General features: G+C 40.1%; 1 protein-coding gene across 5 annotated transcripts; it reads left to right on the top strand.

Annotated features, from left to right (window-relative positions):
* The first annotated feature begins 49,746 nt into the window (after positions 1-49,746).
* SERTM1 (serine rich and transmembrane domain containing 1) lies at positions 49,747-72,306 on the top strand. Of its 5 annotated transcripts, none has more exons than XM_055123082.1 (3): positions 49,747-50,060; positions 68,252-68,511; positions 69,729-72,306. In XM_055123082.1, the coding sequence occupies exon 3, from the start codon at positions 69,912-69,914 to the stop codon at positions 70,233-70,235; it is 324 nt and encodes a 107-aa protein (XP_054979057.1). In that variant the 5' UTR covers positions 49,747-50,060; positions 68,252-68,511; positions 69,729-69,911; the 3' UTR covers positions 70,236-72,306. The 5 variants fall into 5 exon arrangements, with proteins under 5 accessions (XP_054979057.1, XP_054979049.1, XP_054979075.1 ...); XM_055123090.1 differs by lacking the exon at positions 49,747-50,060 and adding an exon at positions 51,374-51,503; XM_055123074.1 differs by lacking the exon at positions 68,252-68,511.
* Positions 72,307-144,179: the final 71,873 nt, after the last annotated feature.

The following is a 144,179-nucleotide window of genomic DNA, read 5'->3' as shown; positions in this document are numbered from 1 at the left end:
AGAAGACCTAATAAGTATCCCTTAGCACCCTGACATTTCTGCAGAAAATGATTGTTGAGCCACATTCTGAAAGGAACAAACTGAGGTCATACACTAGGAACTCATGATTAGTCTTGTTGCTGCTCAGGCTGTGAGAGTAGAGAGACTATTGTGGATAAAGAGGTTCAGAAAGGAAAGAGATAACTGGAATGATCCAAATAACATGGACAACAAAGGAGGTCTGTGAAGAAGGGTAAAAGATCTAGAAGGAGAATTGGCAAAGGATCATTCTCAGAAGTCATAGCTGTAGAAAATTCCTGGGAAGAGGGAGCCTTTCTCAGTACAAAATACAGCAGAGTGGTTTAATAACAAGAAAATGAAAAAGCACTCTTCAGTTTGGATAGTACAGCATTCTTTTATAGCTTCTGGTAAGTACTTCAGTAAGGAGGTAAAAAGCAAAGGCAGGTTAGAGAGGGTGTCAAAATGCTGTAGTGTATGTACCTGACATTAAGCTTTTGATTGCCAACAAATTTATACTCAAAGAGTATATTTTCCACTGTACAACACAGCTACTAACAAAACAACCAGATAAAAAACAAATATTGAATGCCCATAACAAACTGTCATAAGCAACTTTATAAATTATGGTGTCTAACTAAAGTGGGAGAAAATCAATCAATCAATATGCTTTAAAAATAAGATTACCCACCCATGAAAATCCTCTTAGCAATTCCTGTAACTTGGGCTACTGACTCTTGATCCTCTCCTTTCCTAATACCTACTCTCCAATTTTTTCACCTGTGGAACAGTGTTATAGGAAAGGGAGCACTGTGGAGAAGTGTGTGGTGTTAGAACAATATGCACAAAACTATCATTAAAAGTGTTGTAAATAGCTATAATGCCCAAAATTAAAGAGAGAGTATAGAGAATATTGTCTGCCTTAGAGGCAGGGGGAGGGTGGGAAAGTGGGGGTATACCTGTGATATTGGTGGTGGGAATGTGCACTGGTGGAGGGATGGGTGTTTGATCATTGTGAGATTGTAACCCAAACATGAAAACTTGTAACTATCTCACATTGATTCAATAAAATTTAAAAAATATTTTAAAGTATTGTAAATATTAATAAAATGCCATATTAAAATACCCTGAAATAAATTTTTTAAAAATCACAATAAAATTATATTTTTCTCAATAAAAATAAATCTGAAAACCCCTTGACAACCTCTTGAGCCCCCAGGTTTCATTTCTCTTTTCTCTCTCTCCATCTCTCTTTCTCCCCTCTCTTCTTTCCTCCCTCCTTCTCTTTTATCTCTCCTCCCTCTCTTTCTCTCTCCTTCTTTCTCTCTTTCTCTCTATCTCTCCTCTCTCTCTTCTTTGGTCCATGAGACATGCCATGTAGAATCCAGGCTTTGTGAATATTAAGTCTTGTTCTTAATAGTTCCCTGATGGTTATTGCCAAGGTCTTATCTGCAGTCTTAACAAGAACCACAGAAGCCAGGCCAGTCACAAAAGAGGCTATAAATGGTTGGAAAATGTCTATGGGATTCACCACAAGTAATATAGACCCTGGGAAGGGCTCAAGTATTCCTGGACAATAGCATAGACCTATGCAAGTGCAGGCAGAGATTAAGAAGTAGACATAGACAATGTGTATTCTGATAAAATTAACCATAAGGGCTCTCCGCCAAGATGTGACCCGGGTGGCCACAAATTTGTGTGGCCGCTCTGCGGCTGATTGACCATGATCCGGAGGCCATCTAGACCACTTTTGGTGGTCAGCAGCTGCTCGCAGAAATGTCTTTAGACTGTGAACTAAACCATAGCCCCATGCTGCCCTAGGAAGGGAAATGATGCAATTTCTAACATAAATCTCCCTGGACTTAGTTACTAAAATACTAAAATACAGAAATCCCAAACTTCTTATCTCTTCATTCTCAGCAATGGAAAACTAATTATCAAATGCTTCCTTTTCAGCAGGGCTGTTTTTTGGGGGGGAAAACTCCAACAACAATGGTGAGTTTTGTATTGAAATATGGAATGTAATCAAGGTAAAGAGAAAGTGAAGTGAAACTTATCAGCTACGCAGGCGGGGGTGGGGGGTTGGAGGGGTGGGAGGTACACTGGGGTTTTTGGTGGTGGAATATGTGTACTGGTGAAGGAACGGGTGTTCGAGCATTGTATACCTGAGACATAATCCTGAAAGCTTTGTAACTTTCCACAGGGTGATTCAATAAAATAAATAAATTAGAAAAAAATAAAAAGGGGATGGAAATTTAGATACAGCCTAAAGTCTTTCAAAGTGAAACCTGATACCAATGATTAATTTAATAAATTAATATAAACTAAAAAAATTAACTATAAGGGGGAAATGTTGATATAAAGGAACAACTTATAGGATCAAGAGAGAGAGTTTTTTGGGGTTTGAGGAGTTATACTGAAACCCTTTTTCTAATGGGTCATTGAAAAAGAGTTAATGGTGAGAGGAAGTTTATGGAAATATAAGCTCCAGGAAGGTGTCCGATGCAACATGAATTCAAAGAAGACAGTAGTGTTATTATAGAATCTCTGAAAGCAAAAGAAGAAGGCAATGATGAGTATAAATAGAGTAAGTAAATATATATATTAATTAAGGCAACAACTGGGGAGTAAAGTAATCCACAGAGTGAGACTTCTAGAAGTCAGAGGTTGGGGAGAAAGCTGAAGGGTGGTAACAACTACCAAGAGGAATTAATGAGTCAGCAAGGCTAAGTCTGAGAAAGACATCAGATGTGTGATGGCTACAGTATTCACAATTTAGTGATTTTTTTTTCAAGTATTGTTCAACTATCTCAAAGTAAGAAAAGAGAACATTGTGGGAATGAACTCAGGCTGATGTTGTAGTTCGGATGCAAAGATAACCGAGAGCATTGGTGAGAAAATGATTGGCATTATCCACTTCAGTTTGAGTAGGAACATAAGTGAGCAGATAAGGTTTTAAAAACCCCAACTTCTCTGCTTCTACCTGCTGTACTTCCAAAGGGAATTTCATCTAGAACCAAGAGTGATACATCTATGATACTCAAGCCTTGTGACAATGTTCCTGAAACTATAAGAAGTCATAAAGAATGCCCAATATTACAGTCCTTCAAAAACTAGAAATTGAGCTTCCAGATGACCCCAAAATACCACTTCTGGGAATATATCCCAAGGATGCAAAAAAGCACAGTAGAAATTACATTTGTACTTATTCATTGCAGTACTGTTCACAATAGCCAAAATATGGAAACAACCCGAGTGCCCTAAAACAGATGACTGGTTAAAGAAATTTTGGTACATCTACACAATGGAATACTATGCAGCTGTTAGGAGAGATGAAATCATGAAATTTGCATATAAGTGGATCAACATGGAAAGTGTCATGTTAAGTGAAATGAGTCAGAAAGAGAAGGACAGACATAGAAGGACAGCACTCATTTGTGGAGTATAGAATAACATCACATGAGGCTGACACCCAAGGATAGTAGATACAAGGGCCAGAGGGATTGCCACATAGCTGGAAGACTGCTTCATGAGCGGAGGGGAGAAGGCAGATGGAATAGAAAAGAGATCTCTAAGAAAATGATGGCTGGAGGAACCAGTTGGGATGGGAGATGCATGCCGAAAGTAGATAATGGACCAAACATGATGACCTCTCAGTGTCTGTGTTGCAAGCCATAATGCCCAAAAGGAGAGAGATAGTATAGGGAATATTGTCTGCCATGGAGGCAGGGGGAGGGTGGGAAAGCGGGGGGGACAAGGGGGGTATACCCGGGATATTGGTGGTCGGGAAAGTGCACTGGTGGAGGGATGGGTGTTTCATCATTGTAAGATTGTAACCCAAACATGAAAGCTTGTAACTATCTCACAGTGATTCAATAAAATTAAAAAATAAATTAAAAAAAAGAATGCCCAATATTAATCCCATTTAGTTCTTTTACATCCCCCCACAGTTCTCCTGGTTGATGTTGTGACCTGGTGTTGTACACACACTTGGTTGGAGAGCTCAAACATATAGAGCTAACTGGCTGTTGAATTCTTAGTATGGGCTTGCTCACATTGGGTTGAAGAGCTCAAGACTCTCTGAGGTGTTCACATACATGCTCACCATGAGTTGTACTCCTGGTGACAATGCTCACATTATTTTTTGTTTCAGTGTTCACTGGGCATTGTATCCTTTAGCTTCAGTACTCAGACACACCTGGTTCACCAGGAATTGCTTGTGTTGTCAGATATCACAGATAGCAGAACGTCCAGGGTCACAATTAGTGTATTTGACAGCACTGGGAATTAAACTCGCTGTCTCCTTTGTAAGGCAAAAGTCTTTACCATCTCCCCATTTCCAAGCTATCTCCAGTTCCCTTAATTGCTCACTCTTAATCAACTCTACCTGTGGATCAGAATCCACTGAAAACTTTTAAAAATAACATTTGTGAATTCCATCACAATCAAGTGTGAGTTGAGAGTAAGGGTAGTCTAAAAAACATGCCAATAGGGGGCTGAGCGATAGTACAGCGGGTAGGGCGTTTGCCTTACACTCGGCCTACCCAGGTTCGATTCCCAGCATCCCATATGGTCCCCCGAGCACCGCCAGAGGTAATTCCTGCAGAGCCAGGAGTGACCCCTGTGCATTGCCGGGTGTGATCCCCCCCAAAAAAAATAGCAAAAAAAAAAAAACCCACCATGCCAATAGTTCCAGGGTATATCCAGGGTTTTGAACAGACAGTCTGTAAAGTCACCTTTTAGTTATGGAGGTCAAGAGCAAGTTGGGAGAGGATTTCAAGGTCTGGGAAGAACACAGGTAATAATGCTATAGACAACCTGAAATCTCATTTTCACTTACATTTTTAGTCTTTTCATTTTTAAAAAAACTTTATGTGGTAATTAGCACCAAATTGGCTGTCTTGATTTTCTATATTTCTATCACTCATGATAAGATAGAGGTACTAATTAGCAATAAAATGTCCGGAGGCAGTCAAAAGGCAAGAGGGCAAAAGGGGATAAAGCACGTTTGGATCCATAATTTGGACCCCACATCACCGATAACTAAATTAAAAAGCCTTTGGGACCTCCATCCTAAGAATTCTGCAAAGAACTCATTTTTCCTGACAACAACTCTTTTGGGATCTTTTTTTCTTTTTCTCATTGTATAGCTGAAGAAACTGCAGTTATAGAGAGGAAATTATACCAAGGTCATCTAATTCCACATCTTCTCTTAACTATCATACATATGTATTCAGGGAAGTATTGAATTCATTAAGAAAAACATGCATATATTAAAAGAAGGAGAGTGGAAGAAATCTCCACTTTCCTTAAATTAGCATAAGGACCCTAGATGCTAATTATTTTCTGGCGATATTGCTGACTCACATGACAGCATCACTTTCTAAATGAACACTCTAAAGATAATGATTTTTTAAAATTCAGAGCTAGTCTTTTTATAAACTATTTAGTGTCTGAAAGGTAATATGTATTACCTTAAAACTAAGACCTTGGATGAAGTGATTGATAGATTATTGTTACCATCCTAAAAATATCTGCTTAAATGACCAGTAATCTTTCCGCTTGGGCAGTTTTCAAAATTTCCATCTTGCCTGCCTCATTTGTATTCATTTCACCTACCAGGTAACAGAAACTTGATGTAATTAGGGTTTTATTAAATCCTCATCATGTAGTCAATTTCATATCTCTTTTAAAATGTCAGAATATACTATCTCATTATGAGTTGTTGATTGTTGGTTTATTAGTGACCTGGATGTTCATGGTGTTTTGCTTTCATCACATTAATTAAATTACTTGTTTTGTAAATTACTGAAGAATGTCCAAGATGATACAGATTGGGCAAATGTCAGGTGCTCATTACTGTGTCCTTAATACTAGCTAGTAAGAAAAGATGTTAATTGCTAATTTATCTGATGTTTTGGTCCCATGGCCCAAAGATCCTACTATCAAAGCTTTAGGGTCAAAGGATTATTTTACTAAGTAATCTGAGGTGTTAATGGGCTGAAGTGATAGCACAGTGGGTAGGGCATTTGCCTTGCATGAAGCTGACACGGGTTCAATTCCTTCATCCCTTTGGAAGAGCCCGACAAGCTATCAAGAGTATCCTGTCCACATGGCAGAGCCTGGCAAGCTACCCAGGGCATATTCCATATGCCAATAACAGTAACAAGAAGTCTCACAATGGAGACGTTACTGATGCCTGCTCAAGCAAATTGATGAACAACGGGAAGACAGTGCTACGGTGCTAATCTGAGGTGGGAGTGTGTGATTTTCAAATAAAAGCATGGGTGCACCAAGCATTCAGTGGCCAAGAATCATTCCCCAAGCCAACCCATGGCAACAGACAGACGAAGGACCCCTGAACCGAGAAACAGAACCCCTGCTTGGTAGCCAGTTTATTTCTGTCTCCTCCCTAGCTTTGTCTGATCTCCCCTTACAGCACCAGCGTAGTTGTAGTTTTGGTCCAGTCATCATAGTTCCATCACCCTAGTCCCACACAGTCCCTATTGTAGTCCTAGTCATAGTTATTCACTTACATCTCCAGCATTAGTTATATAGAAATCATGAAGAGTCGGGGTATATATAGATGGGGTTGAACATTGTCATAACAACAGAGATAAGGCTACTCCTTCAGGGGAAGTTCTAGGGGGTTAACTCAAAAACAAAATCTCATCTAAGTGTTCAACACTCTGGATTAGTAGAAGATCAGCTCAAGGGTGGGATTCCATCTAGGTGTATTGTTTTCTCCTTTCCTCAGCTAGTAATCCATTTAAACAATCATAGTAAATTTACTTCTAATAATATTCCTAGTCATTTTGTATGAACACAGTAAGAGCTTAAAGGTTGGCTCTTCCTGGAGATATCTCCCTATATATCCGTATATATACTCAGGCCAGGTTAGTCTTTCCTAACCCAGCAGGGCCCTTATTCAGTTACTTCTTTTGGGGTTATGACAGAGTTTGTTCAATGACCATGCTCTTAACATAATATTTATGGTGCTAGTATGTCCCCTTTCGAAGTCAGGGTAGCTTACAGCTTGTCCTGGGTCCATCCAGTCCCTTTGTTTGGATCCTCCTTTTGGGAGAAGTTAGGAAGTAAAGGTAACTGAAGCTAAGTCAAATAGGTATGATGGATGCCCAACAATATTATTTGGAGTCAATTATTTCCCATGTTACAAATGCATAGCATGAACTGTCTTCCTGTGTCTATACAAAAAGCGCATTGCTAAATACTAAATAAACCATGCAAAGGACATAAAGGACAAAGAAAAGCAATGTAGGATTATTAGGGCTTGATGGAATTGGGTGTGCTTCAGGGGCACTGTTATGGGAATAACTCAATAAATCTAAGCTCCCTGCGGAAGGAACAAGGACAACCCAATATTACTCAACAGAAGTGCATTGCTGAAGAGTGAGCAGGACTATAGATAAAAACAATAAACGAGAGCAGGTATACCTTCCAAAGTTGGCCACATTTTCTTTTAATAATGTTGCACTCAGATGCTCTGGGTCTGTCAATCCTATCTCTAGCTTACAGATTTAAAAAAATAGATATAACCTTAATATTTTATTTCTATCCAATTCTCTTGGGTAATTCTATTGAGTATCTCTCAACGTTTCACTGAGACATCATCGTGCAAGCCAATATTCTTTAGAATTAGGTTGCATATATTGGGAGCACTAATGTTTTTTCTTGAGAGACTTTGTTACACTCCAGTGTTTCAAAAGCTAAAAAAACATAGTTCCAAGTAGATAGGCTGCTGTGACTATACCTACAGTGGTATGAGATTACATACCTGTGGGTTTGGGGTGAGAAGGACTTGCAAGCAGTGCCCAGAGCGTCCAATAGCCACTCTGAGCCAACTGGGCTAGATAATCTAATGCTCAATTCTGTCACACAGGTGATTCTTAGACCCAGAAGTGCTCTGCGGCCCCGAAGACTCCACTCAGTGGTGCTCTGGGCACCAAGCTGTCTCATTAAGAGTTGTAGATCACTAGCTTATTAGTTAATTACTGTTAAGTTATTAAGCAGTGTCGGGGCTTGATCCCAAATGTAGACATGAAAGGCGTGTGCCCCTGACCACTGAGATATCTCTCTAGTTCCAGCTATGCATTAAAAAAAAAACAGCCATTGAAGTAATGACTAAAAGACCTACACATTTTCATCTACAGTTGAGAAAGAGTCAAGCATATTCAAGGAAATATCAGGCAGCGGCCATATACTGGCTATGATCATGGAACATAATGTCTTTTCACATCCAAACCCCACTGTTCTTTTAATAGATGTGTGGCCTTGTATTACTGTATCACTGTCATCCCGTTGCTCTTTGATTTGCTCGAGCGGTCACCAGTAACGTCTCCATTGTGAGACTTGTTGTTACTGTTTTTGGCATAGTGAATACGCCACAGGTAGCTTGCCAGGCTCTGCCGTGCGGGTGAGATACTCTTGGAAGCTTGCCAGCTCTCCGAGAGGGGCGGAGGAATCCAACCCGGGTCGACCGTGTGCACGGCGAATGCCCTAGCCACTTCACTATAGCTCCAGCCCATAGCAATAGTGTGTGGCCTTACACTAATAATATTGGTCTTCTCACCTATAGAACAGGATTACAGTAATCCCTATGTCACAGATTGATGTTGGCTAAGCAATCGGGACATACAAAGTTCCAAGAACAGACCAGGGCACATGGTGAGATAGCTGTTCATGAAAATAATACACTTTTTCAAGATCCTAGAATTGGAAGCCATGCATTGCATGGAACAATTTTGTTGCCTCCACTGAGAGCACTGGTCCAGGTAAGGCGGTAGAACACAGGAATAGGAGACTCAAGGGTGCCAACCACTTTTTATTCCCTGTGGGTTGTTGACTTACAGATAAAGACACTAGACCCCAGGTGACTAGGATACACACAAAAGTTTTAAGACCACTGATCTAAGTTAAGGTATCTTCTCAGAAAGGTATCTGCCAGAATGAAATTATTTCTAGTTTCTGATAAATTTCTAGTTTCTGATAAATTTAATATGTTTTCAAAATTACTTCTATAAAATTTTTATGACAAGTCTGAGAGGGAGGCTAGGAAAAACACCATGAAACGGATTTTAAATATGAAGGTAATGTTTCCACACTGGAGTTACCAGAGGGCTGCACATCATTTGTTTACTTCAGAAGCAGGAGGAGGGCCCAGGTCTTATACTAGCAATGACTAACTTTGGTCTTGGATTACAAAACTTATTAGCAAACAGTAGGGCCTAAGGAGTGGATGAGGTGGATGAATATGGAACCAAAGGTAAAGTAAGGGTATTAGTGGTGGGTCATGAACAATTGAGGATGGGATGAGACTGTAGGAGTGTGCAATGACTTTATACATCAATATCATAAACTTAAACACTATTGTAACCATATTACTTAAAGATAATAAAAATCTTTAATCAATCATTGTCTTAAAGCCTTCAATGCTTTCTACTATTCTCTGATAAAACTATTCTACACCTCACAATCACTAGTCTTCCTGGTTTCCCCATTTTTACAGTGTTGAGTATGATTAAATAAAAACTATCAATTATATTATTTTCTCTCTGTAAGAACTTCTTTTTCATTTGTTTTGGGGGAAGGGATGGGCTGGGCCACATCCAACTGTGCTCAGAGCTTACTCCTGTATCTGTGCTCAACGATCATTCCGGGTAGGGCTGGTAGGAGCATATGGGATACCGGGAATTGAACACAGATCAACCACTTGCAAGGTATTTCAAATACCTGTGTGAAAACTTCCTTATGGCCATCACCTCATTTTCAGAACAGTAGTTAATATAAAGAGCAAAGTGAACAAAAATTCATTTGGGACTTCAAGTTTAGAGCTGAGAACTGGTTGCAGAAAATCTTGGTTACGTTCTTAGAACACTGTGGATGAGTTCGGTGAACAAAGTGATGCAAAAGAAAAGTAGTCATAGAGCTCTGACTAAATTCTGAGAAAAATTAGGCCTGTTGAAGCCATTCATTCAGCCAGCACTTCTAATCAATTTAAACCTGCTGTCTTCTCTGTTGGAAATAACCTTTGGCTTTTGTTTATTTCTGAGAAACTCTCTACTTCTATTAGCCTTACTGCAGGAAGTCTATGGTGGGCAAGTGCTGAATGAGAGCCCTGGGGAAATAAACATTTGAGGAAGCCAAACATTATGTTGAAAACTTATGAGGGGAAGGAAAATTGTGGATTGGTACATAACAGGAAAACTATTTCTTTTTTTTTCTTTTTAGGTCATACCCAGCAGTGCACAAGGGTTACTCCTGGCTCTGCACTCAGGAATTACTCCTGGCGGTGCTCAGGGGACCATGTGTGATGCTGGGAATCAAACCCAGGTCGGCCGCGTGCAAGGCGCTACCCTACCCGCTGTGCTATTGCTCCAGCCTCAGAAAATGATTTCTTAACTGTTCCTATACCCTCTCCATAAAATGCCTTTTAGATCTGCTGGGTTGTTTTTTACATTCATACAACGAAACAAAACAAATGTAAAATGCACTTCTAGGTCCAGAATGATATTGAGATTGATTGCACATTTCCTAACTTTCTGCTACTGACTTACTAAGTTACTTATTAAGGTAGAGTAAATCATCTATTTTAAACCTGTCATTGTTAATATTCTTTAAAGTGACTTTTCTCAACATTTGCTCCAAATTTTAATCAGCTGAAGAACTTAGAACAACTTAATCCAAAGGCTGTACACCAGACTAACTAAATCAACTTTTTTGGGGTATGTCTCAGTATTTTATCAACCACTTAGGTGATTCCGTTGCACAACCAGGGGCTAGAATAAAATTCATTTTACTTCATAACTCTCATCACAATTTTCAAAACAAGAAATTAAAGTTAAAAGAATTTCAATATTATAATTGAAAAAACAACTGAATGGGCTGGAGTGATAGCACAGCTGGTAGGGCGTTTGCCTTGCACGTGGCCGACCCAGGTTCGATTCCTCCACCCCTCTCGAGAGCCCAGCAAGCTACCAAGAGTATCTCACCCACAGGGCAGAGCCTGGCAAGCTACCCGTGGTGTATTTGAGATGCCAAAAATAGTAACAAGTCTCACAATGGAGACGTTACCGGTGCCCCCTTGAGCAAATCAATGAGCAACGGGATGACAGTGATATAGTGATACAGTGAAACCAACTGAATGGCAATCATATTTACTTTCAGCCCTCAAAGACAATGTTGTATTAAATCCAACTCCTTTATCTTGCAGAGCTGGAACTTGGCTAGAATTTAATCTGGAAAGAAAAAAAGAAAAATTGCAATAATTGGGGCTGGAGAGATAGCACAGCGGGTAGGGCGTTTGCCTTGCACGCGGCCGACCCGGGTTCAAATCCCAGCATCCCATATGGTCCCCTGAGCACGACCAGGGGTAATTCCTGAGTGCAGAGCCAGGAGTAACCCCTGAGCATCGCCGGGTGTGACCCAAAAAGCAAAAAAAAAAAAAATTGCAATAATCTTTCTACAAGATATTCCTAGCATCCAAGGTGGAACTCTGACCAATTACACTTTTAGAAGAAAAGTGAGTGGATTAAGTGTATCTGGAAGGGTTTACAGCAGACACACACTCTCAGTTATGCAAAAATCTCTGTCTCTCTTTGTCTCTCTGTCTCTATCTCTGTCTCTCTCTGTGTGTATGTGTGTGGGGTGTGTATGTGGGGGGGTCCTCCACCATCCCTTTTGTTGATACTGCTGCCATTGACCAGGGCTCAAAGGTCTTCGTTGTGGTGCCCTTACACTTGCAGCTGTGGTGCCCGCTAGGGAGTGCTCATCAGGCCATCATACTCATCATACTCCTTAAATGTGGTACATGTGCACATGCTGGCTATTGTGCTCAGCAAGGCTTGCACTCCTGATGGCAGTGCTCACAAATACATATTTTTAAGTTGGGGTGCCCCTGGATATGGCTCACTCTTTAGTTGTGGTGCTTGCACACTTCTGACTATAGCACAGTCAGAAATCACTTGTGAAGCCAGGGATATCAGACAGCAGAGCTGCCAGGATCATGCTTGGTAATGTTGCAAGACCAGACATCAAACTCAGAGTGGCCTCAATGGCAAGCGGACACTTTAGTTTCTGAGCCATCTTCCAGCCCCTTAAAATCTTTGTTTGAATTTTTATTTAGGTAATTCATGAAACAACTGATTTTTCTAGACCATCTGACTTGTTTCTCTTGAAGAATGATGACTATTGTGCTTAGAAACAGGACAAATGGAGTCCTATCCAGGAGAGAGATGGCAATGGAAGGAGGGAGGCTTGAGGCAGATTTCGTGAACTCCTTCTGTAGCCCTTCTGGGAAAGGGAATAGAAGCGGGTGGAAGTTGGGAAGTTCTTCTACTCCTCTGTAGAGATACTGACAGGTGACAATGCTTCAAATAGGGTAGATCAGGAAAGTGTATGGTACCCTGGTAGTGTGCCAGGGAGATTTGACTATCTAGCATTGAAATTTGGTCAAGAGCTGCACTCTTCCAGAACATGTGGCTTGGAAATAAGCCAGTGAGAAGTGAGAGAAGCTCTTTCCTAAATGCTAAATCTCTGTCTACCTAGACATAGGGGAAGGAAAGAGAATTTCCATCATGACAGAGTTTGCTGATAAGCCGGTAGCTTGAGAGCTTGAAGAAGGTTATTATCTTTTTAAAAATGTGAAATTTTTATACTCAAAGTTGGAACAAATTTTACGCTGTAACTATCAGATCATGGCTAAATTCCACAGCCAAGATTATGTCATTGATCTAAAGAGAATGGACTTCCAAACTGTCAGGGTTGCCCGCTTTTGGAGACATTCCCAGACTTTTTAGAAAAGGTGTGAGTCACAAAAATTCATCACCAAAAGTCCAGGAATGCTGTATGTTCTTGTCATTTCCCTTTTACTCCTAGAAGATTATCTGAGAGCTGGAACACATAGCTAAGCAGGAGATGTACGTATACCCTGAACTTTCTGTCTATAAACAACTTTCACTTACTCATCTAATAAACTTCAATTGAGTGTACCCTAAAAGTCAGATATTAGTGGTAAAACACTGAATGCTGTGCCAGCTAAAAAAGTTGGAGTCAACAGTGCTGGAGTGATAGTACAGTAGGTAGGGTTAAATGCCTCGCACATGACTGAGGTACCCAATATGGTCCCTTGAACACACCAAGAGTGTTCTTTGAGTACAGAACCAGGAGTAACCCCCAAGTTACTCAAGGAGTAACTTGAGTAACCAGGAGTAATCCCAAGTACTACCAGGTTGACCCAGCCAAAAGAAAAAAAGGAGAAATTGATATTCTAAACTAGAGATTGATGAATTCCATTCTTGCAGAAATCAAAAGCAGTGTTTTCACCACAAGACCCCAGGACCAATCATAAAATAGCAGCATTAGCTGCCACTATAGCAGTGGTAGTTATCAAAGAACAGGTTTCATTTATATGGACAATGGGAAGGGTTAAAGATGGGTAATTTCTGACTTAGATAAACCAAGAAGGCAGGAGAGTCACTCAGCAAGACACGAACACAAATGGAGATCCAGACTGGGAGGGATTACAATTTAGATGCTTTGATTCGAGCTGTCTCTAGACTGTCCAAGTAGAGCTGCCCAAGATGCAATGAGGCACTAAGGGCCATATTTTCAGAGGGTTCTGCTCAATTTGTCATCAGAGAGATGGCAGCAGATGATGTCATATGAAAGACATTATCCAGAGGTAATAGAGTAAGAAAAGAGGAAAACCCAAAACAGATCCCGGGGAAACACAGCTGCTTATTATGGAGTTGGAGAAACAGGAGATGCAATAAAACAATATGCATCATTTGTATATGTCTAGTCTATTAGAAACTATTTCGATACTCCAAAGAGCTCTCTCCTATTTTTCATTATTCATGAGTTCACTGAGGCCAGCAAGTTTGGAAAAAGAAAATGAGAACAACTCTTTTTCTTCTATTGCCTATATAAGCTAAAGATGGGGAAATTAAGTTTGATTCAGCAAATGGGCAGCAGAATAGATAAAGGGCAGAGGAAACCCATGAAGATGAAGAGAATAGGGAGAGCACTTTGAGTTACATTTTACACATACACCTGCATGCACACACATACATATAATGAATGGATGTGGTTAAGAGCAAAATTAAAATGAAAAATTTACTATCTTCATCACATTATGCATGCCTTGTGTAGATTCCAGTTTTTTCTGAGAAATTTTTCTTCCTTTCATGATAAATGTTCCTTATGTAACAAGGAAAATCACTTAGTCCTTTCGTATTGAAAAAACTCCAAATTCCCTCTGAGCAGATAAGTAGTCAGATAGTCAAATCAATGAGGGTATGTGATATAACTGGGTTTATTATCTTCGGAAAAAATCCTAGGGAGTTATTTTATTTTGCTTTGTTTTTATCTTTCTGGTTTGGGGTCCACTCAAATTAGTGCTCAGAGCTCACTCCTTGCTTTATGCTCAGGGATCATTACTGGTGGTACCTCGAATCAAACTGGGTGGGTCACTTGCAAGACAAACACCTTAACCCCTATACTACCTCTCAGGTGCTTTTACTGAAAAGATGAAGTTGAGTGATTGATTTAAGACAGAGAGACAGTAATTGGCTTTTTGCCCTGCTTTGGAAACTTCTCTGTGAGGGAGTACAGTTAGGAAAATGGAAATTTTAGAATGTCACAAACTTATCACAGGCTTTTGTCTTTGTGTCCTCACAGCAGTGGGTTTACTGGTTTACACCATCTATTTGTCACAAGTTTATACCATCTATTTTTCACACAATCAGAAAAAAACAATCAACAAATATACACTAAACATAATAAATTACCATTATATTCAGCTCTAAAATTAGATGGTTCAATAGTTTTGGGGTAAAAACTAAAGCAGTAATTTCCAGAACAAAATAAGAAATTTTATATCCTAGCCTTAATTGAACTAATATGGATATAACCTCAGGCAAACCATTCTTCCTTACTCAGAACAACACTTATAAATTTAGGATAATAAAATAATTGTTAGATTGAACATAGAAATGATTATAAAATGCCTGTAAATATTGTGTTATATCAGAATACCTAACTTTAGGAGGCATCTTTTCTGTTAAAATAAAGCTTTCAGGGCTGGAGAGTTAGCTTAAGGTCAGTGGTTTTGTATCTTGCATGTGAAAAGACCAGATTTCAATAACCAGTACCATATGGCTTCCAGAACATCTTCAAGGGTAGTCTTAGGGGCCCCCTTGCATGCCAGGATTGCCTAGGTGGCCCCCAAAACATTGGGCCCACGCAGCACTGATACTTTGTGTCATTTGCCTAAACATTCAGCTGTCTGTCCTCATGGGCCAAGTATCACTGGAGTGGCCCTTGGTCCCTCTGAGAACTGCTTGGGAGGTCCCTCTCCCATTTTTTTAATTAATTGAACAAAACCTGGCAATTTCTTCACACTGGATTATAGCATCATTGAGAAAATGGAGAGATATTTAATAGCCAAAAGTGTCCCCCACCATGAAGTATAACTTATAAATGTTATACAGTATGTAACGTTTTATATTCAAGAGTACCATCAATACATTAGATTTTTAAAGAAATATTATTTTACTCTTTGTTTATGCAATGAATGAGCCATAGGAGTATGAATCTGTCATCTGAAAGTCATTATCTTATCAGCTGTCATCAACATATTTCTAATAGTACTATGAGAATTGATCTGGATAAATATTTCAAGAATATGGTTCTGTCCATTTCAGATATGTTTGTGTTTCTGAATATTACTCATTACTATGTCCTTTGTTGAACACTGATAATCACTATATCACTGTATCACTATCATCCTGTTGCTCATCGATTTGTTACAGCGGGCACCAGTAACGTCTCCATTGTGAGACTTGTTGTTACTGTTTTTGGCATATCAAATACGCCATGGGTAGCTTGCCAACATCTGCCGTGCAGGCAAGATAAGCTTGGTAGCTTGCCGAGCTCTTTGAGAGGGTCAGAGGAATAGAATCCGGGTCAGCCACATGCAAGGCAAACGCCCTACCTGCTGTGCTATCGCTCCTTTCATGTGAACTTGATGTTCTGCCCAACTAGTGACAGCAGTACTCAGTCTTGAGCAATAGCACAAGTGTAAGCACAGTGTGATGGCAAATGGATAAGGAGATAGCATGTGCTTTCTGAAGTCTAGAGGGACTTCACTTTAAAACAGACCACTTGCGAATAAATTATATATTTATCTATTTTTGGGTTTGGGGTCCACATTAGCAACACTTGGGAACATGAGGCGCCACGACTCAGGTGGACCCAGCCACATGCAAGGCAAGTGCCTTAACTCCTGTACTATATCTCTGGCCCTTATATTTACTAAGGGCCAGGCCTAATCATAAGCAGTTAGTAACATAAATTAGCTAGCTAATGTTCTTTCAGCATTTAATATGTCATGCAATTTACATGACACAATAAGTAATGTCACTTCATTTAAACTTTACAATTCCTCATTTTGGAGACAACAACAATAAAGTACAGAACTGGGATTTAACCACAAAACCCAGTTCTCAACTTTTAACTACTATTTCAAAATAAACCCTCAAACACTGTTGTACAAAATTGGTACATTTTGTCATTTCAAACCTAAATACCAAGATTAAAGCTATTTCTAATGGGCCAAAGAGACAGAATGTGTGAGGCTCTGAGTTTGACCCTAAAAGCATAAGGTGTGCCCCATAGTGGTACTTGGGCAGTGAACTGGACCTATGTTCCGGTAGCACCTTAACACTCAGTGTGGCCACTACTTATTTTAGAAAGGGGGTTTTTGGAGACAGAGCTCACTGGGCTCTGTTTGACTGCCCCAGCACCACGAGGGACCCAAGCACTGCTGACAGCAACCCCAACCAGTGATTTCGTAGCTGATAATATTTAATACTAATATATTTGCTTCCCAGAATTAGCCTAGTGATACCATTAATAAATTTTTATGTTGTCCCAAGCATGACTAATTCTCCATAAACCCTATAAGACTATAATCTATAAATTTTAGTGAAAAGGCAGGAGCATTAAGATTTGGAAATTAGAATCAGAAAAAAAAGTATGATAATTATAATATTGAATAAGTTGTCCTTAGACATAACAATTTATAAATAGCAAAATATAATTCCATCAAGCCCCAAATATTACACCCTAATTATTGCTTTGTGTCCAGTGATACCACTGCTTATGTTAACAAAGTACAGTTGCAGAATAATAGTCAATAGAGAAGGGAAGCACAGAAACCGCATTTCAAGAATCACGTGGCACTGATTCTTCTACTTGTACATACAAGTACATACAAGTAAATACAAGTCATACCCAGTACAGAGCATGACCTTGAGTGACTGCCATTTTAGAGGGATTCAATTTTTTAAACCATTGTATTACTCTGCATTACATTACATCTATTATTCATGTGGACTCCAGACCAAGGCTAATCTTTGTCCTATCACCTTGCTTACTGTCATATTTCCTGTCTACTTCTGCCCCAGAAACCTCCTGAAGAAAGTTTATCATCAGCCTGCAAGGTAAGCCACCTTATCTTATAGGTTTAACTTGGTGCTTGCTTGCAAAGGGGGAAGAAAAATCAGAGTTTGGATTGCAAAGTTTAAAATATGAACAAGTCAGGTACATCCAAACACCAGAACAATTATGTTTAAAAAGCAGTCAATGTACAACAATTTAGCAATGCTATTGTATAGTAAGTTGCAAAAAAAACGTAGCAAAAGATCAAATAATAATAGGGAACTGCATTAGACTGGAATCCATAAGTCATGTGATGCTTTAAAAATCACCTTTGAAGTGAATCCATGATTATGAAGAAAAGTCTTTCATAATAATAACAAAAATGCCTCAGACAGCTCCTGAGCCACTTTGTGGAAACACAGCTAGGAGACCACTTTCTTCAACTCTTCCTCTATCCTGAAGCCATGATCGTGGATGAAACTTTGGCATCATGTTGGAGCATGGGGATAAAGACCACATCCAGGAATGGCAGGAATGAACTACAAAAATTCTGGACACTTGAGCAACTTCAGGACCAGGTATGAACTTTCTAGTCAAGGCTCCCTGTGTGAAAAAGAAATAAGCTTTTATCCTGTTGAAATAACTCCTGTGTGGAACTATATTATTCATAGTAATATTATCATTAATATTATCCACAGTATTATCCACAGTAAGGTAACAGATACCAGTTCAATTAGTTATAATGCTTATAACTCCCTCTTGGAGAGCTCTACAAGCTACGCTACCAAGAGTATTCCGCCCGCATGGCAGAGCCTGGCAAGCTACCTGTGGTGTATTCATTATGCCAAAAACAGTAATAAGAAGTCTCAAAATAGAGATGTTACTGGTGCCTGCTCGAGCAAATTGATGAACAACGGGATGACAGTGCTACAGTGCTACAGTGCTTATAACTAATATTGGTCTCTGACTTTGTCAGACACTATGCCGTGCACTTTATTTGTTGCAGCACCCTCACAGTCCTGAAGCAGGTATGGTTATTTTGCAAAGGAACCTAAAACTTGAGAAAGCTAATGGATATTTCCAGGTAATAACCAGTAATGGTGGAAATGGAATTACAGCTCAGGCATCTGGCTTCAGCATCCATGTTTGGAACACTAATATTCCAAATACAAGCAAAGTATTTCATGACTTTGTTCACGGTTCCTCTATTTACCCCTCAGTTTTGGATGTTTCTTACTTCAAATCACCCCACCTGCTACATATTTTAACACTGATGCTTACTTTAATTAGCTATAATACTTTATGTCATCCAAGGCTGAGGAAGTGAAAGAGGGATGATATTTTTTATGATGGAACATACACACTCCTTATACATGTAATGGGCAAAAGAAGTTATAGAAACAAGCTCCTGAAGAATGATTCAGTAAGGAGGGATTTGGTATACATACTAATCACTTGTATCACTTGTCATCCCATTAATCTTCGATTTGCTCGAGCAGGCACCAGTAACATCTCCATTTGTCCCTGTCACATGTTAGTGCAGCCCAATGATATCTGCTTGCTCCAGGCACAGGAAGAGCCTCAAATTGTTCATTCAGGGATTTGACAAAGAAATCTGACCATTTAGTTGGTGGGCGGCCACGAGGTCTTCTGATGTCCCGTGGAATCTAGTCGGTAACAGCTCTAGGCCAGCGGTCGTCTCTGAATCGCATTACATGACTGGCCCATCTGATTTTTGATGCCTTGGCAAACGAGACAACGTCCCTGATTCTTAACTGTCGACGGAGGTCAGAACTCCGGATTCCCTCTCTCACTTGAGTGAGACATGATACTCCTAGCATAGCTCTTTCGATTCCTCTTTGGGATACCCTAATAGCATTCTCATCCTGTTTGCTCAGGGCCCCAGTCTCTGAGGCATATGTTAGTGCAGGAAGAACGGTGGAATCGAAAAGCTGTGCCTGGAGTCAGAGGTTCTTCGTTCTCTTAATCACTTCTTAGATGCTATTGAAGGCATTCCACACTGCTCTCTTCCTCCTGCGCAGTTCTGGCACCAAGTCGTTCCTCGTGTTGATTTCTCGACCCAGGTACAAATAGCTGCTGCATTCAGAGATGTTCATTCCATTGAGAGCAAATGGAGCTACAGGGACCAGTTCGTTTTCATGAACATCGTCTTGTTGAGATTCAGCTGCAATCCGACCTTTCCACACTCGTGGTCGAAGTCAGTTAGCATTTGTGCCGCTTGGCTAATGTTTGGTGTTATGAGAACGATGTCATCAGCGAAATGGAGGTGGTGTAATTGCCGACTATCTATTTTCACTCCCATTCCTTCCCATTCCAGTCGTCGCATGATGTTCTTGAGGGTGGCACTGAAGAGTTTCGGTGAAATGGTATCACCCTGCCGCACCCCTCTCTTTACTCAATGATCACTTCCTTATAGAATGGGGAGATCCTGGTGGTGAATCCACAATACAGCTCGCAGAGAATTTTGATATACTGAGTTTATACATACTAATAGTCATATAAATTTATTTTCATATTACAACAGATTATAGCATATACTAAGTAACAATTTATAGAATGTAAATAAATATAGTATTATAAGATTTTAAATATAAACACATTCATCAAATGGTGAATATTATTATTAGATAGGATTCGCATTACTCTGTAAACATCTTTAAAAACTGAAAATATAATACTGATGAAAGAAATTTCAGAGCTGGTGCAAGGATAGACAGATTAACTATCACCCTTTTTAAAGTCTGAACCTTATGATTCTGTTTATACATGAAATTAGAAAATATATTTGTCATAAAGATATTTCATTAAAAATTGACTGTAGGGGCTGGATCAATAGCACAACGGGTAGGGCGTTTGCTTTGCACGTGGCCGACCCGAGTTCAATTCCCAGCATACCATATAGTTCCCTGAGCACTGCCAGGGGTAATTTCTGAGCGCAAAGCCAGGAGCAGCTTCTGTGCGTCGCCAGGCGTGACCCAAAAAGCAAATAAATAAATAAATAAAAATAAAAATTGACTGTAAAGTTTTCTCCTGTCTCTAACATTGACTCAAAGCAGGGTAGAGACCAATTATCAATCACTTAATTGATAATATATTTGTTTTAATCATCCTTAATAAAATTGAAATAAATCACTGAATGGTTGACTTAATAATAAAAATGTTTTTGTCCTGTCTTGTTGACTAGAATGACATGTTAAACGTCATACATATTGTTTTCATATTACAAATGCTGGTGGATTATAGATTTGCTTCATTTAAGTATTACCTCTATAATTAATAGATAAATTTATTACCTCTAATATTTATAAAATAAATTTTTTCACAAACATTTTAAGGGCATATTTTTTCAAGATTCTAATTTCTGCTCATGCACTTATTGAAGAAAGTGCTGTATTGGCAAAGAAATGATATCACTAATCCCTTTGGCAGAGGAAAAAAGAAAATCACTTGAAAGACCCCACATTGCTGCTTATTTTAAATGTTAAGTTTTAAAGCCTTTACTATTGTTTTAAATAAAACTCTAATCTCATGTTTCCAAGGATTTTACTTTTACTGTAAAATATGCATAGGGACCTGGTATTTTATTAGCACATAAATCTTTCTATATAATAAACATGCTATTAGAAAAAATGAATTACCTGATCTCCAGTAGATCTTATTAAATATTGCCTCCCAAATTGTCTTCCTGAGAGCCATACTGCTATAAAATTAATAGGAGTTGTGAATTAAGTTTGTGAATTGCATCTTTTAGCAAAAGCTATAGCTTCCTAGAAACAAAAACAGTATTTGCATTCTAGGAGGTTTATAGTCTAATTATGTTAAGTATAACATAATTTTAGGTTAAGTAAAGTTTTAAAATGTCATTTGAAGTATGACACAGCTTAATGAAAGTATCAAAAAGATATCAAAAAGTATCAAAAATGAAAGTATCTTCACCACGTCAACAGATTTCAGGCTGTTACTTACCATGATTTAGAAAGTCATGCTCTAAATCATATGTGCTACCTAGTGAATTTGAGAGGTAACCTTGTCTGGAACAGAGAGTTCTCCCACACAGAGATATACCTACAGTAAAGCAAATGCTGAAGCTACTAGGACCTACTGAACCTACTAGGATGCTTTCTTGCACAGTCATAAACTACAAAAATCAGAAATTGTAAAATTCTAGTGTTCTTAGAGGAGCACAGAAGACATTATTTTTTAATTACTTTTTATTGAATCACTGTGAGGTAGATCCTTACAAAGCTGTTGATAATTAGATTTCATACATACAGTATTACAACACCCATCCCTCCACCATCATACATTTTCCAGCACCACTATCCCCAGTTTCCCTTCCATCATCCACCCCACCTCCTTCCTGCTTCTATGGCAAGAGCTTTTCTTCTCTCTGTTTCTCACCCTCTCTCTTTCCCTCTCTCTCTCTACATATCTGTTTCTTCTTTTGAGCATTGTAGTTTGCAATATTAATACTGAAAGGTTACCAAGAATATCCCTTTACCTACTTTTAACACTCAGATCTTGTCCAGAGTGATCATTCCCAGCTATTATTGTCATAATAATGGTCCCCAGAAGATAGATTCTAACCAACAAGTTATTCCCTCATATTCTGGTATTTTGAAAAGATACCTTTGAACATTTAAGGGTTACATACTTTGTTGTCATTTAATTCTCATTTTAACTAAGATACATTTTTCAACTTTCCTTTTCTTAGAAGAATCAACCAAAGCCATATAAGTTTCAGATCTTATAAAATCTGCATCTTCTCCCTGTCCAATAGCAAGAGAGATCATAAAAGGTTTGTAACTGAATCTCATGGTGATTCAATTTAAAAATATAACAAGAGAGATATTTTGCAAAGGAAATGAATTTCAAAGAATCTTTTTAGGGTCCAGGATTTGGCTTAAAGATGGAGCACGTGCTTTGCCTCTGTAAGAACCCTAGTTTGATGACAGCATCCCCCAAAGCCACAATCCCCTGCAAAAAAAGAAAAAAAACAAAAAAACATTTTTAATTGATATTGTCTGCTTTCTAAAAATTTTATTTAAGAACCATGATTTATACTACTGTTAATATTATGTTGTCATACCACCAAAGCGTTTCTCAATATCAGAGCATCACCACCCCTACACTAAAGTTCTCTCCTACCCTTCTCCAACCCTAGCCTTCATGGGTAGACTAAGTTCTGTGGACAAATTCTCAGGTTCTGTTGCCATTGTTATTTCCTTACTATGTATTTTTAATATTTCAGATATGAGAGAGATCATTCTATATTATCCCTCTCTTGACTTCATTTAGCATAGTAACCTCTCGCAAATACATTCATTTGGCAGTGAATTGTGTGATTTCATCTTTTCTTATAGCTCAGTAGTATTTTGTTGTGTATACATATCACAGTTTCTTTGTCCATTCATCTGTTCTCAGGTACTTTGGCTGCTTCTAGACCTTGACTATTGTAAATTGTACTATAACTTATATAGGAGTACAAATATTTCTTTAGTTTTCATGCTAAGTGAAATGAGTCAGAAAGAGAGGGACACACATAGAAGGATTGCACTAATTTTTGGAGTATAGAATAACATCCCATGAAGCTGACACCCAAGGACAGTAAATACAAGGGTCAGGAGGATTGTCCCATAGCTGTAAGACTGCTTCACAAGCAAAGGGGGGAAGGCAGATGGAATATAGAAGGGATCACTAAGAAAATTATGGCTGGAGGAACCAGTTGGGACGGGAGATGCATGCCGAAAGTAAATAATAGATCAAACATGATGACCTCTCAGTGTCTATGTTGCAAGCCATAATGCTCAAAAGGAGAGACAGAGTATGGGGAATATTGTCTACCATGGAGGCAGGGGGAGGGTGGGAGAGGGGGTGTATATCCAGGATATTGGTGGTGGGGAAAGTGCACTGGTGGAGGGATGGGTGTTGGATCATTGTGAGATTGTAACCCAAACATGAAAGCTTGTAACTATCTCACAGTGATTCAATAAAATTTAAAAATAAATGAATAAAATAAATGGATGGACATGGAGAAAAAAAACAAATATCTCTTTAGAATAGTGTTTTGAGGGGCTGGAGTGATAGCACAGTGGGCAGGGCATTTGCCTTGCACGTGGCTGACCCGGTTCGATTCCCAGCATCCCATATGGTCCTCCAGCACTTCCAGGAGTAATTCCTGAGTGTAGAACCAGGAGTAACCCCTGTGCATCGTTGGGTGTGACCCGAAAAGCAAAAAAAATAGCGTTTTGGGCCTTAGGTATTGACAAAATGTAGGAGATGGAACAAGGAAAGCTCCTTGTACAAATGGTTCAAGAAGACTTAAGAAGACTGATTAGCTACATGCAAAGAAAAAAAAATAAACTCAGGTCTATAACTCACATCATACACAAAATTTAATTTAAAATGGATTAAAGATTTCAACATAAGATCAGAATTCAGGAGCTGGAGCCATAGTACAGCGGGTTGGATATTTGCCTTGCACACGGTCGACCTGGGTTTGATTCCCAGCATCCCACTACCAGGAGTAATTCCTGAGTGCAACCCAGGAGTAAGCCCTGAGCATTGCTGGTGTGACTCAAAAAGCAAAAAATAAATAAATAAAAAATAAGATCAGTATTGATATATTATATTGAAGAAAAGATAGCAGAACCCTTCATGACATTGACTTCAAAGATATCTTCAGTAACTGAATGTTACTGGCCAAGCAAATGGAACCAAATATTTTTTAAATGGTATTACGTAAAATTAAGAAGTTTCTGCATTGCAAAAGAAATTATAAAATGGAATCAAAAGACAAACCACATACTAGAGGAAAATATTTGCCCTTCACTCATTTATAAAACCTAACAAGAAAAAAAAGCCTATCAACCTAATAAAAAAATGTGGAAAAGAGATGAAAAAAAACTTTCCCAAAGAAGATATAAAGATGGCCAAAAAGTAAATGGAAAAATGCTCTATATAGCTGATCATCAGAGAAATGCAAGTCAAAACAATGAGATATTGTCTCTCACCAGTAAAATTGGCATACAGCACAAATAGAAACAACTAGTGTTGGCAGAGATGTGGGGAATAGAAACCCTCATTCATTGCTAGTGGGAATGTTGCCTGATTCAACCATTTTGGATAACAATATGGACTAGGAATTGAGCTTCCCTACATTCCAGCAATTACCCTTGGCTTTCTTCCCAATGGCCCAAAAACTTTATATAGAAAAGATATGTGCATTCTATGCTCCTTGAAGTGCTGTTCACTTGGAAACAGCCAAGTGTTCAAGAACAGATGACTGGATAAAGAAACTGTGGTCTATATACAGAGTGGAATACTACTTGGCTGTAAGAAAAGATGAAAACATGCAGTTTGTTGCTATGTAGGTGGAATTGGAAGGAATCTTGCTGAATAAAATCAGTCAAAAGTAGAGGAATGGGGGCTGGAGAGATAGCACAGTGAGTAGGGCATTTGCCTTGCACGAGGCAGGCTTGATTCCCAGCATCCTATATGGTCCCCTGAGCCAGGAGTAATTGCTGAGTGCAGAGCCAGGAGGAACCCCTGAGCATCACCAAATATGACCCAAAAAAGCAAAACAAAACAAAAGTAGAGGAATGGTTACAGAATAATCTTTCTCACACATGGGATATAAAACATAGTAAGGAAATAAAAAATAGCCCCAAACAACAGAATCTGTGAGCTGATTACAGAACTGAGCTTGCCATGGTGAGGGATACAGTGTTGGGGGACAGGATGGGGTGTGGAGTTCTGTTAAGGAGTGTGACTCAGACAATGGTGGATAAAAGAGAGGACACTAGGGGGGATGTGGGGTGTAGTATAAGCGCACCACGGCACACATACCTGAAACCCTGTCATTGACAGTATTGTAAATCAAGATAAATAAATTAAAATTTAAAACTAAAAGCAAAATCTGGATCACAAAAATGTGAAGAATTCTCTTTGGGTAATTTTAACATGAACTATTGCTTGAACAGCATCAGGCTTCCGGTGGGTCATGAGTCAAGTGTTTTTCAGGAGTGGGTTAAATTTAACCAAAGCAGGTGTCAGAGACAACTCAAAGTAGTGGAGTACACACCAACAGCTGGTTCAACCAGCTCTGTAAGGTTCCCGGCACTGCTGAGCAGTCCTATCCCCCAAAATAGACACTATTTGGCCTTTTACAAAATACATCCTTTTTGTCTTTATTGTATCAGTTTCTTTGATTTTCAATCCATTTTTTCCCCTGAAATTTTCCTAAAGTGGCTATTTATTTTTTCAAGAATCAGAAACTTTCTCCTCTCTCCCTTTTATAAATTTCAGTCAGCACCAAAGATGAGTGATTGGTGCTGAAAGAATAGTTAGATATTTTGAGTTACTAATTTAAGTTGATGCCCTTCCGTTTTACCTGTATTTCCTCTTTTTCTCTTTGTCATTTTATTTTCTCCAGTTATATCAAGTTATAATTGCAATTGAAGTGACTATGTATGATATATAATGTAATCATTTGATATTTTACATCATGAAATAATGAGCATAATTAAGTTAATTAACACATCCATCATTTCACATAGTTACCTTTTGTATGTTTCCATGTGGTGAGAATACTAAGGTCTACTCTCAGAAAATTTAAGGTATACAACACAGTTGCCATCCTGTTATGTTACAGTGATTCATTATAATCACCATGCTGTACATTATATATCCTATCCTAATATTCTTGTAACTGAAAGATTGTGCTCTGATATATTCCAATTTCTCTAACTACAAAGTCCTTGACAATCATTAATTTTCTGTTCCTATGAGTTCACACTTCTGGAGCTCTCAATAAGTGAGATTACACAATATTTGTCTGGGGTGGGGAGGAACACATAACAACAGTACTTAAGGCTTACTCCTGATTCTGTGATCAGGGATCACATGGGGCACCGGGGAACTAACCCAGCATCTTTTCAGCCTCCAGTATTTTTCATTGTTTATCTGACTAATTTTACTTAATATGCACCCTCAAGATTCATTTATTTGGTATCAAAGACAAGATTTTTCTCTTTTTTTAAAGAGTTATGTCGTCCATCGCACATAATGAGTAACATTGCTTTAAACACAGGAGTACATACATGTTTTTGAAATATTGACTTAATTACCATTGGACAAAACCTAGAAGTGGGATGTCTGGTCAAATGGTAGCTCTATTTTTAGTTCTTTGAATAAACTCCATATTATTGTCCACTACACCCATGCCAATTTAAGTTTCACCCACAGTGTACAAGGGCTTCATTTTCTTCAAATCCCCACTATACCTGTAATATCTTGTCATTTAGATAAAATCTATTTTTGTAGGTGTGAGTGAATATCTTATTGTGGTTTGATTTGCATTTTCCTGATGACTAGTGTAGTTGAGCATTTGTGTACCTTTTGATCATTTTGACACCTTTTTTGAAAAAATTTCTGTTTAGAACTTTGGCCGATTTTTAATCTCATATCTTATTGCCGCTGTAATTTAATTGTGTGCATTCCTTACATATTTTAAATATTAATCTAGTTTAGATATATGATTGTAAATATTTCCTCCCACTCTATACATTGCTTTGTGTTGTTTGTGTGTGTGTGTGTGTGTTTTTTTTTTTGCTATGCATAAACATTTTAGTTTTATACAGTCCCATCTGTCTGCTTTTGCTCTTGTTCTTTGTGTTTTGGTGTATTACCAAAATAGTTATTGCCAAAACTAATGGCAAGAAGCTGTTTCTGTGTGTTATTCTAGGAGTGCTATAGTTCAAGACTTATTTTAGTCCTTAATCCATCTGACTGAATTTGGGTCAGTGGTATAAAACAGGAGTCCACTTTCTTATTTTGAATGGGGTATCTAATTTTCTAACACCATTTATTTAAAAGACGATCTTTCTTCTTTGTGTGTACTTGGTGCATTTATCAAAGGCTCGTTGAATACTTATTCATGGGTTTACTTCTGGAGATCTCTTCTCTTCCACTGGATTTTATGATGACTTTCATGCCCATATTGTACTCTTTTGCCAAATAATCCATAGAACTCCTTGACTTGTTGACTCATCCCACTAATGTCTGCCTTTACCTTCACCTGGTCTTCTCACATGTGCCTGTGTGTAGCTATGTGCATTTATCATTTTAATTAATTTATGCACAACTGAATCTATATTTTCTAGTGTACTAATAGTAAGTAAATTTTGTTAAATTTGCATATGTAACCAATACACCAAACCAGATATCAGGATTTATTTTTATCACCCTAGAAAGTACTCTTATGCACTTTTCCAGTTCTCAGGACTTTTGTCATTTATCACATTTCTATCACCATAAAATTTCAATTTGAATTTCTTTTAAGAAAACCACAAATATCATAGAGGGTCTACCATAATCTACCAACTCAGCTTAAGTCTAATTTATATCTGTAGCACAACACTTCCAAATAAGGTCACATTTCATGTACTGATGGATAAGGCTTCAGCTTTTTATTTATTTTTGGCAGGGTTGAACACATTCACAAATAAAAAATATTATAAAAAGTTGAAATAGAAGAATTATGAGAACCTAGTGCCAGAGAGATAGTAGTGGGTAAGGAACTTAACTTGCTTTACATGTGACTAACCTCGGTTTGATTCCCAGCACCCCAATTAGCCTCCTGAGCTCCGCTTAGAGTGATCCCTGAGCAGAGAGCTAGAAGTAAGCCCAGAGCACAGCCAGGTGTGGCCCCAGAACAAAACAAAACAAAAAGCAAACAAAGACCCTGGCAACTATGTGATTAAAATTAAATAAAAATTCCAACATAGAACTATGAAGAAATATGTAAATAGTGTTAGAAATATAACTGAAATAGGAAAGACATTTTAAATATAACCTAGAATAGCAATTAAAGCTCAAACTAAATAAGATATTCAGGAGAAGAGTAAAGATACAGAATAATTTTAGACTTTCATTCAAATATGAAATTAAAATTTTGAATAACAGTTCAAAGAGAATGAATCGAGTATAACTTCCATATGGTAATAGAGAAAAATTCATTTTAAAATTTCCCAAAAAACTTAAGAAAGATACATGTAACATTACACACACGATGATAGAAGTAATTCCAAATATGTCAATACCATGTTAAATATAAGTGCACAACTCCTCATTTTATTTTATTTTATTTTATTTTTTTATTTAAATTAATTTATTTATTTTTAATTCGTGAATCACCATGAGGGCACATTTACAGATTTATACACTTTTGTGCTTATGCTTCCCTCATACAAAGTTCAGGAACCCATCCCTTCACCAGTGCCCATTCTCCACCACCAGTAAACCCAGCATCCCTCCCACCCTCCCCGATCCCATCTCCCCCCACCCCGCCCTGCCACTGTGGCAGGGCATTCCCTTCTGTTCTCTCTCTCTAATTAGCTGTTGTGGTTTGCAATAAAGGTGTTGAGTGGCCACTGTGCTCAGTCTCTAGCCCTCATTCAGCCCGCAACTCCCTTCCCCCACATGGCCTTCGACTACATTATAGTTGGTGATCCCTTCTCTGAGTTGCCCTTTCCCTAGAATGTGAGGCCAGCCTCCAAGCCATGGAGTCAACCTCCTAGTACTTATTTCTACAATTCTTGGGTGTTAGTCTACCACTCTATTATTCTATATACCCTAGATGAGTGCAATCTTTCTATGTCTGTCTCTCTCTTTCTGACTCATTTCACTCAGCATGAAACTTTTCATGCCCATCCACTTAAATACAAAATTCATGACCTCCTTTTTTCTGACAGCTGCATAGTATTCCATTGTATAGATGTACCAAAGTTTCCTCAACCAGTCATCCGTTCTAGGGCATTCGGGTTTTTTCCAGATTCTGGCTATTGTAAATAGTGCTGCGATGAACATACATGTGCAGATGTTGTTTCGATTATACTTTTTTGACTCTCTGGGATATATTCCCAGCAGTGGTATTGCTGGGTCAAATGGGAGCTCAACCTCTAATTTTTTGAGAATCGTCCATATTGTTTTCCAGAAGGGCTGAACTAGCCGGCATTCCCACCAGCAGTGTAGAAGAGTCCCTTTCTCCCCACATCCTCTCCAACAGCGGTTGCTTTTGTTCTTTTGGATGTGTGCTAGCCTCTGTGGTGTGAGGTGGTATCTCATGGTTGTTTTGATCTGCATCTCTCTGATGATTAGTGATGTAGAGCACTTTTTCATGTGCCTTTTGGCCATTCGTATCTCTTCCTTGGTAAAGTTTCTGTTCATTTCTTCGCCCCATTTTTTGATGGGGTTGGATGTTTTCTTCTTGTAGAGTTCAACCAGTGCTTTATATACCCTTGATATCAACCCCTTATCTGATGGGTATTGTGTAAATATCCTTTCCCATTCTGTGGATAGTCTTTGGATTCTGGTCACTGTATCTTTTGCGGTGCAGAAGCTTTTTAGTTTAATGTAGTCCCATTTGTTGATCTCTGTTTTTACTAGATTGCTTAGTTCTGTGTCACCTTTGAAGATACCTTTATCTTCAATATCGTGGAGGGTTTTGCCGACCTTGTCTTCAATGTACCTTATGGTTTGTGGTCGAATGTTGAGGTCTTTAATCCATTTTTATCTGACTTTTGTGCATGGTGTCAGGTCAAGGTCTAAGCCCATTTTTTTGCATGTGGTTGTCCAGTTGTTCCAGCACCATTTGTTGAAGAGACTTTCCTTGTTCCACTTCACATCTCTTGCTCCCTTATCAAAGATTAGATGATCATACATTTGGGGTTGTGTGTAGGGATATTCCACCCTGTTCCATTGGTCTACGGCTCTGCCTTTGTTCCAGTACCATGCTGTTTTAATTGTTACTGCTTTGTAGTAGAGTTTGAGGTTGGGGAGGGTGATGCCTCCCATCATCTTTTTCCCAAGAATTGTTTTAGCTATCCGTGGGACAACTCCTCATTTTAAAGACAAATATTGTCAGCTGAAGAATAGGTGCTATAAGAGAAATACCTAAAACCTAGGGACATAAAAATCTTCAAAGTAAGAGGATAGTGGGAATTGTATCAAATTAGACTTGGTGCAGATATATTAATGTAAAAAAACAAAACCAATACTTTTAGGCAAAATCATTAAATATAAAAGATACCATAAAAGAATAAAAAGTTAAAATTCATCAGATAACAGAAAATTCTAAATGTATATGTAGCACTGCACTGTAGCACTGTTGTCCCATTAGTCATCAATTTGCTTCAGCGGGCACCAGTAACATCACCATTGTGAGACTTGTTACAGTTTTTGGCATATGGAATACATCACGGGTAGCTTGCCAGGCTCTGCCATGCAGAGGGATACACTTGTTAGCTTGCTGGGCTCTCTAAGAGGGATGGAGGAATCGAACCTGGGTCAGCCACGTGCAAGGCAAACATTCTACCCACTGTGCTATTGCTCCAGTCTAAATGTATATGTATCTAACAACATACTCTTCAATACAAAAAAGAAAAAAATTAACATATTTACCACAAAGCAATTCATTATTACAGTGAATTTTTGGATGTATTAGATATAAGTAATTTTAAAAGTAGTGGCATCAAGGTTAGCTGCTCAATTTGATTTTATAATTGGGATCATACCATTAACTGAGACTGAGAATACAGGACAGAATAGAGGTACGCAATTGGCAGTTGAAATAGGGTAATGGAAATCCAGCCTTCTGTAGGGACCAAGACACTGATTGAACATAAAAATGAAGATGCCACACAGGTCCTTCTGAGGAGAAATAAAGTTTGATATCTAGATTAGAGAGTCATTAGCATACAAAGGATATTTTAACCACAAGACAATGTTGCCTAAACAAGTTGAGAGTGGGCCAGAGGTCAAGGCACTTGCCTTGTATGCAGTTGACCTTCATTCTATCCCCAGCACTACATAGTCCCCTGAACACTCTCAGTACTGATTCTGAAGCACAGAGCAAAGAGTAAGCCCTGAGCACTGCTGGATGTGACCCCCCCAAACAAACAAACAAAAGTTGCTGATAATAAAGCAAGAGTAAGAGAGAACTCCAAACCTAGTGGTCAAGATAAGAATTGGAAAGACAAAGGAGTTGGAGGAATGGTCAGTGAAGTAGTCACCAGTATCACTGTATCATTATATCACTGTCATCCCATTGCTCATCAATTTGCTCGAGCAGGCACCAGTAACATCTCCATTTTGAGACTTGTTGTTACTGTTTTTGGCATATTGAATATGCACAGTTAGCTTACCAGGCTCTACCGTGCAGGCAAGATACTCTCAGTAGCTTGCCGGGCTCTCCGAGAGGGGAGTCACCAGTATAGACATGTAATAAGACAAAAGGTAAAGATCAACTTCTGTGAGAAGCCCCATAGAAATTAAAACTAGCAGGTGATCATTCAGAGAAAACACACTTATGAAATATACTGTACATTTAGGCATGAATTGGGCCAGATATGAGATACCTTCTGGACTTCACCTGTGGTCCCAAAATCTTCTCCAGGGAGGACAGCTGGGATCTTTGTTCAGTGAAAGAAACTCCTCCTTTTCTGAAAACAGACAGCTATGAAGGATCTCTCCCGAACTCTACTGCTGTTTATCAGTCTGTCCTCTAAACCTCAATCTTAAGTGGCTTGTACCCTTCCCTCGGCTCTTTACCAGGCTCACTGAATCATATACTTGTATTGTGGTAATGTGGACTCTCCCCCAAACAAAGTCACACTATAATTATATGCAATTGACTTGAATCACAAAATGAAATCTCCCCATGTAAAAATTGTAGTTTGCAACTTAGAATTGGATCCTGATACTGCAAAATCCTAGAAGTAGCTGTGTTTCTGATCAATGAACAAGAACTACAAGGACTGAGGATGAGGCTTAGTAGTAGATCACATATCTTACATGTATGAGACTCAGGATTTAATCCCTGGCACAGCAAAAATATATTGGGCTGGAGTGACACAGCGGGTAGGGCATTTGCCTTGCATGCAGCTGACCCGGGTTTGATTCCTCCGTCCCTCTCGGAGAGCCCGGCAATCTACCAAGAGTATCCCGCCCACACGGCACAGCCTAGCAAACTACCCATGTTGTATTCATATGCCAAAAAAAGTAACAACAAGTTTCACAATGGAGACTTTATTGGTGCCCGCTTGAGCAAATCCATGAACAACGGGATGACAGTGCTACAGTGCTACATGTATATTATGTATTATACACACACACAGAAATTATTACTTCTTCAAGTTTCCATTTCCAAATGCCATTATATTATGGGTTAGGTTTCAGCATTTGGATTTTGAGGGAAGATAAACATTAAATTGGGCAATAAATAATAAGTTGTATTTAATATATATAGATTTGGTGCCTACCATCCATTTTTAAGATGCATTGAAATGTGCTTCTTAAATTGTTTTAATGTACATCTTTTTCTTTCTATTTCAACCTGTGATTTCAGTACATTTACTTTCCCTAACAACAGAATCTTATATTTTTGTACTCACACGTTTTTTATTTATCACCTTCACACATTTCTCTGCAACAAACATGTATATAAGCTAAAGTTTAATGTAATTTTGCACTTTCTGTGAGCACAGGCTCTACATATTAAAGTTTCTCTTCTCAGTGGTTATTTATTATTAATATCCATGTTCTAAAATAATTTTCATACATTAAAATTTTAACCAAAACATGACTATATCACTGTGTCACTGTCATCCCGTTGCTTATCGATTTGCTCAAGCAGACACCAGTAACGTCTTCATTGTGAGACTTCTTGTTACTGTTTTTGGCATATTGAATATGCCATGAGTAGCTTGCCAGGCTCTGCCGTGTGGGCGGTATATTCTGGGTAGCTTGCCAGGTTCTCCAAGAGGGGTGGAGGAACTGAACCCAGGTTGGCTGCTTGCAAGTCAAACGCCCTACCCACTGTGCTATCGCTCTAGCCCCAACCAAAACATATTTAAAATTTTTACTTTAAACAATTATTATGGATCAAAAATAACATTTTATTAAAGTTCTTTTCTTAATAAGGTAAGTGAGGACTTTTTGACAACAAATTACTTCATCAGGTGGGAAAATGTCATTTTGCTGATTAAATTTTAAAAATCATAGGCAAAAACTATATTATGTTTTATTACTATATTCTGAGAAGTATGTTTTCCCACAGCTAAGTAGATAGAAATGGAAGAATTTTTTTCACGATGTCATTCAACAATTTGAAATTCTGAGTTAAAAGCCAAAAAGTATAATAAAAGAATGCATCTTTAGAAATATATAATGTATAAAGTGCCAATTCAGTTTGCTGAAAGCAAAGAATCAAAAAATCTCTGAAAGTAATTTGTTATTCAGTTGTTAGAATAATTTTTTCAACTCTGAGAAGTATACCAAAATGGTTTGCATAAGACTTTTCTTAACATAGATTAAACTTGCTATTCTTTCACTTAGAGGCACTTTGTTTAATTCTATATACTCAGAAAGAAATTTAGAAAAAAATGAATATTATTCAGCTCCTGACACATTTTGTGTATCACATGTTTTGTAATTATATGTATTGTTTTGAGGTCATTGGAAATCCTCCTACAGTTCTAAGAAACAATGCAAGAATATTTCATATAGTCTCCATTTTATTTTCTCCAGGAATCACATGCTGTTAAATATATTTTTACCAATATTTCTAAGCCTATGGATTTAGATTATTTAGTATTAAGAAACTTTTCCATGCACTCCAACTAACAAAGTTAGTACTCAATGTCAAAGCAAGCAGCAATAACTAGACTTAATTGCCTTCAGAAGATGTAGATTTAATTTTCAAATCATGTCTCATAAGCATTTGGAAAATATTATTAAAATACTGAGAAAAACCCTACAGAACAAACTGCAGCAACTAGAGTATTTTTGCAGATAAGATGATAGAGAATTAATAAAATTTTCCATATCATTTCTCATTTGCTTGAGCGGGCACCAGCAACGTCTCCATTATGAGAAATTTTACAAGATGGAATAAAAAGTAATGTTAATAGGTCTTAGTAATTTGGTATGATTAATTTACTAATTGATTTTATGACTCAATAAAATTTATTTGATTTTCATCTTACTGAATACTGCGCATAATGTTGCATCACCATTTGTGTGTGTGTGTGACTTTTGTGTGTGTGTGTTTTAACCTTGCTGAAGTTTGAATTAACTAAAATAAGGATAAAAAGGGACCCAATTTCTAACTTTTTGAGAATCGTCCATATTGTTTTCCAAAAGGGCTGAACCAGTCAGCATTCCCACCAGCAGTGAAGGAGAGTCCCTTTCTCCCCACATCCACGCCAACACCGGTTGCTTTTGTTTTTGGGGATGTGGGCCAGTCTCTGTGGTGTGAGATGATATCTCATTGTTGTTTTGATCCGCATCTCCCTGATGATTAGTGATGTTGAACATTTTCTCATGTGCCTCTTAGCCATTGGGATTTCTTCTTTGGAAAAGTTTCTGTTCATTTCATCAGCCCATTTTTTGATCGGGTTGGCAGTTTTCTTCTTGTGGAGTTCAACCAGTGCATTGTATATCCTTGTTATCAACACTTATCGGATGGGTACTGCATAAATATCCTTTCCCATTCTGTAGACTGTCTTTGTATTTTGGTCACTGTTTCTTTTGAGTTGCAGAAGCTTCTTAGTTTGAGGTAGTCCCATTTATTTATCTTTGTTTTCACTAGCTTAGCCAGTGGCGTGTCAGCTTTGAAGATACCTTTGGCTTCAATGTCGTGGAGGGTTTTGCCGACCTTATCTTCAATGTACCTTAGGGATTCTGGTCTGATGTTGAGGTCTTTAATCCAGTTTGATCTGATTTTTGTACATGGTGATAGATGGAGGTCTAAGCCCATTTTTTTGCATGTAGCCGTCCAGTTTTGCCAGCACAATTTGTTAAACATGCTTTCCTTGCTCCACTTCACATTTCTTGCTCCCTTATCAAAGATTAGATGATCATATATTTGGGGGTGTATGTCAGAGTATTCAACCCTGTTCCATTGGTCTGCCGCTCTGCCTTTGTTCCAGTACCATGCTGTTTTAATGACTACCGCTTTGTAGTAGAGTTGGAAGTTCGGGAGGTTGATTCCTTCCATTTTCTTTTTCCCAAGGATTGCTTTAGCTATTCGTGGGGGCTTATTGTTCCATATGAATTTCAGGAGCGCTTGCTCCATTTCTTTGAAGAATGTCAAGGGTATCCCTATAGGGATCGCATTGAATTTGTACAATGCTTGGGGAGAATTGCCATTTTGACAATATTAATTCTTCCAATCCATGAGCAGGGGGTGTCTTTCCATTTCCTCGTGTCCTCTTTTATTTCCTGAAGTAGTGTTTTATAGTTTTCATTATACAAGTCCTTTACCTCCTTTGTTAAGCTGATTCCGAGGTATTTGATTTTTTGAGGCGCAATTGTGAATGGGATTGCTTTTCTCAGGTCACTTTCTTCTCTCTCATTATTTGCATATAGGAAAGCCATGGACTTTTGGGTATTGATTCTATAGCCTGCAACTTTACTGTACGAGTCTATTGTTTCTAGGAGTTTCTTGGTAGAGGTTTTAGGGTTCTCTAAGTATAGTATCATATCATCTGCGAATAGTGAGAGCTTGATTTCTTCCTTTCCTACCTGAATGCCCTTAATGTCTTTTTCTTGCCTAATCGCTATTGCAAGTACTTCCAGTACTATATTGAACAGAAGTGGAGAGAGTGGGCATCCTTGTCTCGTCCCTGTTCTCAGAGGGAAGGCTCTTAGTTTTTCCCCATTGAGGACAATGCTTGCCATAGGCTTGTGATAAATGGCTTTGACTATATTGAGGAAGGTCCCTTCTATACCCATTTTGGCTAGTGTTTTCATCATAAACGGATGCTGGATCTTGTCAAATGCTTTCTCTGCATCTATTGATATGATTATATGATTTTTATCTTTTCTTTTGTTGATATGGTGGATTATGTTGATTGATTTCCCATTTGACCCAGCAATACCACTCCTGGGAATATATCCTGGAGAGGCAAAAAGGTATAGTAGAGATGACATCTGCATTTCCATGTTCATTGCCGCTCTGTTCACAATAGCCACAATATGGAAAAAACCAGAGTGCCCGAAAACAGATGATTGGCTAAAGAAACTCTGGTATATTTACAAAATGGAACACTATGTAGCTGTCAGGAAACAGGAACTCATGAAATTTGCATACAAGTGGATCAACATGGAAAGTATCATGTTGAGTGAAATGAGTCAGAAAGAAAGAGACAGACATAGAAAGATTGCACTCATATGTGGAATATAATGTAACTGAGAAGTACAAGTTGGCAACGATGCAACTTCTGGCAGATATCTCTCTGGACTTAGTTACTAAAATACTAAATTACAGAAACCCAAAACTGAGAGGCCGCTAAGTGTGGTCACTCGACCTCATACCTGTTCATCCTCAGCAATGGAAAACAAATTATCTAATGCTTCCTTTTCAGCAGGTCTGACTTTAGGGGAGAGACTCTCCAAACAATAATAGTGAGTTTTGTTGAAATATTGTATGCAATCAAAGTGAAAGTAAAGTGAAATTTATTAGTTACACAGGCGGGGGGGGGTTAGGTTGGGGGGGCTAGGGGCGTGGGGGGGTTTGGGGTGTGAGGGGGCAGGGTGGAGCTATACTGGGATTCTTGGTGTTGGAATATGAGCACTGGTGAAGGGATGGGTATTCGAGCATTGTATAACTGAGATTTAAACCTGAAAACTTTGTAACTTTCCACATGGTGACTCAATAAAAAATTAAAGAAAAAATAAATAAAAAAAAATAAAAAGGGACCCAGGTGATGGCTCAATGGCATAAACACCTACTTTGAAAGCTCAAGGCTGCAAGGCTGCAAGGCTGAGTCCTGGTACTAAGTCCTGGTGGCTCCACTACCTGAGATCTCTGGGACCACCACAGGTATATTTGTGTTTGTGTGGTTGTGTGAACAATGCAAGAAATGTGTGTGAGTACTATGTCCAGGATCTCAAACCCTGACAAGTACAGGTGAGCAGCACAACCAGAATGCATATAAGCACCAGGACTAAAAAGTGTGTGTGCAGCACCTCAGGGAAAGTACATGACTCATCAGGCATTATGGCCACATGTGTAAGCACTGCAACCACATTTAAAACGCAAGAGTCCACTTCAACCAAGTGTGTGAGCACCATAAGCAAACTTTACTATTTCTAGCCATCACAACTACTAGGGGGAGAAAAGTGGGGAATCTGACTGTTTAATGAACAATCGCTTTTAAAAAAGAAAAAGAGAGAACTTAAAAATTTCAAGGACATGGTACAGCCAGTGATATCCTCAGGGCAGTACCGGGGATCAAACCTGGGGCTCCCACTTTCTAGGATAGCCATTTTGAACTATCTCCTGGCACCAGCATTCTAGAGCTTAAAAGTCAGGGTTGGCAGAAGAAATTAACAAAATTCTGTTTAGTATTTTCCCAACACAGACTTTGGGCTTTATAGGATTTTCTCAATAAAAGAGGCATTTACCTTTGAACTATAAGTCAGAAACAAACAAAGCATTTGTCTTTCAATGAGCCGTGGAAATTCCCAACATTCTGGCTGAAGGAAAAATGCATTTTAAGCTTGGAGGTCAGAGGCAGAAACTATCCTAGGTGTGAGATAATGTGATTCCAGAGATCCACTGTGCAATTGCAACCCTCCCTGTCTAATGTTCTTCCTTCTCTGTTCCCGGCAAGGTTTGTGAATGTCTCATACCTGCACACATCTTCATTCTGTGCATGTAACATTCTGCTCAACTCTGCTGTATTGAAGTATCAAGGCCCAATTCTCTTTTCTTCTTTTCTTGACTCTTGAGCATGTTTCCCCAAGTTGCATAGTTTCCCAGACTACTAATTGCATGCGGCCGACCCAGGTTTGATTCCTCCATCTTTCTCGGAGAGCCTGGCAAGCTACCCGTGGCATATTTGATATGCCAAAAACAGTAATGACAAGTCTCACAGTGGAGACGTTACTGGTGCCTGCTCGAGCAAATAGATGACCAATGGGACAACAGTGCTACAGTGCAGTGTTACTTATTGTTGACTCATTTTCACCTGGATATTTGGGGTAGACTTATCCGCACACCATACTTCCACTTGAATGTCAAACTCACTTCCACACAACACTACTGACGAGAGCCTCTTTAAACAAAGCCATATAAAAAAGGAAAGAATAGAGCAGATATGTTTGGCTCAGAACCATTTTTATAATAATCTTCTATTTGCCTAGATTCTATTTGCCTAGAGCTGGAGCGATAACACAGCGGTAGGGCGTTTGCCTTTCACGCGGCCAACCTGTGTTCGATTCCTCCGCTCCACTTGGAGAGCCCGGCAAGCTACTGAGAGTATCCCGCCTGCACGGCAGAGCCTGGAAAGCTACCTGTGGCGTATTGGATATGCCAAAAACAGTAACAATAAGTCTCACAATGAGAGACATTACTGGTGTCAGCTCGAGCAAATCGATGAGCAATGGGATGACAGTGACAGTGACTTCTATTTGCCTACAGGTGATCCACTAGAATTTTTCAATTAATGGGGGCACAGTAATAGTATAGCAGATAGTGCATTTGCCTACTGTGCAGCCATTCTAAGTTTGATTTCCAGCATCACATATGATCCCCTGAGCCCTGTCAGTGTAATTTTTGGTGCAGAGCCAGTGATAAGCTCTGAGCACTGCCAGGTGTAGCCCCCAAAAACAAAATATAAAAATAGAAATTTCCAACTATGGTCCTGCTGAGAATTTAACAGTTTGCACAAACAATATATTTTATTCATGCTAAAGGATCCTGCCCAAGTAAATTTTCCCTCTTGTATTTAAGGTTTACATTGAGGAGTGGATAACAGTTACTGGCAAGTATGGGAATTCCTAGTGCCAGATATTAGAAGTAAAAGTCACTCTAAATATTCAGACTATTTTTGCTTCTCCTAAATCTCCCTCTTTCCAAATTTCCTTGCCCATTTCAAGTTAATTCTTTCAAAGTGAGTTTTTTATTTCTATCCTATTACCCTCAATTACCCTTTTGATATTATGAAATTGTAAACCATGTCAAGGAAAACCTGTCTTTGAAATGTACCTAAGTGGCATATTATGAACTGCAAAGCTCCCACAGAGCAATTTTAAATGATGAATATACTTTTCAAACATCTTTGTTCAAAATTGCACATGGACTTCAGCCAGTCACAAGACGGAGATGTGGAGGATGTATTAAACTCCCCATCTGCTCTTCATATTGCTCATCATTGATTTATAACCCTCAAGTAAGCCATTTGGCCACACAAACAGAGTTGACAGGCAAGTGCGTGGCCGAGCCACCCAAGTGGATTCCCCATGGAAAGCTGCATCCATGACATGAGCCGATCTGCACCCTGATATGACTCATTGCTGTTCCAAGAACAGTTTTATCCACTCTTCTCTGAAGAATATAAAACTCTGAAGTACATGTTATACTTTGAGAAAATAAAACAAGCTCTTTAGGGATAGCTTCAGACCTCTGATTTCATCTAAGCAGCTTCGAAGCAGCTTCTCCTCAAACACAGTGGCATGTGTAAATTTGTTCCTTTCTGTGTCAATGTCATTAATACAATCACTTTTTTCCCCCAGGATTGTATATCACTTACTAACTAGGTGAAATATCAAAATTATTTTTTGTTCAGAAGTCATGAACGGGTACTCTATGGTGCAAAAGATACAATGAAGATAAAATAGAATAGAGTTCTGCATATAACCCCAGGCACAAATAATGCTGGTGTAATTTCTGAGCAGAATCTCAAAGTAGACAGAGATGATGGCAGCTATCTGTCATGTTAGCCCAGTTCCATCTTTTATAAGACCTGAGGGAGTAAGAAAATTATGCTAGGTCATACTCAAAAGTTAGCAAAAGGCAGACTGGATGCAAAACTTTTATGTTGTTATCTTGTTGCGTGGTTCCCTTTTTGTTTTTGTTTTTTGATTTCTGAGTGCTTTTTGATCAGATGGATGGTTGGTTGGTTGGTTGGTTGGGTGGTTGGTTGGCTGGTTTTTGGGGTCACATCCTACAAGCCCAGTGCTTAGTCCTAACTCTGCACTCAGGGATCACTCCTGATGGTACTCAGGGATAATATACAGTCCAAGGGATCAAACCCAGCTTGACTTCATGTAAGACAAGTGCTCTACCCCCTTTTTGTCTTTCTTGCCCAGTGGTTGCCATTTTGGCTGCATTGCCTCCTATACTCTCCAGTGGCTACCTAGCAAGATATTTCTCTATAAAAATGTTCTATAAAACCTCTTATTTAGGTGAGGTTTGTGTTGAAATATTGAATGTAACCAAAGTAAACAGAATGTAAAATGAAACTTATCAGTTACAAGGTAGGGGGTGGGGGGCGGGATGGGAGGTGTACTGTGTGGGTTTTTGTTTTGTTTTGTTTTGTTTTGGTGGTGGTATATGGGCACTGGTGAAGGGATGGTTGTTTCAGCATTGTATAACTGAGACCTAAGCCCGAAAGCATTGTAATCTTCCACACGGTGATTTAATAAAATAAAATAAAATTTAAAAAAAAAACCTCTTATTTAGGGGGAGTCTATACAGTCTAATCACAGCTTTGCATGCAGGAGGCTCAAATTTGTTCTCTAGCACAGCATGGTACTCTGAGCACCATTAGGAGCACTAAGCTAAAAGTAGTTCCTGAGCACCATAGAATATGGCTCCTAAAAACAAAGAAAAACAAAGCTCAAACAAACAGAAACTTCCCATTAAAATGTCCCATGGATCACTTGCTGCCATTTTCTATTATCTATTTTCTTTGTTCTCCTTTCTATCCAGTTTTTCTGTTTTAAGCTAGCTCATCCCTTAATTCTCAGACCCCTAAGAGTTTGAATTTAAGAAAAAACCTCATGAACCACTCATATGTTAATGTCAAATATACACTTAACCATGTATCTATTTTATTCCTTCTGACCCATATCAATGATACCAAAACAAAGACTAAACACACAATCAAAATTCAAAAGAAAGGAAATTGTTTTTCATATATCTGGGGAGCTGAAAATTTTTTAAAGTCATAAAAAAGGAGATCTCCAAAATTTAAGTAAAATCTGACTTTTTTTCCCCATCTAGGGAATAGGTATCATTTTAAAGAGGATTCTTTTTTAATGCTTTCCTTTAATATAAGCTTCTATAGAATAATTTAAGCAATTTATTATCTTGAGCTTTAGGTCATTTATTCAACAGACTTAAAAACTCCTTCTTGAACTCAAATACACAGGGGAAAAAACAAAGGGGATTCTTATAAATCATTACTTTCTAGACCAGAGGAAGGATTTTACTGCTAGGGATTTCAAGTGGAATAGGAAAGAAAAGACATCTCCAAATAGATAGTCAGTGACTTCTGAGAGAGACTACTAGATAGTATAGCATAAGCACTAGATCCTTCTCATATCCTCCCTGCAATATCTGGGCTCTATGTCCATGTAGAATAGAATCTTATTCTGGTTACTTCAAGTAATAGGGAACTTATTAAAATTAAACATTGAGAGGCCTGAGAGATAGCACAGCAGGTAAGGCATTTGCCTTGCATGCAGCAGCTCAGATTCAATCCCTGGCACCCTATATGATTCCCTGAGGCCTCCCAAGAGTGATACCTTAGTCCAGAGCCAGGAGTAAACTCTATCCTCCAGTGGGTGTGACCCATAAATCAAAAATAAACAAACAAAATACTTTGAAATTAAAGAAACCAGAATTTTAAAGGAACCAATGGATTAATAACCAAGATTAACCAGGTAGAAAAAAGGGAACTTGGTTTAGAAAATGGAGGATAACTTGGGATTCAAGGCAAATAAAGATTAGTTGATTAGTTTGTAGATTAGTCTGGAGTCCCTGATAAGCAGGGATTCATCTATTCCCTTACTATTAGTTCCTGTTGGTTTCTGTTGCCTTGTTGCTCCAAGCCAACCACCTCTTCCTTTCCTCTGAATGTATTTAAATTTCTGATAACTCATAATTTTTGCTTATTTATAACTTTTGCTTACTCATAATTTCATCCTACACCATAGTCCTATTGTCTCCTAGTCCCTGGATGGGTTTTTAACATCTGTTCTGGATTCTAATAGGCCCCAACAAATAGTTCCAGTTTGACTACCCTAGAGGAACAGTTACCTGGATCAATTAACTAGCACCTTTTTATTGAGTTACAGCTTTTGCATCTCTTCAGTCAGAATACTTACTAAGAATAAATTTGGCAGGAGTATGGTGCCACTAATAGGTCCACCTGTACCTGTGGGGCGAGTGCTTCAACAGCCAGATTGTGCCTTCAGGCTTCCTGACACCCCAAAATTGCCACTGTGCTTTGGGCCGGACCCCAACAACTTGGGACCAAGTTTACCAAGAAATTAAACAGCTGAAAGTTTGGTATGTGGGAGCCATGCCCACAAAACACCTCCGGCTCAGCTATACAAGCTCATTAATTTTCCTTATTTCAGAGACCCGTAGATAAATCTTGAAAGAGATCAGAAGCTGCAGTTAATCTCAGACCCAAGCATGGCTGAGCAGACCAGGATAAATCGAGGGGGGTGGATTGGCCTGTGCCCACCCATTCAGAGCCCCTGGCAGCTATTTGCTTTCACAATCCAAAATTGCTGCCATATTCCCAGCCTGACTCCAGCATCTCAGGATGGACCTCAACAAGATAAAATCTGTTGAAAATTCTGGTATGCGTGTTTTGTGACTAAAGTCTCCAGGTTTTCTCAGAGTTGGGATGGGCTACCTCACCCCACTTCCCAATACACATAGAAGCACTGGCGGTCACCCCCACGAACCAACTCCAACGCCACCCTGTAGGCTCTTCTCTGAAACTGGCCTTGTTTTAGAGACCCATAAGTAAATCTCAAAAGAGATCAAAAGCCGCAGTTAAATGCAGACCCACAGATGGCTGAATAGACCCAGGTAAAAAAAATCAGAGAGGGGCGGATTGGCCTGGGCCCATCCAAACAGAGCCCCCAGTAGTCACTTTCTTCCACAATCCAAAATCGCTGCCATACCCCTGGCCTAACTCCACCATCTCAGGATGGACCTCAACAAGATATAATCTGTTGAAAATTCTGGTATGCAGGTTTTGTGACTGAAATCTCAAGGCTTTCCCAGAGCTGGGGTGGGCTACGTCCCCCCACTTCCCTGTACTTTCAGAAGTCACATCTATACCCCAAAGCTGCTACCCAATTTACAATCTATTCTAGTCTTACCATCCTGATAAAAATATCGAATGCCCTGAACAAACATCATGAACTCTTAGCACCTGTATTGCGAATAATGCATAAAAGGAAATGGAGAGAGAGAGAGAGAAAGAAGGAAAGTGCCTCCCATAGAAGGTGGCTGGGGGTAGAGGGTGGGAGGTTGGGAGATGGTGGTGGGGAAATGGGGGAAATTGGTGGTGGGAGGTGTACATTGGTGGATGGATGGGTGCTGGATCATTGTATGACTGAAACCCAATTATGAACAGCTTTGTAATGGTCTATCTCTCAGATATCCAATTAAAAATGATTTTAAAAAAGTAAGTGGTATTCATGCTCAGTTCAATAAGCTTAATCAATGGTTGAATAAATAGCAATACTGCTACATTTTTTCAAAAATCAATTTGGCAGTTTTATGCAGAAAAAAGAAAATTTTAAAAAGGATACTGGATCATAGAGTTGCTCAGACAATAAGCAGAAACAAAGGAAGACTGAGCACTTTCAAATTAGTCAAGAAAGGATGGCTGTTGCCATTATTGAGCTGTAAAGGCTGAACCTATAATTGACAACTGGACACTAGTAACCATATACCACTACTTGTCCCCTGTCAATTCTAGTTCTAGAGGCTAGGTACTGCTATAATCACTGCCACAAGCTATTTTCCTCTCAGAACCCTTGTGTTACTGTCTCCAGAAGAGATATTTGAGTAGAAATACCTACATCAAGGGCTCCCTTCTCCCTTCCATGGAGAGCTGGGTGCAGATGGGGAGGGGAGCATCAGAAGTAATATATCGCCATGGGGACAGAGATGAAGTAATCAAGGAAAAGGAGCAGATTAACTAATCCAGGGAGTATCAGAAACTGAACTGAAGGTATATTTACTAACAATTTATAATAAAATTAAAGAATTCTGAATGTTGCTTTGATGGCAACAAAGAAGGAGACAGAGGTGATACTCTTAAGCACTTACTACATGCAAGGGAGTTTTTAGGAACTAGTGTGTTTGTGTGTGTATGTGTGTGTGTTTAACTTCACAACAATCTAATAAGGTAAACAGTATAATTCCCAATGTATAGGAAAATAAAATGAAGGTCAAAGAAGTTTCAGTGATTAACTTAAAGCAGTTAGTGATAGTATACAGATTTAACAAATCTGCATCTTATCCCAAGTTCCAGTATTTTCCAACAACCCTCCTCTCAGAGTTAACAGAAAAGTTTTGAGCAAAGGTGGGTGATAATGCTCAAGAGAAGCCAGAACCATGACTCTAGTTCTTCTACAAACTCCCCTGCTCTGAATATAACCTGATGGACCTTTGAAGACTTTTGATGAAAGTGAAAATTCACTTTTTTCTCGATCACTTATATATTATTTTTGGGGGGTCATACCTGGAGGTGCTCAGGGTTTACTTCAGGGCTCTAGGGACCATGTGGGATGCTGGGAATCAAACCCTGGTTGGCTGTGTGCAAGGCAATCACCCTGTCCATTGTACTATCTATCCAGCTCCAATTACACCTGCATTTAAAAAATTAAGACAAGATAAAGTTTGCCTCACATATCAGGGTTATTGCCCCAGTTCAGCACTGTATCTTGTAAGAAATACTTTTATAGGGGCCGGAGCGATAGCACAGCGGGTAGGGCGTTTGCCTTGCACGCGGCCAACCCGGGTTCGATCCCCGGCATCCCATATGGTCCCCCAAGCACCACCAGGAGTAATTCCTGAGTGCAAAGCCAGGAGTAACCCCTGAGCATCGCTGGGTGTGACCCAAAAAGGCAAAAAAAAAAAAAGAAATACTTTTATAGCAGTTCAACCTAGATGGCAATGTACCTTAATCCAAAGTGATGAGAAGGAAGAGTTAGATAAGCACATTAGGTTTACTAACTACAACACTAAAACATATTTACATCTCCTGATTCATATTTATGGAGTTGTAAAATGGCTCTGTTGACTTTGGGACCTATTCAAGGATCTTACTGATGTCGTACCCTGGGAGGCAGAATTTTCTGCAGAGTAGACCACATGAACCCTCGCTAACCTGACCCTTTAGGGATAAATATGCCTTTCCCAAAAATACATCTAATCAGAGTTTATGAATGAAATTTTAGATAGAATCTTTTTTAAAAGGGCTCTTGGAGAAATGTCGTCAATTATAACAAGATCACCCTTTATATGCACTGGGTGAACTCCACGAGAAGAAAACTGCCAACCCAATCAAAAAATGGGTTGATGAAATGAACAGAAACTTTCCCAAAGAAGAAATCCGAATAGCTGAGAGGCACATGAGAAAATGTTCAACATCACTAATCATCAGGGAGATGCAGATCAAAACAACAATAAGATATCATCTCACACCACAGAGACTGGCCCACATCCCAAAAGACAAAAGCAATCAGTGTTGGCGTGGATGTGGGGAGAAAGGGACTCTCCTTCACTGCTGGTGGGAATGCCGACTCGTTCAGCCCTTTTGGAAAACAATATAGACAATTCTCAAAAAATTAGAAATTGAGCTTCCATTTGACCTAGCAATATCACTCCTGGGAATATATCCCAGAGAGGCAAAAAGGTATAGTAGAGATGACATCTGCATTTCTATGTTCATTGCAGCACTGTTTACAATAGTCACAATCTGGAAAAAACCAGAGTGCCCAAAAACAGATGACTGGCTAAAGAAACTCTGGTACATCTACACAATGGAATACTATGTAGCTGTCAGAAAACATGAAGTCATGAAATTTGCATATAAGTGGATCAACATGGAAAGTTATCATGCTGAGTGAAATGAATCAGAAAGAAAGAGACAGACATAGAAAGATCGCACTCATATGTGGCATAAAATATAGCTGAGAAGTACAAGTTTGCAATGATGCAATTTCTGGCAGACATTTCTCTGGACTTAGTTAATAAAATACTAAAATACATAAATCCAAAACCATGCGGCCGCTAGTGCACTCGACCTCATATCACTTCATTCTCAGCAATGGAAAACAAATTATCAAATGCTTCCTTTTCAGCAGGTCCGACTGTAGGGGGGAGAAACTCCAAACAATAATAGTGAGGTTTTTGTTGAAATATTGAATGTAATCAAAGTAAAGAGAAAGTAAAGAGAAATTTATCAGTTACACAGGCAGGGTGGGGGGCTGGGGGTGTGGGGGGGCGGGGTGGAGCTGTGAATCACCAACTGTGATTCTTGGTGGTGGAATATGTGCACTGGTGAAGGGATGGGTGTTCAAGCATTGTATAACTGAGACTTAAACCTGAAACCTTTGTAACATTCCACATGGTGATTCAATAAAAGAAAAAAGAAAAAAAGATCACCCTTTATTAGAGTTGGCTCTATATCCAATCAAAGTATCCTTAGAAGTGCTGGAGAGATAGTACAGTGGGTAAGGCATTTTCCTTGCACACTGCTGACCGGGGTTCCATCCCCAGAATCCCATATAGTTCTCACAGCCTGGGCAAGAGTGATCCCTGAGCACAGAGTCAGGAGTAAGCCCTGAGCATCACCAGGTGTGACCCTCAAACAAAAAACAAAACAAAACAAGTATTCTTAGGACATAAGAAAGGGGGAGAAGGAAGAAGCACAGTGAGAAGGTGATATGAAGACAGAGGCAGAGATCAGTGATGCAGGTGCAAGCCAAGAAACATCATGGATTTTGTGCAGTTATAGGTAGCAAGAGAAAAAGCATGAAATGAATTTTTCCAAAGTCTCTACAAAGTAGCAACCCTACTGGCACCTTAATTATTTCTGGCTACAAGAACTGGGAGTGACTACATTTCTATGGATGGCTCTAGCCGGTGTTTCTCAAAGTTATTAATACTGCTTCCCTGGCCACACAAATGCTTTAGGGTTTGTAGCCTCATGGTGCAATGGAAAGAGGTAGAAGTTGCTTTCTGTTTTCTGCTTAATAAAGGAAGATTTCTAAGATAAGGGTGCTGAGTATTTTCTTTTCTGAAAGGGGACGGTCAGCCATATAAGTTTAGGAACCTCTGCTCTCAGTCATACAATTATAATAATTGGAGCAATAGCACAGAGAGTAAGGCATTTGCGTTGCATGTGGCTGACCCAGGTTCGATTCCTGTGCCCCTGTCAGAGAGCCTGGCAAGCTACCGAGAGTATCTCGCCCACACTGCAGAGCCTGGAAAGCTGTCCGTGGCATATTTGATATGCCAAAAACAGTAACAACAAGTCTCACAATGAAGATGTTACTGGTGCCCGCTTGAGCAAATCAATGAGCAACGGGATGACAGTGATACAGTGATACAGTTATAGTAACCCTAGTAAACAAATACAATAACAAAGTTCCGATTGAGCCAAGAAAAACCTTAGACATTGCTCAGTGTTGAAATACAATTGGGATATAACAAACCAAAGATTTCATGAATATTACTGCTAAAAATGAAGCTAAGTAAAGATAAAATCTTACTATAAAATATAAAGTACAAGGCCTAGGGAGGTAGTTGACAATACAAAAGTTAGGGCGCATATCCTACAGACTCAAAATCCAGCACCATGAGATAACAACCCCCACTCTCAAAGCACGGCTCATTGTGGCCTTAGAGGCCCCTGAGTAGCACTGGGATGGTTCAGGTGTTCCCCTGAACCATAGGACCTGAGCAGTACTGCATTCCCAGGCCCCTTGCATCTGTGCAAGAGTCCAATTGGCTGAGAATCACCTAGAGTGCCCCCAGCATCCCTTGAGCACCTATGGGAAAGGCCCCTTCCAAATACAAAGCACTAAATAGAGAACGTAGCAGGTGAATGTAGAAAAAGTCATCACAGTGGCACATAAATGAGTCCAGTTTAGGGTGTAAGTATAAGTGTGATGGGAGAGTATCTCAGTCTGCCCTCCTGACTATGTAGGTCATTCTCTCACCTTGCCTTTTCTTAAAATTTTATTTATTTAGGTTTTTGGTCCACACCTAGTGATACCAGGGCCAGCCTACATACAAGGCAGGCACCCGTTTTGCTGTAATATCTTTCTGGCCCTACTACCCTCCCTTCTTTTAGTTCAGATACAGAAACACTTATTTTGGAAAAACTCTCCTCTCTCTCTTGGCCTCTCTGTCTTTCTGTCTCTGTCTCTGTTTCCTCTCCTCTCTCTCTCTCTCTCTCTCTTTCTCTCTCTCTTCTCCTCTCATACATAATTCTCCTCTAGAGGAGAGGTAAGCTTCTAATTACTGACTAAAAGGGCCTCCCTTAAGTCAGACACTCCAAGACCCCAGGAGCTGACCAATGGTAGGGGGCAGTGTTTGCGTATGTTCAAATAAATGGTCCTGAATTTGGGCATCAACACAGTCTTGTATTGATTTGCACGAGTTGATTCCTTGATTTCCGCAGGTGGCTAAGTCTGGGCAAAAGCAAACTCACTACGGGTGTGAGAGGGGAGGTGGGGACAGTGGGTTGTGAGAGAGGCCAACACTTCCTTGGAGTTCAGCCCCCTACAAAAGACCGCTAGGCCAGAGAGCCATGAGGATCGCTGAATGTCACAGCAGAAAGACCTCAGACAGAGTGACCTAAGCCCCTCGTTTGCCCGCTGGAAAACAGACATGGAGAGGAAGCGTGTGGAGTAAAGGTCTCAGGGCCGTTACCCAGGCCATCAGGGTGGCGCTGGAAAGATTCCTTCTGGAGAGATCTAGGGTCTGCGCTCTCTAAGGCATGTACCAGGCTAGGGCTTGGATAATGGCAGTCACGGAAACTGCGATCCGCTTCGATTCATCCGATGACGGGGCAGAGGCTGCAGAGGGGAAAGAGGAGGAAGACTGAAGCGGGAGGACGGAGGCGTAATTGATCATCGCATGGGGCGGTTCCCACACAGGAGAACTGGGCCGGAGATGAGGCATCCCGGGGACTGGGGAGAGTTGCGCGGGGGCTGCGCGGGGTTCGTAAAAGACTTAAGAGAGGCGAAAACTTGGCAGAAAGTACGGGAGGGCCCCCAAGACGCTTGTTTATCCTCCCCCCCACTCCACACACAAACTGCTCGACGCACACGCACACCCAAGTCAACGGGCACCACACCTGCCTGGCCCAGATGGGGCTCCGGGTGCAGACGCCTCCTCGTCCACGGGGATTTTCCAGCGCTGGCGCAAGCTCCTCCCTCGCCCGAGCGGGGGTGCTGTCCTAGCGCCAAGCGCCCGCCCGAACGGCTGCTGGGGGGCGGCAGGAGGAGACCCCGCTGCTGGCCATTGGTTGTGCGCCCCACGGGAAGGCGGAGGGAAGACGCGCGGCCCCGCCGCCCGGGGCTCACTCGCGCTGCGCCCGCCGCTCGGCAGCCTGCGCTCCGGGGTCCTGCGGGCCGCTGGCAGGGTGCATCGGGCAGAGCCAGCCCCCCCACCCCCGTGCCCGCCGGATCCCTCTCGGAACTGAGGATCATCGGCCGCCAGATCGCTGCGTTACCAGCCGCAGGTGAGTGCAGAGCTCCGGGGGCTGCCCTGGAGCCGGAGTGAGAGCTGGGGGCCGGGGAGGAGCGGGGCGCTCCGGACGGCGGAACGTGCTTCCAGGGGCTCCCGGACTCCGCGCCTGCTGGCGGCCTCGGGTCCTGGGGTCGCCACTCGTCCAAAGCCGCCTTCCAGATTCTCCCTGGCTCCCACGGGCTGGTTCCTCGTTCTGGACGCCCCCCCCCACCCCCCACACACACCAGATGTGTCCCTGGAGTGGCGGGGCGCGTCTTTAGGACCCTGGTGCAGTCTTTCCTGCCCGATTCTAGCGTGACCAGGAGGGGTTTGAACCGGACTCTGTGTCCTTGGCCCCGGGACTACCCGCTTTTGTGCTGGAGAGAGTCGCCTTGGAGCTGGGGCGGGCAGTTGTGCGCTTCGCCCAGTGCTCCTGGTGCGTTCTGACCTCTGTGTCTGTCCGTCTTTGCCCTGTGTGAGGTCGCTGATGGGTTTGCTTCGCTCCTGTCTGGATGTTAAGGGTCTGCAACCCCTGCGTGGGGACTGGGCGCGCGCGCGCGACTCCCTGCTTTTGCATCCTAAGGTTCTTGGGCCCTTTTGCGCGGCGGCTTCAGATCCATTGAAGTTTCACCTGGCGACAAGCACTTGGGCGTTTCCCAGCGGCGCGTCTGGAGTTGCCCGAAACCACCCCGGCCACCTTGCCTTTTCCAGGGTCCGATAAGACGCAGGGTCCCCAGCATCCCGAGTCAGGTGCGGGGGTTCTGGGCACGTGTTGGATTCCGGAGGGATGTGCCCTCCTTTTGACGGGCAGAAGGTCCCGTTCATTCATAGAAACGGCTGGCGAAGAATCGTGCTTGCATTGGGACCTTCTAGTTTTCCTTCGCCAGTTGACTGGGACCCTGCTGGTGGCCTGGGCGTTTGATGTCAGACTCCAGACAGAGACAGGTCTGCTTCTTAATGTCCTTCATTTCCTCTGCCCGTTAAATTTCTTTCGGGAAATGTTCTGCTAAAGTAAGTAGATCATGTGTGAGCGCGCTTGTGTGTGTGTGTGTGTGTGTGTGTGTGTGTGTGTGTGTGTGTGTGTGAGAGAGAGAGAGAGAGAGAGAGAGAGAGAGAGAGAGAGGAGAGGAGAGGAGAGGAGAGGAGAGGAGAGGAGAGGAGAGGAGAGGAGAGGAGAGGAGAGGAGAGGAGAGGAGAGGAGAGGAGAGGAGAGGAGAGGAGAGGAGAGGAGAGGAGAGGAGAGGGACGGCGGGGAAAGAGAGAAGAGAGAGAGAAAGAGAGAGAGAGTGAGGGGGGAGGGAGGGGTTAATCTACAGATTTTGGGAAATAAGCAACAATTAAATCCTGAGACACAGAAGGAACCACTCTTCAGGATGTATCTCCTCCATTGCTTTCCACTTCAGACGGTACAGATGCACTGTTAAACAATAGCTTCCTAACAGGAAAAAGAAGCAAGGTAAGCTATACTCAAAACATTTACTCGGTGCATCTCAAAGACAGAGTCATAACACACACACACACACACACACACACACACACAGAATTTCAGTAACTCAATTTTGCAACTAGTCTTATTTGTAATCTAGCTTTTACAGATTCTGAAAGACATTATGATGAAATGCTTCATTTTGCTAAGCTGAAAAACATTTTAGCCTCCAGTCCCACCATCACACATGGATATCCCTGAAAATCAGCACTAACTAGTTGCTCTGTGGTGCAATGGCTTTGTGAGTATATGTCTGGAAGGTTACTGAGTGGCATGTGACTGCTTCCACAGGGCATGTCCTGGTCACTATCAAACACCTCCTCAGCAGGGCTGAGGAAGCATCTGCACCTTCAAAAGTAATTTGAAAATATTGAATTTCAAAAAGTGAGCAGGATATTCCTTTTTGAGGTTTTGGTTTTGAGGATTTTTTGTTGTTGTTCTGTTCTAATTTCTGTATATGAAGCATAGGGCTTTGAATAGTTCAGTTAAGATTGCCCTGCTGTGGGTTAGTTCAGTTCAATAAGTTTCATCAGATATCTGTGATGTGTACAATCATACAAGGGGTTAAGAGATAAATAAAGTTGTGATGGTGGGTAGCATCAAATCTATGTGAGAATTTATTTGCAGGTTTCTTGAGTTTCTTTACTTCAGTTTTGCATTTTTAATAAGGACAAATGAAGGATGAGGGAGCTGGCTAGTAAAAATGAATGTATTGATTATTTAGTCAACTTATAGCCATACATTTATTAGCACTGTAGCACTGTCACTGTCATCCTGTCGTTTATCAATTTGTTCGAATGGGGACCAGTAACGTCTCATTGTGAGACTTGTTGTTACTGTTTTTGGCTTATCAAATATGCCACGGTAGCTTGCCATGCTCTGCCATGTGGGATACATTTATTAAAAGAATAAAAATGAACATGTTACAAGAAAAATTCTCTGATTTGGCCTCTATTGTAGATCAACTCAGTTCATAGGTTAATATCCTTTTTCCTCTGGGGATTACTCTTCTACATATACTTCCCACTCTTATGTTTATACAGTCTATATAAGCACTTTTTTATATTAAACATATTATCAGGCAGAAGCAAAAAAGTACTAATGGCTGAAAATTTTTAAATGTTTGTGCTTTCTCATTTTGGTTTTATTTCTCTTTTTTATTCTTGCTTGGGTTTAGTTTGTGCTGAATTTTGAGTCACACCCTGCTCTGTGTCTAAAGGTCACTCTAGCAGTGACAGAGACCATGCAGTGCCAGAGATAGAACCAGGACCCTCCATATGTAACTCAGCCCATTGAGCAATCTTTCACCACTTATTTGGGATTTTCAGAATAGTCATTTGAGACTTACAAAAATGGAAGAGGCCTTTGACATCAGGACTTATGTGGTGCCCACTTGTATGGCTGTTGACACCCACAAGACATTCAACAAACATTTGCTAAATGAAACTAAAGCTAAAATAGTGTTTTAGAAAAATGCCATTTTCATCAAAGTTATCTATCATATTGTCTTATCAGATTACTTGTACCACACATCTCAGACTGGTTTTAATGATTATTTATGATGAGAACTTTAAAAAGTAAAACAAAACCTTTGATTTAGTTCATGGAATAGGGAAGATCACACAGAGGGAGTTTGAACAAGGTGTACATGTTGGCAAGACCCCTTTTGGCTAAAAGAGGCAACTAGAATAATCAAACCAAGACCTTAGGCCTTAGGATCAAACTGTATATATGGACCAGTCTTTAATTTAGAACCCAGAATGTACATTGGTGCACTCACTGGTCATTTCAGATATGGACTAGCACGTTATTGATATAAGAGCTGAGGTCCCCTCAATTATAATTTGTAGCAGATGTGTCCATAGAATATAGACAGAATTCTGCAATATTCAGTCCCATGGCATGTAATGTCTTCTGTCCAGAGTTCCTAACATGGCCTTGCAGCCTGTTATGCCCAGATTCAATCCGCGACAGGGCATATAGTCCCCTGAGTTGACCCCTGGGTGCAGAGCCAGAAGTAGGCCCTAAGTACTTACAAGTGTGTCTCAAAACAAATATGAAAACAAAAAAGTGTTCCTTATAAATAAGGCCCTTATGATGTTTACTCTAAGAAAAAGAAAGTAATTATTATGTAGAATAAAATGGTTTTGGGCAGTGGCAAAAAAATGTAGAGGTGTCATATAGTCATAAGCATTTTAATAACATCTCTGAACATAAAATGGCATAATCCAGCCACAATAGTACTCATATTCAAACTTCTGGGTTTGTATCGGGTGCAGGAAAAAAATGGAATGTCATTACAATTTTCCGTGCTCCCAATTTATTAAGATAAGAAATAAATAGTCGGTCTAGGTTTATAATTGGTATTATTACTTAACTGTTGATGCCAAGATAGTTACAGCAATAGTTAAATAACCTGAAAATTGAACTCATACAATAGTGTTTATAGCAATAAACTTAAGAAGGTAAGGGACTGGAATACTAGTTTTGGTGGAAAGCAAAAGGGTAAGTGACTGAGTCAAACTAAAAAAGACAGAATGACTTAGACCCGTGTCTGAGCTCTAAGGCTATTCGTTAATGGAACAATCGACATATAAATATATAGATTCATTGCCCTGGGGGGGACACCACAAATAGCTTTCCCAAATAATTTGCCATAGTGGCCTGGTATTGATTAGAAGTTACTGATAATCTAGCAAGTTCTGATTAAACTGCTTTACTTCTTATTCATTTTCAATTTCTCTGTGACCAGTGTCAGCATCTATTCTTCTCAGTACTTAAATAAAACATTCATACTATCCTGTAAAATATGACCAGAACACAAAGAGTGTTTTGTGCCTACTGGGCAGATTGATTTTCTGGCCTCCATTTAGGAGTCTTAAACTTTGAAAGAAAAGGAACCTATACACCATGCCAAAAGTTTAAGTTGAATATATATAGTTCTTTTTAAAAAATAAAAATGGGGAGAGGAAAGAGAAAGGGCAGAAAGAAATAAGATGAAGAAGGAGAGGAAGAGTAGGAAGAGTTCTGAGATTTAAAAAACATAAAAAGTTGTTCTCAGAGCACTACAAGATACTAACATAGTGATCCCCAAACACCTTAGGGTGCCCTTAGTACTTGCTTCACCCCTGACCACTTCCAGGCAGGAGCAGCTCCTCATCCTCAGTCCCTGGCATTGAGCTCTCTGACACATTGACCGGAGGTCACAGGAAGTGGTCCCTAGGGTCTCTGAGCATCATTTTTGAGAGACCCCGAAAAACAAGTAAATAATGAAACAACCCAGAAAATCTGCATTTTCACTGCATACACTATAATGTGCATAAGCTATGAGCCAAATTAAATTTTATTTCTATTTCTTATTGAAAATACCCACATTATTTTTATGCATATAAAACAATTCATGCTCTTTACACCAAAACCTAAATACAGACAGGCATAAACTAGAACATGGTCATACCCATAATAACGGGCTCTCCCATAAACATATGTTAAAATTATGGTGTATGATCTCCTGTTTAGCTTAGGTCAATTTAATTTAGTTTAACTTAGCTTTGTTTAGTTCCATTTTGGTTTTTGTATGACTCCAAAATTGTGGATGCATGAGATGCATGGGTAGTAGTAGTAGCAGTACTAAGTTGGTTTAGAAAAATGGAAACATGCGGGGCTAGAGCAATAGCACAGCCAGTAGGGAGTTTGCCTTGTACACGGCCGACCCGAGTTCGAATCCCAGCATCCCATATGGTCCCCGAGCACCGCCAGGATTAATTCCTGAGTGCATGAGCCAGGAGTAACCTCTGTGCATCGCTGGGTGTGACCCCAAAACCAAAAAGAAATTTAAAAAAAAAGAAAAATGGAAACATGCTGTGTACTATTCTGAAGGTTACTTTTTTGACATAGTTGATGTATGTATGTATATACAACATATTTTCATGTTAGAAACTATAGTCCTTTTAGTACTTTTTTTATATCAGACTTCTTTCTTGTATGATGCTTTCATAATTTATTTAAACAACATTGACTCATCTTGGTATCTCCAGTGTTTAGTTACAGAATGCTTATTTGAGCATGTACCATTAAGACTTTCCTGATTTTTCTATCAGAAATTACTGATATAAAATATTCACATAAAAGTGTACAAGTCATAAGTATATAATTTATAATTTATATAAAGAAAAGTTGTATCAAAACCAAATATTTCTTAGTCCACCATGCCACACATATTCCTGGGCTACCCATCATTCGCAGAATTCCTCAGGAGAAGGTCCTCACTAAGCCTGTTGACCTCTTTTTTCATGAGTGAAGTGTTAAGAGCATAAAGCCTTTAAGATTGACAGTGGAATATTGATTGATGGTTCTCAGTCCTTCAAAAACACAATCTTGCCAGTAAGGTTGTTTAGGGGATCTTTGTCTCCTTATTCAGTTTTTTTCTTTTTAATCAGTTTTGGTCTCAGATCTCTCCATTGGACCTCATATGGCACATACATTGATTTTCTGTTATCCCTTGGGATAATAAAAGAAATAAAATGACTTGTTTTTTGCATGATTTCCTCTCATTGGCCACCAAGCTCAGCTCAGGGTATAAAGCTGATTTGACACTGGGAAAGGTGTTCTGGTCTCCCAATTTGATTCCTACCACCAACTTTCTCCTCTGCCATCTTTCTAAACTTATTTTTATTGATTGATTTTGGGGTATTGAGACACTCCTGACTCAAGAATCCATTCCTACAGTGCTCAGGGACAGGAATTGAACTCATATCTGCTGCATCCAAGGCAAATGCTTGCTCCTCTGTACTATCTCTGGTCCCTGCCATTCTTTTATCCTTTTTTAAAGAGTACAATGACTTTCAAGCTTTACTTAAATTTTGGGGATCTTTTTCCCAACTTTTAAAGACTTCCAACTGTGTTATTCTATGAAAAGTGTTTTTCTTATTTTGTTTCTTGTTTGCTTAGGTATCATTTTGGTATTACTAATATTTTAGACCAATATTAATATTGTTAAATATAAAACTTGCTTTAATATTGTTTTCCAGGAACACAGTAGGTGTTCCTGATAAACCTATTGTTTTCCCAAAAAGTGTGTCTTCCATTATCTCTCAATCATCACATGCTAAAGAAGTTCCCATTCCACAATGACTAGGGGTGATTGCACCACTCTCTTCTTTCCTCTACTTTCCACTACTCTTAGGGCATTTTGTGCTCCCAACATTCCAATTCACACCACAGAAATAAAGAAGCCTACATATAAGACAGAGAGTGATGGGTGACTATACGTTTGTGCTTCTGAATTAAAAACCACAATGCACACAATTCTAAAGGTTAACAAAAAGAATTCAACTTGATTCAGGACAGTCAAAGTTTGTGTGAGAAACATCTATAATTTCCTTGTTAAAACCAACTCTAGTCATATTTGTAATAGGTCACAATTTGAAATAGTCTTTTCTATATATAATTCTTAATTGCTTTTTAATTTTCTTTTCATTTCCAAGTGGAAATACCTTCTAGGAGAATTTAAGCTTGTACTTATTTATTGCTTCCTTATTGTCTTTGACAGATTCTGGTCTTGAGTCGTTATCAAAAATGACAACAAGCTGTTGAAGATTTGGTTTCCTCCCACACTTGATAGTCTGCCATATCATTTTGTTCTGTGTTATAAGGAACATGTAGACATTTTCTTTGTTAGCCAGACTTTTGAATTCAGTATGTTGCTTCAGAAAGAGGTGGAGACAGAAAGACAGGGACAGAGAAGAAGAGAGAGAAAGGAAGGGAGCCAGAGCCACAGTGAAAGGGGCATGGTGGGGGGAGGAGAGAGATGCAGAGATACAGAAAATAAAAGACAACAAGAGGGCACTCAGCACCAAATTCTGTCCCTTGAACACACCAAGGAGAAGCAGGGTCATGGACAATCCCACATGAGAACATGTTTTTTGTTTGTTTGTTTGTTTGTTTGTTTGTTTGTTTTTAATTTTATTGAATCATGTGAGATAGTTATAAGCTTTCATGTTTGGGTTACAATCTCACAATGATCAAACACCCATCCCTCCACCAGTGCACATTCCCCACCACCGATATCCCGGATATACCCCCACTTCCCAATCCTCCCCCTGCCTCCATGACAGACAGTATTCCCCATACTCTCTTTCTATTTGGGGGCATTATGACTTGCAACACAGACACTGAGAGGTCATCTGTTTGGTCCATTATCTACTTTCAGCACACATCTCCTATCCCGACGGATTCCTCCAGCCATCATTTTTTTAGTGATCCCTTCTCTATTCCATCTGCCTTCTCCCTTCCACTCATAAAGCAGCCTTCCAGTTATGGGGCAATCCCCCTGGCCCTTGTATCTACTGTCCTTGGGTGTCAGCCTCATGTAATGCTACCCTACACTCCACAAATGAGTGCAGTCCTTCTATGTGTGTCCCTCTCTTTCTGACTCATTTCACTTAGCATGATACTCTTCATGTCTATCCATTTATAAGCAAATTTCATGACTTCATCTCTCCTAATAGCTGCATAGTATTCCATTGTGTAGATGTACCAACGTTTCTTAACCAGTCATCTGTTTTAGGGCACTCGGGTTGTTTCCAGATTTGGGCTATTGTGAACAGTGCTGCAATGAATATATAGGTGCAGATTTCATTTCTACTGTGCTTTTTTTCATCCTCGGGATATATTCCCAGAACATGTTTTTTTTCTTTGTTTTTCTTTGTTTATTTCATTTTTATTTTCTTTTTTTCCCTTTTTTGTTTTGTTTTGGGCTACACCTGGCTATACTCAGGGGTTACTCCTAGTTCTCCACTGAGAAATCATTTCTGACAGTGCTCCAGGGACCAGATGGGATGCCCGGGATTGAACCCAGGTCAGCAGTATGCAAGGCAAAAACCCTAACAGCTGTACTATCCATGATGTATTTTTTCTGATGATGGACACATCATCATCTTTTCTGTTTCCTACCCTCTCTGGTGTATCTAGAAATCCTGGTAGCTGAGTAATTTGGAAATGCAGAGAGAGGGCACCTTGTTTCCTTATAGAACCGGTGTTTTATGTACCCTCTGTCAAAATCTGACTCATCTAGGACTCATCATTTCAAGACACCTGTCTATATCCTCAGTCATTTGGCTGGTGACAACTGGTGAAAGCACTGTTAATACTTCCTGATTTTCATTTGAAGCAGCATTTTGCAATGAGCAGATTCAGTTTCTACATGGTTTCTTGATCCTTATTTCAAAAAATATGGATGCATATTTCTAAGAGAGTTCACGGGGTCAAGGTTAACCTGTTGGCACAAAAGAAGACCCAAGGTGATCAGAAGAGTGGTTGCTAACTAAAGACTTACAGGGAGTGAGTTCTTTGAGTGTGGAAATTGGTGCTTGAAGCTTATTTGATACTCACTGTCTCCCACTGTGCTCAACTTACTGTTGTTTCCTATAATGCCTATGTTGAAACTCTGTCTCACTGGTTATTGGAGGTTTACAGTGAAGATGCTGAGAATCCTCATGCTCATTAGTACTCATTAGGAATATATTCTCCATCCAAAATGCCTCTCAGGTTTTTTTTCCCTTTGACTAGGTATGCAAATTGCAGAGCAGGTGTCTGTGGCTTCTTTGGAAGATGACCAGTAATATAAAATGAACAAAAGTGAATTCTATAATCTTGGAGGCTCAGATTGGGATTCATTGGATGATAGCAGTAATAAAGTCATGAATAAAGCAGACTGGTACTGTTCTTGGTCTTCTGGTCCCATTGCCTTCCACTATGGATCTAGTATTCTTTTTTTTTAATTGAATCATCATGAGATACAGTTACAAAGATTTCATGTTTGAGTTTTGGTCATACAATGATCAAATATCCATTCCTTCACCAGCTCACATTTTCTACCACCAAAGTCCCCAGTATCCTCCTGCCCCCCACATCCTAATCCTTCCCCTGCCTGTGTGATAGACAATTTCCACAATACTCTCTCTCTACTTGGATTACATATAAAATTTCGACACCAGTCCCTTGTATCACTTGTATTACTTGCCATCCCATTGATTTTCAATTTACTCAAGCAGGTGCCAGTAATGTCTCCATTTGTCCCTGCCGCGTGCTAGTGTAGCCCAGTGGTATCTGCTTGCTTCAGGAACACGAAGAGCCTCAAACCATTCATTCAAGGTTTTGATGAAGAGGTCTGACCATCTCGTAGGTAGGTGACCAGGCGTTCTTTTGACATCCTGTGGAATCCAGTCGGTAACAGCTCTAGTCCAGCAGTCATTTCTGAATCGCATTACATGTCCGGCCCATCTGATTTTTGACACCTTGGCAAACGAGACAGCATCCCTGATTCTTGATTGTCGACGGAGGTTGGAACCCCAGCTTCCTTTTCTCACTTGAGTGAGAACAAATCCACTCAACACCATTTTGACAGCAGCCCCACCATTATTATTTGGAATTTTCCCACCACTACTCAAACCTGCTGAAAAGGCAGTGCTAGATAATTTATTTTGTTTGACTTGTTATGAATAGTATGTGATGTCGTGCAGCCACAAGAGTGGCCATGTACTCCTGAAATTCTAAAATTTTAATAATTAGGGTCTGGAGAGATCTCTGCAGTGAGCTGCTTGGTTCAGAGATTCTTTTGTGTATTTCTGGCTCACAGCCATTAAGGGGCTAGCCGGAAACAGTTGGTGGGCATCATCTCAGAGTCCCAGTGGGGTGGGGGACAAAAGGAACCGGCTCTTCTCTCATCTTGTGAAGCCTGGCACTTGCCATTACTGCTCCCATGTACTAGGGCTTCTCACTGGGCTCTGAAAGATGGCAGCTACCGGTAGTCCTAGGGGGCAGGTGGAGGAGGTACCTGCTCCCATCTGGAGCAGCCCAGTGAAATCAGCCTAGTGCAAAGTCTGGAGGCATCTCTGCAGTCAGCTGCTTGGTTCCGAGATTCTTTGATGTGTCTCAGATCTAATATTCTTTTAACCCACTGAAGCTTTATCTCTAGTTCCTGTGAATTAGTGGTAGTATCGTGGACTAATAATATTAGCAACTGTTTGAAACTTTGCATTGGAGAATTAGGCTTCTGTCAAATTGTGTGTTTGTTTGGGAGTGATATCTGGGGGTGCTCAGAAGCTATTCCCAACTGGGTCCTCAGGAGTCACTCTGCAGTGCCATGGGGACTGTGCAGTGCCAGGAACCAAACCCAGGCCTCCTGTAGGCAGAGCAATCATGTCTGCTCTTTGTGCCACCTCCCTCTTTTTATGTCTAACTCTAGACTGATATATTACTTGCTCTACCAAGCATATTTTTCAGAACCCTTGGGGATAAAACATTTCTCCGCGACTTGTATGTTAAAAATTCAAACCTACTGAAAAATTACAAGAATGAATACAATCGATAGCTATATACCCTCTAACCACATTAACCAGTTGTTAACATTTTTATATAAATGATTTATCATCTTTTAACTGTGTGTTTACTTGTACATTTTTTGACAGAGCCATTTGAAGGTCAGTTGCAGATATTATCACACTTTTAACTATATACTACAATTGCATTTCCTAACAACAAGAACTTTATCATAATAACACTTACAGAATATAATATTGATATAATTATCTAATGTACAATCTATATTCAAATTTCCCTATTTGTCATAATAATGCTTATTATAGTAAAATTTTTTTTCTTTTGTTCCCAGGATCATACACTGCATTGCATTAAATGGATAACTTTCATTATTCATAAAATCTTTCTTCTATGTTTTAATGTGCATTTCCAACTGACTACTAATGAAATATGACCTAAACAAAATGTACTCAAAACTCAGTCTGACTAAGCTTCCAATTGTTAAGCATTATTCTTTTTAGATACTCATCTTACTATGGCAGGCATCATCATATTTTGACTCAGCCAAAGAGGACTGGAAGAATGAGAGATCTTATTTAGTAAAATGCATATGTATATGTGACGCTAAATCCTGGGCTAATATCCAGAAGGGATGGGCAATTTACACACTATATAATCAACTAAGGTTCTATTTGTAGTTGTATTATGAGGAGTGATGATTCATTTGTTCAAGTAGATTCTATGCCTGATTTAAAATGTCATAATGGTGAAGACACCAGGAGCTTTAATCTCTTCTGGGGAATAAAGGACAAATATTTATTCACACTGTGATAGTCAATTCTTAAGGAAAAGCTTTTAAAGTACCTTACTTTGAGCACTACAGTAGACAATACAGGTATATATATAACAATATATATATAATAATATACATAATAAAGCTAATTTGCTTTATTAATATAATAATACTAAAGTTTTTTTAGATAACCTATATCACTGCTAATTATTTTCAGAGTAACTCTGCCTGTACATGTGATTTTAAGATAGATTATTATGTTTTTATGTAAAGTTATTACATATTCTTACATACAAAATACGAAGACCTGGATTTATTAGATAATTTACTTTGCTCTCTTCTCTGTACCTCAGTAATCAAGATATTTTAAGTGGAAATAAGATTTAGCATTTAAGCAAAAGAACTTTACTCTTTATCCATTGTTATTAATCAAGGCTTTTAAAACAAATAAAAACTTAAAAATGTGCACAAAAAATAACTATAAGGACATAAATAGAAAAACTCCCATTAAATACATTATTGTTTAAGGTGGTAGAAAATGAAATAAGGAATGGAGAGAAGGGAATTATGATATGAGTAAGCCATATGTGTTTGTTTTGTTTTGTTTGTTTTTGTTTTGTTTTTTGGGCCATACATGGCAGTACTCAGGACTTATTTCTAGGTCAGCCACATGCAAGGCAAGCACCTTACCCACTTGCCATACACGTTTAAAGATGGGCATAATGGTAAAAGCAAAAAAAGAAAATAAAGGACATGGAATCTGCTTAAACTTAAAGCAAAAAAGAAAAGGAGGAGCATGGAATCAACTTAAATTTAAGCTGAAATTCATCTGATGGGTGTAGCTAACTTGTTATCTAACTAGAGCTTACTGTCCAAAAGCTAAGAAAAGCCTACAGCTGACATGGGCTCTTGCAATAAAGAGTTTTACCGCAGGCTGATCAGAAAGGAGACAGGATCAGAGCCCCAGTACGCCTTGCCTTCACTGACTGCGTCTGAACTTCACTGAGGAAATTTTCGAAGGTAGACTATGTGCTGCTATAGTTAGATGGTCAGACATAAAAGGGAAATCAGGAGTCTAAAGTGTTCCCCTGAGACCCTTTTTCGTGTGGATGCCTGACTTCGTGTGCTGTGTGGTGTGTGTCTATTAGGAACGACATATAGTCTCACAGAGGACTTTAGCTTGTGGCTTCAGAAGGTTCCTTTGAGTTCTGTCTCTTCTTTGTGTATGCTCTGGCCAGAGGGTTTCCATCTCATCATTATCTCTGCAAACTGCCTGTCACTGACTTACTGCTTTTGAAAAACAGCTTTTGAAAAATGTATTCACTCCTGCTCAGTCATTTCTGAATAATTCTGCTCTATGGGAGGAAACGTTTCAGAACCAGATTTCCAACCTCTCACTGATCATCTTAAAGTACTTTTAGAGGAACCCGAGGTGCTCAGAGGCCTGAGAAAATAGACAGGGTATCCAGTAACCTACATGTAAAAATTTAAACAAAGATTTATGATGATGAAAAATTTAAGTTTACAAAAGCAAAATTTTTGACATAGTATGACCAGTAAAAAACATACATGAGAATTCCCTGATTATAAAAAAAATACATTGAATAAAATTTAGTTTAACAATAGAGACAGAATGGTGACAATAAATAAAAGCAGAAAACATCATTCCACTTTTTCCAGATCACAGTTTAATGAGAATTCTTTATAGCATGTCTACCTACTCTTTTTTAACATAAACAAGACTTTTATGTACAAATAGTACTATTTCTTCAATTTTAGCTGTTCCAAAAATAAAAAATGTTTTTCTCACCACAATTCTAAAATATTGAAAATGATCAGAAGTGAGTGGAGGGAGAGAATTGAATCTGAAAGTTCTCATTTAAAATGCCGTAACATCTTGAAAGGCCAAACTTGCTTTTTACCTTTTTTCTTCCCACTGGTTCCTTTCAAACTTGCTTATGATCTTCAAGTCATTATTTCTCTGGCTCTTTGCTTTTTCTTTAAATCACATGTTTAGTCGATGACCTTTTCTTCTGCTTGCTAAAAGTGACTTTCTGTTGTTTCACTGTTTCTTAACCAATTTATGCTTTCTTCAGCCTTCAAGTTGTTACATTTTAATTATTTAGACTAATGGTGTTAACCAAGATAGGTTAAATAATCCCAAAGTTTGGGATAGAGCCCTCCCCACTTAGTCCGTCCTTAATATCATAGAAGACTTATGGAAACCCTATGCCTCAAACTGGTTTTCTGTTTAACTTTTTAATTTTAAAATCACCTACTTATACCCTCTTATTAAATAAGTGTCACTTTAAAGTATTTAAGAAATTTTGACATAATATCTTAACTTGGGGTATAAAATAACAAAAATGCATGACAATTTTATTTCTCCAGAAGAACCATGCCCTACCGATGCAAGGAAAGATGTCTATAATTTTTTTGAGGCTTCCAAGATAGATGATCAAAATAATCATATTTATAAGTGGGGGCTGTGGGGGACGGGGGTGTGGGTTTTGGTTTTTATGTCACTCCTGACTGTGTGTAGGATCCATTCCTGATTCTGTGCTTGGGATCTCTCATGACAGTGCTCACTGGACCATGCAGTGTTAAGGATCTAACCCAGCCTTCCTGCAGTCAAATAATCTGCTTCAATCTAATGAGCTATCTCTATGTATTTTTAAACTTTACTCAATTCTGTAGATATCAAGAATAGTATATTGTGTATATTGTGTCAATTATACCTTATGTGGATAACTAGCTTCTTCTAAAGAATCGGGATAAAATATGAGTAAGTAAAGAAAAATAATTTAATTATTTTGCTGAGAAATATTTTACTAACCCTAGTCAAGATATACAAACATCATCACCAAGGTAGAGAGATGTAAAAAACTGAACAAATTGAAACTTCACTGTATCAGAGGGTCCAACATGAACCACCAGTCAGAAAGCCCCAAGCAGCCCAAATCACTCCCATCACTGTATCACTGTCATGCCGTTGCTCATTGATTTGCTCGAGCAGGTACCAGTAACGTCTCTATTGTGAGACTTCTTGTTACTGTTTTTGGCATATCTGGGTAGCTTGTTGTGCTCTCCGAGAGGGGCAGAGGAATCGAACCCGGATCAGCCTCGTGCAAGGCAAAAGCCCTACCCACTGTGCTATCGCTCCAGCCCAAATTGAAACTTAGACCTGCCTAATCATATATCATGTATCCTAAATAAAAGTTTTGAGAGAAATAACTATTAGAAAACAGTTTTTTGTCACTTCTTTCTTTGTCACCAAAAAACTGTGAAAAGTTCTGATCTTTTCTGATAATTCATTTCAGCAGGGGCTAAAAAGGACTTAATTTTTTGTCTGATGTTATGCAAGTAAGATCAGTGAATTCGAGCATGTTATTTAGAATCTCCATTTCTCCATTTTTCTTTTCATAAGATGGTCCTCTAACTCAATATGTGATAGTGTAGAAACTCAGCTTATTTAATTGCTTAGTTTTGGTTTTTATTGACCTGGTAGGAGAGAATCATAATGAGATTTTACACAAAATTCTCCTCTCCCAAAACATTGATAAGTAAGAGCAGTTCTCAAATAAGCAAATAAGCTCTGCTGAATCAGCTTTGAACAAAAGTAGCAAAAAGCCTAACAAATTTTATTTTATTACAGCAACTCCCAGAGTGAGTGTTTGCCATTAAGTGCATTTGAGAGAGAGAAGAGGGAGTGGGAAGCATATATTGTCAGTACCAACCTTCTCTCATCTAGCATGACATAAAGGCAAAGAGAATGCATTAAGAGAAAATATAATCATGAAAATTGGAAACAAATGGCTAAGGACTTATATAAAATATGCTATTTTCTAAATGAAACTATTTTCTAAAACCAGCATCTGCTCAGATATGATCAGATCCTTTCTTGTTCCTGGAGATGCTGTTTTCTATCTGTTCTTTGAGGGTAAAAAAAATTAATATATCTTTTAAAATCATTCATTGCATTATATCACAACTTTTACATCTTTGGACCCATAAAGGCATTTTACTATATCATGTCACTTTTTTAAAAAAAATCAAATTGTTGCTACTAGTTCTTTCTTAGGAAGTGACACAGCAGGACTTGATAATGATAAAGTGTTGATTGAATACCATAACAGCTAGAGCACTCTTTATATATTTCTGCAAGGGAACAAAGCAACTTGCCCTACTTTTCCACAACAAAAACCTTTCAAATCGTTTTATTCACATAGAAGTGTATTTGAATAAAGGTCAGAAACTCAGAAATTGCTGTGCCAGATTTGAGCCTGAGCTTTTATGTACCATTGTATTGCTGGAAATAGAGGCCAGAGTATGGGCTCCACCCACATACTGACTGACAGGCCTCACAAAGCTTGTGTGGAAGGAAGGAGACAAAGGTGAGGGGTTACTCAGCTCTTCTTCCTTTCACTGGATGAGAAGGTACACACTGAGAGTGTGCTTTTGTTCTTCCCAGCTGAGGTTTTTATTTGTTTTGTTTTTCTTTGGTTATTTTTTTATTTTGGGTTTTTTTGGGGGGTGAGGGGATGCCCCGTGATGTTTAGAGGCTAACTGTTCAGGGTGGTATTCAGGGGACCATGCTTTACTGGGGATTGAACCTGGGTTTTAATATCAAGAGACAAAGGGAAAGATGTGAAACATTTCCACAGGTCTCCATTTATAATGTTGTGACCCAGCTGTTTTATTTTCCTTTCTCACGTGTCACTCGCTGAATATGACTCAGAAAAAAATATCACAATTGCCAAGTGGTTCTAGGTGACACCTGAAATGAGAGATTGCTGGCATTGCTCTGAGACAGGGCAAGGCTATGTATTTCGAATGAAGCCAACCTTTTTCTTCTTTTATTCAAAGTTAATCTGTTTGGGAAGCCATTGTCAGGTAACACACTTGCTTGACTTCATTTCTATAGTGCTTTCTTTAGCCTCAGTCATACTGCCACAGTTCCTAAACATGGACAGTCAGGCTTATTGTGAAAATTATACACATATTATGTACCTGAACACCTGGATATACTGTCAAAACATTCATCAGAGAGAAAAACGAGTGATCAGATTTTAAATGTGTAATAAGAGCTTGAGCATTAATTTAATCAAATTAAAGTAATCTCCCACAGTGCTATACCCAATTGTTTCAGGGCTGAACTGTTAAACAGAATTAATTAAGAAGCTGTCTAGATCTAAAGTTAAATGTAAAGTATTGGGCAGGGAAAAGGGTGAGTGGTGTTTAGTTGTAAAATGTCAAATAAGGTCACAAGGTTTCAGTTGTTTGTGTTTATTGTTCTTCTAAGACCATTCAAATCTTCTGAGTTTTATTCCCTATAAACTATTTCAGAAACTATTGAGGTTCATAGTGGGTCAGATATTAGAATACTGTTATAATATTAATACTATGCAGAGATATAATTGCTTTAAAAATGGTCTGATAACCAGTTGTGGTCTGATAACCAATTGTGAGTAATTCAGTACAGTGGATTGCTGAACTCTGACATCATTTGTACCTCTAATACCATCCTCAGACAATAATTTGGGTAGTGACAACAGCATTAGAAAAATAAGCTTTGAACTTGAGAAATAACTTCATGATCTGAGTTCATGATTTGAAAGTGGGAGGGTTTGAGTCCCATAATCTCTTGGTCTTCCAAGAACCACTGGGAGTGACCCCCAAACACCAAACGCCAGGAGGGGTTCCTGAATTCTGTTTGCTGTGGCCCCCAAATAAAAATAAAATAGAAAAATCATCTCATTCTAACTCAATTGCTAACTTCCTGCTTCAGAATTGTAGGGATAGCTAAGATTAGACCATTCAGAAAGAAAAATAAATAAATAAACCAATTTGCCTGCTAGAACTTTTCTTGGGGTGGAATTTTATAATGTTCTAAGGACAATTATGAAAATGTTACCATGTTTCTTGACTCAAGACCTATGATACCACTGTCCAAAAGGGAAAATCAACATTTCAAGACTCATCTGTGTTTCCCAAAGTGACAGATAGGAACTAAATAGCCAAATTTCAGCATTGTTTTCCTCCTCACACTTGAAAAAAATCAAGAACACACTTCATGCCTTATTACTAGTCACGGTCTAGTGTGAAACCAGAGAAATTATCAGGACATCTTAGACTCAGTTACCTCCTATGCAAAATGGAAATAATAATTCCAGTTTTGCTGACCCAGTAAGAAACACACAGAAGCATCATCCTGCACTTCTTTACCCAAGCTAGAAAAAATGTGTAATATCTTTGGACCCCAACAACATGAGGTATATAAAGGGGTGAGACGTGGAGAAGCAGAAAGTTCTGGCTTATCTCCTAAATCAAAGTTGTTTCTTTTGTCAAATCAAATTTTTTTGTTTCTGATTTTTCACAGCTAGATTCAGGATGACTTACATTTTGAAATTTCTTCTTCCTATTCATTCCATGTGGTTCCTCTCCTTGTTTTCTGTCCTATACCTCAAGTTCTCTCTGAGACTGCTATTTTTTTACTTACAGTGAACAGCTAGAACATTTACATGCTGTAAAAAAGGCTAGGTATTGCTGAACCAGTGTTACAAATTTTCAGTTCCACTCTGATTTACTCACTCTTCTTTTTAAGGGTTTTTAGGACCTGTTGCAGTCTAATAGAATTAAAATCACCAAGCAAAGCATAATGAAGAAAGGGAGTCAAATAATTTTAGGAGTTGCTATGACTCTGTGGTGCACTACTCAGAGGAACTCACTAAGACTGTTATTGGCATAAACACTCCCCACCCACCCACCTCATCCCCAGGAGAAACAGCCTTCTCTGAAGTATCCCCTCCTCCCCAAGAATCAGTAGTGCCACTCATGCTTAATTATATTTGGAGATAGTAGAAGGTAAGTTTTCAAGGTAAAATGTAGAACGGAGTTTAGGGAAAAGGGAAATCAAGGCACAGTGGATGTTTTCACACTAGCATATCAGTATAGCAATATTTAGAACTTTATGGCAAAATGATGCAATGACTTAAAGAGCTGAGATAAGCAACTCTACTGAATTTAAAGAAAGGAAATCATCAGTGGGAAGTGGTCAATCTCCTTCACGCTGTTTCCCTGGACTCCATATGGACTTGGTGACCTGCAAGACCAAGTACAAAGTCTCTCTCTCTCTCTCTCTCTCTCTCTCTCTCTCTCTCTCTCTCTCTCTCTCTCTGACACACACACACACACACACACACACACACACACACACACTACAAAGTCATTGTGGCCCAAATCTTTACAAAGGGCTTCCCTATGGGTTATTTTGAACCTTACAAAACAGAATAAGAAGATAGACTGGGAGAGTAAAAGTCAAGCTCAGAAATGTAGGCAATTTGCCCAAACTCCCAAGATAAAGAATTTAGACCTTAGATTAAGTCTCTTGACAGCAAACCTACCTTTTGATTCTATCAAAGGTATGTTCTAAATTAATCTAATTTTGTTAACATAATTTTGTTAATTCAGTTCACTTTGTTTCCTTGCCTGAAGTACATGAGCAAAGTATGTAGACAAATCTAAAAGAAAAGAAATACACAGAAATAGTCTGTAACTCGTGGAGATACGTTTTTCATAAACAAATGAACAAATTATAAACTCTCACCAAAAAGCAAACTTATATATGCAGCAAATCTCCAAAGTGTGCTGTAAGGAGACAGTGGCTGGGAATTGTGCCTGTGGGCTGGAGAACTTGTGGAATTAATTTTCTGGAAGAAGGAGATTTGGAGCTAACTTTTGGGCCCTGTTCTCAGTGCATCCATTTAGAGCATCTGTTGAAATTGTAGCAGATGGAGCACATCAGAAATGTATTTTCCTTTTTATTTTTCTTTAGTTCCTTGAAGAGACCTAGCACCTAGGGTACTGTGAAGATAAAACTTCATTTTTGTATGATCATTTGTGTGGAACAATAAAAATATTGCTTGTTCCTTGGGAAGTCATTTTGTTCTCTCTCTTCCATGTTGGGTTTTTATAATTAAGTCTTTTTGCAAACAAAGAAAAAAACTAGAAATGAAATATCAACTGTGATATTTTCTGAATAACACAGTTGTTTTGTGTTTTGTTTTGTGTTTGTCCTGCAGTGTCAGTGGACACCTGATCCCCTGCTGCTCTGGTTTGGAGACCAAAACCTTTTTATTGTGCTGAGGAGCAGCCTGCAAGTTTTGCTGACACCATCAAGAAAGGGAAAAAATGCTGATTGTTTTATCCCTCGTGTGAAACTTCAACTTTTCATCCATTTCAACTCTCTTCAACCCTCCACAAAGATGTCTGAACCTGACTCTTCCTCTGTCCTGGGGGGAAATATGGAGAACGGAACTTTCCTGGAATTGTTTCCCACCTCCCTTTCCACCTCTGTAGACCCGTCCTCGGGCCACCTGTCAAATGTCTATATCTATGTGTCCATCTTCCTCAGCCTTTTAGCATTTCTGCTCCTGCTTTTAATCATTGCCCTCCAGAGGCTCAAAAACATCATATCCTCCAGCTCCTCCTACCCTGAGTATCCAAGCGACGCTGGGAGCTCTTTCACCAATTTGGAAGTCTGTAGTATTTCCTCACAAAGGTCTACTTTTTCAAACCTTTCATCATGAAGAAAATGGAAGAATCCTGGAATCCTGCAGTAACTTAGGTTTTCCCTTAAAGGAAATGTCAAAATGTCACAGGAAGCCATGAATCGTGAAAGAAATGACAACTCCCCCTTTCCGCACTCAAACAATTAGAACTGTTTCTCCTTCACTTCTGATTTCTTTTTCTATGCACTGATGCTTTTTATTTGTGAATGTAGAAGCTGATGTTGACCAGAAATCATGCAAACCTCAAGGTAACAGAGTTTACTTGATAAATATGGAGCTAACTTCTTATGGTAGTTTAGCTCATCCCACTTTGTTGAACACCTGAGATAGAACTCAGGTGAGGCAGAACTCACCTGAAGTGGAACTCATCTGAAGCGAAACTCACATGAGGTGGAACTTTCCTGATGCAGTTTCAGAATAGCTGCTGAGCAGGGACTGTTGCACTTGGTTTCTCCTGTATCTCATGGAAACCCACTGAGCCAGCAGAAACAGACTAGATTAAATCTGAGCAATGTAGAAGATATTTTCCATATTTAAAAGATAAAGTGAAAACATCAAAATTTTTAAGACCATTTGGATTTTATGTCTGACTTCTCAAACTGGAGGCAAAAATATGCTAGATGTTTTATTTGCGTTCACTTCGAAAAACACGCTTAATGATGAATCAAGTTACATTTGAGACAGTTTAACTTTCCATAGCACGACAAGTCTGTACTATGACGCAGTTTGAGATGTATTTCTGCCTCCTGGATTGGTTTGGGGTTGTTTTCCTGCTTCTGTTGTCCTAATACCCCAAAGTTGTGAGATTCTTTGTGACATTCACTGTCATTATTGCAAAGAGAAGTACCAGAAGAGACAAAATTTTCTTTTACTTTGGCAAGTTACATCAGCAGTAACTAAGGATCTGTTTTTAAAAATGTCCATTTTATTGTGTTTTCTGCAGTAATGATTCTGAACAGTCGTATGTGCTCCTTTGTTCAATTTCATAGCCTGTCATTTTAGTGCAGAATTATAATTTGGTTCTGAGATGTCAGATGTTTGTTCACTCACTTTAGACTGCAGAAGTTAGACACTAGTGAATACACATATTATTATATACTCCATAACTGTTACGTGTCCTGACAATTCTTAAATAGTAACTTAACACTCTGCCCTAGGGTCCCAGGAAACAGGTTCATACTAAACCCTGGCGGCACTCAAGTTGTGTAGCTTCTGGGAACACAGTGATCCAGGAAACGGCTGAACAGTTCAGCCCAGCTCATCTGAAACCAGGCATACATGTGAGCACAAACATGGAATGTGGAAGAAACTAAGCTTCCCCTAAGAACAAAACAAAGCAAACAAGCTACAGCTTCTTCAGAGTAAGAATTTTAATTTAATTTTAAAAATCAATTGCCCACAGCGTCAACACTGAACTTAGTCTTCAGAACCCACTGCATCAACATGTCCCTGGCTTCCCATGGCAACCAGATCATTCTTGTTCAAAACTGTTACTAATCTAAAGTGGGCACACATCAGCACAGCCATTGGTTTCATGGTGCTGCAGTGCTGTCCAGTAACTGGAATGGGAACCAAATTGACTGTTCCGACACCACTTCTTCATCTCCGAGGGAGATGACAACTGGGAATGAGTATTGGAATAAGGGTTTGTGTTTTGGGTTTTTTTTCCCCAATCCATAAGCACTACTTAAATCCGACCACATTGAGCTATTGAATAGCAAAATTTTCTGCCCCCAAAGGCCAAAATCCCTGCACAGATTTGTTGTTAACAAATGTACAGTTTGTGAAACTTTCACCTCTGCCACCATTTAAAGCATGACAGTATGTTGGGAAGTTATTATGTAGTATAAATGTTGGTCTAGAAATAATAACCTGCTATTTCAGATCATCATCATCATTCTGTGCATATTGTGTATGTATACATTCACTTTCTCAGAGTATCTATATGTGTATGTATATACTCTTCCCAATTAAAAGCTGTGTGAAGCTACTATGATTATGGCAACATCTATATATAATATACATAACCATTTTTGCTCTCTGATTATCTTGTACTATTTTGATTACTGGGAATAAAAAGAGACATGGATGAAGCATCTGAAAAAATTAAAAAATGAGTTTGCCACACAAAAGACACTAGGTATGGCCTATTCTAAGACAGTTACTTCGTGTGTGTATGTGTGTATGTGTGTGTGTTTCTGGAAGACAATGCAAAGGCTTCTGAAACTGAAACGTTTTTATTCAGTCTGCAGGCACAATGCACACACCCCAGCCTATCCCCTGCCAAACCACCTCCCACCTCACCAGCCTTAGTGGTTCTCAAGGTGAATTAGAAAACCCTGAAAGATATTTAAAAACACAAAGTAGGATTTGTCATTCCAAGTTGGCCAAGAGAACAGAAAAAATTGTATGACTTGAGCTGAGTTTGTGTTATCTAAGAAGTGCAGAAAGTTTGCAAGACTGACTTATAAATAAAGAAGTAGACCCACTGAAAGCCTGGTTCTTTTCTGATGATTGGGTGAGGGGACCGCTGTCTTCTCCCCCAGGGAGACTCTCTATCACTGTCTGCACCTGACCTCTGAAGCAAAAAAAATCGCGGGTGACTCAAACTCTAGTCATCCTCCAACCCTGCAAGGGTCACCTCCTCTGGAACAGAGTCCCACTCTTTTTCAATCAGTAGAATTATCTGGATACATGGAAACTATTTGGTTCTCAGGCCATATCCTCAAACTTAAGAGTAGAACTAGATATGACAACCTCTCAGTATCTATATTACGAACCATAATGCTCAAAAGGAGAGAGAGAGACAGACATTCAGACAACAGAGGAAAAGTGCTTGCATAGATGCAGGCTGTGAGGGTGGGAGGGGGGCTGCAGTGGTCACAAGAGGGAAAATGGGGGCCTTGGTGGTGGTAAGTCTACACTGGTGGAAGTGTGAGTGTTGGGACATTGTATGGCTGAAACTGGATCATGAACAGCTTTATAATTGTGTGTCGGAGTGAAAGCACAGCAGTAGGGCGTTCACCTTTCACGTGGCTGACCTGTGTCCGATTCCTCTGCCCCTCTCGGAGTGCTGGCAAGCTACCCATGGTGTATTGGATATGCCAAAAACAGTAACAATAAGTCTCACAATAAGAGACGTTACTGGTGCCCGCTCGAGCAAATCGATGAGCAACAGGATGACAGTGACAGTGACAGTCTCCTGATTCAATTAAAATTTTTTTTTTAAAGAGCAGTGCTAGGAGGCTCTTGTTTTCAACAAGGGGCCCAGATGAAACTCCTGTTCAGGGAAGGGCAGTGGCAAGGGAAGATCACATATAACCTGAGTGTATCCTTGGAAGAGGGGACTCTTTATTCTCACCTTTCTAGGAAAATTCTGTAACCTCTTCACATTGAGTGATGCCCTTCAACAAAAGCAGATTACCCTCCACCCTAAATCTTTCTTGGTCAGGCCAGAATTCCAGGACACTTTCCCCAGTGGAAAACCTCCATCTCACATGGCTAAGAGGAGAGGCATGTGAATATGGTCTCTTCACTCCACCCCACCCCTCTTCCAAGATATCAGGGCCATCTAACTAACTGATTAGATGAATGTGGATAAATAGTGGGGTTTATCAAATGAGGGTAAATACCTCACACTGAACTATATAAGATTCCCACCATCCTAAGAAAAATCACAGTATCACTGTAAATAAAAACTGTCTCAAGGTTAACTATACATTTCTAGATTTGCTGCCCTGGCTGAATCCTCTCTCCTTTGGAAAGTCCCCTGGGATCTTTTCAGTTCCTACACACACCACAGCCAAGTACCTTCAGTACTGCTGACGCTGCTGAGAATAGACCTTGAATAATCCTACCAGAGTAACTCAGATTAGGATGCTTCAACTGTTTGTCTGTGTGGAGAAGTTGGAGGAGTTGAGTCCAGGTGGGCGTTGGAAGGAAGGTGCTGTAAGGTCCATGGAAATCTCTGGGATTTCCTTTCTTCTCTTTCTTTTCCATGTGCATCTGTGTCTGCACATGCACACACACACACACACACACACACACACACACACACACACACACCACTCCCCCAGACAGCTCACCTTAGTGTTTTTCTTTTAATTGAACCACCGTGAGATATAGTTACAAAGCTTTTATGATTGAGTTTCGATCATACAATAATCAAACACCCATCCCTCTAACAGTGTGCATTTTCCACCACTAATGTCCCCAGTATTCCTTCCACCACCCCAAGCCCAACCCAAGCCCTGCCTCTATGGCAGACAATTTCCTTCTTACTCTCTCTCTCTACTTCTGGGCATTGTAGTTTACAGATACTGAAAGACCATCATGTTTGGTCCTTTCACCACACATCTCCCATTCCAAGCGATCCCTCCAACCATCATTGACTTAGTGATCCCTTCTCTATCCCAGTTGCTTTCTCCCCCAGCTCATGGACAGTTTTCCAGGCTCTTATCTCTACTGTCCTTGGGTGTTAATCTCATATTATGTTATTTTATATTCCACAAACGAGTGCAATAATTCTATATCTGTCCCTCCCTTTCTGACTCATTTCACTTACTCTCCATGTCCATCCACTTATAGGCAAATTTCATGACTTCATCTTTCCTAATAGCTGCATAGTATTCCATTATGTAGGTGTACCAGTTTCTTTAACCAGTCATCTGTTCTTGGGCACTTGGGTTGTTTCCAGATTTGGGCTATTGTGAACAGTGCTGCAGTGAACGTACAGGTGCAGATGTCATTTCTACTGTTATTCTTTTGCATCCCCAGGATATATTCCCAGAAGTGGTATTGCTGAATCATATGGAAACTCAGTTTCTAGTTTTTTGAGGAATGTGCATATTATTTTCCAGAAAGGCTGAACCAGTCGGCATTCCTACCAGTGTTGGTTTATTTTTGTTTGCTTTTTTGCCTTTGGGTGGGGGGGTCACACCCGGAAATGCTCAGACATTATTCCTGGCTCTGCACTTAGGAATTACTCCTGGTGGTTCTCAGGAAACCATATGGGATGCTGAGGATTGAACCTGGCTGGCTGTGTTCAAGACAAATGCCCTACCCACTGTACTATCACTCACTTTAGCTGAACCCAGGTTTCAACAGCAAGCAGAGAACTCTAATCACCCCCCTCTCTCCTTCATCTTTCTACTTCAAAGCCATATCTAGAGATTTACATTATAAGAGGCAATTCCTATGAATACTATTTATTGACAAAGACTATTGACTCTCATAGCCCCACATGACTGTGATGCACTCTCATCAAATGACTGCAAGTACTGACTGCTTCTTTTTTATCTTAGATCAGAACCATTCTGAGGTAAGGCAAATATCACTCTGAACACTGAAAGGGATTTTATAGTCATCAGACAATTATTAAATAAAAAATAAATCAGTATATTGTGATAGTTTAAAAATGAAGTTAATAATAAATCTAGTCCCTTTGTACATGTAGTCTCTAGATAGAGCATACATTCTGTTCTTGCCCTCATGAAGTTAACAGTTTAGTGTAGATTTCCACAAAAATTAATGAATAGCACACATAATTATCATCACAGCTAGAACTTTAAAGAGGTGAAATGACAGACAACAAGGAGAACTCAGTGAAGATATGGTGGGAGTGGCTTTTGGATGAGAACATACATACAGATGTAAGTGTTGGAAAGAGAAACCTCTCAAAGGGAACAATATGCTCTGCAAGGGCCCTGTGGAAGGATAGGTCCCTGACTGAGTGAAGGGAAAAGTCATCTGGGGTAGAAGGCATAAATTTGGACAAGAGAGCCTGAGCAGATTATGCCTGGCAGGTTAGATTTTTGGGTTTTATTCTGAGAGTGGTGAGAGTCTATTGAAAGAGTTTAAACTGAGAAGTTAAATAACTGAATTTATGGTTAAGAAAGTTTACTTCAAGCTGTTTTGTGGAAAATAGACTAGAGATGGACAAAAAGTCTTATTCAGATTTACCATGGGTAGGGTATGCGAGTAGGTGGAGTTGTTCTGCTACAAATATCTGTTCATCTTCTATCCATGGAAACGGTCTTAGCTTAGAATGAATGTTACCACACAACCCCTTTTCTTCTCCCCCATTTCCACCATCACCACGACACCCACCCACCCACACACACACACACACACACACACACACACATACACACACACACACTCTTCAGATTTCCCTCCTCTCTTCTCCTTGATTGCCCCCAGTTTCTTCTTGTTTAAAGTCTTTCAACCATTTTCAGTCCCAGTAAGTCTTAACTCCAGTTTGTTTGTTTGTTTGTTTGTTTGTTTGTTGCTTTTTGGCAATGCTAAAAAGCACACCTGGTGTGGTCAGGGGTTACTCCTTGCTCTGCACTCAGGAGTCACCCCTGGCGGTGCTCAGGGGACCATATGGGATGCTGGGAATCAAATCCAGGTCAGCCGCGTTCAAGGCAAACGCCCTACCCGCTGTGCTATTGCTCCAGCCCCCAACTCCAGTATTTTAAGATGATGTGTGACTAATGTTACAATCAAACCCTAATAGTGCAATAAAATAAAGGCATCAAAAAACTCCTTTAAAAATTCCATTACTGAAAACTCATTTTTTTACATACCATATAGATGGTATATGGTACCATTTAGATGCCTCTAGTTTCTTGGGACCAGTTGACATTTGTGGATAAGTTTCTCATTTACTCATCTACTTGTTTAACTCAACATGCACAAAAACCAGGGTTTGGACTCAGAGTTCTGATTAAATTCCTAAGTCCTAACTGTCACTTCTGTGATATTAGGCAACCTTGTAGAGTCTTCAAATTATAGTGACATGATAAGAAAAGTAACTGCTTTTTTGGGTTTTAGGATTAAACAAAAAAGTGTGTGCTAACTCTCTATGTCATTCAACACACAGGAAGTAATATATATTTAAATATTAGGCAGGTATCACTTAGATCTTTCAGGTCCAAATGTTTGAATTATGCATTTTTTCTGTTTGCAGTTTACCCTCCCTGCCTTCATGAATTCAATTCCCTTTCAATCCTTCCTTTTTTCACATACCTCACTTAATCTCTCACCACTTTGTCCTTCACTGTTTTGCTGCCATCTTTTGCTTTCACTTCACCCTATCCAAGCCTCTACCTACCCTCAACCAGGACCCCGAGACAGAGGAGAACTCATCACAGCTCTTTTCCTTATCCACCCTACTGACCTCCTTCAACCTGTCCCCTTCCTTAGGACTGTGAGTATATGTGTCACAATTCAAGCAATAAAGGTGGAGAGGAAGATCCCAAACAGAGATGGCAGGTGAGTACCATCTGATTTATGAAGCAGAGCACATATGATGACAGCATTTGGGGTTTCAGTCAGCTAAGTGAGCATCTCTATGGGAAATCCCTCAGCAGCAATCCCTGTTGCAGGATGATGCCTAAAGCTAGTGTGGGATCCACAAGAGTCAGACTGGAATGAGATGGTGCCTGGAGAATCAGACAACATAGAGAGCTCTGTATATTCATCCAAAGTATCCTAGAGTTGTCCCAGTTAAGCAGCATCTTTGGAATCCCAGTGTGTGATATTCAGCTGCAGAGTCTATGTTGATTTCCAAACTGTCTTCATGTTTTATATTTAGTGTAGTCTTCGTTGTACTTAATTGTACGCTTCAGGAATATAAAGTTATTGAATGACTTTTGTACATTGCTGCTTAAGGATTTTCTTGGCGGCGGTGGGGAGAACACAACTGGCAATGCTCAGGGGTAATTCCTGGCTCTGAGTTCAGGATCACGTCTTAGAGAGGTTTAGGTGACCATATGAGTGCCAGTAATCAAATTCTAGTTAGCTACATACAGAGCAAGAGCCCTACATGTTGTACTATCTCTTAGTTCACGAAATAATAGAATACTTTTTTTTAAAACCACTTCATACATTACTTATAATTAATTATAATGAAATGCACTCAAGTCAAGGTTATACTAATTTTGAGAAGTTGGAAGCTAATTAAAAATCTTATTATATAAATTTCAGGCTTTTTTTTTTGCTCCACATGTATAAAATGCCTGTCCGAGTTGAGTTGCAGTCAATAAGATGCCAGAGAATTTTACTCATGCTCATTGTTGTGATATTAAAAGTGTTTAAACCTGCTTACTACTAGTGACTTAAGTATACTAGTTCATTTCAAGACCATTATGTGAAAAGGAGTCAGAATAATAAGTAATATTATCATTATTTTGTTTTATTTTATTTCGGTGTTACTATAGATTGAACCAAGAGACTCACACATGCAAGGCATATGCTCTACCTCTGAGCCAAATCCTTAGTCATGGATATACTCATCATTGTGTGTCAGACACTCCTGTTAGAAAGTGAATCTGCGTTCACTCAGACCACTTCAGGGTATAGGTCCAACTCATATCACCATTTAAATCTGAGGAAATAGGAAGGTGACCAAACAGACAAAGGTGCCCTGTGAGAATCATAACTGTAATCCAATCTGATTCAGTCTCCAAGTTCTGCAACTTAGCTCCCATGCTGATTCCTCGTTCCTTTCCTTCAGAAATTACCATTGTCATCTAACAATGTTTGGGGAAATGTTTTCCACAAAGGACGTTGAAGGAAAAATATCCAACCTGATATAGAACTTTTTAATATGTCCCAGATCAGCATGGGCTAGAGCAATAGCACAGCAGGTAGGGCGTTTGCCTTGCACGTGGCCGACCTGGGTTAGATTCCTCCGCCGCCCCTCCCAGCAAGCTACCAAGAGTATCTTGCCTGCGCAGCAGAGCCTGGCAAGCTACCCGTGGTGTATTCGATATGCCAAAAACAGTAACAACAAGTCTCACAGTGGAGATGTTACTGGTCCCCGCTCAAGCAAATCGATAAGCAACGAGATGACAATGATGATGATGCCCAGATCAGCATAAACATCTACTTTCTGAAAAATGAATAAAAGTAGATGCTATTTCTTTCCTGTCAAAATTTGGATACATGGACCACTCTAGTCTCCCATCTCGTGTTATGCAGAGGATAAGCCTGTGACACTAGCCAGGACCCTGGTTCCTTCATGTGGGCACAAAGATGACAGTTTCACTGGCAGTCTGGATTCTGGGGCACAAAATGCACTAAGAACATGGGGAGTAAAGTTAGTCAGAAGGAAAGTGAGAGATTGCAAATGATCTCACTCACATGTGGGACTTAAAAATACACAGCAAAAAGAAATTCTTGAGGAAAAAATAATGGAAGGCATCACCTTCCTCAACCTCAAACTGAAGTGGTAATAATAAAAACAGCATGGTATTGGAACACAGACACATCCGCAGACCAATTGGATTAGGGTTGAATATCCTTACACACACCCTCAAATATATGATCATCTAAGTTTTTATAAGGGAGCAAGAAATATAAAGTGGAGCAAGGAAAGCCTCTCTAACAAATGGTGCTGGCAAAACTGGACAGCTACATGCAAAAAATTGGCCTCTACCTAACACCATGCACATCCATAAGGTACATTGAAGAAAAGGTTGGCAAAACCCTCCATGACATTGAAGCTAAAGGTATCTTTTTTTTTTAATTGAATCACCGTGAGAACAGTTACAAAGCTTTCAGGTTTAAGTCTCAGTTATACAATGATCAAACGCCCATCCTTTCACCAGTGCACATGTTCCACCACCAAGAACCCCAGTGTACCCCCCATCCTATCCCCCACCCTGCCTCTGTGGCAGATGATTTTCATTTTACTCTCTCTTTACTTTGATTACATTTAATTCTCGACAGAAAACCCACTATTATTATTTGGAATTTCCCCCAAACAATCAGACCTGCCGAAAAGGCATCATTAGATCATTTGTTTTCTATTGCTGATAACAAAGAGCATTATGATGCCACATGGCTGCAACAGCAGCCACACAGTTTTGTAACTCTGGGATTTTAGTAATTAAGTCCAGAGGTATTTCTGCCAGCAGTCACTGCATCCCGAGATTGGTCTGTGTGCCTCTGGGATCATGGCTGTTCAGGAGCAGAGGAGCCATTCATGGGCAGCCTCTTGGGGTCTCATTTGGGTGGTGAGCAGGGCCGGTTCTGCGCCCCCACCTCATGGTGAGACTTCCTACGTGCCCCATCACTGCAAACTCCTACCTCTCTGTCCAGTTGGTTCTGAAAGATGGCAGTTGCCATGCTTCCGCAAAGGGGAAAGGGCCAAGGCACAAAAACCCTTCCCCTCTCGGGGTAGCACAGGGTCACAGCTTAGTTCACAGTCCAGAGCATTTCTGCCAGCAGCCACTGCATTCCGAGATTGGTTTGTGTGTTTCTGCAATCATGGCCATTCAGGGGCGGAAGAGCCATTCCTAAGTGATTTTTTTGTATATTAGGAAAGGTTTGGAGAAATAGTCCTGGTCCCCACATACCGGAGACATGTTTGTAGAAGCTCATGGTTGCCGGGATTCATCTGGAGGAAGTGGGGAGACTGCACCTGTCCATCTGGGGCACCCCGGTGTTATCAGCTTAGTGTGGGTTTCAGAGTATTCTCTGGTGTGGTGCCTGCCAGCCAGTATTCTCTGGTGTGGTGCCTGCCAGCCAGGATTCTTCACTCGAAGCTAAAGGTATCTTCAAAGACAAAATACCACTGACCAAGCAAGTGGAAACAGAGATAAATAAATGGGACTATCTTTTTTTTAATTCTTTTATTAATTCACCATGTGGAAAGTTACAAAGCGTTCAGGTTAAAGTCTCAGTTATACAATGCTCAAACACCCATCCCTTCACCAGTGCACATATTCTACCAACAAGAATCACGATATAACTCCCCCTTCCCCCCACCTCCCCAGCCCCCCACCCCGCATGTGTAACTGGTAAATTTCACTTTACTTTCACTTTACTTTGATTACATTCAATATTTAAACAAAAAAAAATTCACTATTATTGATTTGGAGTTTCTCCCCCCTAAAGTCGATCTGCTGAAAAGAAAGCATTTGGTAATTTGTTTTCCATTGCTGAGAATGAAGAGATATGAAGTCAGGAGGCCGCACTAGCAGCAGCATAGTTTTGGATTTCTGTATTTTAGTATTTTAGTAACTAAGTCCAGAGAAATGTCTGCCAGGAATCGCAACATTGTAAGCTTGTACCTCTCAGCTACTTTATATTCCACATATGAGTGCGATCTTTCTATGTCTGACTCTTTCTTTCTGATTCATTTCACTCAGCATGATACTTTCCATGTTGATCCACTTATACGCAAATTTCATGACTTCATGTTTTCTGACAGCTACATAGTATTCCATTGTGTAGATGTACCAGAGTTTCTTTAGCCAGTCATCTGTTTTTGGGCACTCTGGTTTTTTCCAGATTGTAGCTATTGTAAACAGTGCTGCAATGAACATAGAAATGCAGATGTCATCTCTACTATACCTTTTTGCCTCTCTGGGATATATTCCCAGGAGTGGGATATTGCTGGGTCAAATGGGAGCTCAATTTCTAACTTTTTGAGAATCGTCCATATTGTTTTCCAAAAGGGCTGAACCAGTCGGCATTCCCACCAGCAGTGAAGGAGAGTCCCTTTCTCCCCACATCCACGCCAACACCAGTTGCTTTTGTTTTTTGGGATGTGGGCCAGTCTCTGTGGTGTGAGATGATATCTCATTGTTGTTTTGATCTGCATCTGCCTGATAATTAGTGATGTTGAACATTTTCTCATGTGCCTCTCAGCCATTCGGATTTCTTCTTTGGAAAAGTTTTTGTTCATTTCATCACCCCATTTTTTGATCGGGTTGGCAGTTTTCTTCTTGTGGAGTTCAACCAGTGCATTGTATACCCTTGTTATCAACCCTTTATCAAATTGGTACTGCATAAATATCCTTTCCCATTCTGGAGATTGTCTTTGTATTTTGGTTACTGTTTCTTTTGAGTTGCAGAAGCTTCTTAGTTTGAGATAGTCCCATTTATTTATCTTTGTTTTCACTTGCTTGGCCAGTGGCGTGTCAGCTTTGAAGATACCTTTGGCTTCAATGTCGTGGAGGGTTTTGCCGACCTTAACTTCAATGTACCTTAGGGATTCTGGTCTGATGTTGAGGTCTTTAATCCATTTTGATCTGATTTTTGTACATGGTGATAGATGGAGGTCTAAGCCCATTTTTTTTGCATGTAGCTGTCCAGTTTTGCCAGCACAATTTGTTAAACATGCTTTCCTTGCTCCACTTCACATTTCTTGCTCCCTTATCAAAGATTAGATGATCATATATTTGGGGGTGTATGTCAGAGTATTCAACCCTATTCCATTGGTCTGCAGCTCTGCCTTTGTTCCAATAAAAATGGGACTATCTTAAACTAAGAAACTTCGCACCTCAAAAGAAACAGTGACCAGCATACAAAGAGAATCTACAGAAAGGGAAAGGATATTCACCCAATATCCATCTGATAAGGGATTAAATATCAAGGATTTACAAGGCACTGATTGAACTCTCCAAGAAGAAAACATCCAATCTCATCAGAAAATGGGGCAATGAAATGAACAGAAACTTTTTCAAAGAAGAAATCCAAATGGCCAAAAGGCACATGAAAAAAAATGCTCTTTATCACTAATCATCAAGGAGATGCAGATCAAAGCAACAATAATATGTCATCCCACACCACAGAGACTGGCACACATCCAAAAGAATAAAAGCAACTGGTGTTGGCGTGGATGTGGGGAGAAGGGGACTCTCCTTCACTGCTGGTGAGAATGTCAACTGGTCTAGCCTTTTTGGTAAACAATATGAACATTTCTCAAAAAACTAGAAATTGAGCTCCCAATTTGACCCAGCAACACCACTTTTGATATATATACCAGAGATATAAAAAAATACAGTAGAAAAGACATCTGTACTTGTATGTGTATTGCAGCACTATTTACAATAGCCAGAATTTGGAAAAAACCCAAGTGCCTGAGAAGACATGACTGGTTAAAGACACTCTGGTACATCTACATAATGAAATACTATGCTGCTGTTAGAAAAGATGAAGTCATGAAATTTGCATATAAAGTGGATTGACATGGAGAGTATCATGCTATGTGAAATCGGTCAGAAAGAGAGGGACAGATATAGAAGGACTGCACTGTTTGTGGAATATAGAGTAACAGAATGGGAAACTAACACCCAAGGATAGTAGAAATGAGGATCAGGAGGATTCCTCTGTGACTTGGAAACCATCCTCACATGCTAGGGGAAAAGGCAGCTGAGATAGAGAAGGGACCACCAACTAAAGGATACTTGGAGAGCTCGCTCGGGATGGGAGATGCGTGCTGAAAGTAGACTATAGACCAAACATGATGGCCACTTAATACATGCATTGCAAACCACAATCCCCTAAAGGAGAAAAAGAGAGACAGAGAGAGAGACAGAGAGACAGAGACAGAGAGACAGAGACAGAGAGTAAAAGGGAATGTGCCTGCCCCAGAATCTGGGGGTGGTGGTGGTGGTATGGAGTGGGGGTGGTGGGAGTGATACTGGGAGCATGGGCACTGCACAAGGGATAGGTACTCGATCATTGTATGACTGAAATGTAAGCACGAAAGTTTGTAAGTATGTAACTGTACCTCACGGTGATACATTAATTTTTTTTGAGTCCATCTAGGCAAAATTAAATAAATAAATAAATAAATAAATAATAAGAAAGTTTAGGCCTAGGGTGAAAGAGACTCCTTTCAGAGAAGTTGCTGGGTATCATAGAGCTCCTGTTTATGTTTTCCTTTCTCCCCAAGTGAAATTGCAACCCAGAGGGTGATATATCTACAGACTGAAGTATAAAAATGGCTGTTGAATTTCATTATTTCAATCACTCTGTCAGCCAACATAAAGCCACAAATCAAAACAGCTTTCATGGATTTATTTGGGGGGCGGAGGAGAAACAGAAAAAATGTGTTTTTTTTTCACACATTAAATTCACCTCGTTGTATTGTTTTTCATTTACTGATGTGGTTGATCAACTCTGTTTATTCCCATAGAAAAAAACTAGTTGCGCACTAGTATGTACTAAAATAAAATGAACCATTTTGCTCTCACTAATTGCAAGTGTTTGGGTAATTTTATTTTTCTCTTAATAGAAATGAATGGATGCTTTGGTGTCAAGCCAACATAGCCTCAGGTAAATGGCTTGAAGGAAGAACAAGCTGCTGTTAGAACCCACTTGCTTTAAAATTAACTCTAATGGAACAAAGTATAAGGTACAATAAGCCATTCATTGAGGGAAAAGCCTGTCCTCAAGATGAGGACAGTAGAGCCAGTGATTACCCAGGTGAATTGCACTAAAGGAGTCATTCCAATAGCAGCTCCATCAGAGGGATGGAGATCTGAAAAGGCTTGGTGCTGCAAGGAATTAAACTAGCACATAGGCAGGAATGCAGATGGGCCTGGAATCACCTCCAATGTGTCTAGTCCTGACACTCCTGTGCAGCACCTTAATTCGTTATGTGCTGATATCTGAGGAACACCCCAGGGCCTGAACCTAAATTTCAGGGTGAAGAGAACCTGAAATCTATAATCAAAGACAGATAGCACTACAAGAGGAGGGTAGTCCTGCTCCCCACCTTCCTCCACATACCACCATCTCTGAGAATCTGAGATCAAGTTTCCCACGTGATTCCATAATGAAAGTATTACTAGTTAGGACTTTAACAGGGACTGTCGGGAAAAGGTCCAACCATCCAGGACTTATATATCACATTCTTTTGTTTGGGGCATTAGCTGCATGTTGCAAGGAAAGACATCATCAAAAGCTTTCCAAGTTTATTTTCCAGATAAAATAATAATCTATAATAAAAGTGCTTTGTAGCCTTTAAGTCTAATTTCTCCCCACTTGCTAGCACATAAGTGACTTAATAATGTTCATATAATGATAAGAGAAAGACCAAATGATCAACTATAGGGAAACTGGTTTCCTCTACTTCCAGGATCAATTAAACCTGTGAGGAGCACTGATCCACAATATTTTCATAGCATTATCTAAAATAGCAAAGTAAATGACTCGAATAAGATTTCCTCTAAATCATTTTTCAGCCTATTTCAGTATGGAAGTCTCAGCAAATATTTTTGGCATTTGCTGAGAAAAGTGAGCAGAAAGAAGTTAAACTGGAAGAAACATAACTATAACATAGATGGCTGAGTTTTTTAAGTTAAGAAACAATTGCTAAAGTAGAGCACATCATCTTCCTTAAAAATGTTTACAAGTCTATAAGAAAAATAGAATAAGCCAAAAAACCCAATACTGCCCCACATAAAAGAGGATCTTATTTGGCTTAGTAAACATGGCGTCTTTGAGACTTTAAGCCTCACTTTATATCTGTGCTAGTGCTGCTCTCAATCAGCTGTTCCATATAAATATCATAGTATTTCAAGCTTATTTGTGCTCTTCGCTTCAGTGACCCTGTGGACAATTTATCCAACACTGTTTACAAGACTAAATGAAATCCACAGTTCTGCCTGAATTCTTTTTTCCCCTTTAGATATTTTGCTACCTTCTGACTTGGGTTCTCTCCAACTTGTGGAAATAATATGCTTCACGGCATCTCACTCCACTTCCTTCTGATGGTGTCCTTCATTAAACCCAAAGGTTCCTCTCCTCTAAGGTTCCCCCAGGTTCTTCAATTTTTCCAAGAACAAACTGCCCTCTGTTTTTGGGAATTGTCTGCCTTGTCCTCAGAATCAACAACAACTGCTGTCTTGGTCTCCTGTATTAATTCAAACTTTCTTCACTCATGATACTAGAAAAGTCAACATCATGGAGAAAATTTTGCTCAAATCTACAAAAGATTCTCCAAAGGAGAATCTTTTAAAATAGGTTTTAAAATAGGTTGCATGAGAAAATATTGGAGGAGAAAATTGACTTATAAAATGCATATGCATGGTCCAATCATTCATGACAGAGCTTGCTATTTGATATAAATATTTGAAAGAAAATTTAGAAATAATCAAATTTCCTTTGGCAAGGAAATGGCAGTTTCTTATTCTTAGTATGACTTCTGTTCTAAAATATAACTAAACACATAGTAATGTTTCTCTCTAATCTTAGTGCCACTCTTTTTCTTCTTACATTAATCCCACATTCTACATCTCAAATTTAACACAAGAAAAGAAAAACCTTAATCAGGGCCAGAGTTCTAATACAGCAGGTAGGATGCTTGCTTTGCATCTGGCTAACGTGGGTCTGATCTCCAGAACCCCATATGGTCCTGAGTGATACTTGAACACAGAGCCAGGACCAAGCCCTGACCACTACCAAGGATGGCACCAAAACAACAACAACAACAAAAAGGAAAGAAAAAAAACTTAATCAAGATATTTCATTGAGTTTGAGGTTACATTTTTACAGGAGGTTACTTATCCTGTGTTTATTCACTTATTCACTCAAACAATACTCAGGAATTCCCAGGTGCCTACTGGCTATTCTTAGTCAACTAGGCTACCGATTCAGCTAAAGGCCCTATGGATGATATACTACTTGAGCCCTGCTGTTCCCTAGGTTCATGAACCACCCTGGCAGGTACTTGGGGGCCTCCACAGAGTTCTGTGGTCCTAAATTAAGCTGTAAGGGAGAGAGAAAATGGAAGGGTGACAAAACCTTGGGAACACTGAAACATGGCATGGGGAACAGAAACTGACAAGGTTGCTGAGAACTGGTGAGAAATTATGCTCTGTAGCACTGTTGTCCTGTTGCTCATCGATTTGCTCGAGCAGGCACCAGTAACATCTCCATTATGAGACTTGTTGATACTGTTTTTGGCATATGGAATACACCATGAGTAGCTTGCCAGGCTCTGCCGTGCGGGCGGGATACTCTCCATAGCTTGCTGGGCTCTCCGAGAGGGACTGAGGAATAGAACCCGGGTCAGCCATGTGCAAGGCAAACACCCTACTGCTGTGGAAAATTATTGTTCTGAAAGATCAACCCTTACTGGGCCACTTGGGCATGTCCCTGTCAATTGCTCAAAACAATGAAGGTTTCAGTTTTCATTCCTTCTCTTGTTATAGAGACTGTTAAGGAACCTTCTTCATTTTTCTACTTCCATGCACCGTTCCATCTGCTGCAGGCTGGTTTCTGGGTACTCACATACATACCAACTGATTGAGATCACTGAACTCTCAACAGTTACAAACAACCTTCTGTCATTAAATCCAGTGGAAACATCTGTTGTTTCCAAGTCTGAACTCCCTGTAGCATCTAACACACTGTTGAACATCCCCTCCTCGAAAATTTCTTATTACCTTTATATCCTGAACTCATCTGGCATTTCTCAACTTGCTGCTTTACAAACCCTTCCTCTTCATTGTTCTCTTGGTTCTTCTTTGAAATGCTTGTATACCTCAGATAGTGTCATTAATCTTCTTTTGATCCCACAAAATCACATCCACTCCCACATGGTCATGTCTGCCTTCATGGTAATGACTTTCAGGCAACCTCAGACCTAACACCTTCTGCTCCCAATTCAGCACATTGAAAACGAAATGCTTTATCTTCTTGCCCTTTGTTCACCTCTGTGTTTCCTCTGCACTCCCTCGTTTGATCAAGCAAACTCTTACTGTCTCATTTATATTCAGGCACACAATTCTGACCAATAGCTCTCCAAAGATCTCTTAGATTCATCCATTTCTACTTGGTACCATTGCTCTATTTCTCAGCCCCTGAGCTCCAATCCCTAATTAGTTCTTCTAACTTCGATTCTCTCTCCTATCCAAGCCACTTTTCAGTGTGACATTAAATTAATCTTTTGAAAATGCAAGGCTGGGACTGAAATGATAGTACAGTGGCAGGGCATTTGCCCAAGTTAGATCTCCAGCATCTCATATAATCCCCCTCCAGCACTGTCAGGAGTAATTCCTCAGTGCAGAGCTTGGAGTAAGACGTATAGCACAGTCAGGTACCGACCTCACCCGCCCCCTCCTCCAAAAAAGAAAAATGCAAGAATGCAAGTTGTGTACATCATTTGACATTTTTTGGTGGCTTCCCAATGAACTCAGAATAAAGGTAAAATTACCCTGGTGACTTGGAGCCCTCAGTTCTTCATCTCTTATCAGTTTTTCTCAACTTCTCTGCCCTCCCACTCAGTCCTGCCCATTTTTCTCCATCACTAAAGAAGGATACTCTCTTTCCACAAGTAAGGCCCAGGTATGTGGGTTTCAGGACTGAATCTCCATGCCGCATGGCAGCAGTGGTTTTGGGCTGTTCCTCCCGGGCTCCTCACCCACTCATCAGCCTGGTTGTCACCTCCACAATGTGCCTCTGAGCGCCATCTTAACATAACAACAGGCCTGGTCCAGAGACGCCAAACTGAATCCCAAAATGGATTAGTGCTCTACAGAAATGTCTCTGGAGACCAACCATTTACAATCTAGGACTCCAGAAATACGTGTCCATGGCACCCAAGATATTAAAAACGAGCAATGGACAATAAATGACTTTGCATCTTCCCCTGGCAGGCAGGCTTGAATGGTGGTGGAAAAATTCAAGCAAAACATAATGCCCAAAAGTAAAGAGAGAGTATTGAGGAAGTTGCCTGCCATGGAGGCTGTGTGAGGACTGGGATGGTGGGGGGTGGGGAGAATTCTGGGGACACTGGTGTTGAAAAGTGTGCACTGGTGGAGGGATGGGTGTTCGATCATTGTATGACTGAATCTTGAACATGAAAGCTTTGTAACTGTATCTCACGGTGATTAAAAAAAATAGTAATGTAGAGTTCATGCCCAATTCAATCAGCTTAATCAATGGCTGAATAAATAGCAGTACTCCTACATTAAAAAAGAAAAAAGAAGGATGCTCTCCTACTCTCTTTCTCTCTTCCTCTCTCTCCCTCTCTCTCTCCTCATTTCCTCTCTCTCCCAAACTACACACACACACACAAACACAAACACACACACACACACACACACACACACACACACACACACACACACCCCTTTCTTTCCTTTTCTCTCCAAACCCCTCAATGTTTTCTTCATATACGCATGCTGCTTCTTTGGGAAGATCCTACTCAACAACAGCGCCTCTCCCCAGTTCTAATGCCTGGTTAAACCATGTGTCCTCTCAAATTTTCACTTACATGTGAGCCCTGGGTTTAAGCTTCACATGAGCTTGTTGGAAGTATACACAACATTCATCCCGCACTGAGCCATCTATCTGCCCTTACAATCAATTCTCTGAGCCCCTGTGTGCAAACTCTAAGTTATCCTCACCTCCCAGAGCCCTGAATGTCAAGTACCCTCTCTTAAGAGTTCACAAATGAATAAGAGTGATCTAAAACAAATTAGGTCTAAATTTTCCTTGTGCACATTAGTATTTCTATACAGAATCCACTTGGAGGAATGATCGAGATAAAATTCACTTTTAGATGTTTGTTTATAAGCTACACAACACAGCATAGGACAAGGATAAATGGGAGCCAAGTGGAGTGAGGAGGGCGGGGGAGTCTCTGTTTAAAAGGCTCTTCCGATGCATTTTAGCTCCATAGGACTAAGAGCAGCCTCTTTCAGTATTTGTTCTTCCCAGGGCTTGGAGCCTGTTTCCCTGGGCTTCTTTTGAGCTGAGAAGTATTCTGCACTCCTCTCAGTGCTGTGGTTGCAGACTCTGTGTGCCCCCAGCTGGCACTAATTCTCCTTTGGATCCTTTCCCCTTTGTCCAGGGAGCTCCGTGACTCAGCAGCTTGTAACCTGCCTTCTAAAACAAGTGAACCTTTTTTCACTCAGAGCATACTAGGTACAACCACTAGGTACAACAGTTAGGAAAATATAGCAGAGATTTCTAAGTAATCATAAAATCTCTACTTCTGTGATCAGAGCCATAGGTCAACCAGAAGGGCATTGGCCTTATATGTGACTGACCCAGTTCGATCGAACTATAAGATCCCATATAGTTCCCCCTTCTCTGCCCCCTGCCACCACCCAGAACCACCAGGAATAATTCCTGAGTGCAAAGCCAGGAATAACCCCTGAGCATTGCTGAGTGTGGCCCATAAAGTAAAAAAAAAAGGTGGGGGGGGGGGGAGAAAATCTCTTCTTCTAAGCTGCAGGTATCTAGAATCTTTTTTTCTTTTTTGAAGACAGATCATAATTCAACCATGTTTGGCCACATCAAGGTCAAGAAATCTTGATTTTAAACTGAAGGCAATTTATGTGTGCATGGTTTATGTGTATGTGTGCATGAATGAATATAGGCATGCATAAATGTGTGTATGTGATTACTGATATGTTTTAAGTTCTGAGAGGATTTTAGGCAAATAAATACTGGATTTGTCTTTAGAAAGATCAGGCTCATGGCCAAGACAGACGAGAGGAGACTCAGTGGGAAAAGAATCCTATAATAGATTAGGGAAACCAATTTAGAGGTCATTAGATTCAAATAAGAAATAAGAAAATGCCAGAAAAGTCAGGGACAGTGCTAACAGAGAGGTAGTAGGAGATAAATTCATGAACTATTTAGATGATTTCTCTGTGACTCAGACTCTAAGCCTTCCAATCCTATTTCCATAACTATTCCCTTAGTTGCCTGTGGCTAGAAGTCAAAACAAATTCTTGTACTTCAAAACCCCAGTACAGATGAATCTGTCTACACAGCTTTAATGTAACTCAAGCAGCTGCTCAGGAGTCAACTGCCTCCTGCCGGGTATGGTGAATCATCCATTACTATTGGGGGCACTGAACTTGGGGCTACAAAATGAGTCATCCAAATTACTCCCCCTCTAGAAGTTGAGTTATAGAGCATGACAGACAAACTAATAAACTCCACAAAGTACATAACAGCAAGGTGTAAGAGAAAGAATTAACAGAAAATATGTACTTAGTAATATTTGTGACTTTTAGGAGTCAAAAATTTGCTGTTGGAAAATGAAGAGGAGATGTGAAGCTCTGATTGGAAAGATGCTAAACTCTCATCGGAGAGATGCTGGACTCTGCTCAGGGGAGCGAGAATCTGCTGCTTCCCAGAGATGCGAACCAGAGGATTAGGTCTTGACATATGATGCTGCCATTGTCATTGTGCTCGGACAGTTTTCAATGAAGACAAACTGGGAACGGCAACAGAGACGAGCAGAGTCAGCTGTGAATTTGTTTTTCTCTTTTGAAATCTAACTTATGTCCACAGCTATACTCTATTACCTAAATTTGGCCTTCTGATGAGGCAGGAAGGAAATGATTTCATTCTGAAGGCCGAGGCATAAATAATCACAGAAAACCAAAAATATGAATGCTGTTTATTTATGGTTCTTCTGTTAATATGTAATTAACATTTCAATTTAAAACCCAGGAGGGAGCAAATTCTAATATTTGAAATGGTTGAAGAAGAGATTGAGGAGAATCTAGGAAAAGGCCTGAATTTTCTATAGTTTCTAAGGAACAGGACTTCTAGAGTTAAACCAAGAGTTCCCAATTTCAATTCTTTCTGTTTAAACCATACAGAATAAATAAGTAAAAAAAATGTTAAAATCAAGTAAGTAGCCCTAGAACAGGCTGATTTGAGGTCATGGAAAGGGTTTCAAGCAATGTAAGCATGAATTATACTAGATTAGGAGATAATATGAAAGAGTTGGGAGGTTGTAAATTTAAAGTTTCCATCCCCATAAGCTACCTTATCAAAGACTCAAACTTTTCACATTTAAAATAGGACACAGTTTCAAATCATATTCCTTTGATAATTAGTGGAGGCTGACCAGAGGCTGTTGGATATCAACCCTAAGTGTTTTAGGCTTCACTGGTGAATTACCCCTTTCCTCCTCCCAGAGAAGCCTACCATGCCCTTGCTAACATCCCTAATTTGGTTAAAGTCTATCTTTAACCTTTCCTTTGTGTTGGATATTAACCCTAAGTGCTTTAGGCTTCATAAGTTCATTGGCCCCTTTCTTCCTCCAAGAGAAGTTTTTTTTTTCTTTTTTTTTTTTCTTTTTTTTTTTAATTTTTTATTGTGGAAAGTTACAAAGTTACAAAGTTTTCAGGTTTAAATCTCAGTTATACAATGCTCGAATACCCATCCCTTCACCAGTGCTCATATTCCACCACCAAGAATCCCAGTATAGCTCCACCCCGCCCCCTCACACCCCAAACACCCCCACGCCCCTAGCCCCCCCACCCTAAGCCCCCCCCGCCTGTGTAACTAATAAATTTCACTTTACTTTCACTTTGATTGCATACAATATTTCAACAAAACTCACTGTTATTGTTTGGAGAGTCTCTCCCCTAAAGTCAGACCTGCTGAAAAGGAAGCATTAGGTAATTTGTTTTCCATTGCTGAGGATGAAGAAGTGTGAGGTCGAGTGACCACACTTAGCGGCCTCTCAGTTTTGGGTTTCTGTAATTTAGTATTTTAGTAACTAAGTCCAGAGAGATATCTGCCAGAAGTTGCATCGTTGCCAACTTGTACTTCTCAGTTACATTATATTCCACATATGAGTGCAATCTTTCTATGTCTGTCTCTTTCTTTCTGACTCATTTCACTCAACATGATACTTTCCATGTTGATCCACTTGTATGCAAATTTCATGACTTCATGTTTCCTGACAGCTACATAGTATTCCATTGTGTAAATATACCAGAGTTTCTTTAGCCAATCATCTGTTTTCGGGCACTCTGGTTTTTTCCATATTGTGGCTATTGTGAACAGAGCGGCAATGAACATGGAAATGCAGATGTCATCTCTACTATACCTTTTTGCCTCTCCGGGATATATTCCCAGGAGTGGTATTGCTGGGTCAAATGGGAGCTCAATTTCTAACTTTTTGAGAATCGTCCATATTGTTTTCCAAAAGGGCTGAACCAGTCGGCATTCCCACCAGCAGTGAAGGAGAGTCCCTTTCTCCCCACATCCACGCCAACACCGGTTGCTTTTGTTTTTGGGGATGTGGGCCAGTCTCTGTGGTGTGAGATGATATCTCATTGTTGTTTTAATCTGCATTTCCCTGATGATTAGTGATGTTGAACATTTTCTCATGTGCCTCTTAGCCATTCGGATTTCTTCTTTGGAAAAGTTTCTGTTCATTTCATCAGCCCATTTTTTGATCGGGTTGGCAGTTTTCTTCTTGTGGAGTTCAACCAGTGCATTGTATATCCTTGTTATCAACCCTTTATCGGATGGGTACTGCATAAATATCCTTTCCCATTCTGTAGACTGTCTTTGTATTTTGGTCACTGTTTCTTTTGAGTTGCAGAAGCTTCTTAGTTTGAGATAGTCCCATTTATTTATCTTTGTTTTCACTAGCTTAGCCAGTGGCGTGTCAGCTTTGAAGATACCTTTGGCTTCAATGTCGTGGAGGGTTTTGCCGACCTTATCTTCAATGTACCTTAGGGATTCTGGTCTGATGTTGAGGTCTTTAATCCAGTTTGATCTGATTTTTGTACATGGTGATAGATGGAGGTCTAAGCCCATTTTTTTGCATGTAGCCGTCCAGTTTTGCCAGCACAATTTGTTAAACATGCTTTCCTTGCTCCACTTCACATTTCTTGCTCCCTTATCAAAGATTAGATGATCATATATTTGGGGGTGTATGTCAGAGTATTCAACCCTGTTCCATTGGTCTGCCGCTCTGCCTTTGTTCCAGTACCATGCTGTTTTAATGACTACCGCTTTGTAGTAGAGTTGGAAGTTGGGGAGGTTGATTCCTCCCATTTTCTTTTTCCCAAGGATTGCTTTAGCTATTCGTGGGGGCTTATTGTTCCATATGAATTTCAGGAGCGCTTGCTCCATTTCTTTGAAGAATGTCAAGGGTATCCCTATAGGGATCTCATTGAATTTGTACAATGCTTTGGGGAGAATTGCCATTTTGACAATATTAATTCTTCCAATCCATGAGCAGGGGATGTCTTTCCATTTCCTCGTGTCCTCTTTTATTTCCTGAAGTAGTGTTTTATAGTTTTCATTATACAAGTCCTTTACCTCCTTTGTTAAGCTGATTCCGAGGTATTTGATTTTTTGAGGCGCAATTGTGAATGGGATTGCTTTTCTCAGGTCACTTTCTTCTCTCTCATTATTTGCATATAGGAAAGCCATGGACTTTTGGGTATTGATTCTATAGCCTGCAACTTTACTGTACGAGTCTATTGTTTCTAGGAGTTTCTTGGTAGAGGTTTTAGGGTTCTCTAAGTATAGTATCATATCATCTGCGAATAGTGAGAGCTTGATTTCTTCCTTTCCTACCTGAATGCCCTTAATGTCTTTTTCTTGCCTAATCGCTATTGCAAGTACTTCCAGTACTATATTGAACAGAAGTGGAGAGAGTGGGCATCCTTGTCTCGTCCCTGTTCTCAGAGGGAAGGCTCTTAGTTTTTCCCCATTGAGGACAATGCTTGCCATAGGCTTGTGATAAATGGCTTTGACTATATTGAGGAAGGTCCCTTCTATACCTATTTTGGCTAGTGTTTTCATCATAAACGGATGCTGGATCTTGTCAAATGCTTTCTCTGCATCTATTGATATGATTATATGATTTTTATCTTTTCTTTTGTTGATATGGTGGATTATGTTGATTGATTTTCGGATGTTAAACCATCCTTGCATCCCCGGGATGAATCCCACTTGGTCGTGGTGTATGATCTTTTTGATAAGTTGTTGAATTCTATTTGCTAATATTTTGTTGAGAATTTTTGCATCTGTGTTCATCAGGGATATTGGCCTCTAGTTTTCTTTTTTTGTGGTGTCTTTGTTTGCTTTTGGTATTAGGGAGATATGAGCCTCATAGAAACTGTTAGGGAGGGTTTCTGTTTCTTCAATTTCCTGGAAGAGCTTGAGAAGGACTGGCAAAAGGTCCTCTTTAAATGTTTGGAAGAACTCACTAGTGAATCCGTCTGGACCTGGGCTTTTGTTTTTGGGGAGACTTTTGATTACCATTTCAATTTCCTTGATGTTAATTGGACTATTCAGGTACTCCAGGTCTTCTTGGTTCAGCCTTGGGAGATTATAGGAGTCGAGGAATTTATCCATTTCTTCTAGATTCTCTTGTTTCGTGGCATAGAGATTTTCAAAGTAGTCTCTGATGATCTTTTGAATTTCATTGGTTTCTGTCGTGATGTCCCCCTTTTCATTTCTGATTCGGCTTATAAGGGTTCTCTCTCTCTCTTTCTTTGTGAGTCTTGCTAGTGGTTTATCAATCTTGTTTATTTTCTCGAAGAACCAGCTCTTGGTTTCATTGATCTTCCGGATTGTCTTTTGGGTTTCCATGTCATTAATTTCTGCTCTAAGTTTTATTATCTCTTTCCTTCTGCCTGGTTTTGACTCCTTTTGTTGGTCCTTTTCTAAGGTCTTGAGCTGTGAAGTCAAGTTATTTATGTGGGCCCTTTCTTCCTTCCTGAGATATGCTTGCAGAGCTATAAATTTTCCCCTTAAAACGGCTTTAGCTGCGTCCCACAGGTTCTGGTAGCTCGTGTCTTCATTCTCATTTGTTTCTAGGTACCTTTTGATTTCTTCCTTGATTTCCTTCCTGACCCACTCATTGTTCAATATCGAGCTATTTAATTTCCAGGTGTTTGATTTGGTTTTCTGCATCTGTCCACAGTTAAGTTTTATCTTCAGTGCATCATGGTCTGAAAAGATAGCTGGTACAATGTCTATCTTGTTGATTCTGTTGAGGTATGTTGTGTGGCCCAGCGCATGGTCTATTCTGGAAAATGTTCCATGTGCACTGGAAAAGAATGTGTATTCCTTTTTTTGGGGATATAAAGCCCTGTATAGATCTATTAGCCCTCTCTCTTCTATTTCTTCCTTCAAAGCCAGTATTTCATTGGTGAGTTTTAATCTTCTAGATCTGTCCAGAGGAGACAGTGCAGTGTTGAAGTCTCCAACTACTATTGTGTTGCTCGAGATGTCCTTCTCGAGGTCTCTTAGCAGCTGTTGTAGGTATTTAGCTGGTCCCTCATTGGGTGCGTAGACATTCAGCAGTGTGATTTCTTCCTGATGTACACATCCCTTGATTAATAAAAAGTGGCCTTCACTATCCCTTCTAACCTTTTTCAACCTGAAGTCTATGTTGTCCGATACTAGTAAAGCCACTCCGGCTTTCTTGAGGGAGTTGTTTGCTTGCAGGATTGTTTTCCATCCTTTGACTTTGAGTCTGTGTTTGTTCTGGCTATTCAGATGTGTTTCTTGCAGGCAACAGAAGGTTGGGTTGAGTCTCTGAATCCATTTTGCCAGTCTGTGTCTCTTAATTGGTGAATTCAGACCATTGACATTAAGGGAGATTATTGTTATGGGATTTTGTGCCGTCTTTGTGCAAGGGTTTGTTGTGCTTGTAGAGGTTGTTCTTGTCTTACAATAGCCCCTTTAGTGCTTCTTTTAGGTTTGGTTTTGAGTCTATGAAGTTCCTGAGCTGTTGTTTATCCCCAAAGTAGTGTATGATTCCTTCTAGTTTGAATGAGAGTTTAGCCGGATAAAGTATTCTTGGTGAAGCGTTGATTTCATTGAGTTTTTTCACTATATCCCACCATTGCCTTCGAGCTTGGAGGGTTTCCTCTGATAGATCTGCTGTGAGCCTAAGGGGTGCTCCTTTGTATGCGATTTCCTTCTTGGACCTTGCTGCTTGGAGTATTGTGTCTCTCTGGAAGATGTCCATCATTGTAACTATGATATGTCTTGGGGTTTTTCTGTTAGGATCTCTTTTAGCTGGCACTCTCCGGGCGCCTTGAATCTGGATGCCTGCATTGTCCAGCTGTGGGAAGTTTTCCGCAATGATTTGTTTGACTGTGTCTTTTTCGTTGGGGTTGGTTCCCTGTGGTTCTGGTAGTCCAATGATTCTAATGTTGTTCCTCTTGAATTCACCCCCTAGGACTCTGATTCTGGCTAGAGCTATTTTGAGGTCTCTTGCCATGGTTTGATGTTGCCTGTAGGCCTCTTGCAGCTCATCTTCAAGCATACTGATTCTGTCTTCGGCTGCAGTCATCCTATTGTTGAGGGCAGTCAGAGAGTTTTTGATTTCATGTACGGAATCCTTCATTTCTTTTTGAAGGTTTTTTATTTCTGCTCTCATTTCTTCCCGTATTTTGTCGGCTGTCTGTTGTATTGTTTCCGCCAGGTCTTCCTTGAAGTTGTCCATCTTTGCATTGAGTTGATTGAACATGTTGAGGATTTCAAGTCTGAATTCTTTCTCAGAGAGGTCAAGTTTGTAGGAGGCGCCCATTGAGGTTTCCGGATTCCTTTGATCGTCCTCTGGTTGCAATGGGGATTTTCGCTGTTTCTTCATGTTGTTTGTGGTGATATGAAAGAGGGCTCTTGATGATGAGTGTCCCTGTTTCCTTTTGTTGTGAAAAAGGATTGTGGATAGGCTCAGTTAATAGTGGTTGGCTTTTTACTTGCCAGTGTAGAACCTGGTCTCCTACTGAGATGTTCTTATGTGAAGTCTTGTGTTTTATTGTCCTACTGCTTGCGAATAGCTAGGATGTTAGTCTTGGATAGGATGTTGAGAAAACTACTTTCCGCCGCGTGAGCTTTGGCCGCCGGCAATGAGGCCACGCCCACTTTTCTTAGGCCACGCCCCCTGGTGGTTAGGCCACGCCCCTTTCCCATAGACCTTTGCCGGAAGACAGGATGGCGGCGGCGCTTGGGGTCGGCGTGCCGGCCACTCGGCCAGCAGTCCGGAGGGGAGGGAAGCCCGGGGTGCTCAGGGCCGCGGAGCAGGCTGGGTCCGGAAGGGCGGGTCGAGGGAGCGTCACAGACCTTTGCCGGAAGACAGGACGGCGGCGGCGCTTGGGGTCGGCGTGCCGGCCACTCGGCCGGCAGTCCGGAGGGGAGGGCCTCCAAGAGAAGTTTAACATGCCCTTGCTAGCATCCCTAACTTCTATCTGACACTGTCATCCCATTGCTCATCAATTTGTTTGAGCGGGCACCAGTAATGTCTCTCATTGTAATACTTACTGTTACTGGTTTTTGACATATCGAATACACCACGGGTAGCTTGCCAGGCTCTGCCTTGCGGGCGCAATACTCTGGGTAGCTTGCCAGGCTCTCTGAGAGGGGTGGAGGAATTGAACACAGGTCCACTGTGTGAAAGGCAAATGCCCTGCCGCTGTGATATCCCTAACTTAGTTAAAGTTTATCTTTAACCTTTCCCTTATATCTTACTTCTCATTATCACAGTTCCCCAAGTCAGTCTTGATTACTTGTAAGCCAAAACTTTCTGTTAATTCCAAACTTGTATTTGTACTGCTTTGTATTTGAAGTGTTGTATGTTTGTACCTGTTTTTCTATTTCCCCCATAGCCTTTTTATATTTTACTATAGAGCAATGTTCTTTGGTTAAACACAGAAAGACCATTAATGCTATGCTCCTAATATTTGGGAGTTGCTTGACACTGGAAATATATCTACTCCTGGGCATAATTATTTGGTCATAACTACTTGACACAGGCTTCAGTTTTTGTAGTTCCTAACACCCCCAAAGGGAGGTCCTGCCGTGGGACTGGGATGGACCCGGGGTGAGTGGCAAAACTACTTGGCATTCAAATGGGACATTCTAGAAAGAATAAATGCATGGTCTTGATGCAAACTATTACAACCTAAGAGACAGGACCCCCGTGGGGAAGGACTAACTGAACTGGCCTGAGGATTTAGTCTGGGATTTACGGTAAAAGACTTGCTTGCTCTCAGAGGCCAGACAACTAAGTGTTAAAAGCCTTGTTTGCCCTCAGCCTAGAGAACTAAGTGTTGGGATCTTTGTCTCTTACTGTATTTATCCAAACAACTGCAAGTATTGATCACGATCACGAAATCCCACTAATCATTGATTTCTCGAGTGGGCTCAGTAAACTCCCTCTCCATTTGTCCTTTCCCTGAGATCTTAGAAGTCTCTCTCCTCGACTTGGCCCTCCCAATGATGTTGCACTGGAGGCTCTTTCAGGGTCAGGGGAATGGGATCCAATTTGTTACTGTATTTAGCATATGAATACACCATGGGAAGCTTGCAAGCCTGTCCCATGTGGGCAGGAAACTCTCAGAAGCTTGCCAGTTTCTCCCAAAGGGGGAAGTAGGCTACAGGATATTGCATGGCTGCTTCTGGGAGCTCACTTTTAAGTCTCTGGATGTTGGCCATTGATGGGATTACACACACCTGGGTTCCTCTGCCAGTACCTTCGTGCATGAGGCTTGTCCGAACGTGTGGAGAGGGGCCTCGAGAATGGCTGTAGCTAGGTTCCAGTGGTTTTGGGCCGCCGGGAGCTCTGCTCGGGGTAGGAAGGGAAGCTGGAGCCCATCCCCTCCGAGGGGCCCAGGGAAGACAGCCAGGCGTGTGGGCAAGAGACTCTCTGGGAGACAGAGTGTCTTCTTGAGTTGACCTCCCTAAGAGAATTTCCTCTACCAAATGTTTATCTATGTAAATGACCAATCATACCTGTCCTTACCTCAACCCCCCTTCAGATGTTCTATAAGTATGCTGGCAACTCTGCATTAAAATGGCCTTTTTCACCATCAGACTGTGGTCCCCAGCCTCCCTGTCTCCCCGTCTCTCTGTGTCTCTGTTGGGGAGCCCTGGGGAGGTGGGGGGGAGGTGGGGAGGTGGGGAGGCAGCTGAGGGCCATGGACACACGTGTCCAGCAGCAGCAGCAGGCCCCAAGGGTTATTTTGTGAATTTACAAGAGGCAAATACTCCATTTTGGCTAACAGTGAATGAAGATGTAGAAGTGTCTGTCAGCCAGTTGCAAACCTGAATTTGCTAAAGGTATAATGTAAGAAATGGTTTGTAGTAAGAATATTAGTATGATTCTTCAGTTTATAATATTCAACCAGAGATAAACAATGTGTTCAGAGTTAAAAGACAGTTATGTACTCTACCTCAATAAGTATTTATATCTGCTACTTGCTTTGGGATAGTTAGAGGATTTTCTGAATGGGGTGAGTTTAACCTGACTTTGGAGGCATGGAGAAGGAGTTAAGTGATTTTGGAGGGCCAAGAATCCTGGGGCTGGAGCAATAACCCAGCAGGTAGGGTGTTTGCCTTGCATGCGGCAGACACAGGTTCAATTCCCAGCATCCCATATGGTCCCCTGAGCACTGCCAGGAGTAATTCCTGCAGAGCCAGGAGTAACCCGTGTGCATCACCGGGTGTGACCCAAAAAGCAAAAAAAAAAAAAAGAATCCAGTACAAATGGTAGAAAATGATTATGAGACAAGAAACAAGAAAGGAATGGGAGGGGCTGGAGCTATAGCACAGTGGATAGGACATTTGCCTTGCATGCAGCTGACTCGGGTTCGATTCCCAGCATTCCATATGGTCCCCTGAGCACTTCCAGGAGTAATTCCTGAGTGCATGAGCCAGGAGAAAACCCTGTGCAATGCCGGGTGTGACCCAAAAAAGGAAAAAAAAAACAAGGAATGGGAAAGGATAATGGATCTTTAAAAATGAAGATATTTCTATCCATGATGAAGATGCTTTGAAAGGAAGGAGAATAAATAAGTAGCTTTGGAGCCAAATTATGAAGCTTTTAAGAGGTACTCAAAACCATTAGGACTTGTGGAAGGCAGAAAACCCATTGTTGGGTTTTGGTGAAAGGGGTTGGGGCTGGGATGTGGAAGAAATGGTTAATAATGTCTGTGGTAGAAAGATTCATCACACCGGGGGTATGATGCCACCAGCAGGTCAACCTGTACCTGTGGGACGAGTGCATCAGCAGCCTGATGGTGCCTTCATACTTCCTGATACCCCCAAATTGCTGCTGTGCTTTGGGCTGGACCCATCAACTTGGGGCCAAGTTTACCAAGAAATAAAACAGCCAAAAGTTCGGTATTTGGGAACCATACCCACAAACCACCTCTGGTTCAGCTATACAAGCTCATTTACTGGCCATATTTCAGAGACCCACAAATCTCGAAAGAGATCAGACACCACAGGGCCAATGGTACAGCACCCTATAGGTGAGCGCGCACCCTGCAATAATAAGTCAATACTTTATTTCTCTGGAAAAGATGGAAACAAAGGCCATGATCCAGAGACACAAAAAGGAATCTCCAAACCGTGCAACTCGCTGCAGAGATGCCTTCGGACTTTAAGCCAGGCCGACTATACCAGGGTGCCTCAGACAGGGGCAGGTGTCATCCCTCCACCTGCCCCCTAAGACCCTCCCCAGTGACACCAACTTCCAGAACCCAATGAAAAGTGCAGGTATACAGGTTTAATGAGACAAACTCCAGGCTTCAAGGGATTGGAGATGGGCCAGTCCCTCTCATTCCTCTGTCCCCATGGGACCCTGGAGGTCACACCAACAAACTGCCTTCAGCTGCTACTTAAGCTCCTTAATGGCCGCAATTCAGAGACACACAAAAAGGAATCTCCAAAGCAAGCAGCTCGCTGCAGAGATGCCTCCGGACTTTACGCCAGGCCTACTACACCAGGGTGCCTCAGACAGGAGCAGGTGTTGTCCTTCCACCTGCCCCCTAAAAGCCCCAGTGGTCACCAACTTGCAGAACCCAAAGAAAAGTGCATATATGTGGGGTCAGTGACAGCATGCTCCAGGCCTCAAGGTTTAGGGGATATGTGGGTCCCTCTCATCCCTCGCTCCCATGGGACCCTGGAGGCACACCCACAAACTGCCTCCAGCTGTTACTTAAGCTCCTTAATGGCCATGATCCAGAGACACAAAAGAATCTCTGAACCAAACAGCTCTCTGCAGAGATTACTTCACCCTAATTATCTAGAATTTTAGAATTCCAGGAGCACACAGTCACTCTCACTGCACGACATCTTATGCTATTCATAACAAGCAATACAAAAAAGAGTATAGAGGAGATTGTCTGCCATAGAGGCAGGGGGAGGGGTGGAAGGGTGGGAGATGCTGGGGACATTAATGGTGGAGGATGTGAACTGGTGGAGGGTTGGGTGACTGATCATTATATGACTGAAACTCAAACAGTGAATCTTTGAAACTGTATCTCACGGTGATTCACTAAAGAAAAAAAAAATTTTGTAAAGCAATGTGGATTTCATGCCCAATTCAATCAGCTTAACCAATGGTTGAATAAATAGCAGTACTCCTACAATTAAAATTTTAAAAAAGAAAGAAATATTCATCACAGAGCTTCCCAAACTCATTTCACTGCTTCCTCCTTTTCAGGAAAAAAAAAAAACCATTAATCAGTGCCCTCCTGGAAATCTTTGTTGTTTTTTTTAAGGAAGCAAACATGAAAGCACCCAAAGTACACTAGAGGTCACTACCATTCTTCTAGGTCATTCTAGGCCCTGCCTACCCCTGCACATCATCCTCTTTGGGAAAAACTCATAACCATATAATAAAGAGTATAATAGACAAGGGAAAAAGCAGTTCAAGAGTTGTAAACATTTTCCAGGGCTGGAGAGATATACAGTAGGTAGGTCACTTGCCTTGAACATGGAAGATCTGAATTTGCTCCCCAACATCCCGTGGCGTTCCAAGCCCACCAGGAGTGATCCCTAAGTACAGAGCCAAGAGTAACCCCTGAGAACTGCTGGTTGTGGCCTCAAAACCAAAAAGATAAATAAATTAAAAATAAATAAAATATAAAGATTTCTTGTGATGTTCAAGACATCCCATGATCCACTTCTTCCTGTATTGCCACCGTTGCTGCTCTTCCTCTGATCTACATTTAAAGCTATTAAAAGTTTGAACCTTCATACCTTAATCTACAGATATACTCCTTTTTATTGGAATACAAAATAATTCATAGCCTTGGTCCTGTTTAATTTACTCTAATTCAGCTTTCAGATTATAGAAAAAAATGGCATCTCACCCGCAATGATCCCTAACCATCCCCTCATGCATAACTGGGTGAGGCTGACAGCTCACACACCTTCCCTCCCTTTCTGGGCACTTCCCATGATATTAAACTTGTGCAGCTTCACTAAAAGACTGAGCTCTTGAGGTAGGGACTCTTGTTTTACCTGTTACAATCTTCGTGGGTCCATTTTTATTTTTTATAAGGTTGAACACAATAATTTATTACATTCAATATTCTAACACCAAACTTACCACCATTACACCTTACCACCACCATTATTTTGAATTTATACCCCATTAAATTGGCATGCTACTCTTGGTACATCATGGCATAGAGTATGAGATGTTACTCCAGGAATTCTAAAATTTTAAATAGGGAGATACAGTTTGAAGTAAAATGCAACTCTGCAATTTGTTGCTCTCTTCCAAAATTTATTTGTGTCTCTGGATCATGGCCATTAATGAGCTTATGTGATTCCCAGAGGCAATTTGTGGATGAGATCACCGGGCTCCAGAAAACAAGGGAGATGGGTGGAGGTGGCCAATTCCCAATGCAGTGCAAGCTTGGAGATTTCGGTCACAAAACCAGCATACCTGAGTTTTTCAGCAGATTCATTTTCATGCTTGGAGGGAGGCAGGTTTCAGATTTCATCCCAACTCTGTGGAAATCGATCATGAGCATGGTGGCAATTGGGTTCTGGAGGTTTTTGGCTGCCAGGGCTCTTTTGGGGTGGATGATGGGCTCACCCATCCTCCCACCTCTGGGGTTCCTTGGTGGATCCAATCTTAACCATTCCACTTAAAATAATGTGCAAGTATGTACATGAATACACACACAAAAATGGACCATTTCCCTATTCTTATAACTTTGTTTCTCTCCAAATCAGTTTCCCTTTTGTCACTAAGTGCTTTATGTTTCACTCAAAATTACTATGTCACAAAAAGAAATTTTCCACTGTGCCCTGTTATATCATCTATTTCCCCATTAGTATCAAACTACATGAAACCAAGACTATGAAAATGTATTTTTCTGAACTATATTGAATTTCCCTGGTCTCATTACAAGTTTTCCATTCTCTCTGACTCCCTAAGATTCAATTACTGAGAAATAACCACTTGTATCATTCTTAGGGAAACTGCTGGAGTCTGTTTGCCCTTGTTCATGCCTCCTTACAACTGATATACTATCTTACTAAAACTTGTGTGCCAGATGCTTACAATTTCTGTTGTCAGAATTTCTGTTACCTGTTCTCAGACTGACTCCTTATAACATTATAAAATCTTAGGTCAGAAAGCAAATACAGTGAGTAAGGTACTTGACTTCCATGTGGCCATTGGACCCAGGTTCAATTCGGAGCACCCTATGTGATACTCAGAGGCCCACCAGGAATGATCCCTGAGCACAGAGCCAAAGTAAGGACTAAACACTACTGGGTGTGACAAAAAAATAATAATAATAATGAAAGAAGATGAAGGAAGAGGAGGAGGAGGAGATGGAGGAGGAGGATGAGGAGGAGACGGAGGAGGAGGAGGATGACAACGAGAACGAGGAGGAGAAGGAGGAGGAGAAGGAGGAGGAGGAGATGATGAAGAATCATCTTGTCTTTCAAAACAATCACCAATCACTTACAGTAGGTGCTTTAGATGCAGTCTTCCATCCTGTCCACTAGGTTAGCATTATAGCACTGTCACACTGTCGTCTCGTCTCGTTGTTCATTGATTTGCTCAAGGGGGCACCAGTAACGTCTTCATTGTGAGACTTGTTGTTACTGCTTTTGGGATATCGATATATGCCACAGGTAGCTTGCCAGACTCTGCCATGTGTACGGGATACTCTTGATAACTTGCTGGGCTCTCTGAGAGGGACAGAGAAATCGAACCTGGGTCGGCTGTGTGCAAGGCAAACGCCCTACCCACTGCATTATTGCTTCAGTCCACTAGCTTAAGAGAAAATATTTACTTCTCTATTTTATGTTTTATCTTGTCTTGTTTCACAGATTTTGTCTGTTCTATCCACTGCTAGATGCCAAGAATCAAGAACAGTGTCTGGCATACAGTAGATATGTCAGTATTTGTATTCTTTGTTGAATAAATGATTTTATATCTTCTGAGTTTGTTTTAGTACCTGCGACATAATAGACCGAAATACATGTTAATTAAAGAAAATTCATAAGAATTGGAAGCAAGAGGGTTATGGAATCATATCAAGAAACAATGTTTATGAAATAGCTTATTAAAAAACTGTATCAATCAAAATGGTATGGCATTGGGAAAGGAAAAAGCAGACACTCAAGTCAACAGAACAAAATTGTGAGCCCAGAAATAAACCCATAAATGTATGCCGTGTTCATTTGTGGAAACAGTCAAGAATATAAAATAGGATCTTGCCGCACTCAGCAGTGAAGAAAGGTGGCAGACACCACAACACCAGAGAATACTTCAGGGACCATACCAAGCCAATATCTCTAGGATGCCCCAGATGGAGCAGGTGCAGTCTCCTCACCTTCTCCAGATGAAATCCTGGTGACCATGAGCTTCTACAAGCATTGCTCCGGTGTGTGGCTATCAGGACTATTCCTCCGAAGCACACAGCCATTTATGTGGCTGCTCGACCTTTCCTGATATGCAAAGTGAGCAATGGAAAATAAATGATCTAGCGTCTGCCCCTGCCCCAAACTAGAGAGAGAGCAGTGACACTCGGGGCCTCACAGGGAGGCGGGGTGGAACCAGTCCCTCTCCCCACCCCACAAGGCTCCGAGTTGCTGCCCACGAACAGCTCCTGGCTCCTGAACGGCCATGATCCCAGAGGCACACAGACCAATCCCGGAACCCAGTGACTTTTGGCAGAAATGCATCTGTACTGAACATTACACTATGACGCAGTGCCACCCCAGGTGGGGAAAGGTGTTTGTCCCTCCTGTCTTTTCTCCCTAGGGGTGCTGTGGCTGCCACCTTTTCAGAGCCTATTGAATAACCAGGTATAAGACTACAGTGACATGACACTCGAAGCCTCATGTCATGAGGGGTGGAATTGGTCCTTCTACCTGCCCTGACAAGGCCCCAAGTTGCTGCCCATGAATGACTCCTGGCTCCTGAATGGCCATGATCCCAAAAGCACACAAACCAATCTCAGAACCCGGAGGCTTTTGACAGAAATCTCTCCAGACTTATTACTAAAATATGAGAAATCCAAAATCACGTGGCCACAAAGCAGCCATGTGACATTATATGCTCTTCATAATCAGCAATAGAAAAAAAATTATCTAATGATGCCTTTTCACCAAGTCTGATTGTTGGGGGAAATTCCAAAAAATAATGGTGGGTCTTTTGTCGAAATATTGAATGTGATCAAAGTGGAGAGAGAGTAAAGTGGAAATCATCTGCCACATAGGCAGGGGGAGGGGTGGGATGGGGGTATACTAGGGTTCTTAGTGTACTTGTGAAGGGATGGGTGTTTGATCACTGTATGACCAAGACTTAAACTGGAAAGCTTTGTAACTGTTCTCACAGTGATTCAAAAAATAAAACTTAAAAATATATATATAAATTGGATAAAGAAAAACCTCAACAAGTGGTTTAAGGAAAACAAAATAGACACATACAAAAGAGTATAACTGGACTATTTCTCACACCGAAAGCTCAGCTCCACAACTAGTATCTAATAAAAACACTGTTTTATTTTTAAAAATCAAGGCAGTAATTTACAATAAAGCTCATGATAGGATTTCATGCAAACAATGTTCTAATACCATACCCTCTGCTAGAGTGTCAAATCCCTCCACCATTATCTCAGGATACCATCCAATCCTCCCCTACTCTTCCTCACCCTTGGTAAACTCTGTTCTGTAGACCAGTTTTCATATTCTGTAGCCCTTGGACATTGTTAGTCCTTTATGAGTTTTTCTTATATTTCTCATATGAGATAAATCATTCAGCATCTGTCCCTCTCCTGACTAACTTTACTCAGCATGATGCCCTCTAGTTCCATCTAAATAGTGTAAATGTGTAAATATGTACATATGTATTACACATATGCATGTATATGTTACAGATATAATACAGGTTCTTTATCCCTGCATCTATTTTTTGACACTTGGCTTTTTTGCAATTTATAGCTATTGTGAATAATGTTACAATGAACATAAGAGTATAAATGTCTTTTTAAAATAGTGTCTTGGAGCCTTTGGGGTAGATCCCAAGAACACAATGTTTTTATTAAAAATATTTACACTAGATTAAAGATATCAAAGTCCTGCTTTATAAAAATTAGTCCATTTTAAGAATTTTTAAAGTCCATTTGGTATACTTCAAATTCTAATGACGATTATGAATTATTATTCAAATATTCTTCTGTGAATCTCATGGAAAATTCAAAGCTTTACAGCAATATTCTCGGAATACAACAGGAGTTTAAACAGAAAATACCATTTCATGCAGATTTTTTCTGTTTTTTTTTCTCCTCTTGAGTAACATGGTCAGTTACTCAAGAAAGTCAGTTGGTATTAGAGGTTCAAAATCACAGATTAATATTCTTCATTTTATGCTTGATTCATTCTACAGAATAAAGTCAATTCTCTGGCAATTCTCCTGAGCTGCCATTGGGACTGGGCTCACTGTTATCATGAAGGAAAGGGAAAAATGAGTATGGACTTTTTCTGAATTATAAGAAGGTGGCTTTAGATTTTACTAAAAGCTTCTGATCTTTTTGCATGGTCTGACATTAGGATAATGACTACCTGTCCTCTCCACTCTGAGTTTCTAACATCAATTATACTCTCGGCAGTCCCTTCAACTGGCCTTGCCTCCTCCAGCTTAAAAAAGCAAAATAGAAAATAAAGCAATGAAAAATACAATGTGCTTAAGAGAATTTACTGAAAGTGAATGGATAATATTAAGTAAACAAGGAAGAATTAAACTGAACATTAGCCCAAGAGATATCTGTGAACGTAGAGTCAAGAGAAAGAACAAGCATGTTCAGGAAGAAAGCAGATTGGAATGCAAAAGCAACTAAAAGTGATGTGGGATAAAAGAGCAAGATAATGACCCTGAGAGACAATGAGGAAGATGGAAAACACAGCACAGGGCCAGGATATAATGCAGAGTTTACATATTTCTGATCCTGTCCTATCCCCATCTTTTCCCCTCAGTCACTTGCCAACTCCTATGACCTGGCAAACTCCAAGCTATCATTGATTCTCCATTTTAAAGGCACTTATAGGGAGGCTTTAAAAGGTGGGGGTGGAGGAGTTTATTTTATAAGACTAGAACATTTATTTCTAGCCACCTGTGTATGCTTCATGTCATCTATCTTCATTGCTGTCATACCTATTTGTAAAATTGGAGAGGGGAGAGACAGGGAGGCTGTTGTTATCAATGATGATCACCCCAAGTGCACTAGAAACTCCAGGAAGGTGATGATGTTATTCTCCACCGCATACTCAGAGCTCACATGTGCCTTGTACACAATGAGGTCTCAGTAAATAAGAAATGTACAGAAATAAGACATGTGAAATAAGACATGTACAGAGATACTACACTGTCACGGTGTCTTCACGTTGTTCATCGATTTGCTGGAGCGTGTCTCCGTTGTGACACTTGTTGTTACTGTTTTTGGCATATGGAATATGCCACAGGTAGCTTGCCAGGCTCTGTCGTGCGGGCGGGATAGTCTCGGTAGCTTGCTGGGCTCTCTGAGAGGGATGGAGGAATCGAACCCCGGTCGGCCACGTGCAAGGCAAATTCCCTACCTGCTGTGCTATCGCTCCATACCACCCTGAGCGTGCCCAATCCCGTCTCATCTGATCTCCTCTGACATGTAGAGATACGAACACAAATTGTCAAAGAGCAGTTCAAGATGTCATCGACAAGGACAATGTTGACAGCCACTTTGTGAGAAAAAGGAGAGAAAATCTAGAGAATTGAAATAGTGCTAGACAAAGATAAAAGAAGAGAAAATAAATTTTTTTCTGGAGAAGACAGGGAAAGTATCCTTGACTGGAAAAACAGACTAAGGGTGCATGAAAAAATTGGGGTGAAGGGATGGAGAAATGAGAATATGGTTAAATGGGAGTGCCCTCAGTAAAGGAACGGGAGTAAGAAATAAGTAAACATTGAGGCCAGGGAAATACTATAGCACTACCTGCTATAGGTATGCATGAGCCTTGCATGAGGCTAACCCCAATTTTATCCCTGGCGCTGCATATGGTCCCTGAGCTCTGTCAAGAGCTCCGTAAGTACAGAGCCAGGAGTAAGTCCTGAGCACATCCAAGTGTGTTCCCAACACCAAAATGCACACACACTCACACACACACACACTTTTAAAGCAAGTCAAAACTTAGGTAAAGGAGCAAAACTTTTTTTTTTTTTGCTTTTTGGGTCATACCTGGCGATGTAAGGGGGTTACTCCTGGCTCTGCACTCAGGAATTACTTCTGGCGGTGCTCAGGGGACCATATGGGATGCTGGGAATTAAACCCGGGTCCGACGCATACAAGGCAAATGCCCTACCCACTGTGCTATTGCTCCAGCCCCCAGGAGCAAAACTTTTGTCTCTAGATTTCATTAAAATGTTTGAACATTCTGAAGTGATATTATGAGCCAGAAATAGCCCTAGAAGCAAAGAAGGGAGTTAGGTCCAGGGAAGGGCGCTGAATGATGCTTCATCAAAGAAGACATACGGGAGATCAAAAGACACATGGAAAAATGCTCATGATCAGTATTGGGAAATTCTTATCATTTATAAAACTGCCACTATCATATTATCAGGAAATACCGAGTCAAAGGGAACCTGCTATAGGGCTCCATTCCCAAGCTGCTTACTAGTTCCTAATCTTATTTGGGAAATAAAAGATAGGAGAGCTTAAAAAAAAAAAAGGAAAGAAAGCTAGCAAAAAAAACCCCAGTTAAATCCCAAGCAGCATCTTTTTTGGGGTCCCTCCCCTTTTGAAGCATTTCTACCCTAAGTTTCTTGTTCCTCTTTATAATTAAACTCCCCTGCTCTCCCACTCCCATTCTTATGTTCTGATCTTCACTCCTGGACCAAAGATCCTGGAAACACACTAATAATCTCAGATGGTGTCACCATACAATTGGGTTTAATGGACAGCTAAGACACAACTATGGCTGGAAGAAATTCTGCTCTATTTCTATTCCAAACCTAAAATTCATGGTGTTTGCTTTTTACTTTAAATGCAAAAGAAAACTACTACCTCTATAGTTATGGTTGATTATATAAAAATTAGTATTTATACATTTTTAACTTATGAAAACAATTGTTCCATATGGTCGAACTTAATATTATCCTTCTTGATCAACTCTGTGTATGAAAAACACATAGACACGGCCAGAGGTTCTGCCAGAGAATCAGAGATACAGCCCATGTCATGTCTTACTCTCTGTTAGTGGAAAAATGTCAGTGATTTCACAGCAGATACAAAGCATCTGACATTGAAAGACAGTCTATATAATCTATGAAGAATATATATATGTATATATCAGAGCCACTTTTAAAGGGATTCTTGAGAGACTGAATAGCCTCAAAAGTGCAACCATGGAGTTATAATCTCAAATAACTAAATCCTTACCAATTAATATCTTGTCATCTTGAAAAGTTGACAGTGAGAAAGACAACAGAATATTATTTTCAACTTGAGATGTTTAAAAAGATAATGTATCATGGATGAAGGAATTCTTGAGGAATAAAATTAAAACAACTGGCTACACTTCAGAGTTCTTGGGATAGAAAAATGTGAACATATTCGGCATTTTCATTAAATATTCGCCCACATCATAGAGGAAGTTCTCAGGCGCAGTCATCTTTCTCATTCAGGCCGTGCTATTGTAGGTGTGACCACTAGAGGCCGCCATATGAGAGTCGCTGAGGGCAAAGGTGTTGCTTTATTTACTGAGGTGACTTATTTTCATTCACTTATGTATCAATTGTCCTGAAGAATTGTATTTAATATAATCTCTCAAACTTTCCCAGGAAGAATTAAAAGCAATTATTTCACACCCCCATACTTATGATACTGGAATATCAACCAGCCTGCAGCGATCTTATTTTCAAAGAAGAAATACCTGGTTTGGGAAAAGGATATCTTCTCTGAGAGTGAATGCGAAACTTTTCAATAAAAAATATCTGAATTGGCCTTTCCGGCCCCGCGCGAGATCGACCCCGGAGGCAACTGAGCCACTTTGGACACGAGCGGCGCCCCCAAAATGCCTCCAAACTGTGTGCTCGGAGCTTCTGGCCCAGGTGCTGCCGGCAGGGTATGGTCTTTTCTCTCTCAACTCTTTCTTTTTGAACGCAGTGAGGCAATAGCCGGTTTTTAGACTATGCAGGAAGCCCGGGAAAGCCGATGGGGCGGGACTTCCGGATCCGCCCTGTGCCGGCCGACATTTAAGCACAGAGCCATATGGGGACGCTCCTTTCCGGCCCCGAGAGAGATCGACCCCGGAGGCAACTGAGCCACTTTGGGCATGAGCGGCGCCCCCAAAATGCCTCCAAACTGTGTGCTCGGAGCTACTGGCCCAGGCGCTGCCAGCGAGTGATGCAATTACCAAAAGAATTTTCCCTGGACTTCGCAGCCGCACGACCTAATATCTCTTGATTGTCAGCAACGTGTAAATGTTCCTTTTTAGCAGGGCTTACCATGGGGGGAAACTCCAAACAATAGTACTGAGTTTTTTGTTGAAGGGTAAAAGATTGTAGCGATAGAATTTTAGGCAGAATTTTCCCTGGACTTTATATAGAAACCCAAAACCGCGCGGCCGTGGCAGCCTAATGTCATCTAATCATCAGCAATATGAAATGGTTCCTTTGTAATGGGTTGGACTTTGGGGGGACCATACTAGGGTTAAAGTTTGTAGCGACGTGTAATTTCTGGCTGTACTTTCCCTGGACTTTATACAGAAATTCAAAGCCGCGAGGCCACTGCCATGGCCGCACAACCTATTGTCATTTAATCATCACCAATATGAAATGGTTCCTTTTTAACGGGTCGGACTTTGGTGGGAAATCCTAACAAGAATAGTAAGTCTTTTGCTGAAATATTGAAGGCTACCAAAGTGGTAGCCATCTCTATAGACTGAACTAAGCCATATCCCCACGCCGGCTGAGAAGAAATATCCTTCTTTCTCGGGAAGAAACACGGCGTGGCGTTAACCATAGTATGATGTCCATTAAGCTGACACGGACCTGGTGGCGTGGGAATGGGATACAAGGGAATAAATTATTATGTACTTGGAACAGCGGGACGCTGGTGGAATCTCGAGCTGGGGCCGATAGCAGCATATCACTTTTGGTTCCAGAAACTGCTTGCAGACATTCTACCAGACTATCAACTAAGCCAGAGCCCCACGCCGGCTGATGACGGGAAATAACCATCTTTTTTGGTTTGTTTTCCCTTTGTCAGGTAGCGTGGTGATTACTAAACAGGCATGATCTCGGTGGCGCGGGACGAGGGGGGAAAAAAATAGAAAAGCTATGTAACAAACAGCGGGACTTAATATCTCTACATTCTCAGCAATGGAGAGCCATCAAATGCTTCCTTGACAGTGGGACTGTCTTTTCTTTTTTGGGGGGAAACCCTAGCAACAATAGTGAGTTATGTGTTGAAACATGGACTGTAACCAAGATAAAGCGTAAACGAAGTGAAACTTATCACTTACAAGGGCGGGGACTGGGGGGGCATGAGGGAGCGGGAGGTATAATGGGGTGGTTGGTGATGGAATATGGGCACGGGTGAAGGGAAGGGTGTTTGAGTATTGTATAACTGACATAATCCTGAGAACTATGTAACCCTCCACATGGTGATTCAATAAAATTTAAATTAAAAAAATATATATCTAAATTGGGGCTGGAGCAATAGCACAGTGGGTGGAGCATTTGCCTTGCACGTGGCCAACATGGTTCAATTCCCAGCATCCAGGGGTAATTCCTGAGTGTAGAGCCAGGAGTAACCCCTGTTACTTTGGGTCACACATCAGTGGGTGTGACCCAAAAAGAAAAAGAATCTAAACTCATTTGCCCACAAAGGAACCTCAAAAGTCTTTTTTATTTTAATTTTCTTAGTTTGGGGGCCACACTGGTGATGCTCAGAGGTTACCCCTGGCTATGTGCTCAAGAATTACTCCTGGTGGTGCTCAGGGGAACATATGGGGTTGCCTGGATTGAACCTGGGTCCAGCGTGTGCAAGACAAACACCCTACCCAATGTACTATCGCCCCAGCCCCCAGAAACTCAAGTTTTTTATGAGGTGGTGCTTCTATTATGAGGGACGAATCTAGATGAAGAATAGTGTTTGGGATGGGAGGATTCTGTCTGAAAACAGAAGCAGAGAAGTTCCGTTCCCTCTCACTGCAAAAACTCTCAAACTATGCCATCCAGTGTAGCAACCACCAGCCACTATTGCTAGAAAGCACCCTAAAAAGGAGTAGTGTGAAAGGAGACATACTGGAAATATAAAGTACACATCAGATTTCTTAGTTTCCATACCCTCCCCTCCCCAAGTGAAATACATTAATAATCATTCACATGGACTACATTATAATAGTCCATCATATTACGATATGTTAGACATCAATTTAAAGTGCTCAAATTAGGGCCAGATAGAGTATAGCAAGTAAGGAACTTGACTTGCACACAGCTGACCCAGGTTCAATCCCCAGTACACCATAAGGTCTCCAGAGCTTACCAGGAGTGATTCTGACTCCTGAGTGTACAGCCAGGAGTGAATCCTGAGCACAACTGGGTGTGGCTCCCAAAATAGTAGCACTGTAGCACTGTCGTCTTGTTGTTCATCCATTTGCTCGAGCGGGTACCAGTAATGTCTTCATTGGGAGACTTGTTGTTACTGTTTTTGGCATATCGAATACTCCACGGGGAGCTTGCCAGGCTCTGCTGTGCGAGTGGGATACTCTCTGTAGCTTGCCAGGCTCTCCAAGAGAGAATCAAACCTGGGTCAGCCATGTGCAAGGCAAATGCCCTACCCGCTGTGCTATCACTCCAGTCCACACCCAGTGGTCACACCCGGCAATGCTCCTGGCTCTGCACTCAGGAATTACTCCGAGTGGTGTTCGGTGGACCATGTGGGATGCTGGGAATTGAACCGGGTTGGCCGCATGCAAGACAAATGCCCTACCCACTGTGCTATCGCTCCAGCCCCCAGAACAGTAAATAAATAAATAAATCTTAAATACTCAGTTATTTTACCAGTTTCTCTTTTTTGAATGTGGATAGTTTTTCATTGTACGTATGTCCTGCATTCCTATTTTTACTAAGAAGTGTTTCTCTAACACTGGAAACTCATCTTCTTCCTAACAAGTGCCCAACCAAGCCGACTCATTGGAGGTCTGAGTTAGAACTTCAGATCCTGGGTGCAGAAATGAAGGGTTGCAAAATATAGAGAATTGGAGGGTTTACCGTGATAAGAAAGACGATGAGGAAAGAAACAGGCAAATAAATCACAAGGGCAAGTTTGTGATGAGTTTCAGGAGGAGAGTTGTGGTTCTCCAAGAATTGTCTTTGGACAGCCAGTAGCAACATGGCCTTGAAACCTGTTAGACCTGCCAGAGGGCAGGCTCCATCTGTGTTGTGCTGAACCTGGAGCTGGGATCCAAGCATCTATTTCAGCAAGCTCTCCATGTGGTTAAGATACATTGTTACACAGCAGAATGCTACAGCGACTCTAAGAAAGAATAAAACCATGCAATTTACAGCAACATGGATGGAATTAGAGATCATGCTGAGTGAAGTCAATCAGAAGAAAAGGGATAGTCTCAGAATGATCCTCTCATTTGTGGGACTTAAAGATACACAGTAGGTAGAAAGGAAGGGCCAGAGACAACATAGTGGCAACACAACACAATTGAGATGGGGTGGTGAAAGGGAGGGACATTGGGCTTCTTTAGGGGACAGATGTGGGTTCACTGGTGCTGGTGTCCTGCTAAAATTATAGGCATAAGAAATTATCATTATCAGTATTGTAAGTCACAGAATCTCAATCAACAAAATCTTTAAAAGAAAAAGAAACACTGTTATAAATCATTTATCATTCCAAGCATCCTGTGGGTTGTAAGTACCAGTGGGGCATCTGTGGGAGCCCTCACCCATAAGACTCCTCAACTCTTGTGTTTCTAATCCTAGAGTTTTTCTTTTTTTTTTTCTGAAACAGTTTTTCTTTAAAAAAATTTTTTAATGGGAAAAAAAATAGAGGGCTTAGAGCTATAGTTGTTGAAGTCACCAACTAGAGAATCTGATGAAACTCTGTCACTTCATTAAAGCTATACTTTTCTTTTTTACAACTCTGATATAATTTCCTGAAGTCACCAGATCCCTTGATGGCCCTAATACCTTTAATTTTATAATCCCAAATCTACAGCCCCAAATGCAGGTGAGTTGTTCTTCATTCACTTGTCACTTGTATCGCTTGTCATCCTGTTGATCTTCTATTTGCTCGAGCGGGCGCCAGTAAGGTCTCCATTTGTCCCTGTCGCGTGCTAGTGTAGCCCAATGATATCTGCTGGCTCCAGGAACAGGAAGAGCCTCAAACCGTTCATTCAGGGTTTTGACAAAGAAGGCTGACCATCTCGTTGGTGGGCGGTCCCGAGGTCTTTTGACATCCTGTGGAATCCAGTTGGTAACAGCTCTAGTCTCTGAATCGCATTACGTGTCCGGACCATCTGATTTTTGACGCCTTGGCAAACGAGACAGCGTCCCTGATTCTTGACCGTCAAAGGAGGTCGGAACTCAGGATTCCTTTTCTCACTTGAGTGAAACATGATACTCCAAGCATAACTCTTTCGATTCCTCTTTGGGATACCGGAATAATGTTCTCATCCTATTTTTGTAGGGCCTAGGTCTCTGACGCGTATGTTAGTGCAGTTCTTCATTATTTCTTCTAATAAGAATAGGATTTTATAGTAAGATGCTTCCTACAAAAGGAAACACTTGGTATTAAGTGTCCAGTGTGTAAGAACTGTATTTCTTCCTTAGTTCTCATTGGAAATGAAGTGTCCTTAATATTTATAACCTGACCTTCCTTTAGCAGAGGGGGTTGCTGGCACCAAACTGATTCTGCAACCTAAAAGAGGAAGGAGGTTCACCAGCACCGATACAAGACAAGGAAAGGACCTTGCTGTCTCTCCCACTTGGAGATCATGTTAACAACAGGAATCCCTATATGTGTCAGCTTTGAGAGCAATTTAGGCAGGGGGGTGAGTGTACAATGAACACTGCCTTTGTGCTTGGCACACAGAGTGTTTGCAGAGCTTGCCAATGTTTGATAAGCACAGCATAGCTTGTTTTCTATCTGACCTGGAACTTTTATAATTTATTTCTAGACAGATGTGATTGAGTGCTTGGAGATGGTGAAAAAGGGCTGCACTCTGCCTACAAAAAAAAAAAAATGAAGCTGAACATTAAATTTTTTTCATGAGGAAAAATAGGTTATTCTGAACTATACTTTGTCCTTTCTTGTTTCTTTATTTTGCATTTTATTTATTTATTTATTTATTTTATTTCTTTATTTTGCATTTTAGAGGATAGAGAAATATTAAGAATGAATCCATTAATTTGCATTCTCTGTTCATTTGGCATTTATTTAATGACTTGAAATAATAGGTTGCCGCTGACGTAAGTGGACTGAGTCCTGAAATTCGAACTTGGGAAGTTTTCCATTAAAAATTATAAATAATACTATAATAATATGTGTAAAATAATATACCCTACAGGTATATTGTAAACATAGCATGTTGGTTAATCCATAATGATTTTTTATTTTCTAATTGAATCAAGGAGTTAAAAATTCATGATTTTGGAATCATCCTCTAAAGCCTATCCAGTATCCTATTTTCCATGGGACATGCATTCAACGTATAAACCTACTTAAATCTGGTATTAAGTCTTGTAGATACTTTTATTAGTTTCTATGGTTCTGAAAATCTGATCTGAGATTTTTTTCTTTCCAATGAATCTAAGCAGACGTAGTTTTTCATTCTGTCCCACAGCTGGTTTTGCAAGCAGAAGGAAATTCGCCCCCTGGTGGTGATTATGTATAAGCATGAAATAATCATAAGCAGGGCGTTACGTGTTTATGAATTGTTGCTCGATTTCCTCTCCACTTCCACCAGCATAATATTTTTAATTAAGCTTCATGTATCTCAAAATATACCTGTAAATATTATGCATTTTTCAGGCAACACGTATCTTAATCAAATTCTTAAAGACACTGACACTTTACCAATGATTGGACAAGAGTGACTTATTCTTTTCTTTCTTTCCTTTTTTTTTTTTCTGATTTTTGGGAGACACCCTCCAATACTCAAAGGTCCTGCTCTTGATTCAGGAATTACTTCTGGAAGTGCTAGGGGGACTATGTGGGTTGCCAGAATCAGACACCAGTCAGTTACACATAAAATAAGAGCCCTACCTGCTGTAATCTCTCTCCTGACCCTTGGTTAATTTTTCATGAAACTGATATTGCTTATAATACTATGTATATTTTAGGAGTACAGTTTGATTAATGCATATTACAGTTCCATGCCACCACAAAGCTGTCAATGTCTCTCTAAAACCCTTTACTTCTAATACTCTCCCCCCTTTGGTTCCCTCTTGTACTCAGTTCTGTGCTAAGAAGCCAAGGGTTTCTTTGGGTTTGGTGTCTGTTCCCTTGATTTATTTCTTTACATACTATGTACGGATGAGGTCATTTAACATTTATCTTTCTCCTCCTTATTTCCTTGAGCATAAACCTCCCTGTTTTTATCCATGTTACTGCAACTGGACTGTAGCACATCGGGTAGGGCGTTTGCCTTGCACGCGACCGACCTGGGTTCAATTCCTCCATCCCTCTAGGAGAGCCAGGCAAGTTACTGAGAGTATCCTGCCCACACGGCAGAGCCTGGCAAGCTCCTTGTGTCGTATTCGATATGCCAAAAACAGTAACAAGAAGTCTCACAATGGAGACGTTACTGGTGCCCACTAGAGCAAATTGTTGAACAACGGGAGGACAGTGCTACAGTGCTACTGCAAATGGCAAACTTCCATCCTTTATTATATCTGAATAGCATTCTGTGTGCATATACACATACATACTGTCTCTTTGTCACTTATTTGTCCTTGGGCACTGAAATTGCTTTGTTGATTTGATTTTCACTTCTCTAGCAAAAAGTGATAATGAAACTTTTATCCCACGTGTCTAATGGTCATTCGGATCTCTTCTTTGCAAAAGCGTCTATTCAGGTTGCTTCCTCATTTTATTGATGGGGGAATTATCCAGTGGTGCTCGCCGTCAGATACCCCAAGTTTGGGAGACAACCCCAAAGCACCTCAGCTATCATCTCCAACAAAATCTCATGGAAACTAACAGGAGAGATTCACAAGAAGAAAATTAATCTCACTTCTGTTTTCTAGATTTGTGGTGTTTATGTTTTCAATTATAATCCACCGGCATTCAAAAGAAATTAAAGTGATCAATTATCATTCAGTCACTTTCGTAAAAGTTTAAGTTCTACTTAAGACAAAATGAAAAAGAAAATGCTTAGCAAAAACTGCTTTGCTCTTCAAGCCCGTGTTCTCCCTTGAATACGTTTCCAACCAAGATGCTGCTTTGCTAACTAAAATTATATAATACTTAAAATTCTCAATTGTCTTTTCAGCAATATTTACTGCATCTTCAATAGGAGTAAACTGCATTTATAGAACTCATTTTGTGGGGCCAGAGCAATATACAGAAGGTAAGGTTGTATATTTCATGTGGCCGACCTGAGTTCTATCCCTGGTACATCATATAATTCCCAAACACTACCAGCAGTGGTCCCAGAGCACAGAGCCATCCCTGGGCATTCCTGGGTGTGGCACCCTGAAAAAATTTTTGTTTGCTCATTCATGAAAGCTACTCCTTATATTAAAGTTTCATCATAAGATTATAGCAGTCAGTCTCATCTTCAAACTCTACTTCGAATAGCAATTCACTTGCTTGTTCCACAATATCTAAAAGTTCTTCCTGGACCCTCTGCGCCTAAAGACTTTGATTCCAGAGGCCTAACCCATTTTGGCATCCAGAGCAGCTTCTTACAGCAATGCACTGGGACGGCGAGCTGGGCTACAACTCCGTGCTACCCGGGGATGGATCTTTCCTCTCCACCCTGTTTTTCTGCACAGAAAATGAAGGCAGCAGCAATATCCACATGGCGGGAGCCACCTTCTAAGACTCCTAACCCAGAGATATATGGTTTTTACACTTTGGGGCTCCTAGGCAATCATGGGAAGTGGGTGTTACCGGCATGCCCTCGGCCCAGATAAATCCGGAGCTGCTGAGAGCGAAACAGACCTAAAGACTTTGATTCCAGAGGCCTAACCCATTTTGGCATTCAGATCAGCTTCTTACAGCAATGCACTGGGACTGTGAGCTGAGCTATGCAATTTCTGGCAGAATTTTCCCTGGACTTTATACAGAAATCCAAAACCGGCGGCCGCGCAACTTAACATCTCTTAATTGTCAGCAATGTGAAATGGTTCCATTTTAGCAGGTCTGACTTTGGGGGGAAACTCCAAACAATACAGTGAGTTTTTTGTTGAAACATTGAAGGTAATCAAAATAGCAGCCATTTCTCTAGACTGTGAACTAAGCAATAGCCCCACACCGGCCGAGAAAGAGGAAATATCCCTCTTTCCCGGTTGTTTCCCATTTTCGGGGAGAAACGCAGTGTGGCGTCCACCATACTATGAGGCGCGGGAAGGGGGAGGAGGAAAAAAAAAGGAAAAGGGAAAAGGAAAAAAAAAAGAGTTATGTACTCAGAGCAATGTAGCTACATATCTCTTTATTCTAAGCAATGGAAAACTAATTATCAAATGCTTCCTTGGTAGTAGGGCTGTCTTTCTGGGGGGAAACTCCAACAACAATAGTGAGTTTTGTGTTGAAATATGGAATGTAATCAAGGTAAAGAGAAAATGAAGTGAAATTCATCAGTTATGCATTTGGGGGTGGGGGGCGGGGGCGGGAGGTATACTGGCGTTTTTGGTGGTGGAATATGGGCACTGGTGAAGGGATAGGTGTTTGAATATTGTATAACTGAGACATAAGCCTGAGAACTTGGTAACTTTCCACATGGTGGTTCAATAAAAAAAAATAAATAAAAGTTCTTCCTCCACTGAACATTTGAATCATTCAAAATCATCCATTAGGGTTAGACTCAACTTCTTCCAAAATTCAATTAATGTTGATATTTTAACCTTTCCTTATGAATTAGGAGAATTAGGCATCTGTACAATGGCATTATTACAAAAAATAATATACATGCTAAATTTTTCTACATGTTAATTTTTTAAAAAACTTTATTGCTAAAAAGTTATCATAATCTGAGCCTTCAGAGAGTCATAATCTTTTTGCTGTAGAGAATCTTGTCTCAGTATTTATGGCAAATAACTGATCGGTGTGGAAGTTACTGAAGATTGCCTGGTTGGAGAATCTTCTTAAAATAAAACAACTATCAAGTTTGAACAGCTGAATTGTCAATGAGCAGTCATATTCTGAAAGGAACACCTTTTTCAAATGCAAGTTCTCTAGGGTAGGTTTAAAATATTCAGTAAACATTTTGTAAACAGATTTGTTATCATCCAGACTTTGTTTTTCCATTCACTTAAGAATGATGGGAAAATAATGACATTATTATTAGTATCACAGGCATGGACATCTTTTAGCCTAGTTCATGGATATCTTTTAGCCTAGTTCTCCCTCTCAGAGAATCTGGCAAGCTACCGAGAGCTTTCTGCCCACATGGGAGAGGCTGGCAAGCTCCCCGTGGTGTATTCTTATGCCAAATACAGTAATAATGATGGGTCTCATTTTCCTGATCCTGAAAGAGCCTCTAGTGCAGGGGAAGGACTTGAGTACAGAGAGGCTGCTAAAGTCTCAGGGCTAGGATGAATGGAGACGTTACTGGGCCTGCTCGAGCAAATCAATGATCAACAGGATGATAGTGATAGTGATAGTGATAGTGATAGTGATAGTGATCACAGGCATAGTGAATTAAGCGTCATTTTCCAGGACCTAGGATTTTCAGAATAGCAAACAATTTTTTTCTGCATACATGTGTTCATTAGACTTAATATCTAGTATATCTAGGAAGCTTGCTGATTTTTAAAATTTTAATAATGTACACTTATGTATATATGTGTTTATATGCATGTATATTCTGTATATACATGATATACATATCAAGGTGCAATGCAAACATTCAATTGTCATCTTATATGCAATATCAGGGCTGGAGTGATAGTACAGCTGATAGGGCATTTGCCTTGCACATGGCCAACTCGGGTTCGATTCCTCTGTCGCTCTTGGAGAGCCCGGCAAACCACCAAGAGCATCTCACCCACACAGCAGAACCTGGCAAGCTACCTGTGGTGTATTCAATATGCCAAAAACAGTAACAACAAATATCACAATAGAGACGTTACTGGTGCCCGCATGAGCAAATCAATGAGCAACAGATGACAGTGATACAGTGATCTTATTTTAGTGAGATAATCATTATGAGTAATTACAACCTTATTCTTCTTATTATGTCTTTTTAATTATTTTCATTCCAATCATTTGTTGAGTAGAACCTCCAATTCAGAATTTAAAAACGACTATTATTAAAGGTCTGTTTGACCCACTGATTTCAAAGGAGATATTTCTAATGATTCACGACAAAGGGTATTTGCTGTAGGCTTTTGATAGAAACATTTTGTCAGATTAATTAAATTCTCTTCTATTTCTAGTTTGCTCAGAGATTTAACTTTAAAATGAACTGAGCTTTAATTCATTTTAATACTTGTTGAGATGGTTATGCTTTATTTATCTATCATGATATGGTGAATTAAAACAGCAATATAGAACTACCCTTACAAAAATATAAGATAAATTTATATAAGAATGGTACACATAGGGGTATAGTGCCACCAGCAGGTAAACCTGTACCTGTGGGGCAAGTGCATCAGCAGCCTGATGATGCCTTCAGACTTCCAAATACCCCAAAATTGATGCTGTGCCTTTGGCCAGACCCCAACAACTTGGAGCCAAGTTTACCAAGATTTAAATGCCAAAAGTTAGTTATGTGGGAGACACACCCACAAACCACCTCCAGCTCAGCTATATAAGCTCATTTATTGGCCTTATTTCAGAGACCCATAAATCTTGAAAGAGATCAAAAGACGCAGTTAGGGCCTATAACGCAGAGGTAGGTGGGAACCCATGACTGAGTACCCCAGGCTCACCTGAATCAGGACTCAGTCTCCTCCCCTCAGGTCCCCAGTTTTCCAGTAACTTGGCAGTCACACACACAAACTGCCCCTCCGCTATGTAATTTCATCAATGGCCAAAGCCCAGAGACTATAAACTAAAGCTCCCAGAAGAGAGCGCCGCAGAATGTCCTGAGCCCGCACCAGGCTGTCTTCACAGAGGCACCTCGGAGGGGGGCAGGTTGAGTTTCCCTCCCTGCCCCAAGCAGAACCCCGGCAGCCAAAAGCCTCCAGAACCCAACTGTTGCCATGCCCAAGGCCACTCTGCACATGCTGGGACGAGCCTCACTCAGGAGGACACGAGCCTCACCGAAAATGGGATGAACTTCACCAGAGAGTGGACTGGCAGGAAAACACAGATATGCAGGAACCCGTGACTCTCCCAGCCCACTTGGATTGGGCCTGGGCCTCCTCCCCCCAGGTCTCCAGTTTTCCAGAAGCTTGGCAGTCACACCCACAAACTGCCCCTGGTGTCATGTAATCTCATCAATGGCCAAGACCCAGAGACTATAAACTAAAGCTCCCAGAAGAGAATGACACAATTTCCTGGACATTATATTCTATCCATAGAAAGCAGTACAAAACATCTAGCAATGCCTTTTCAGCAGTTTTGAGTGGTGGTGAGACTGGTGTCTAAATATCAAATGCAACCAAAGTAGAGAGAGAGTATGGGGGAAATTGTCTGCCACACAAGCAGGGGAAGGGTTGGAACACGGTGGGTTGGGGGGTAAATACTGGGGATTTTGGTGGTGGAAAGCGTGCATTGGTGAAGGGATGGGTGTTGATGATTGTATGACCAAAGCTCAAACATGAAAGCTTTGAAGCTGTATCTCATGGTGAATCAAAAAAAAGGGGGGGGAATAATAATAAAATAATAAAATAAAGTTGATATTCAGAATAGAATAAAAAAAGTAATGTGGAGTTCATGCCTAATTCAATCAGCTTAATCAATGGCTGAATAAGTAGCAGTACTCTTACATTATTTAAAAAAAAGAATAATATACATTTACTCAGTAGGTATTGCTTTTATATGCATTGCATAATTTTACCTGATAAATTTATTGTATAGCTTTCACATTTTGAAACATTGGAATGGGATAACTGTACTTTTACAGTACTCCATACTTTTAGGGGAACAAGAGTACGGACTGTTAGAAAATTAGAAAATATTATCCCAAGTAGCACAAGTGTGTCCCCAGTGCTAATCTCAGTGCTCATAACTAAGGTCTCTGTGCCTGCCCCAGAGGCAGACAGTGGGTGTGGGTCAGAGGAAGGAAACTGCAGACATTGGTAGTGGGCAATGTACACTGGTAAAGGGCTGGGTGTTGGGACATTGTGTTACAAAAACCCAATAATGGACAATTTGGTAACCATTTTTCTCAAGGTGATTTAATTAAAAAAATTTTAGAAAACCCTAAGGTCTTATTAAAAATAGGGTCTTCACCACTGTAATTTAGTAAAGAGCTCAGGATTTTAGCGTGGAACCTAAATACAATGTCTGGTTTCCGTATAAAAGGAAAGAGAGGGAGATTTCACATAAAAGACTCAGAGGAGGGCATGTGAAGAAAGAGATTGGAATATTTTATGTGTCTATGTGAGCAGTAGCAACAAAATTGCTGAATTTCTGGTGGTCACCAGCATGTAGAAGAAAGTATGAAACAGAATTCCCACAAAGACAGCAGAAGAAAACAACCTAGCCAGCGTTCGGTTTTAAACATTTGGGACCCAGGATTGTGATGGAACATATTTGTATTATTTTAAGTCACTTCAGTTATAGTAATTTCTTATGTCATGCTTAGGAAATTAACAGTTGGCATATTTTTCCATTCTTTTGTTTTCTGTGTCCTTTTATAAAAGATGTGTCTCTGATAAACATCACTAAACTTGTTTGCTTTTTAATCTAGTTTGACACTCATAACTGGCAAGTTTGATTTCTTTGTATCCACTTTATTATGAAATATTTGAAAATATTTTGTGGTTTTGTATTTGTCCTGTTATTTTTATACTTTCTATCTTTTTTATCTTTGGATTATTCTACCCTTTTAATTTATCCAATTTCTTTGTGAAATTTTAAAAATTATTCATTCAATTTTAGTAACAGTGATAATCCTTAATAATACAATATTTACTTTAAATTAAAATAAAAGTAAATCAACCTCTACTTTCCTTGAACAAATAAAAGATCTAGGAAAGCTTTACCTAAAATCTCTCCATTTACTCACCAGATACTCTTACTCTGTTTCTAATTCTATAATAATTTTTACCTGCAAAATTTATTCTTTTATAGGCTCAACATTTATACATACTAAAATGTTCATCTTCCTCATCATTTCTTACATTTAAAACATATCTTTGATTTGTTTTTCTTCTTCCAAAAGTAAAATTTTCAAAACCTCCCTAAATGAAGTTTAATTGGTACCATACTCTTGTATTTATTGAAAATGTCATAATTTTCCCTCATCCTTAAGTGAAATTTTAAGTGGATATGTGTCACAAGATAGATATTTCTTTTCTTTCAAGATTTCAAATTGTTAGTCTCTGTCTTAAGATCTCCACTGCTGATGTTTAGATTTGAATTCTAATGCCAATATATGGTATTACCGCCAAGTTATTAGAAATACAGATTTGACCCCACTCTATACCGCTTAATCAGAATCTTGACATGGTAGGGTCCAGGCAGCTGCATGTTTGTTAGTTTTCCTGGTGATTCTGGATCCCACTGGAAGTTGAGAACCTAAAAACAATTCACATATAGGCAATTTGCTTTTCTTGCTCCTACTTTTAAAAATTTCAAGACAGCATATGTCTCAGAGTTTATTTATTTTAGCTATTGTGTTGGAGAATTTTTAGTACACTTACATTCTAAAATGAATGTTTTTCAATAATTATGAAAAATCCTAAGTCATCAACTATCACCTTTCATACATTTTTCTCTTAACTACCTTAAACACTTCATTTTATTTCCCTAGTGTCCAATGTAGACTCATAAACATTAATGTCCCTAATATTTTTATATGAAGAAAAGTCTGAATAGTGATATATTGTTATGACTATATCTGCAGAAATTTCATTCAACTCAACAACACATCTTTTTTTTTTAATTTATTTTTTAATTGAGTCACTGTGAAAACAGTTACAGGGCTTTTAGGATCAAGTCTCAGTCATACTATGCTCAAACACCCATCCCTTCACCAGTATGTATGTTCCACCACCAATAACCCAGCATACGCCCCTCCCACGCCCCCGCTGCCTGTGTGGCAGATGATTTTCACTTTACTCTTTCCTTACTTTGATTACATTCAATTTTTGACAGGAAACTCACTATCATTGTTTGGAGTATTTCCCCCAACATCAGACCTGTCAGAATGGCATCATTAGATTATATGTTTTCTATTGTTGGTAACAAAGAGCATAAGATGTTGCATGGTCGCAAAAGCGGCTGCCTGGATTTGGAATTCTGGTATTAAGTTCAGAGGTATTTCTGCCAGCAGCTGCTGCATTCTGAGATTGGTTTCTGTGGCGCTGGGATCATGGCTGTTCAGGAGCGGAGGAGCTGTACATGGGAGATGGCTCGGAGTCTCATTTGGGCAGGAGGTAGGGCCTGTTCTGCCTCCCCCACCACAAGATTCCCCATGCATCCTGTCCCATCACTGCAAACTCCTACCTCTCTGTCCAAATGGTTCTGAACGGTGGTGGTCGCCATGCTGTCCAGGGGGGAAAAGGCCGAGGGACAGAAACCCTTCCCATCCCGGGGCTGCACGGGGCCGTATCTTAGTTCAGAGTCCAGGAGTATAACTGCCAGCAGCCGCTGCATTCTGAGATTGGTTTCTGTGCCTCTGGGATGATGGACGCTCAGGAGTGGCGGAGCCATTTCTGAGCATAGTTTGGAGGTGTCCCAGTCCTGCATATCGGAGCCATGTTAGTAGAAGCTCAGTGTCGCCGGGGCTCCATCTGGAGAAGGCGTCAACAACACATCTTACAGATAACAGTGATCTACACACAGTGCAGTACCTTAAAGCCTTACTATGAGAGTATCACCAAAGATATGCAAACCATCTCTAGCGTACAATATTTCAACATATTGTTTTGAATGTGCAAGGTACAAAATTGATATAGTCAATAAAAACTATTCTTTGGATTTTGATCTTTTCCCAAGTGGCAGTATACCACTCTACCATGACGCCAGACAGTAGCAGACCACGGTTCCCAGATACAAGATCACCAAAATAAACAACCAATACTCTACAGACTGTTTCTCATTTTCAGTATTAAATTCAATAAGCTAAATGACATATTCCACACTTCTTTATACAATAAACTTTGCGCTAAATGATTTTGCCCAACTACAACTTAATGCAAGCACTTGGACATCTTTTAATGTAGGCTCAGGAATACTGTGATGTTCAGTAGGCTAGGTGTAATAATTGCATTTTTATCCTAAAATACTTCCATCTTAAAATAGGTTTATCAACACCATCCAACTGTAAGCCAAGGAAGATCAACAAGGTAAAATAAAATGACTTAATTCCTTCTGATGCATATTTGTTAAGTAAACTAGCTTGGAAAATCTTGAAGATACTTCTACGTTATTTGGCTTTTCATATTGCTTGTTTTATAAAAAAGTTGACATTAATTCTATTTTTGTTAATAAGCATTAATGTCTTTGTAAATGCTCCTCAGTGAAGAAATAATTAAGTTAAAATAACTCAAATTATTTTTCTTTAACTTTCATTGTTTTGTTAATGTTTTTATTTACAGACAACACAGAAAACCTGTTCCTTGGGATTTGGGGGACCTCACATCAGATTTGGTGATTAAATTATTGTTAAAGAGAAAACTTCAGCAGTTTTAGGAAACTGGAAGAATAGCTTCAACTGAGTCTCTCGGTGCTTTTCCTTCTTTTTGAAAACATGAGAAGGATAAGAGCATGAGCATAAATAAAACCAGACACAGAACTTAATAGAAAGAAGAGCATATTTTTTTACATACTGATGAGTGAGTGGGAAATTTCCAGTTTCAGTGTTTTAAAAGCGAGTGCTTTTAAGGCTAATTTTCTGTAATGACAGTATGTCTGTGTGCTATGTAAATAAGAAGCTGGAATGAACTACATCTGTCATAATGAAATGTAATGTGGGGAAGATTAGACTAAAGCTTTCCTTGCCATGAGTTTTTGTATAAACTTTTTCTCTGATTAATAGAATGTCTAATTATTTGAGACTCTCACTGAGACTTGGGTGGGAACAGAGTCAAATTGTTACAGGAATCCTTTAATGGGTGAGTCATGCAAAGTCAACTTGACTGGTTCTTTTATATTCAAAAAGGTCTATGTGGCACATAGGCTGCCTGACCCCATGTGCTACTTATGCCCACGTGGCCAAGCACATGTGTCACCTGAGCACATGTGTCACCCGCATCTCCCCTCTTGAGGTGTGTACTTTCATGCTTTTGTGTCTAATGTTAGGATGTGTGTGGGTGCTCTCTCTGCCCTTGGAGAAGCCCCTGTTCTCTCTTGAGTGCATTACTCTCTCGCTCTTCCTCTCTCTCTCTCTCTCTCTCTCTCTCTCTCTCTCTCTCTCTCTCTCTCTCTCTCTCACTCCACACCTTGAAAAAACCCTCCAAATAAAATCTACTTACTTAAAAAAAACGGTCTATTGTGGGATGGAGAGATAGTACAGGGGTTAAGTCATTTGTCTTAAAGATGGTCAACACTAGTTTGATCACTGGCACTACATATGGTCCCCCAATCACTACTAGAAGTTATCTCTGAGCACAGAGCCATGAGTAAACCCTGAGACCACCAGGTGTGTCTCTAAAATGAACAAAACATTCAAAAAAAACAGAAACAACTGTATGTATTGGGTGTGATTCAGCCTTTGCCAGAGGCATAACATCTTTGGGTATGGAAGTCAAGTGCTTCGCAGGAATGTATTGATTTATTTATATTAAAAACTCATCTAGAAAGCAATCCCGTTCACAATTGTGCCCCAGAAAATCAAATACCTTGGAATCAGCTAAAGAAGTAAAGGACCTCTACAAAGAAAACTATAAAACGCTATTTCATGAAATAAAAGAGGACATGAGGAAATGGAAAAATATCCCCTGCTCATGGATAGGGAGAATAAACATTGTCAAAATGGCAATACTCCCCAAAGCATTATATAGATTTAACGCGATCCCTATAGGGATACCCATGGCATTCTTCAAAGAAACGGAGCAAGCAATCCTGAAATTTATATGGAACAATAAACGCCCACGGATAGCTAAAACAATTCTTGGGAAAAAGATGATGGGAGGCATCACCCTCCCCAACCTTAAACTCTACTACAAAGCAGTAACAATTAAAACAGCATGGTACTGGAACAAAAGCAGAACTGTAGACCAATGGAACAGGGTGGAATATCCCCACACACAACCTCAAATGTATGATCATCTAATCTTTGATAAAGGTGCAAGAGATGTGAAGTGGAGCAAGGAAAGTCTCTTTAACAAACGGTGCTGGCACAACTGGACAACCACATGCAAAAAAATGGGCTTAGAACTCGATCTGACACCATGCACAAAAGTCAGATCAAAATGGATTAAAGACCTCAACATCAGACCACAAACCATAAGGTACATTGAAGACAAGGTAGGCAAAACCCTCCAGGATATTGAAGATAAAGGTATCTTCAAAGATGACACGGAACTAAGCAATCTAGTAAAAACAGAGATCAACAAATGGGACTACATTAAACTAAAAAGCTTCTGCACCGCAAAAGATACAGAGACCAGAATACAAAGACTATCTACAGAATGGGAAAAGATATTTACACAATACCCATCAGATAAGGGGTTGATATCAAGGGTATATAAAGCACTGGTTGAACTCTACAAGAAGAAAACATCCAACCCCATCAAAAAATGGGGCGAAGAAATGAACAGAAACTTTACCAAGGAAGAGATACGAATGGCCAAAAGGCACATGAAAAAGTGCTCTACATCACTAATCATCAGAGAGATGCAGATCAAAACAACCATGAGATACCACCTCACACCACAGAGGCTAGCACACATCCAAAAGAACAAAAGCAACCGCTGTTGGAGAGGATGTGGGGAGAAAGGGACCCTTCTACACTGCTGGTGGGAATGTCGGCTAGTTCAGCCCTTTTGGAAAACAATATGGACGATTCTCAAAAAACTAGAGGTTGAGCTCCCATTTGACCCAGCAATACCACTGCTGGGAATATATCCCAGAAAAGCCAAAAAGTATAGTCGAAATGACATCTGTACTTATATGTTCATCGCAGCACTGTTTACAATAGCCAGAATCTGGAAAAAACCCGAGTGCCCTAGAACAGATGACTGTTTGAAGAAACTCTGGTACATCTATACAATGGAATACTATGCAGCTGTTAGAAAGAATGAGGTCATGACGTTTGCATATAAGTGGATCAGCATGGAAAGTATTATGCTAAGTGAAATGAGTCAGAAAGAGAGAGACAGACATAGAAAGATTGCACTCATCTGTGGACTATAGAATAACAGACTATAAGACTAACACCCAAGAATAGTAGAAATAAGTACCAGGAGGTTGTCTCCATGGCTTGGAGGCTGGTCTCTCATTCTGGGCAACTCAGAGAAGGGAACACCAAGTAAAATGTGGTTGGAGGTCATGTGGGGGAAAGATGATGCGGGCCCAATATAGACTAGAGACTGAACATAATGGCCACTCAACACCTTTATTGAAAACCACAACACCTAATCAGAAAGAGAGAACAAAAGGGAATACCCTGCCATAGTGGCAGTGTGGGGTGGGGGGAGAAGGGACTGGGGAGGGGGGGAGGGATGTTGGGTTTACTTTTGGTAGAGAATGGGCACTGGTGAAGGGATGGGTTATCAAACTTTGTAAGGGAGAAACATGAGCAAAAAAATGTATAAATCTGTAACTGTACCCTCACGTTGACTCACTAATTAAAAATAAACTATTAAATTAAAAAAACTCATCTAGAAGAAATTCCTTTTTGCTCCTCTCTTCATCTAAGAATTCTCATTAAACAGAACTATTGTGTGTGATTCTCAGCTTGCTTCATTCTCTTCTCTCTGCAGGAACTTCCATCTCTCCCTTTCTGTTGGCTCTTTCTGCACATCTAGAAGGAAAAAATTAACAAGAATAAGTGAAAGTCTTTGAATTCTGCCTACCCACTTCACACTCACTTGTAAGAGAAGCACATCTCCACCTCTTCATTTTAATACTTTCCTCTCATGTTTTAGCCTATTATATTTCAGCTTCTCCTTGAATTTAACAATGTAATTCCTTTTTCCTATGATCCCTAACAGCAACCAGAGGGTCATCTTAGTCACCTGTCTCAACTGACCACCCCAGGGTACCCAACATTTATGGCTCCCTCATTTATGGCTCTCTTTCTTCTTGAGCTTCTTTACCTTCTTTTTTTTAGTACTCTAGCTTTCCTGCTGCATTACATTTCCACTCTCTTTCCCCATCTAAAATATGCCATCTGTCCTCCCATTAAACATTGGTGAGCCCCACATTTCCATCATAAAAGTGTTTCTCTTCACATTCTGCCTGGGTGGTTTTATCCTTTCTTTCCACTTCCCCTGAGAAATCCCAAATCAGTATCTGCTATTCAAACTCTCTCCTCCACCTTGGAGATTCTTAATCCCAGAACTATATACTTCACAACTTATATAAATATTCTGTAGACATTTCAGCTTTGTGGGATCAGAAACATTTTTGTTGTGCTAATGTTTTTTAAAGACTGATTTTTTTAATTAAAAGAATTTTTAAAAATTAAAGTCTTGTAATGTTTTAAAGACCACACCATGCCCATGAACAAAATGTCAAGAACAGGACATGACAGTTCATTAAACACTTCAGTCCATTTCTCCTCCCCAACCCCAACCCCAGTCACCCACCCCCCACACACACTTTCTTGATAATATCAATATCAATTCTGCAATTAGACTCTTAGGGTTTATGGAAAGGCAAAGGGTTTATAATGAAGAAGAAACAAGAAACAAATGCTAAGATGAGAGTTGACATACAATGCTGGTCTAATCTTGATTAAAAATAAATAGAAGAATGCAAGTAAGATGGAATGAAAGTGTCTTGAATGGTGATGCAGTTCCAAGAAAATTTTCGCAGGACCATTTGAGATTCCTCAAGCTAAAATATCCTGGTAGACCCTCTGACTACTAGGATAAGCCTACCCTAATATCTCTGTTCTGATAAATTGTTGCGGGAAAATGGAAGGAAGTGTGGCACTCATATAGCATGGTAAGTTCTAAGAGTCACCGAGTCACTCTATTGGATAAACATATAGCAATCACTCTAAGATGGTGTGGTACATTTGAGATAGGACTGGAATAGATTCAAAATTATGAGTATGTGTTTTGACTATTGACTCAAACTGCCAAGCCACCTACTTCAATTTCCATTAACCAACTTTCAGAGGAAAAACAGACAAGAATGGTTCTAAGATATGTCAGAGTACTATGTACTCCACAATATTGCTGTAGCTGAAAATAGACCGTTGTCACCTTATTTCCCTAATTGTAGGTTATCCTGGAAGATGCCTTGATGGGCTGATGCTGAATAGTCTCCTTAATCAGTTCATTGTTACCCAATGAGCCCATGAACAGGAACTCTGGTAGCAGAGATAATGCATGGGCCTAATAACAAGGCATCTTTCCAGCTTGACCTACCTTGTTACAACCACTTCCAAGTGGCCAATGTGTCAGCTTCAGAGACTAAAGATATGCCTCAAGTGATAATCATTTCTTTAAGTATCACTCAACAATTACACCAGTGAATTGTATCAGGCCTTTTCCATATCACAAGTGATAATAGTTAACTAATTCATTCTAAAACTGATAGGTATTCCAAATATGGAGATTGCTTTTCAGTTTCTCTATAAGAATACCTTACCCTTCACTCTCAGACTCCGCGCCAGGGGTCCCCAGAGAGGGGCGGGTGAGAGCCCAAGGGACCCAGCCCCAGCAGCCGACCTCTACTACCCCACCACCACCATGATCCAGGTGCAGGCACAGGAGATTCTGTCTGGACATAGTACAGATAATTCACTAACAATACTGTGTATCTCAGCATCTAAAAGTTATCAGCCAGCAGTGATGAACCACTTGTTGAAGGCTCAGTTACAGGCCCAACATCTTGTGAGGTTTGTTTCTGTCATCAAAATCTGATATATGGATCAAATCAACAGCTAGTATATACTTTTTTGCATCCGACAATAAGGATAAAAGGCTATAGGAACAAAGAAGTAGAAGCAGTAGCCTTCATTATCCACATGGGATCTATTTCAGCATTTGTGCTTCTACTCCTTTTCAAGCTAGGGCCCTATAGCTCGGAAAGGAATGTTTGAGGGCCTAGTATCCAGAGAAATGACACTTCTTCCGATAGTCCATGGCAGATCTCCATTCACCTTAAAGTTATGACTAGCATCTGACAGTGTTGGGCATCATGCCAATAGCCCAATAGGCAAGGAAACAATTTAATTTCTGGTTTAACTAAGGAGCTGGTTAACTAAGGAGTTGGTGTTATTACCACAGGGTAGGGTCCTGGGGATAATTTAGCAGACCAAGGTAATTCATTGGATCTGTCTCAATACCTGCATCATCACAGATAACAATTGGAATAATTGCAGCAACTGTGTGACCTAAATAATACAGGGCAAATAAAGATAAACTCTATCCCACTTGAAATTATGGGTCATGTCACAGATACAGTGACCAGCTTTTTGAGCATTGAGAACACTCAGTCCTAGTGTAGGTCTCAGGCTCATATATGAAGTCTCTGACTCCTCCTTTGATGAAGAACTATGCTGGAAGGCAACAAATCTAGCTCTCTCGAGTGCGACAGATGGACATGGCTGGAGCGATAGCTCAGGTGGTAAAACACATGACCTGATTCTGATCCCCACTCAGCCCCCTAACCACCGATAACACTTAATCCTGAAATTAAGGTCATATACTTGCCTTGCATGTAACTGACCCAAGTTTTATCCCTGGCACCACATATGGTCCTGTGAGCATCCCTGAGCACAGAATCCCTGAGCACTTCTGGTCTTGTCCACCCCTCCCCCACCACGATGAAAAAAGAAATATAAAAAATAAAGTATTTTCTTATGGACCACTAAAGTGAAGCATACACCAAATAAATACATAAAGTCAACAGTAATAGCCAGAGAGTATAGGGGTTAAGGTGCTTGCCTTGCACACAGTTGACTCTGCTTCAATCCCCAACACTATATGATTTCCCCCCAAGCACTGCCAGGAGTTATCCCTGAACACAGTGAGAAGTAAGCCCCACGTACAGTCAAGTCCATCCCAAACCTCCTCTACCTACCACCAAAGTAATGATTTAAGGAAAAAATGATTACTATAATGGTTCCTTTAAGTTGAATTAAAATGTTGTGGAATAAAGTCACAGAAATATTTCAACATATGAATTCGTGCACAACATATGAATTCTTGTATCCTTCATAGGCAAGATGTTATAGCAAGGAAATTGAAGCCAAAATGTATCAGATGCCAAAAATGTAGTTACTTTCCATAAAGGCAAGACCTATATAAAATATTAAACTCATAATATTATGTAATTGCATGAAGGAATAACCATGGAAACCTTTGAAATGACACAGAAGAGCTTTCTGATTATGGCAAAATAAATAAGAGATTTGTTGAACATGAAAGTGTCATACACTTTATTGTACAAAACATCATGTTCTAAATTTGCTGTCTTTCTTTGGAATGACAGTAGTTGTCAGAATATGCTATATGGAAGATGTTTTCAAAAACACAAAAATTCTTTTTTTTTTTTGCTTTTTGGGTCACACCTGGCAATGCACAGGGATTACTCCTGGCTCTGCACTCAGGAATCACCCCTGGAGGTGCTCAGAGGACCATATGAGATGCTGGGAATCGAACCCAGGTCGGCTGTGTGCAAGGCAAACGCCCTGCCCGCTGTGCTATTGCTCCAGCCCCCAAAACACAAAAATTCTTAATATTTTCCCTCACATTAGGTCATTTTGATTTTGATAATGTCAGTTAAAAGCTCTTGTGAAAGAAAAACAAACACTAAATTATTTCCATCACTATATTATCACATAGTTGAAAATAATGTATGCCACTATAATAATTCTATTATATGCTCACATTTTAATTTTTTGGCTTTTTGGGTCACACATGGACTGGAGTGATAGCACAGTGGGTTTGCCTTACACCTGGCTGACCCGGGTTTGATTCCTCCATCCCTCTCAGAGAGCCCGGCAAGCTACCCAGAGTATTCCACCCGCACGGCAGAGCCTGGCAAGCTACCTTTTGGCATATTCGATATGCCAAAAACAATAACAACCAGTCTCACAATGGAGACATTACTGGTGCAAATCGATGAACAATGGGACGATAGTGCTACTGTGCTTGGGTCACACCCAGCAATGCTCAAAGTTTACTCCTAGTGGTGATTGGGAGACAATATGGAATGTAGGGACTCTAACCCAGGTAAGCCGTGTGCAAGGCAAACACCCTATCCACTGTACTATCTCTCCAGGCCCTATGATCACTTTTTAAAAGTTTAAAAATAGGCTGGAGCAATGGTCCAGCAGTAGGATACTTGCCTTGCAAGCAGCCAACCTGGTTTCAATCCCTGGTACCTGTTTGGTCCCCTGAGCCCTGTCAGGAGTGATCCCTTACACAGAAGCAGAGTATGCCAGGAGCACTGTCAGTTGTAGCCCTCAAACAAAGCAAAACAAAAATAAAATATTTCAATCCTGTTTTCAATGTTTGCATATATGGTATGTCAGTAAATCAGCACCCTTTTACAAAAACACATTAGAATTCAGGACCATTTGATGACTTTGCACAAACAATTGGTACCAGAAAAGAGGAACATCTGGTGAGATATTTTCATCTAAAATCTTTGCATAATTTGTTAGAGAAATTGAAAAGGTAGTACCTGCCCTAGCAGGCACACTTCACAGGATGTTTCAATAGAAAGACAGATTTGGAAGGTCTCTTTCTCACTATGATCATCATTAAATAGTTCAGAACAGAAAATTAATTTAGAACCAGAACTTGAAATGTAGTTTTTCTAAGTCAATACAGCACATCCAAGAACGTGTTTGTAAGAGATTTTTCATGTAATTGATTTATCTGTCTCCTTTTCAACCTTTAATTTGTTTCTAACTGGTACAGAGTCAACTATATATCAGTTTCGAGAGAATAATTATTTGGGAGTGATTCTTGTCTATCACATCAAAAACGCAGACAATGAAAGATAAAAAACTGTACTTCACTAAAATTACTAGCTTTGTACATAAAAAGGCATTGTCAATAGAATAGAAAGTTAACCGATAAAATGGAAAAAGGTATTAGTAAATCATAGATTATGAAGCAGGCAGGTAGGTCTATAGGGAAGAACCCCCATGGCAATGAATTTTTGGGAAGTAATAAAGCCAACTAGCCTAAAAGCTGCTAAAAATCCACCTTGTGAGCTCAGAAGCTAAGGCCTGATAAGACATTTACCCAGTGCCAGCACAGACCCAGAGAAGGCTGGACCCCTTTGGAGAGAAGCTCCAGTAGGAACAAAGGCCAGGAACGGCATTTCAAAGAAGAATATCAACCACTACCAACTCTACCCCTTGACAACCACCCTAGCAACAGACCCTTACTAGAAAGTAAGAAAGTAAAGAGAAAGTCCCACGTGGGGAGGCTTGAGAGAAACTCTATAAAAGCCAACTTGAACAAAGGAAGCATGCACATGTACTGCCTGATCCTCTGTGTTGGTGCTGAGCACAATGTGGTGCCTGAACAAGTGTGTTGTCTGCATCTCCATTCTTTTTTTATTATTATTATTAGTGAATCACCATGAGGTACAGTTACAAACTTATGAACTTTCGTGTTTGCATTTCAGTCATACAGTGATCGCTAACCCATCCCTCCACCAGTGCCCATTCTCCTCCACCAATGTTCCCAGTATCGCTCCCACCACCCCCCGCCCCATCCCCCACCACCCCACCCTGCCTCTGAGGCAGTGCATTCCATTTTGTTCTCTCTCTTTTTGGGTGTTGTAGTTTGCAATAGAGGTATTGAGTGGCCTTTATGTTCGGTGTATAGTCTACTTTCGACACGCAGCTTTCAACCAGAATGGGTCCTCCCAATATCCTCTACTTTGTGTTCCCCTCTCTATCTCAGCTGCCTTTTCCCCCAGCATGTGAGGCCAGTTACCGAGTTGTAGGGCAGACTTACTGGTCCTTATCTCTACTACTCTTAGGTGTATTCCACAGGTGAGTGCGATCTTTCTCTGTCTGTCTCTCTTTCTGACTCATTTCACTTAACATGGTACTTTCCATGTTGATCCACTTATATGCAAATTTCACGACTTCATCTTTTCTAATAGCTGCATAGTATTCCATTGTGTAGATGTACCAAAGTTTCTTTAATGAGTCATTTGTTTTTGGGCACTTGGGTTTGTTTGTTTGTTTTTTTTTCAGATTTTGGCTATTGTAAACAGTGCTGCAATGAACATACAAACGCTGATGTCATTTCTACCATACCTTTTGGCCTCTCCGGGATACATTCCCAGGAGTGGTATTGCTGGGTCAAATGGGAGCTCAATTTCTAATTTTTTGAGAATAGTCCATATTGTTTCCTAAAAGGGCTGAACCAGTCGGCAGTCCCACCAGCAGTGAAGGAGAGTCCCTTTCTCCCCACATCCATGCCAACACAGGTTGCTTTTGTTCTGTTGGATGTGAAAAACATCCAACCCCATCAGAAAATAGGGGGTGGAAATGAACAGAAATTTTCTTAAAGAAGAAATCCGAATGGCTAAAAGACACATGGGAAAATGCTCTACATCACTAGTCATCAGGGAAATGCAGATGAAAACAATGAGATATCATTTCACACCACAGAGACTGCATCTTCCTTCTTGAGATGGGATACTTTCATATCTAATGGTGGGATGTGTCCTGGGGCTCCCTCTTCACTATGGAGAAGGCTGAGTTCTTTCTCTCTTGAGTACATTCTCTCATTTTCTCTGTCTGTCTGTCTGTCTGTCTGTCTGTGTCTCTCTCTCCTCTCCTATAATTCTGTAATAATACTACTTTTGCTTCACTGTCCTCTCCTGAAATCCTTTTCCACAAGAATAAACAATGAAAATGAGATACCTGGTGGAGTGGAGACTGATATATTTTTTCCTTTCCCTGTAAAGAAAACAACCTCACCACATCCTTAAAACCATGGCTATGTGAAAACTTAGTTGGCCGAGACCAGCGCCAATATCCTCTTATCAAATGGATTGAGGCATATGTGGCCAGTTATTCCCAGTTCAGCTAAAGTTTGTGGAAGGAAGTCTGAGACCCCATCCTGAGTCACCCAGACTGAGGAACCCCGTCTAAAGCCCCTCTTGAAACCAAAACTATGTCAACAACACCCCTTCATCCCCACCAATTTCATATGTTCATGGGTTTTATATATTTCCTTAAATGTGTCTATTTTTACCCCCTTCATATACAAATATATAAGACATTGAACTGCATGACTAGGTAGAAACATCTTAAGGGCATAGACATTGTTAGACTAATATAGTTTGTGGAAGGAAACAGGAGGGAGAAATACAAGTGTAGCTGGAAAGGAAGATCTGTGGGTATTATTTCCTCTCTATCTTTGAAACATTGGAGGTCCTGGGAAATACCAGCAACAGGTTTCCTAGAACACAGAGATTTCTCAACATTTATTGTGACCGCCACTTCCCTTTATGGTTTTTCCATAGTGTTTTAAACTTCATGCAGCTGCCGCATTTGCCAATACTAAATGTACGTCTGATAACTGATTAGCTCAGTGACTGCAGTAGGAAAATCTATACCACTTTTCCTAGGAAGCCAAAGAAACGACATCCTGACAAAACACTCTCTTGATATTTATTTATGTGTGGAAAGGAAAGTGTAGTCACGTGCCTACCACCACTCAGGAAGTATGTGAAAAAAAAAGGGTCTTTAAGTTTGCTAAGCCAAGAACCAGAGTCTAATTACAATGAGTGACAATAGCAAACTTTGCCTACTCTGTGTTTCTCCCTTCAAAGTCTATGTTTGTGACCTTATTTTAATTGAAATCTTTGAAATTAAATTTTATTAACAATGACACAGAGAATGTGATATAATTCTTCTGAAAGATAATGGACTTCATAATGCCTGCAACTTAAAGTATCAGTCTATGCTGCAGGCAGACGTCAAAGACAAGAATCTCTTTTTATTAAAGATCACCTTGAAGATAGGTAATATTTAATATGTGTGATAATAAATCTACAAAGAAAAGAAACATCAAAAGACTGATGTTAAACACAGAGAAATTTTTAGAATTGTTTCATATTTAAAATAAGCATACTAATCTCCAGTCATAAAAGTTATAAGAATTCTTTCTTCAAAAGAAGAAATGATTCATGGAGTGTATTCTTAGGTTAATGTTAATGCATTTTCTTTAATATGAAACGTTAATATCAACAGCTAGGCTTCCTAGAATACAAAATTTTTAAGCACAGAGAGGAAGTATGAGGCACAGAGAGGAAGTATAAGAGGAAGTAGAAGTATGAGAATATGAGGAGGAAGAACTTCTGTTTTAAAGTCTCCTCAGAGAACAATTCCAAGAGGGTCCAAGCCATGTATTTTGAGCATGTCTGTGTCTCCAACTCTTTCAACAATGCCTGAACACAGAATATACTTCAAAAAGATTTGTTAAATGAGTAAACAAAAGAGCAAAATTAAGTATCCCTTACACTTATTTCAAATTGAAATAACCCAAAACAACCTGTAATGTTTAAGAGAGCTGAAAATTTAGATCTAAAGGCCCTTCTTAGGAATGATGTAAGAAAGCACATAACTGCTTAGTAGCAAATATATATGGACTGAAACGATAGCACAGCAAATAGGGCGTTTGCCTTGCATGTGGCTGAAAAATTAAGTATCCCTTACACTTATTTCAAATTGAAATAACCCAAAACAACCTGTAATGTTTAAGAGAGCTGAAAATTTAGATCTAAAGGCCCTTCTTAGGAATGATGTAAGAAAGCACATAACTGCTTAGTAGCAAATATATATGGACTGAAACGATAGCACAGCAAATAGGGCGTTTGCCTTGCATGTGGCTGACATGGGTTCAATTCCTCCATCCCTCTCCAAGAGCTACCGAGAGTATCCTGCCCAGACGGGGGAGCCTGGCAAGCTACCTGTGGCATATTTTATATGCCAAAAACAGTAACAAGTCTCACAATGGAGACATTACTGTTGCCCGCTCAAGCAAATCGATAAACAACGGATGACAGTGCTACAGTGATATATATATGTACATATATATGCATACATATATATATGCATATATATGTATGCATATATATGTACATATATATGTATGTACATATATATGCATACATATATATGAAACAAGTGCTTCTTTATGTGTATCAACAAGTGCCTCTTTACAAGTGCTACATCAAATGTTTCTAAAATTATTCTGCAATCTAAGATAGGAAAGAAAAGATGGACACCCCAGCCTCCCTCAGTCTTCTTGTAAGTGAAGACAATGAAGGTAATCTTCATTTGAAGCAAGAGCAGGTCTTCAAAGACTAAGGAAGAAAGAATGAGTTAAGGGAAGAATCATCCATCTTCATCTTTGATCTGGAGATTCTCTACTATCTTCACAATTTTCTTCATTCAATCTAGATAAATGTTCTCTGGCACTTAATTCCAATTTACTGAATAAAATCCTGCATCTTTTATTCTATACCAAATACCATTATTTATTCTATACTATTATTTATTCAATTATTTATTTTATACCAAATATGATTTCCTAAGCACCGCAAAGAATATTCCTGAGTACAGAGCCAGGAATAAACCCTGATCATTTCCAGGTGTAATCCCCCACACCCAAAACAAAAACAAAAATAAAAAAGGGAAATTCCTGGCTGTACACCATATTGATTTATAGGGCTGACACAACTGTATAGTGGGTAGGGCATTTGCTTTGGGTGCAGCCAACCCAAGTCTGATCCCTGGCACCCCATATAGTCTCCCAAGCCAGCCAGGAGAGATCACTGAATGCAGAGGCAGGATTATGCATTGAGCACTTCCAGGTGTGCTACCTCCCCCCCCAACAAAGAAGTAATGATTTAAGTAATTAGAATTTTCTTTTTTTTTTTTTGTAACAGCAGTTGCATGCCAGACTTACTAAAGAACTAAACAATTTTCATTTTATGGACAAAATTTCAAATTAAAATGTACATTTAATTCAAACACACAGGAGGGAAGGAAAGCCAATTTTAAAACTGATTTAGATATTTATGTACAATGTGTTGGTAAATTAGTTATTAAAAAAGCATTATTCAGTTCATATGACAGAAAAGGAGCATCCTTCCTGTGGCCCTTGTTTCAGTTCTGGTAGGGTTTATGAGGAGTTTAATCATCAGAGAATCACCCAAGCACTCTGTAGGATTTCCTAAGTCAGTCATGAGAATAGCAGTGAGTTCTGGTGTCCAGAGGAACTCAGTGGTATTTTTCTCTGCTTCTCTGTCTGCAGTGATTTCCCTTTCCATCATACTCTTTTATGGAAGTTGGAAGGGACTGAAAGGGAAAATAAGAATTGTTTCCTAGGAAACAAATATCTTACACCATATTCAATAGAAAAAAGAAGTGCCCTCTCCCAAAATATAATCAGCAAATGCTTGTTGATATTTTTCTTACTTGGCTACATCTTTCCAGTTCTCTTTCCATAAAGCAAAGACCGTTACATTAGTCAATTATTTCCAAAATCTATTCTTCAAGATGATAAAGAATGATCTTAGATGCTACCCCCACAAGTCTGTAATTTAAAATTTTGCAAAGGTTTAACAACGTGCCACTGAAGGCTGCAGACTAAGGAGGCTGGTATTGGGGGAGGGGGAGAAGGAAACCTGGGGACTTAGGGGAAGTTGTGGTAGGATAGGTGCTGGGCCACTGTATGCCTAATACTCAAATATGAATAACTTTATAAATCATGGTGTTTCAATAAAATTAAAAGAATTAATTTTTTAAAGTTTATTTTCTACTGTCTTTTCTAAATCCATTATATTTATATGAATAGAGAGTCCCCGAAATGGGGATCTACTACAAAGTGTTTTCAAACTTCTCTTGACCTATTTTCTCAAAGAGCCTCTCAAAGAGTCCCCCACCCCCACCCGCCCCTTGCCACTTGAGAGATATGCTTCCCTCTTCATTTGTGTCCAAAAAAAAGGTGGGGGCCTCAAGCCCTTTTTAATTCCAACTTCTTAGCAGAAATTAATTCTCAGTTTTACTTCCCTACTTAAAATCCTTTAGCAGCTTTCAAATATTTCTGATTTTTTTTTTGGCTTCTTGGGTCACACCCGGTGAAGCTCAGTGATTACTCCTGACTCTGCACTCAGGAATTACCTCTGGCATTGCTTATGGGGTGCCAGGGATGAATCCGGGTCAGCCGAGTGCAAGGCAAAAGCCCTACCCACTGTACTATGGCTCCAACTCCAGATTTCAGGATATGTTAAGGATATAATGCAAGATGCTGATGTGAACTTATAAACCTGGTTCTTGCTTTAAATCTGCCACCTCTTCCCTTCATTCCTTCCCAGTACAGCCTTGTAGCCCGCTGGTTCTTCCCGGTTCTTTGTACAGAACCCCGGGCTGCAGGAGCTGCCTGCCTGCCTGGGAAAGTCTGTTCAGCATTTTAGCAGGGAGGCAGCCATCACTCTGCTGGTTTCCTAAGGCCTGGGCTTCATCTGGGCCATGGCCTTTCTGATGGACACGTTTCTCCCACCGGCCTTCTGCAGAGTGGGGACTGAGTCAATGTGTACTGGGAAAATGGATGGAATCATGGATTTTTTTTTTCTTTTGGGGAGATTAAGGGTGGGGAAACATATCATGCTCCTGGCTCTGCACTCAGGAATTACTTCTGGTGGTGCTCTGAAGACCATATGGACTGCTGGGATCAAACCCTGGTGGCCATGTGCAAGACAAGTGACCTACCCGCTCCAGTCCCAGATTTGTGAATGATTTCTCCTCCCAGGAATGTCCCGAATAGAGAAGGCAGGAGTTAAATGTTATCGGAATGCTGAAGTCCATGCTGTTATTAAGCTCTTGCTTTTCCATGTGATACTTTAGGAATCTATTTAAATCATCAAGGAACTGACCAAAGCCTTCACCATGTATGGTAAAGAGAAAATTTCATGTATATTTTTAACTATATTTGAAATACAAATATTCCACAGGAGAAAGTCTACACACATATTCTTCCACCCACTGATGAATAATTCTTCTAGATTCCACTTTTTACTACTACTCTATTTTTCTCCTGACACTCAAGAATTTCAATTATTGAGAAATTGATTTTTCCCCAGTGTCCTAGAAATGTGTCTGAAGAGGAAGAGAGTAAAAGCTTGAAATAAATATTAGGCCAGGGTCTGAGAGAGAGTACAGCAGGCCAGGCGCTTGCCTTGAAAGTGGCAGACAAGGGCTTGATCCCTGAGCCCTATCAGGAGTCATCCCTAAGTGCAGAGCCAGGACTAAATCCTGAGCACTGCCAATTGTGGGCCATTCCCCTTCTCTCCCCCACCCCCCCTTGTAAGTGGTATATTTGACCTAATAAAGCAGGCCATAAAGGTCGAATGGGTGACTTCTTGGGTTCAGGCTCTAACTGCTGAGTCCAGTCCCAAGCCTAGACTCGATCTCCTAAAGCTGCCAATCAAGAGCATCCAAGCTGTTAATGGGTTTTCCTGCTTCACAGCTCAGGAACAAAGGAAAGACTGTGTTGAAACTTCTGATTAGTAAGAGGCAAAAAAAAGGAATCAGAGCACAGTCCCCTTATTGTGTTGCCTTTTGGATCTTTGTTGCTACCTCACTGTGTATCTTTAAGTCACACATATGAGAGAGATAATTCTGTATCTGTCCCTTTCTGATTTCACTCAGCATGATATCCTCCAGTTCTACCCATGTTGCCTCAGATTGGATGATTTTGCTTTTTCTAGAGTTGCATAGTTTTCCATTGTATATGCATGCCACAATTTCTTAATCCACTCATCTGTAGTTGGTCATTTGGGTTATTCTCATATCTTGGCTATTGTACTAAGTGCATCTGTGAACATAGTTGTGCATATATCTTTTCAAATTAATGTTTTTTTTGTGTTGAGGGATAGATGTCAAGAAGTAGTATTGCTCGATCACATGGGAGTCCTAATCCCAAGACCACACCTATACACTGGTGGTGGATCTGGTGTTGTAATAATGTCTATGAGAAATCATTATTTATGATATTATAAACCAAAAAAATTTTAAGTTCAAATAAATTTAAAAGAAAAAGGAATCACAGTAGCTTTCAGAAATCATAAGGAGGTTTATATTTTACTCACTCATGAAATCTCTTTTGTTTCCTCCCCCAACTTAATAGAGAAATTTAAGAACTGACATAAATTATTTGTATGAGTTGTGGTAATAAGAAAAAAAGTTGTGGTAATAAGAAACAGGAGTGCTTTACCTATGGAAATAGTAACAATATATTTGGTGTGACCAGCTTCTCTTCTTCCACATATTCTGAGAACCTAAAAAATTGAGTGCTAGAATATCACACAATGTCTGTCTTCTTGGAGAAATGGGCTAGTTATAGTGTTATGCAATATAATGCTTGATGTTAAAATTATATTTAGACTCTACACTAATTCATACATAAACATTCACAATTATACTAGATATCTAAAGACATCTAGTTCTTTTTGGGGGAAAGTTCCTTAAAACAGACATTATCTCCACAAAACATTGTTTTGACACCACAGATTTTAGTGTAGTTGGTAGATTCTTGTATAGTTGGAGTTCACTGGTCACTTCTAGCCATGAACAGCTTCACTCCTGAACTCTTCTAAAGGGCAGCTAAGGCAAAGGGAGTGATATTGCTGGGGGAGCCCTCACAAAATGGTCTCAGAAATTTGAGATTATTTCATATGCCTTCGTTAGAACTTATATGTAACTATGAAAGCATTA

This window comes from Sorex araneus, chromosome 1 (assembly GCF_027595985.1).
Source record: "Sorex araneus isolate mSorAra2 chromosome 1, mSorAra2.pri, whole genome shotgun sequence".
Lineage (NCBI taxonomy): Eukaryota > Metazoa > Chordata > Mammalia > Eulipotyphla > Soricidae > Sorex > Sorex araneus.
This window is presented reverse-complemented; position numbering and strand designations above follow the sequence as displayed.

What these genes read in the sequence shown, in the direction of transcription:
- SERTM1 (XM_055123074.1), top strand. Translation starts at nt 69,912, where the DNA reads ATGTCTGAACCTGACTCTTCCTCTGTCCTGGGGGGAAATATGGAGAAC.